This window comes from Semicossyphus pulcher, unplaced genomic scaffold, assembly GCF_022749685.1.
Source record: "Semicossyphus pulcher isolate SPU_LCO1_2020_fin unplaced genomic scaffold, fSemPul1.0.p SCAF_11, whole genome shotgun sequence".
In the NCBI taxonomy this organism is placed as follows: Eukaryota; Metazoa; Chordata; class Actinopteri; order Labriformes; family Labridae; genus Semicossyphus; species Semicossyphus pulcher.
Genome location: NW_027211615.1, coordinates 5,794,487 through 5,937,783, shown reverse-complemented (window position 1 = coordinate 5,937,783; position 143,297 = coordinate 5,794,487). Strand labels below are relative to the sequence as shown.

General features: G+C 42.0%; 8 protein-coding genes across 8 annotated transcripts; 5 read left to right on the top strand and 3 right to left on the bottom strand.

Annotated features, from left to right (window-relative positions):
- Window positions 1-57,685: 57,685 nt before the first annotated feature.
- LOC138584992 (5-hydroxytryptamine receptor 1E) lies at window positions 57,686-58,937 on the top strand. The gene has a single exon (XM_069657203.1). It carries the CDS (start codon window positions 57,686-57,688, stop codon window positions 58,817-58,819), a length of 1,134 nt encoding a protein of 377 aa, XP_069513304.1. The 3' UTR covers window positions 58,820-58,937.
- A 1,331-nt stretch (window positions 58,938-60,268) lies between these two features.
- Window positions 60,269-75,291, top strand: znf292b (zinc finger protein 292b). Its single transcript, XM_069657053.1, has 8 exons — window positions 60,269-60,433; window positions 63,599-63,753; window positions 63,899-63,977; window positions 64,246-64,381; window positions 64,561-64,763; window positions 66,338-66,474; window positions 66,948-67,089; window positions 68,464-75,291. Exons 1-8 carry the CDS (start codon window positions 60,269-60,271, stop codon window positions 74,899-74,901), a joined length of 7,455 nt encoding a protein of 2,484 aa, XP_069513154.1. The 3' UTR covers window positions 74,902-75,291.
- A 567-nt stretch (window positions 75,292-75,858) lies between these two features.
- Window positions 75,859-81,872, bottom strand: gjb7 (gap junction protein beta 7). Its single transcript, XM_069686897.1, has 2 exons — window positions 81,815-81,872; window positions 75,859-79,408 (listed from the first exon to the last, which is right to left on the bottom strand). Exon 2 carries the CDS (start codon window positions 79,391-79,393, stop codon window positions 78,605-78,607), a length of 789 nt encoding a protein of 262 aa, XP_069542998.1. The 5' UTR covers window positions 79,394-79,408; window positions 81,815-81,872; the 3' UTR covers window positions 75,859-78,604.
- A 1,419-nt stretch (window positions 81,873-83,291) lies between these two features.
- On the top strand, window positions 83,292-85,047 carry smim8 (small integral membrane protein 8). Its single transcript, XM_069657719.1, has 2 exons — window positions 83,292-83,549; window positions 84,273-85,047. The coding sequence occupies exons 1-2, from the start codon at window positions 83,421-83,423 to the stop codon at window positions 84,429-84,431; spliced, it is 288 nt and encodes a 95-aa protein (XP_069513820.1). The 5' UTR covers window positions 83,292-83,420; the 3' UTR covers window positions 84,432-85,047.
- ddx51 (DEAD (Asp-Glu-Ala-Asp) box polypeptide 51) lies at window positions 84,668-93,538 on the bottom strand. Its single transcript, XM_069657718.1, has 16 exons — window positions 93,334-93,538; window positions 92,235-92,566; window positions 91,842-92,011; window positions 91,606-91,756; window positions 91,334-91,479; window positions 91,165-91,236; window positions 90,970-91,076; window positions 89,879-89,987; window positions 89,581-89,726; window positions 88,945-89,134; window positions 88,727-88,842; window positions 88,516-88,632; window positions 86,563-86,664; window positions 86,420-86,483; window positions 86,197-86,331; window positions 84,668-84,842 (listed from the first exon to the last, which is right to left on the bottom strand). Exons 1-16 carry the CDS (start codon window positions 93,354-93,356, stop codon window positions 84,825-84,827), a joined length of 1,998 nt encoding a protein of 665 aa, XP_069513819.1. The 5' UTR covers window positions 93,357-93,538; the 3' UTR covers window positions 84,668-84,824.
- Window positions 93,539-93,961: 423 nt separating this feature from the next.
- cenpe (centromere protein E) lies at window positions 93,962-120,354 on the top strand. Its single transcript, XM_069657554.1, is given in 56 exon segments — window positions 93,962-94,017; window positions 95,115-95,227; window positions 95,347-95,436; window positions 95,526-95,644; window positions 96,045-96,164; window positions 97,644-97,725; window positions 97,808-97,875; window positions 97,950-98,024; window positions 98,133-98,184; window positions 98,277-98,364; window positions 98,986-99,115; window positions 99,310-99,429; window positions 99,532-99,684; window positions 99,773-99,923; window positions 100,021-100,114; window positions 100,195-100,474; window positions 100,566-100,622; window positions 100,935-101,102; window positions 101,244-101,318; window positions 101,898-101,966; window positions 102,129-102,260; window positions 102,537-102,714; window positions 104,255-104,409; window positions 104,495-104,737; window positions 105,015-105,161; window positions 105,255-105,677; window positions 105,762-105,911; window positions 106,034-106,267; window positions 106,710-106,925; window positions 107,020-107,112; window positions 108,437-108,520; window positions 108,623-108,739; window positions 108,832-108,948; window positions 109,081-109,302; window positions 109,393-109,485; window positions 110,608-110,691; window positions 110,801-110,917; window positions 111,010-111,126; window positions 111,259-111,480; window positions 112,652-112,735; window positions 112,830-112,946; window positions 113,025-113,249; window positions 113,677-113,898; window positions 114,013-114,096; window positions 114,894-115,019; window positions 115,108-115,284; window positions 115,370-115,579; window positions 115,904-116,116; window positions 116,398-116,601; window positions 116,769-116,945; window positions 117,088-117,188; window positions 117,424-117,521; window positions 118,732-118,867; window positions 118,954-119,321; window positions 119,409-119,447; window positions 120,179-120,354. Coding segments are annotated over 56 exon segments (7,965 nt in total). The 3' UTR covers window positions 120,259-120,354.
- Window positions 120,355-122,707: 2,353 nt separating this feature from the next.
- On the top strand, window positions 122,708-131,201 carry rad51 (RAD51 recombinase). The gene is made up of 9 exons (XM_069655553.1): window positions 122,708-122,794; window positions 123,358-123,495; window positions 124,069-124,186; window positions 124,322-124,413; window positions 125,839-125,933; window positions 126,728-126,841; window positions 126,985-127,114; window positions 127,926-128,047; window positions 129,893-131,201. Exons 1-9 carry the CDS (start codon window positions 122,711-122,713, stop codon window positions 130,014-130,016), a joined length of 1,017 nt encoding a protein of 338 aa, XP_069511654.1. The 5' UTR covers window positions 122,708-122,710; the 3' UTR covers window positions 130,017-131,201.
- Window positions 131,202-132,069: 868 nt separating this feature from the next.
- On the bottom strand, window positions 132,070-142,846 carry rmdn3 (regulator of microtubule dynamics 3). Its single transcript, XM_069655916.1, has 12 exons — window positions 142,242-142,846; window positions 140,492-140,681; window positions 139,588-139,731; window positions 138,202-138,541; window positions 137,779-137,881; window positions 137,493-137,553; window positions 137,316-137,391; window positions 137,156-137,233; window positions 135,098-135,196; window positions 134,519-134,572; window positions 134,254-134,334; window positions 132,070-133,313 (listed from the first exon to the last, which is right to left on the bottom strand). The coding sequence occupies exons 1-12, from the start codon at window positions 142,441-142,443 to the stop codon at window positions 133,254-133,256; spliced, it is 1,488 nt and encodes a 495-aa protein (XP_069512017.1). The 5' UTR covers window positions 142,444-142,846; the 3' UTR covers window positions 132,070-133,253.
- Window positions 142,847-143,297: the final 451 nt, after the last annotated feature.

Sequence of the window (143,297 nt, the reverse complement as noted above, 5' to 3'; positions counted from 1 at the left end):
AGAAAGTCCCCTGTGCTTCGGCGCTGCAGCAGTACAGCTTTCAGGTATCAAGCCACTCGCTTCCTTAAACATCAGCCACAAACTTTTGACATTTTTCAACCATATATCAAACTGCCTTGCAGGCTCTCCTGGACTTTGTTAGAAAGTTTAAGGTAAAGGAAAAGTAGCAACAGTTTTTTATCGTTGTTAATTTTGTCAAACATTTGTCCATCCATCTGTTTTCTTCCATTTTCCAGGGTCAGCTCAGGTTACCCCAGATGTCCAAGATTGAAGTTGGTGAAGATGGCTTAAAGCAGTAAGATGTCATCACTGCTCTGGACATGGACGCCATGATGAGCACGATCTACGCATGGCTAGAGAATCTGGTGAAGTTTGAGAAGTCTCATGGCATTAATAACACCCTGGATACTGAGATCGTCCCAAAGTCTGACAAAAAGGAGGAGGAGGAGGAGACTCACAACTTTATTGTTGAGGGCTTTCTGCTTTACACCTACGGCCCTTTGATCGACGTGCTGAACCAACATTACTTCATTTCCATCTTGTGGTGCTCTTGGAACTACACGGTGCCAGATCCCCCCCGGCCTGTTCGATGGCCAAATCTCTTTCTAGGAGACCCAGAGATGTTACAGAGCTCTGGGTCTACCTTGGGATCTGCTTCCAGTTGGACATGCAGGAAATAGAGGTCTTCATGGGTCTACCGGAACCCGAGTACCCGTCCGGGGTCCCGGGTCCACATATTACGCGGTCAAACGGGTCCGGGTCGGGCTTTGTTCTATAATCCTCGGTTCCGGGTCTGTTCAACATTATGTGTAATACCCGAATGGATCCGTGAAGACCCGGCCGTGATTAGAAAGTGTTCATGATTAAAGTGCTGTGTGTCTGTGTGTGTATTTTAACTTGCAATAATGTGTCATTTGCATGAGAACGTGCGGAAATTAAAGTGGAAAAAACATCTGAAAGCGCAACAACGAGTTGAGTGACGTGTCACGTGACTGCAGGTTCAGAGAAAAGTTGAAGCCAAACCCGGTAATGATGGATACCTTCCTCACTGATGTGGACAAAAAAGATAAAAGAAAATGAAAATAAAGAGGTAAAACCTCGTATATGTAAATTGTGGACAAAGACGAGAAGAAAGTAAGCGCAGTACACAGAACAAAGTAACGTGTGTGGCTTCTGAACAAGCCGCGCGTTTGTCATCCGTCTGACAGCAAGTGGACTTAATCTGAAATAACTGGTGGATTAGCGTCTCTGTTTTTATCAACACGACATGGATACCAGGAAACCTGGATGTGCTTTATGAACTTTCTTGGCGGAGGAGTGATTATACGCACGGACAGGCACAGGGGAGAGGGTTGCGTCACACAGGTAGGACAAAAAGGTTTGGTTTGACAGCTGACTACGGTAACTTGTTAATATTAATCAGCTGTAAAGTCGGTGCTGATCGCGTCTGTTTCGCCCGGCCGGGGTCGGGTCCCACATAACTCCGTTCGGGCCCCAGCTTTCAAATAACAGACGGGCTGGTTCCGGTCCGGGTAGGGCATTTCTCTGTTCTTCACGGGTACGAGTCCCAGCTTTCAAATATAAGACTGGTCCGGTTCGATTACGGGTCGCACAATAACGGGTCTCTTAGGGTTCGGGCTCGAAATTTTGGACCCGTGAAGACCTCTAGTTGGAAACTAATTTAATAAAAACTAATTTTTCTCATGTTTTCAGACCACAAGAATGCAATCTCTCATCCCATCAGCTATAGTCTGACGGCGATAAATCCTCCGGGCACAACGGTGAACATGCCGGGTTATGTAGCCGGTGGTCAGCGACTTCCTTTTCCGTGTGCTGCGTTGTTTACAGAAAAAGAACCACTTTTACTTGTGATTGACTTTAATTAGCTTTTAAGACTCAGCAGTGTCGTTGAGGTTTGAGGTCTTTCTTGAGCCTTGTTCTTCTTCAGAGGTTAACAGAGAACACATGCAGTGAGTCACTTCCCCTCCTCACTGAAACTGCATTAATTTCATATCTTTAATTACAGTGAGAGTCGCACTTTGGCACGGAGTAATAATGTGAAAGAACTCTGACTGCTCTCTGCCACTGTTTGTGTCTCAGGGGAACATTTGGAGACAGATTCATTATTACAGACACACAGAGCTGAATGTGACTGAAATCCTGCAGAGCTTTACCTGATCTGATCAGGTTACATACTGAAAATCTCTAGTTAAGAACCTAATTTGTGGTGAACAGTAATTGTCTCTGCACTGAATCCCTGATAAAGTCACGACGCAGTCATTTTGCAGGGTAGAAGGGTGCTTCACTGGAAACTGTTCTGTCTCTTGTATGAAAGCCTGTCTGTTTAACCCATCCATCACCACCCCTGCAAACTGACTTCAATTTACTACATCACCTGCCTTCCTTACAGCTGCTGTGCAGCCACAAAATACTCTTCAAAGTGAAATACATCAGTTTGACTTCCTGTCCTTGTAAAACACCCTATATATTATAATTTGCTGCATTTTAAAGGAATGACCTCGAGATTTGAAACAAGATAAAGGCACAGATGTAGTTAATGTCTCCTGTGACGATGCACTTGGGGAAAAGGGAAGCCCACATTGAGAGTGACAGGCACTTTAAAGCATCTCTTCACAAGACTAACACCTTTGATAAGCTGTGGGTGTAGCTGCTGTCTGATGCAATTATGTTGTTATTTTGTCTCGCATCACTTCACAGGTCTGTCTGCTGTGTGAGGCATGCACCAGGCGTTTATCAGTGCTTACAACAGCACTGACGCACACTGAGAGATAGGCCTTTTGGTGCAGCCTCGAAGGTAAAGAGATTAAAGATAGAAGTTTGAAAAGGTTGTTTGGACCGAGGTCTCTGCTTTGATAGGCGCTGAGTAAACTTCATCTGCATAATGCCAGAAATAGACATCTCATGCAGAGTGAAGAGGCTGCTGAGCTCTCTGAGGACCGGTTACTCAGGGAACAAACTCGGATCCCATCGTCTATAGTCTGAGACGATATATCCTCTGGGATCACCGTTAAACGTGCCGGGCGGTGAACGATAAACGACTTCCCGTCAAGAGAAGGTCGGATCGATCTTATGCATTCGAGGGAGTCGGGAAATCTGAACGCTCAGCGTCAAGGGAATTCATCTCAAGTTAAATGTTAGATGTAGAATAGATTGTTAGCTGTTAGCATGCAGATGTCTGTTTGTAGAGATTAATAAGAAGCCTGCTGATAAGTGATTGGTCAATAATACTCAAACTACAAACTGTAGTTATTAAAACTCTGAGTGTCGTCCTGCAGTACCTCTAAACACCACAGGATGGCACCTGTAACAAACAAGCTGCAGGAAGTTCACTGCTCCTCTGAACATCCGGATACTGTCGATCACGTCATCCATCATCTCACATCCCGTTTAATGTTCAGCTCTCTGCTTCAGGCTGCAGGCGACAGGACACATGGCCAAGAATGGGGACACTGACATGGCTGTTAGCTAGCTCTGTCAGATAACTGAATGTCAAGCGTACACGATGTTAGTGTTATGAGCTGCACCGCGGGATAGAACCTCCTCCAGTTGCTAAGATTCTATTTACTCGAATAATGATCGTTTCCATGGCATTTGGATGTAAATGACTCTTTACAGGTATTAGGTCATAACATGACGTAATTGTCTTATTCTTTTCCTTAGCATGTAGTCATGGTGTAAGCAGGATAATGCACAACTAGTGGTCCATAATCGGGTCTTTATTGCTGCACACTGGATGGTTCAGGCCTTCTGTTGTTTGGGTGTTGGACTTCCTGTCTGGCAGCTTTTTTTTAGTTCATTGTTTTCCACTCTAGTAGTGGAAAAATATCTTAATCCTCTTAAACTTTCAAAGCATTACTAATTTAAGGTTTTATTGGACTTCTTTATTTCTAAAGCTCCACATGCAGCAGTGTCAGAGCCCATGATTGTGGGCATTCCGCCACCTGTTCAGAGACCCTGCAGAGCTCATTAGACCTGGACGGAGCCGGAGGAAGGAGTGCAGCTTGTGCAGCGAGGTACAGCTGTAGGTCAATGTGTGCCCTTTAATCTAATGAGCTGAAAACATGAGGGGCTGCAGTGTGATGACGTCTTCATACTCAAACTGTTTTATTAGCTTTTACAGCAGCTTTAAACATCCTCTGAGGTCACATCAGGCAACAAAGCACCTCGTCTTTGTCAAATTCTTTGCACTTCCACTCTGTTTGCACGCTCACGTGGAGGGTCATCAAGTGTCTTCCCAAACCTCTGAGTGAGTTTTTAAATTAATTTCTCTATAAAGCATCCATCCATCCATCCATCCATCCATCCATCAATCCACCATCCAGTGAGCCATCCATCCATCCATCCATCCACTATTCAGCCACCATCCATCCATCCAGCCATCATCCATCCATCCATCTTTCCAGCCATCCATCATCCATCCAGTCAGCCATCCATCCATCCATCCATCATCCATCCATCCATCCCTCCATCCATCCATCCATCCATCCATGCATCCATCCATCCAGTCAGTCATGTCATGTCATGTTATTACCTGTACAAACACATTTATTTTATAAGATGAACAATAAAAGTATCATGCAGACGTTTACATCAGAAAGGTGACATTTTATTCAGATCTAATAAATCCTTTTTTTAGTCTAGAAAACACTTCCTGTTTATTTCATTGTGAAGTACTTTATTAACTCAGCAGCCTGATAGCATAACATGTTTGCCTTCAAAGAAGCTTGAGAGAAAGTTTTGTGATTTGAATGACTCACGGTTATTAATTGCCCATTATTATTTTTGTGACATGAAACCATGGTTACATAAAGTTCCTGTGTCAGCTGGAGAGAGAGGGGAGTTCGTCAACATTTTCTTTTCTAGCTTCATTCACTCTGTGACGGGGGGTGAGTTTGAGAAGGACCCCCTGACTCCAGCTCTGTGCTTTAGTTCCAATTTAGAGTTCCAATATGTATCTCAATCTTCTGATGTAACTTAATGAGGAAGTAAATCAGTATATTAGGCTAGCCAAATTTTGTATTGTTCCTTTAAATCTCATACTGTCACATAAGAGGTGAAATATGGGTCACTAAAGAGGATAAATGTTGTTAGCATGCAGGTTTGTTTCCATCACACATCATACTGCTAAAAATACTAAAAGTGTCCTTTAAACAACAAACTGTGCCGCTGACAAAGGGCACGTTCTGAAATAGAAAAGCATTTTCCTTAATTGTCTGGTAGAATAATTGTAGTTTCTGCAGAAGGTGTGATTAGAAGTGCTGGAGATTTTGGGGATAATTGCTTCATCTAACAGCCGAGCTGGTCGCCCACACAGTGAGACGCTGGCAGCCCTCTGAGCTGAGTGTTATGTGAACTGGGTTTAACAACAGTGTTGGCAGAGCTATTTTAAAGTGGCTTACACTCTAATGTTAAAGGGTCATTCTGGGACTTCTACCCTGGGCCCTTTTTTTCGTTTTACATATGTTGGAGTCTTAATGACTTATAGGCAGGGTTCGAGTTCTAATCTGTGCTTTGCAGGGGTCTCTAAAATGACTAAAGTGAGGGGCAGAGATAAATAAATAATACTCCTTCACTGATCTTAATACATAATTTCACAGTGTCACAAAGATTAGAGAGCCCGAGGACGTTATACTATTGTTTTGTTGGATCTAAACTAATGTTTTTTTCATTATTTCTTTTGCATAGTTCAACAGTGAAGTTAAAAAAGGTTGATATTAATCAACCCAGAAATTCAAGATAATGTTAAAATCAAAACTGACAATTGTCACTTGTCTCTGGTATTTCTCAGATATTATTCACCAGTAGTCTTGTTCCAGTAAGAAGCTTTTTTCTTTTTATAGTCCGAGAGTCCTAGCAAATATTTGTAGAACACTAAATTGTCCTGGTTTTCACCACAATTCAAATGATAATAATAATATCCTCGTTTACAAGTACATAGGCATTTTTCATGTGCTGTCCCAATAAACAAACACCACACATCTGAATTCAACACTTATTTGTCTGTATTTGTTAATCAGTCAATGTGCCATTGTCAGGGCCGTTGCTATGGCGCTTGTGGCTGGATTTTTGATGCGTGCACAAACCTTTGACGCGACCTGGTAAGCTAGCAAGTGGGGGCAAATTAGGCTAGCAGTTCAGTAGAGTCCAAAAAGCAGATTTTTGATTTATTTTGCAAACCTCCCTCTGAGCCAGCTGAGCGCCTGAGAGAGAGAAACAGAAACGTCAGCTGACACGTTGACACCGGCACCTGCACCTCCGACAGCAGCAGGGGCAGCAGCAGTAATCCCGACTCGGTAGGCTGTTTTAGATGTTGACAGTTTGTTGCCTACATTTGTTTTTCATAGAATATAAGCTTTTAATACGCCTTTAATGGGAGTGAAAGTTATTTTGCCAACACGTGAAAGTACAATGCTGCATTTGCACAAAGTTACAGCTAGGCTCTTACTTTTGCTGTCAAAGTGCACCAGATTGATGCATTTTACACAGCACCCCCTCCCAGAAAATAGTTCCAAAGTCCCCGTCTGCAAAGTGAGTGGGTCTCTTGTAAATAACAATAAACCTGCACGTTGTTACATTCACCTGAACTGGCAGAAAGCTTAACCCTTCACTTTGTATCATTTATCAAAGCAGGTCCAAGATTTCAGAATGACAAACATAATAATAAACTGTAATGTCCAAACTGCATCGATCAGCAGCTCTGCTTCTAATTCTCCCTCCCACCTTGATCTGTTACCTGTCTGTGCGAGCGCAGGATTGAAGGTGAGGACTGTGGGTCTGAGCTGATTGAGGAGCAGCTTTGAGGCCCAGGGGAAGCTAATGAAATCTTTATCAAGGACATCCTCTGCGAGAGGCCGCCGGGGGCTAATTATCCACCGTTCTCAACCAGAGGAAGAAAGCGCAGAGAAAAAGACTAAGAGAGGTTAATAAATCATACAGGCCAAATGTTCAGCGGTTCAAAAGGAGCTCATTGAAAAATCATGAATGGGATGGTCTCTTTGAAGGACAGGAACCTGGAGGGCAGAGCTGCCCTTCACCAGGTGGACTGGATTAAAGATGCAGATTTCAGGGCTGAGAGTCACAGCATCTGAGCGTTACCAGAGTCTCTTTCTTGTTCTTCCTCCTCTCTTGTGTCATGGCTGTGCTCGCCTCATTAAACCAGCCCAGCCTCCAAAGAGGTGTAGACCAATGTCGAAGCACTGATCCCTGCATGAGATGGGGAAGCGTATGGAGGTCAGAGTAGTGGATTAGATGGACACATTGACTTGCAGGAAACGGCTATTCAAATCTTGTAATTATCCATCCATTTTCCTCTCCTTATCCGGGCTCAGTTAGCCCAGCTTTTCAGCTCCTCCTGGGTATTCCAAGGTGATCCCAGGCCAGATTAGATAAATAAACCATCTGATGAGCTCTGGGTCTACCACGGGGTCTCTCAAAGCGTCTCTGTTGCAGGTTTGAAGTGCCCGGAAAACCTCCAACGGGAGGAACCCAGGAGCATCCTGATCAGATGCCCGTACCACCTCAACTGGCTCCTTTCGATGCAACAGTTCATAAAGGGCAACAGAACTGTGGAGTAGGGCTGCACGATTAATCGTATAAAAATCGCAATCTCGATTCATACTCATTTCTAAATGACAACGATTCTGCCGCATTTTCGTTCAGCACATTAGCTGCAGCAAAGCAAGCACTCCCCCTTTCTCCCTCCCTCAACAAATGACAATGCGGCATCACACCACATGATGCAGAGCGGGAGTAACTGGCCAAAACAAACCCATGTGAGAGCCTGAGAATGACAGCATGAGTAAAGTTGAGTGAGGAAACCTTACATTTAGTTACTGTCCTCACTAAGGACAAATAAAACGACAAAATGAATCCAGAAGATGGTGGTGAGAACGAAATAAGGAATCTGACCAATCTGACGTCAGCAGCTCTCTTACGTGAGGTGGATTTTAAGAGTATTCCCGTTAACAGCTGTTTACTGTTAGCGGCTACACATGCAGCGCACACATCGCGTGCCGACAGGAAGCAGGACACGTGATATTTCATTTCATAAAGTGACTGTCACTGGGCTGGTCACGCTGATTAAACATACATTTGATCATCATCAGCAATGGTTGATGACATACCATATCAATAACACAACTGCAGCCCACAAGTCTACTTATGAAGAACGTGTTTATTTCTGCTGTAAAGTTTGACATTGTAACACGGGGCTCTATGGGGACTCACACTGCTGGCGACAGCCTCAAGTGGACAAGAGAGGAACTGCAGCTTTTGGCTCGCAGGAGTCGGTTTATTTTTTCATGTGGTATGTTGGTAACTTCAATTGTAACATTGGACAGCTTTATATTCACAGTAATTGTTGTCTCCTGTCAGAGTTGCTGTTTTGTGTCTTTCATTATTCAGTGTTTTTGCAAACCTTTTTAGAGCTAATGAAAACAGCCTCGTTTTCATCTTAGTAACAGTTAATCCAGCGAGCTTTAAGTGGTTAACTTATCTTAAGAAATAGGAACATTTCCTATTTATTTATTTATTTATTAATTTAATGTTTATTTGTACAGGGACAAGTATGAATGCACAAGAGACAGAACAAAACAGACTCGACCATAAAACAGATATAAGAATACAGGATACAAAACACCCTACAATAAAACCTACTGTAAAACAGGAAGCACAAAATCATACATGACTACAAGACTGAGTTTAAAATGCTCCCAGTCAGGGTCCAGTTTGAGCGCTGCAGGTAAGACATTCCTCATATTGATCATATTGAAATCTTTATGGCTCTATTATATATCATTGTTACGTTCCCCGTACTACTAGGGGATGTGGGGAACAACAAAATTATAATGCCCGGAATGAAGAGGAAGACCAGGAAGATGTTTAGCGAAATAAATAGGGTTTTTTTATTTAACCACACACGCAAAACAAACCCACTAGATCTTGTCATAGAAATAGACACAAAAATTAATTGAAGGGAGCGTCAGCCTGGGCCACAGCACACGAGAACGAGCCACCTCACACTGCCCACAGCGCCCTTTTCATCTCCGCTGCCTGCAGCCTGATTGACACACGTGGAAACACTTCTCCACTGATTACCAACACCAACCTGTAGCAGGAAACAGAGCGGGGAGGTGACAACACAAAACACAACCCATGACAATCATCCTCAGAGGCCTGATTGTTGAAGATGCTGCTTGTGACCAGGAGGTTACACAAACTTAGATGTGAAAAAAAATCATAGAGTGCATAAAGCTATATTAGCAGCGTGGAATGGTAGACAGTCTCTGATAAGCCTGCGAGTTTGCTTTTGCGATTCTCCTCACCGTTTTCACATGCTTATCAAATTTTAAGAGGGAATCTAATTCAAGGCCGAGATATTTTACTTCTTGAGCCTGCTCAATACATTGTCCATTAAGCTTTCATTTTAACTCATTGGCTTCAGAAGAAGGCCGAGCTTTGGAAGAAAAGCAAACAGACACAGTTTTCTTGATGTTAAGTGTGAGACATGAGCTCTCAAACCAAGCTGCTATGGACCGTAAATGATATGAAAGCTGTGTAGAAACTGACAAAGTGGTTCTACCAGATACATACAGGACTGTATCGTCTGCATACATCTGTAAACCGGCTCCAAGACGTGACTGTGGTAAGTCATTTATATACAAACTGAAAAGAAGTGGATCAAGAACCGAACTCTGTGGGACCTCTGTTTTACTCCTTAAAAAAGGAAGATTTCTCGTTATTAATGTCGACACGTTGTTCACGGTCGGAGAGAGAGGATTTAAACCACTGTAACGATCAATTCTAAATCACCACATGTAGAAACTGGTTTTCTATGGGCAGAAACAACATTTCCAGTAACGCTATAATGTTATATAAAGGTTTGTACAGATGCAGTCATAACTATAAATGTGGCTATTGCAGTAGTATTATTTGTGTATCATTATGCAAACACTACATGTATGTTATAATAGGACAGAACCAAACCAAAGGCAGTAAGTTGCTCAGTGGAGTATGAGTCCAAACATGTTGATGTTCGGTAATGACAGTACTCTCTGTGTGTGCAATCAGAGCAGCAGAGACTCGTGCAGCAGCAGCAGCAGAGCTTCTGCAGCATCACTCCTCACTCTCTGCTTCCAAATGAGCGCGTCTCCTCGTTAATGAAGCGATCTGGAACATTGTCGGAGTGTGAAAGCAGTTTACCACACGGAGAGCAGAGACGAAGATAATTGGGGACATAAAGATGTGTCAGCTGCACGTCGTCTCCCCATCTGTCCCCGCTGCAGAGGACAGAGCTGCCGACAAACACAGACAATACAGAGGAATTTATCAACAAGCTGAAGAAGAAGACTCATTAAGCACATAACAATGTTTTTTGGATAGGAAAATGATAGACATGAACATCATCTGATTAGTGTGTTACTCATTAAATTATATTCACATAAATGACGCTGAAGCTGATATGAAAATTTCAAACTGATGATAAAACTTGACAATCCTTCCCAACCAGACCTTTACATTAAAACACTGCTGGAAGGCTTTTATTGTGAAATGTCTGCTCATGAAGTATGTTCATTGAAAGTAGATCACAGTGTGAGTGCTGTGTATGTCAGGACTCTGCTGTGGTGATGTTTGATTTTTTTCATGGATACTAGACATCCTATTTGTCTGGGATTGTCCCGATTTATAACTTGGTTTCCAGTGGCCATAAAAATATCTGTGAAACATTTAAATGTCCACGATTTCACCATTAACTTACACTGATTTTAGTGTCCTACTAACAGTCAGCACGGCTCATGTTAGGAGAAACCGACTGGAGTTCCTACACTGCTGCAGACGGGGGCCGGAGTATCATGTACTTTAATCACTTAAAAGAGTCCTAGCAATGACTGTAAATATAGATGGACGACGCGTCTCCATCTGCTCTCATTGTACCAAAGTGATGCCAAAATAGCCCCTGTGATAGGCGCTGCCATCTTGTGATGGTGACGTCATTTGGAGCCAGAGTCTGCGCAGTAGAGATCGGCTGCTGTAGCCACTTCCACTAACCAAAACAAACACTTAACTTACTGAACAAACAGCAAGGATCCCGCACACCGGCGTGTTTAACAGCAGAACAGCTTCTTGTGTTGGTCTGAGGTTAACGTTTACAGGTATGGAAACTTCAATGACTGTAGTGATTGTTTTAGTTACGTCTCCTCTCGCGGATCATCCTCCACTCTGCTAATCCAGAACAGATCGGCTGCAGGAGCCGTATTTGTCAACAGAGCTGTCAATCATCCTTTTCAAAGCATCAAATAACTAAACTTCAAACTAAACTTGTACAGCATGATAAGAACTAACTATAATGACAGAAACCATGTTTGAGAAAAATGTATTTGATGTGTATTTTGATTTTATAGTTTGACTCATGTCCCATCTGTTAACATGGAGGAGGCGGGCTTTATGGCCTATACTGCAGCCAGTCAGCAGGGGGCGACAGAGAGGGTTTGGCTTCACTTTTAGGGAGCTGTCATGTCGGCCATCTTTTTATACAGGCTATGAATCCTACATATAAACAAACAGTTCAAGTGAACGCTGTATTTTAGTTTTTTGTCAGACAGCCCTTTCCCTCTGCACTATGTCTCACTCTGCCCTGTATGCCTACGCCTGCAGCGCACAGTATCAGATATTTATATACAATATTAATTATCCACGTGTTTATAGATTTTAAAAAAAAATGTGCTGTCTTATTTTGCTTTCCAACCAGTCTGTTTTCCTGCACACAACCTGAAACATGATTGGTCTAGAGCACTTGACAGTAGCTCCCTTTTACACTGCCAGTCCAAGGCGGGATTATTACACCTCTGTTACATTTCGTCTTCTATGTTCAGCGCACGAAGGCGGAATGATGGGGCGAAGTCATTCTGCCACTGAGCTAACAACAGAGGTAGTAACAGGGACGAAACGGCGTCTGTGTAAACTGCAGAGCCTGCAGGGCGGAACAGCGTTGTATGAGGGTATTTGAAGCACGTGCTGTTTGTTAACTCCTCGTACACGTTTTGCTTCCACAACGCTGGAACACTGCTGCTTAGTTGCTTGGTCCAATGAAAAATGGCAAAGGCTGCATGATGGCGGAGCTGCGTTACGGTGCTGAGGAGGAAACACAGTGTAAAAAAGGTTATAAAGACTGTAAAACTCTTTTCATTCTACCTCTGATTCTCCAATAGATTATTCATGATAACTGTAAAGACGTTGACAGAATAAGAAAAGTGAGAGAAGAGAGCTGAACATACGACAACCAGCAGACTGTCGATCATCCTGTCCACACGTCTGTCAGCTGTCAGTATTTTCTCCATGAGCAGAGTGATATAAGGTGTGTTTGCAGGTGTCGACTGAATGAGATGAAGTCAGAGTGAAATCGATGAGGCTCAAAACCCAGAGAGAAGAATGTGTGTCATTACAGAGAAGACACCCCCCCATTGTTCTATTGTTTCTCTATTAATAGCAGCTCTGTGGCTGCAGACTGATGGACACACTGAGAAGAGTGACAGAGACAGCCAGACAGCTCAGTGCTGTTCTTTCTCAGGCCTCTCTTTGGACACAACTGGATCATTTATAATTTGTATTTCTAAATTAGCACCAGACTTTAGCACACGTCGGCTTAAAAAAAATCCCAACACGTCAATGATTGTGTCATGTCTGCCCGTTAGGTTAAGTTTTATTTTATTTTTTCCTCATGTGTCTTGTCTGGTATTTCCTGTTTTATTTTGAAATCACTCACCCCTGTCTCTGTTTCAGGTCTGTGTCCTGCCCCTCCCCCCCGTTGTGTGCTCACCTGCTCCTGATTGTGCTCTCCCCAGCTGTGTCTCATCACCTTCATTACCTCATGTATTTAACCCCCTGTCTCGTTTCCAGTTTGTTTGTACCCTTGTGTTGCGTTCCAGCATTTTGTTCCTAGCTCCCGTTTTTTGACCTCTGGTTCGGACCCTGTTTTGCCTTTTACCTTGCCTTTTCGCCTCACGTTTTTTGGATACCTCTGCTTGTTTCTGACTGCTTATTTTGTGTACCGAACCTTGCCTGGCATTAAACAGATTGCCTCTGCAGTTTAACCAGAAACAGACGTTACATTGCTCTCCTCTAAGCCACCAGACTCCAGGGAGAAAAACAGTGATTTTACCTCATTGAACAAAGGACGTCTGGTTCATCACTTCCTCAATCGATTAGTTTGACTGTGTTATTGTGTGTAATATTGCATAGCATCCAAACTAAACATTCAAAGTCACTCAACAAGACTCTTAAATCACACAAAGAAACATCTGGTAAGTGATAAGTTCAGACAAAAACAGACAAGTTTTTTTTTTGATGATGCAATTTAACATAACTCCAATAAAAGCATGAAACTGAGCACAGGGAGCAGCTACGGCTGATTGTACGCTCCTGTTCCTTTAACAAGTTGAGGTTCTTTTATTTATCGTGGACAAAACACAAAAATAAAGTGATTGCATGTTTAAAAATGTCAGGATATTCCTTTAATCGTAAACACCTGACAGTGGATACCTGCACGTGTGTTCAGCCAACACATTAAGTGACCGGAGAATCATTATCCAACACGTTTCCATGGAAATTGAAATCTCTGTCACATCAGTGCAGAGACAATCACAGGCTGCCAACAGCAGCTGAGGATTCTGGGTCAAATTATTACCCTCTACATGTGCAGAATGCCACAGCTGTAACGCTGCTGGAGCATGCACAGAATGAATACAGATCAGTGTCTCGTTTTGACTGATTCATTCTATGTAAATTATATTTACTCATGCACTGAAATTTTACACTCAAAAACAGCAATTTCTTTCTTTCCGTCCCTGTTTCCCCTCTAAAGGCTAAAGGAATCTGCTTCACACCTAAATCACATTTATTTCTGCTCTAACCAAGGTCCTAAACTGGAGAAACAAACATGAGAAAGAAGAGTGGACAAGTAGAAAAAAAGTCAGACATCCCAAAAGCTGCAGTTCCTCTGGTGTCCACTTGAGGCTGTCTCCAGCAGTGAGTCAGTCCCCATAGAGCCCCATGTTAAAACTTTACAGCAGAAATAAACATGTTTACAGCCTGGTACAGAAAACTGTTTGGGTCTCTAGAGCTCATTTCTGTTAGGGCTGGGTCTTTGTGTTCGGACATGGAGAGCAGTTTAGAGGTGTGTAATGAATATGTGCAGGCAACAACAGTAAGTTGTCCAAAGTCCAAAAAGGCTGAACCAAAATGAGCCAGCTGGTGGTGGCTGGAGGCTGGCTGACCACAGAAGGCTGTGTGGCAAGAGGGCAGGTGAGTCTGGAAGTCTGACGAGGCAACTGGGGACACACACTGGAAAACCCCCATAGAAAAGCTGTTAGCTAGAGCAAAACTAGGACTGAAGCTAAAGCTTCAGGTAGCGGGAAAAACACACAGTGGCAAAAAAGCACGAAAAAAACTGGAGACAAAAATACAAGCAACAGCACTACTGCAGAACGAGACAGAATTATCTGGCAGAGTGGTGGAGCCTTGACCAGTCTTTTATGGAGCAGGTGATTGCTGTAAAATTGAGAACAGGTGTGCCTCTGCTGCAGCTCCAGAGGAGAGAGAGTGATGCTGCGTTCCAGACAACTCGTCGAGTTTTTCCAACCTCTGACTAGAAAAAGTGCTCTGGAACGCCAGTCAAAGTCTAAGATCCTACTTGGGGTAGATTCACGAGAATCAGATGTCTGACGCAACACAACACAACATAACAATGACCGCACCCATGGAGAGGCACATCGTTAACGGTAAATTATCAACTGAAAACAACAAATTATATATTTGGCTGCATTTAATTGAAATTACAACTACTATCATATAGTGACACATGTTCTGCATGAGGTAGCTGGTTACTTTAAATAATCTCTGAAAGAAATAAACTTCACTTTGTCAAGGTTAGCCATGTTTTTTATTTACATTTAGCAATGTGCACCTGGAACACTCTGAGGGCGGAAATTTCTTCTGGGAAGTTCCCGAGTTCACAGTTATCTGGAACGCGGCATGAGTCAGCCACACCTCTTGCCACACACACTGTAGGAACAGGTAACACAAAGAAGAGGGGGAAGAGGAGGGACAAACAGAGCCACAGGTAAAACAGAAACAAAACACAAGAAAACCCCAGACATAACAACTTCTCTCTTCATGACAACTGTACGGGGAGACCCAGCTAGGAATGTTTGGTTCTAAGAACGTTCTGAAAATGTTACGTGCGATGTTCTGGTAATGTTTGGGCGGGAAGTTTTTCTTTGGTTCCCAGAATGTTCCTTTTAATAGTAGGAGAATGTTCTCTAAAAAACATGTTCAGAAAGTTGCAGTGAGAATGTTCAAATCACATTTCAGGAATATTTTATAAATCACGTTCTGCCCTACTAACATCCTGAAAAGATCCTCAGAATGTTGCAGTAATGCCTGGATCCCGTAGGATCCGTGTCCGGCGCGTTCCGTCTGAACCGTGGTTCTGGTCCATCAGATGGCGCGAGCCCTCGCCCACAGGAAGCGTGTCTGATCCGCAGCGTAGCAGAGCGCTGGCCCAAGCAGCTGGATTCGCGAGATCACAAGGTCGTGGGAGAACTACATTATCGCGCAAATTGCGAAATCACGCGATAACATCAGTGTGAAACACACAAACTACAGTTCAGTTTGCACCTCCGAGGTTGATTTCTTTTCATTTGGAGATGATTACGTGATTTTTGTGCTTCTACCATGGCTGAGTACACTACTTAATTAAAATTGTTCTTTTTCCAAGATTTCAGTTTGTCGTCGTTGGAAAAAAACGGGAGTCTGTACCGGTCTGTACATGGTGTTTTATTTTGAAATGACTGGATGCTGTATGCTGTTTTCGTTTCTGTCTTCCTGTTTGGAACGATCTGCTCTTGACCCGTGCTTGAAGCGGCCTCCGTATAAAAAAGACCCGGAGCGCATCTTTAGCGGAGCAGAGCGGAGAGACACTTCTGGGATGTGCCGGAGAAGGACCGCGGACTTGTAGAACTTGTAGGTAATGTTTGGCAATGTTATGTGAACGTTCCCTGCTAGCTGGGAAATCTTCATAAAACTCACCTGTTTACATAACATTAAGGCTTAAAGTGATGCATCACTAGGGGCGTGGCCTCTTTGAGTGACAGGTGGGAGCTGCTAGCTGTCTGCTAGGTGTCCCCTCGGCTAATTCAGTCATTGAACGTAACTTCTGGGCCGTGTTTGTGCTGTTAGAGCCTTTTGGAGATTTGTTCATGTAAATATCAGACAAATAATCTGTCTTTGCGCTTTATTGTTCTAACAGACCGTCCAACAGCTTTTGGTTGTGTTGTGTTATTTCTGGGTAAAGAAACACAGATGCAGGTTTGACTCCAGCAGCTCCTCTGTGGGCGGCTGATGGGATTATTGATCGGCGTCGTTCAGCAGTGATTGCTTGGCAACATGTCAGCCTCATGTGTGCTGGTTTAACTCTATTCTGTTTCTCAACAGCAGCTCACCTTCAAGCAGGTACGTCACCATGGCAACATGTGTGATTACTGCATGTTCAGGAAATAGAAACGGCACAAACAAAGGGAAATGACATCATCCTTCAGAGGGAGCTCTGGGTACGAAGAGTGACAAAATCTCTAACATATGACATTAACATCACGCTGATCAATAACTGATTGTTTAGTCCACTTGGGGGCAGCAGAATCAAGGTGAGAACACAGCATTGACATATCGTCACCTTTAAAAGACAGTGTGAGCAAATTGTTTTTACACATCCGGCACAGAGAAACATGATCCTTAAAGTCCTGCTTGTTTCCCCTGATGATTGTTACTTCTTTATTCACTCTTTTAGCTCTTCTTTTGTTAAATAGTAATCTCTATTTACATTCTCTACACAGAAATGTAGAATCTGTAGGCAGGCATCTCTATAAACAGACATCTGCAGCAAGTTCAGCTAACAATCCATTCTATCAAAATCAACTTGAGACCAGAGGTCTTTACGGGTCTACCAGAACCTGAGGACCCGGAACCCAGACGGTTTCTGGTCCACGTATTACGTGGTCAAACGGGTCCAGGTCGGACTCGTTCTAGAATCCTCGCTTCTGTGTCTGTTCAACATTAATAATAATGTAATACCCGAGCATTAATGATTAAAGTGCTGTGTGTGTCTGTGTGTGTATTTTAACTTGCAACAATGGGTCATTCGCATGAGAACGTGCCGGAAATAAATTGGAAAAAAACAAAAGAAAGAGAAATCTCAATCTGCAATCAGATCTATGCACATTCATACCTGATGGCTCTGCCTGGGGAGGGGCTAGAGCGAGGGGAGATTGCCCAGTGCCACTAGTCAATCGATCGCGGAGGGCAGAGATGGGTCACTATATAATCTACACTACGCACATAGGCGCCGATACCATGGGTGCTTGAGGGGCCCGAGCATGTGTGGGAAACCCTGGTAGAGTTTGGCGTTGGTGGGTGCTCGGACCCCAAAGCACCCACGGGATCGGCGCTTATGTGCGTAATTGTTTAGTTTGCGTGTGAGACCCCTTTATATCTGTGCTCGCAGATTTTGGCAGTGATTTGACACCAAATACCAAATAGTCTGAATTATGTTGAGCTGGAAAATTTAAATCTTGAATGTCACGTTATTCCTGCAGGCAAATAAAAGTGATGGTGTCAAGACGCCTCCGTCCGGTGCAGAAGCCTGATGTCTGTTTAAATGCTGAAAGAGACGGACTTTAGGTTGAAATAACTTTATTAACTTTATATCACTTATCATGTCAAATTAACTTGCAGGTTGGTTTAAAAGCACTTTATAACTCTGTTAGGATAAGAGTTTATAGTCTAACATTTATATTATTTTAGTCTGTTTAGTCTGTATGTTTTATGGTTTAGGTTCAACCTGCATGTTGTTTCTACCTGTTTCACACGACGCAGTGTCTCACTGTCGATGAAATGTTTGCAGGATAGACAATAATCTTTAAAATCATCCTCTGTTCACTAAATACAGATACAATACATTTATTTCACTGCAGCACATTACAGCCAATTTTGGTTCTTGATTAACGGTCAAAACTACAGATAACTACAGATAAAACAGCGTCTTTACAGCAGCAGGTTGTGATGTTAAACATTAAAACATTCTTCTCTTGAATATTCAGTGCTATGACTGAAAATCATCTCATTGTTCAGAGAAAACCCCACACTGACAGTGTTGAGTTCATATTTCTGCGCCGCTCGAAGCTTCACTTTGAGTTAAAGTCTTTCCATCCTGATGAGATGTAGAGACGTGGAGACAGTCGGCGTGACGGAGCAGTGATGACTGAATCCTCCTGCAGCGCTCCTCTGACGCCTCGCAGCAGAAAGTAAAGCTGTTTTATATTTCTCACTTTAATGCTTTTCTCTTTGTGAGATCAGATTCAGAGCATCTTTAATCCCACGCTTCACACTAACACAGTCTGTGTGACTCTGCTGCCACAGATCGCCTCGGCTCTGTAAAGGTCAGAGCTGCGTTTTTATTATTTCAAAGACAGACTCGGCTTTTCATGACCTGCAGGGCACTCAGGGATGTAGAGAGGACTATCTCCAACATCTGACCGAGTTCTTCTTCTTCATCGTGCTCGTGTCTGCGGCAGAAATATGTAAATTATTCAATCTTCAGCTTTGCTTTGAGATATTTTCACTTATTAAAAAGGCTGTTTCTTCAGTGTAACAGTGAGTTCGTTGTTCCATGTGGTCTGTTGGTGGGCAGATTTTCTGTCACCTGGTCTCTCCATCGTCCGCTGCAGTTTAACGACATGGCCTTTGCCTTTTCTTCTGTTCTTTTGCACCTCTCTGCTTCATTATTAGTTTAATTTCTAGAAATAACCAAAACATGCTCAGCACTTTGTGTTTCTGCTCCTGTTCTGTCTGTTTATTGGCTGCTGCAGGACAGAGAACGTTTTCATTAAAGACAGCAATTACGCTACGTTCACATGGATTCAGGCAGACGGTTGACGGCAAACCGGATGTCACTTTAGTGGACGAGAGCAGGGCGATAAAATGTGGTGAGGCCGGCAGAGATCGCCGGCGACAGTAACGGTGGACGGCATTACCGTGCAAAGTTAAATTTTTTAACTTTTTGACACCCTCCGCAACGGAATTTACAACCAGATGTGACGTACCTCCCTATCACAGCGATCTTGACAACGAGAGGCTGATCATTTTGGTTCAACAGCAGCCCGAACTTTATGAGCACATGCGCTTTTGTTTTTGTCTTTTTTCAGACGCAGATAAACGATGGATACATACATACAACAAGGACCCATATTAGAAATGAAATGTATCGATTGTAGTTTAATTTAACATCACCATAGCAACATCTCATCATGCGTGTTTCGTTTTGCCGTCCTGCCTTTTCGTTGGAGTGTTTGTTCACTTTTCCCGTGCAGTGCAAAAGGTGTTGTCAGTCTGCCGACTGCCTGAATCCAGCATTACTCCTTTACTCCCCCTAGCCATTGACAGTATATAAAGATGGCTGACACGTCTCCACCTCGTCTTTATAAACAGACCGTGCTGCTGCTAATGTTTGGCAGTCTGAACATTTTCAAACTTTAAAAAAATGTGTTTTGTTGGGAAAAAAATAGTATCACCTTCTTCATATCCTCCAATAGACAGGAAAGTGTGCTGGCTTCCACACTTCAAAATGTGACCTCCCTCCCTCTGAGCGCCTGCACAGCAGCTTCGCCCCTCTCTGTGCTGCGAGTCTGCAGAGTTTTTTGTATAATAGCCTATGATGTTTTTTACAGTATTGTAATTAACGGGTCTTACCTTTGCCGAAATTTAAACATCATGATGCAGATTTGTCAAAAGTAAAAATGAAGCTTTGTCAGGTCTGTCCTCAAGAGGAGAAGAAAACTACTTTTAAAATGCTCATTTGTTGAACGGAGGTCGGATCGATCATTTCTGATGCATTCGAGGGAGTCGGGAAATCTGAACGCTGAACGGCTTTTGCAAACTAAAGTTGTTTGTGTCCGTTTTGGCTCTTGTTTGTGTTATTCTCATTATGTGTTTGCCCTACAATCTGGCACAAGATTATATCAATTTACAGGGAAGCAATGTCAAAAATCTCAATTTTGTCATTAGGCAGGGTATGCTGTCTTGATGTTTTAGTTTATTTAAAGGTGTCCAGAGTGTAGCAGCCAGAGAGAGAGAGAGAGAGAGAGAGAGAGAGAGAGAGAGAGAGATTTGTTATTTCTGATGAAAACATCCTGTTTTGTTTACTTTTATTGCTTTTTCCATAGAAATGTCATTCCTTGTTAATAGTTTAATTTGATAGGTCATTTATGTTGGTATATTTATAGCTTGTTAGATGTTTATTTTGTTAGTCACTTAAGTTTCCCCTGTTGTGTGCCTTGGACTAGTCCATTGTGTATATAACCCCCACGTGTGTCATTTGAAGCGAGGTCTATTTAGTTATAGTTTATTAAGTTATAGCTTTAGTTCTTTATTGCTTAGTTGACTTCCTTTCTTTATTTCGTGTGTATATTCAGATTTACCTTAATTATTTCAGTTTTTGAGATTTTTTAAAAGTACATTTTATCATTGTTATACCTTTGCGTGATCCCTTACAATAACCATCCAGTTGTTACAACTTTTGAAACCATGCAGGACCAGGGGCTGCAGTCCGATCCACTTAAGACTGCAGAGTAAAAGTATATTTTTCATCGTTTGCTTTTTCTTTTGTTATTGTCTCTACAAACTGAACACATCTCTTCATGTTTTGAGTCAAACATTTATTCAAGTCATCTCTGAATACTCTCTGAGACTCATTTCATGATTTATCAACTAAAATTATTTGATTGTTATTAATGATTTTATGTAATTATTGTTATGATGGGTATACCTATTCTGCATACCTTAAACAATGCACATTATGAATGTTATACCATAACACTTTCTTCAGTTCACCCAGAGCTTTCAAAAAGTTATTTTTAAAGGTTGATGAAAAATATAATGAAAAAGACATGAAGGCATCATAAAGTGAAAACATTAGGTTTGATTTTATATATGAAAAGTTGTTTTTGCAGGATGATCCTATTAAAACTGTGTAAATCTTTGTCCCGAGTGTCGTCTCCTGATCCTGCCTCTTTAGATGGAGTGTTGAGTCTGGTCTTCGCTCTGTCATCTGTTTCATCATCCTGGGGCTGTCCCGCATCCCGTATCTCCTCCTGAGGTCCTCAGGGGTCTTCTTTTAAGCTCCTGGTCCTGCAGTCTAAAACCAACGCTGGAGGGAAACAAACAACAACAATCATGCCTTAATATGAATGAAGGGAAACAGATTTCACTCAGAGGGCCTTGCTATGTACTTGACATACAAACATGACACACCTAGATAACCATTATCCCTTTCATAATCTTCCATGTGATCTCATTTGCCTAATCTCTCTTTGCATCTCGGGGTTATTTCTCATCTTTGAGCTGCACTGTCGTCTTTTTAAATCATATGGGGTCTTAAAGCACTTCATGGATTCAGGGATAACTAAAAGCGTTTCTTTAAATTAGAGCACTTTATACTTTAACAAAAAGTAGAGCCATTTTTCTTCAACTTACCATTGTTCCTGAGAGCTGTCCCTCATCTTTCACCTCCACGCTGGTCATAGGCCTGTTCCCTCGTCTTTCCTTTTGGGGCTGTCTGTCATCTGTTTCGTCACCCTGGGGCTGTCCCGCATCTCGTATCTCCTCCTCAGGGGTCTTCTTTTAAGGTCCTGGTCCTGCAGTCTAAAACCAGGGCTGAAGACAAACAAACAATCAGACAGGATCAAACTTATTACATCAGCATGAATTCTTCTGGTATCAAACTCACCTTTTCATATTCCAGTTGCATGCTAAGTGAATCCATCATGTAGAGTTGATTTACTTACCCACTGAATGAACCTCTACAAGATTCCACTTTGATAAGCTACATTAAGAGGATTCATGTTGCTGCATCTGTTTGTTTCCCGCTCGTAGTGATGAGAGTAACTGGGAGGCAGTGTTCCCACTCCAAATGCCATCACACATTTCTCAGCATTGTGGTCCTTGTGACTGTCTCTAGTGTTTGTACAGTGTGGACATACATCAAATTAGCAACAGACAGCAAATCAAAACACGTCTCATCACAACATATTACAACTCATCACATTGCTATGTTTATGCACCTTTAAAATGACTGTATCAGTGTAATCTGTCATTTGGATTTCAACTGCTCCTGTTGTAGTTAATGAAAACAAACCTTTCAGCTAACTCCAGTGCATTAAATCTGTTCCATGTTAATTAATGTACATTCTCTTTTCAAATGAGGAAATAGAAAAACAGCCCATTACATTACAGCCCATAACATAAGACAATAATGGACACTGAGGACGGAGGGGAGGAAGTTCAGTGGGTTAGCATTCTGATACTTTAAAAGTGTTACACCAGCAGCATTGAAATTATGCATCATGTTTAAGGACAAAGGAACAAACTTTATCAGCCTTTTCAGTCTACTACGGGTTTTGTTTGGTCCGTATTTCCATTTGCACTTTGTCTGAGCTGCCTACCAACTGTCTGTTGTGGTGGTTAAGTGTTGTCTAATAGATGCCCTCTGTGCATGTCTTTTAGCAAGTTGTAGTGAAACCAGTCTTGGTGGTGCCTGCTCTTATGGCAATGATTCGGGTTGACACTGATATAGCTCTGTCAGACTGGGCTACCTTACCTTTGTTATAAGAGACTTACTACAACACATGGGTTATTTGCCCATAGCTGAGGCAGTGGTTGACGGGCACGCCTGCACGCCGCGTCTCTGGGGCCCACTGCTGCTCCGAGATCCCCTGCAGTTTAGCCTGGGACCGTGAGATACCCAGTTTCCATGTGTGGCCGCGAGGAGGCACTGCAGGAGTCTTGGTGGTGGAGAGGCTGCATGCTAGCAGGAGAAAGCTTTAACAACTGTCTGTTAGCAAGGTGAGCCGGCAGCAGCAGCTGTAAGCAGAGAGAGACAGGCAGAGAGCACGGAGCTGCACGCAGCACGCACCGACTACCAGCTCCTCTACACTACTGCGCTACTGCATGAGACACTCCACACACCCTGTGTGCAAGCACACCCACACACACACATTCACACGACGCAGACCAACACATACATTCACACACACACACACACACACACACACACACACACACGCACACACACACACGCACACATTCACACTGACGCAGACAAACACATTCATTCTCTCACACACACACACACACACACATAAACACAGACAAACACACACACAGACAAATGGACTGTACTTGTATAGCGCTTTTCTAGTTTTTGTGACCACTCAAAGCTGCTTTCACACTACATACCACATTCACCCATTCACACACTGATGGCAGAGGCTGCTACGTAAAGTGCCCAACTGTTAATCAGTCCTCACATTCACCGGGAGCAGTGTCTGTTCAGTGTCTTGCCCAAGGACACTTCGACATGTAGCCTGAGGGAGCTGGGGATCAAACCTTCCGATATGCACATGTTAACACGGGCAGACTCACATGTTAACACGGGCAGACTCACATGTTAACACGGGCAGACTCACATGTTAACACAGACAAACTCACATGTTAACACGGGCAGACTCACATGTTAACACGGGCAAACTCACATGTTAACACGGGCAGACTCACATGTTAACACGGGCAGACTCACATGTTAACACGGGCAGACTCACATGTTAACACGGGCAAACTCACATGTTAACACGGACAAACTCACATGTTAACACGGGCAAACTCACATGTTAACACGGGCAGACTCACATGTTAACACGGGCAAACTCACATGTTAACACGGGCAGACTCACATGTTAACACGGACAAACTCACATGTTAACACGGGCAGACTCACATGTTAACACGGGCAAACTCACATGTTACCACGGGCAGACTCACATGTTAACACGGGCAGACTCACATGTTAACACGGGCAAACTCACATGTTAACACGGGCAGACTCACATACGTAGCAGCCTCTGCCATCAGTGTGTGAATGGGTGAATGTGATATGTAGTGTAAAAGCAGCTTTGAGTGGTCGCAAAGACTAGAAAAGCGCTATATAAGTACAGTCCATTTACCATTTACATTAACACATATAAACACACATTAACACAGATAAACACACACGTTAACAATCAATCAATAAAACTGAAACAGAGGACGCTTATCTTTGGGGGCACCCTCGGCCTCCTCAGCTGGTCTCTTCAGTCCTCTGCTCCCACGCTGACGGTTCCTCCCCATCAGGGCCCGCAGGTTCTACATCCACTGCCTGGGTGGATCAGAGGAGGAGTCAGAAGAGAAACCTGAAGACAGGCTCCCAAACAAGTCAGCAGAAGAGGTGGAGGGTTAAGGAGAGGAGGTCAAAAGAGTACGCTTATCTTTAGGGGCACCCTCGGCCTCCTCAGCTGGTCTCTTCAGTCCTCTGCTCCCACGCTGACGGTTCTTCCCCATCAGGGCCCGCAGGTTCTCCATCCACTGCCGAGAGGGGTCCGCTGGGACGGATGTCTTCGGACTGCTGGTTGGGGGCGGTGTAGCAGGTGGGCTGGGTGGATCAGAGGAGGAGTCAGAAGAGAGGCTCCCAAACACGTCAGCATAAGAGGTGGAGGGTTTAGGAGAGGAGGTCAAGGGAGAGTTAGGAGATTTGTCAGGAGAGGAGTCAGAAGAGATATCTGAAGACAGGCTCCCAAACACGTCAGCATAAGAGGTGGAGGGTTTAGGAGAGGAGGTCAAGGGAGAGTTAGGAGGTTTGTCAGAAGAGGAGTCAGAAGAGAAGCCTGAAGACAGGCTCCCAAACAAGTCAGCAGAAGTGGTGGGGGGTTTAGGAGAGGTCAAGGGAGAGTTAGAAGGTTTGTCAGAAGAGGAGTCAGAAGAGAAGCATAAGGACAGGCTGTCGGACAAGTCAGGGGAGGAGGTGAAGAGAGAGTCAGGAGGTTTGTCAGTAAAGAAGCACAAGCTCTCGAACCAATTAGCAGAAGAGGTGGAGGGTTTAGGGGAGGAGGTCAAGGGAGAGTTAGGAGGTTTGTCAGGGGAGGAGTCAGGAAAGAGGCATGAAGACAAGCTCTCAAACAAGTTAGCAGAAGATGTGGAGGGTTTAGGAGAGGAGGTCAAGGGAGAGTTAGAGGAGGAGGGGAAGGACTTGCGTGCGCCGCCGGAGCGAGCTGGTTCACGGATCCCACGCAGTCTCAGCCTTGGGATGCCAGCCTCGTCGGGGGATGGTACGAGGGTCGATGTCCAGTGCTGGCGGACCTAAAGACAGCAATACATCCAACATTTAAACTTGTGCTGCAGGTCACAAGAACATACCAAAATCTGCTCTACCATAATGAATTCCAGGAAAAGTCCTCACATTTACCATCACAATTCAATAAAAACACACTTGAAGACGTAATCAACTGTCTCTGTGCTGATGGTGTAATGTGAATGGATACCTTGGATTCTACATTATTGGAAGAGGGCTTAATCAGGGAAACTCACCCTAACCCAAACGATTAAAGTAAAAACTGTATCTGTAGTCGTGTCAGACATACTGAATATAACTGAACAACCTCTCTGCACAGCACATTTTAACACACGTTACAGTTAAAGCTCAAATTGGTGGCCTCTGGCACTTTAAATGCCACTATTCCACCATATCCTCCCATTTTATTAGGTAATAACATATTTAAATGACTTGCCCATTCGGGCCAGACACTCTGTAATATTGTAAATAAGTAATATTTTAAACATGCCCATTCCTAACTGATCTGAACTTGATCTAAAACTGACTAAATTGTCTGTTTCACTTTGTTTGCATTCATCTTAGTAATTTCATACTAATATAAGTCAGAAAACATTCAGTGAAAATTAAAATTACAACAGAGAACTACTTGTAACCTTCCCAAAAACGGTTTAGGGTCAAATATATTTTAGTTTTATTACAGTAATAGGCCTGATAAATGAACAACTAGGTTAAGTCATATGGTGGAAACTTCTGCAAACTTCTGTATCATCAAGAAGAAAGAGACATTGAAGCCAAATGTCTCTGCTGCAGTCAGCAGGGTTTGTTTATACTTAAAATGCCTTTACATAACATCTGATGCAGATCATTCCCTTTACCCTCAATATGTCTGTGTTCTGTGTTTGCCTATGTTAAGAAAAATAAAATTGTTTCATACAATTATTGACAAAACTGTATTGAAATAAAACCCAAAGTAATTTGTTCAACATTTAAATCTTCTCACAATATTTCGGTGTAACTGTGCACAGTGATGATTGAGTTTTGTCAAAAGTCTGTCAGATTTAATCAATTAAGCTTGAAAATTACATATTAAAAAACGTTTCATCATCTCAATGCATCATTAGGGTCTAACGTGTCAACCATGAAACACACGGCAAAACAAACTGGGTAATAAAATAATAAGTCTTACGTCCTCCATGCTGAAACCGGTGTGGTCCAAGTCCGTCGAAGGTCAGTGGATGTCAGGTGGCGAAAAAATCTGCCGTAGGGGGTCTGTTTTCGAACAAAACTCTGAATAGAGGCGCTGAAAAAAAAGTGTCTGCGTTTTCTCTGCAAGAAACTTTGCGACTGTTCAGATAACTCTGAGTATGTTTATATTCAATATCTCCGCGATGGCTATCTGTAACCATGGCTTTATTTACATTTTCAAATAAGTCGGAGTTTGTTACCGCTCGAAATGTTCTAATTGTGTCAACCTTCCGACGTCACTCACCTTCCGGTCTGCAGCCGCGCTGTCGATTCTAAAAGCTTTAGGCAAGCCTACTTATTTTTGATATAGACTACATATTTGAAAGTTAATGTACACAAACATTATCTAAATCTTACGACGGAGTATTAGGGCCTCATTAAAGAGAGAAAAAAAAGATTTCGAGAATAAAGTCATAATATTACGAGAATAAAGTCGTAATTTTACGAGTATAAATTCATAATATTACGAGGACAAAGTCATAAGTCAGTAATTTTAGGCTATGGTTAGCCTGTCTTATTTTGACGGGTAATTTCAGAAGAGCAGCCAGTCGCCTTCGCTGAAATGACTAAGATCACTTCATTTCATTTTTCAAATAAATGCTATGCTATGCTTACATGCTACCGGGTGTGTTCAATAAATAATACATAAATACAATAAATACAGCTCCGGCTCCAGTTGTGTTAAGCTTACACCTCTTTTTAGGACTTTGTGGTCATGCAGGGGTCTCAAGTCTCACGCAATGGCCGTGAGACTCACGCATTTAAGCCAGTTCTCACGGTCTCACGCCACACATGGTATTTCTCACGCTGAAATGCACAACACAGAATTACGTGGGGAGTGAGACCTCTGCACTGACTTCATACTATCCCGAGTTAGCGCCCAACTGCCAATCAGAAAACAATGATCAGAGACATACGGACTTCTCATTACGTAACAGAACCGCAATGACTGACAGCATCAGACAGACAGAAAGCTGCGGTCCAGTCAGTCTTCAGCAGCCTTCAGTCTGTTCAGTTACTGAACAGACTGAAATTACTGAACTTCAGTAACTTCTATCTCCAGTAGAGTCACGTAACCTTCACTGTCTGTTGGATGAAACAGCTCCGTCACCTCTGGCTGCTGCTGCAGGACAGGTCAGGTCGTCTGCTTAAAGCAGCCTCCTTAAGTGCACTCAAACATTGTAGCAAGTCCCGTTAGTTAAAAATAGTAAATAGTAAACGAAAAAAGTCATTATGGTGTGTTCAAATGCAAATTCTAGAAAAAGATAATTTAGGTAGGCAACAATAATATAGTTGTATAGTGCACTTTAATGATAAAATTAAAGCAAATATTTAAATTGATGTAAAACTTAATTCACTTTTACATGGAGTAATTTATAAAGTAATTCAATAACTTTTTAGTCAAGTAACTGGTAATTTGCATGGATGAGGGGTATTTTACAAAGGCAATTTATCGTGATTAATCAAAGCCTAAAACTGATTAATCAGAATAAATTTAATCGACTGACAGCACTAATTTTTAGTTTTTCATTTTGCCAAGTTATCAAAACAAGTATTGTGTATAATTGACATAAAAAAATCATTTTTACTTTTTACTTTTGTACTGAAGTAAATTTCAGAGCGTGTACTTTTTTACTTTTACTTGAGTAAAGAAGTTGAATCAGTACTTCTACTTTTACCAGAGTCTTTTTTTACACAAGTATCAGTACTTCTACTTAAGTACAGAGTGTGAGTACTTTTGCCACCTCTGCAGTGATTGATTGAACAGAAAGTTCGCCATTGATTTAGACGGCTAGCAGAGGTTTACAGTTGGCTACCATTTGCTAACTTCAATTAGCCAACTGTAGTAATCAGGGTGCGAAATACGGTACAGTTACATTTACAACGATTTTGTGTGTGGAATTAGTGTTGTGTGTGCATAGAGTAAGGAGAAAGAGAGGAAAAGGGGAGGGGTGATAAGAAGAAGGAAAAATAGTATAGATTAAAATAAATATATTGGTAGATTCCTGGTATTGTATGTTTAACTAAAGCCGAGCCGGAGCACTTCCGTTCACACCAGACGCGCATTTCTCCGCGCTGGTCGACAAGCGCCTCTGCTCCTCAGCTGTCGTTAACTCACATTTGGAGATGTTTTTTCATCATGCTCTCTCTCTCTTGCTCTCTCTCTCTGTTTGCATGTGTGTTTTGACACCCCGCCCACACCCCCTAACTATAATGACAGAAACCATGTTTGAGAAAAATATATTTGATGTGTATTTTGATTTTATAGTTTGACTCATGTCCCATTTGTTAACATGGAGGAGGCGGGCTTTATGACCTATACTGCAGCCAGTCAGCAGGGGGCGACAGAGAGGAGAGACTTGGACCTGAAGTGACGACAGGAAGTGATGATGAGCTGTAAGTCTGTAAGTCACTGAAACGTTAGAATTTGTCCTCCTAGAAGTAATAATCTTCGTTTTTCTATTTTAATAACAGAGCTGGCTTGGTTTCTGTATGACACATGAGTGTGTAACATTTGTTGGATTGTGTTTCTCTGTGTTGGAAAGCGATCAGCGTCCTGCTGGGATCCTTCACAGAGGGTGTTGATGAGTTTCTGCAGCCTCCTCCTACTGTACAGCAAACACAGGCTCATTAAAACTCATTCAAATTAACCACACACACTCAACCCGAAAATGTTAAGCTGCTTAGATACAGAGCTACCTAAAGTTTAATGATAATGTCAGGATATCACTGTCGTCTCTTTGTTTCCGTGAGCAGGTTTGTTAGTCATTGTGTCTGGTTGAAAGCATTCGGGGGGAGATGACAAATAGCTGCTATAAAAGGAAGCAGAGGGGAACAGTGACATTAAGTAAGATCAAATGATTATCATATATTCTATACTAATACAATAACATTAGGCATTAGAGAGAGAAATGAATGAAGCAGGAAGTTGAATAAGATCATAAATCACTTTAGTCTGATGATTTAGAGCTGAAGAAACGATCAAATCCTCTGAAAGCACTCAGAGACCAAACTGATGACTTCTTATTATATTTATCCCATTGTGAGCAAGGCGACTAAAAACCTGCATTTCAGGAGTAAAAGCGAGATTCTGGTATGTAAAACATACAACAGCAGCCTGCAGCAGTGAAACAGGCTGTAATGGCTGCATCATAATCCTTGATTCTTGTTTTTGCCCCTGACAGCCGGTTCATGTTGTGATTATTACAGGGGTCCAGCAGCTCACTTTTACCCCCCTGGCTAACCTGGCAGTGTGCATTCACACCTTAATCTAAGTGACAGACAAATTCACGAAGGAGGAGAAATCACAGCTGTCACAGTTCAGCGTGAGAGGAGCTCTGTGAAAAGCAGTGTTGGTTGGCACTTCAGATTTCTGTCTCGTCACTAAAAGGTGAAAAGAGAAGTCAGTGTAAACGGGAGACGGTCGCCTTCTCAGTGAGCGTAAAGGCAACATCTTCACTACTATGTTTATTTTAATACACATACCTTTGTTGCTTTTACGTCTAGCTTTCACACTATCATTTTACTGAAACACTGCGAAACGCTCGCACTCACGGAGATTAAAACACTGTTTTAAAACTGGACATGCAGAGATTTAGTATATTTCTTTCATTAAAGTAAAGCAGCTCACCAGCAAAAGCTCACGTCTTAAATTTTCGTCACACTTTGTAATGCAGGCTTTCTGTCAGAAAGTTTAGTTCTCAAGTCTTTCTATGAAGTCTGTTAAATAACCCTGATGACTTCGTCCCTGGGTTATATCTCAGATTTCAGAGTTCACAGGAGACATTATATTTTTCTCTGACCACCACTAATACTCTCCCATTCTGTGTGGAGTTTGCATGTTCGCCCCGTGCATGCGTGGGTTCCCTCCACAGGGGACGTTGGAACTATTTTCTGGGAGGGGGTGCTGTGTAACAAGAGCAAAATTAAGAGCCTAGCTTTATGAAGAACTCTGTGCTCATGTAAACAATTGAAATCATTCAATCGTAAAGTGTGCACATTTTTACTGCTAACTGTGTGCACACGCTGTCACTCACATCTTACACTCGACAACTATTCTATTATGCACTATGCCTTTTGGCTGCATTGACCAAAATGAGCTGTCATGTGTGCGCACGGTTTATCTAACTAAAATGCAGCACACTTTTCACATGTCTGCAAAAGTACTTACACTCCCATTAAAGGCATATTAAAAGCTTATATTCTATGAAAAACAAATGTAGGCAACAAACTGTAAACATCTAAATCAGCCTAACTAGCCGGGATAACTGCTGCTGCCCCTGCTGCTGTTGGGCCGACTGGCACAGATCTGGGCGGTGCAGGTGCCGGTGTCAACTGTGTTTTTCTGTTTCTCTCTCGCTCGCTCAGCTGGCTCAAAGGGAGGTTTGGTAAAGAAATACAAAATCGACATATTGGACACTACTGAACCGCTAGCCTACTAGCTTACCAGGTCGCGTCAAAGGTTTGTGCACGCAACAAAAAATCCAGCCACAAGCGTCATAGCAACGGCCCGGACAACGGCACATTGGTTGATTGACACACATGCAGCCAAATACGTGTTGAATTCCGACGCGTGGTGTTTTTTGATGAGGTAGTAATGAATGGGACAGCACATGAAAAAAACCTATGTAAGCGCTGAAAACAAGTATATTATTATTATTTTAATTGTGGTGGAAACCAGGACAATTTAGAGTCTACAAATATTTGCTAGGACTCTCGGACAAACAGGTCCCTGTCCCTCCGGGTACTCTGGCTTCCTCCCACAGTCCAAAGACATGTTCGTTAGGTTCAATGGTGATTCTAAAATTGCCCGTATATGTGTGAATGTGAGCGTGAAAGGTTGTCTGTCTCTATGAGTCAGCCCTGTAATTGACAGGTGACTAGTCCACCTCTTGCCCAATGACAGCTGGGATAGGCTCCAGCCCCTAGCAACCCTGAACAGGATAAGGTATAGATAATGGATGGACTGACTGCTCGGGTCTTTGGTCACTCACATCTGTCTCAGACCAGTATCGATGCAATCAAAAGTCTCAGCACGCTGTTTTCATAACTAATGAAACCAGAAACCAGCGCTGCAAAAAAAAATGAAGCCTGAGTTGAAATAAAGTTGAAACCAAACACCTCTGCAGGAGCTCTAACCTGATTAAAATTGAACTGAACTTGTGACGGTGTTCATATCACTAAATATATTAGAAACATTATGCCTCATCTTTGCACTAATAAAAGCATTCAGCCATAATCAGATACACTTAACGCAGAGATATGTGCATGTGATAAATGTGACCTCATTAAGATGTTTACAGTGTGTGAAGCGTACGACCCGTCAGGACGAGGCAGCTTTTAACAGTCTGAGGACCTGAGAACACCTGAAGTGTTCATATCTCTAAACGTGACTTCAAACTTCTGCAGCCTGTTTAAGATGAAGAATTATTACATGAATCATTTTATGTTTTTTAAATAACTTATTTTGGTGTATTTATGTTGTAAAATCGTGTTCTGTTTTGTTGTTAATGTTATTTGTAATACGATCTTTTTCTATTTCTGACCCTCCTGAATCATACGTTTGATTGTGTGAAAATAAATCTAAATCTACTCCCCTCTGTCCTGTTGATGCATGTTTTCATGGCCGCTGAGAGGTGCGTCACTTTAAATGTTGCTATTGCAAGGAATTGTGGGTGATTTTTTACTTCTAATAATAAAATCCTTTCCTTATCGTCTACAGAATTCAAACCGCCTTTACCATTATCTCAAACACTTCCGGGTCGTTTAACTCTGTTAAGAACCTTCCTAACCAAAGGCACTATTCGACCGCAGCCTAAGTCTGTAATATCACAGTGAAGCAGCCTGTTGTTCTGTTTTAGATCGACAGAAAATGATCCCATTATCACGATAAAACCAGCTTTATCTCGAGATAACAAGATAATTAAGTCGAGATTTCAAGAAAACAGCTGAAACTACTCGTTATCACGGGAAAACAGAGTAAATAAAATGTATGGAGTTATGTCCACTTATGGCTTCCGAATGTTTCACTTCAAGGCTCAAGTAATCTCGTGGAGCAATTCCAAAACTTTAGTCACTTAGACCCCAAATAAGAAGGGGGCTCAGGTTTAAAATAACCAGAATTCCCTGTTACAAACACAGGGCCCATGAAAGAGTCCTGACAAACCGTGATGAATAAGCTTAAATGACAAATACTACATGATGTTAAGTAGTGTTTTTAAATTAAAATGTCAGTTGTGGGCTGTTTACTACACCGTTGACTCATTTGCGTGCGCACGAGTCATTCTTACACATTTCCGACAGCACGTGAAGGCAGCAGCAGACAGAGCTCCTGCGGGAGGAGAGACACATCAGAGGAGCAGACACTGAGCGGAGTGGACACATGAAGTTCTCCCGTTTTCTCCCCACGCGCAGGTGAATGACGTCTGACTCGTTTCGTGGATTAACGCACGCGGGAATGAGAAGTTTATTTAGTTTGTGCGTCACGTGAAGAGAAAGCGCTGCAGCTTTGTGCAACAGGAGCGCAACAGACATCACAACCAGTTCAGATATTTGTTATCAGGCGGGATGGAGGAGAAGAGGAGAGGATGGTGGATACACATCGGTGGTAAGTGAACTAAACTTAAAGCTTGGGGGGGAGGGGGTTGTGTAAATGCGTTGTTCAGTGCTGTGTTATGCGTTTGTGTTTCCACAGGTGCCCTCCTGTCTGTCAGCACAGCCTGCTGCGCTCACTGTAATTCATAAAACCATTCTGATACTATCAGCTCTTCCTGCAGCTGCACCGAGCTCACTACGGCAGGTGATCGTCAGGTGTTTGAGGGAAATTACAGACGCTACATTTACTTTTTGCAAACATACAGGAGGCATTTAAAGACACATGATGGAGCAAAATATTGGTGGCAATCGTTTTTAATCGATTAGGCAGCTGGTGGTAATTTTTATGAATGATTTCATTCAAGTCATAATGACAAACTATGAATCACACTGGGTTATTTAAGGCTGACACGTCATGTTCATGTGTCTCTTTATAAACAAAGATTCATCGATACATTCAGAAACATACAATCTTATGGGTCATTCAGCAGCCAAGATACCATCCGTCACTGCAGCTCCAATGTGAGGGTTTGTAGCTAGATGTTTCTGTCTCACATGATCGTAAATTAAATACCTTTAGTTTTGGATTGTTGCTCAGACAAAACGAGCATTTATAAAATATTACTCTTTAATAAGAAAATATTACATGTTAATCCCTTAATTCAGTTTCAAAGTTCTTTGTAAAAACCAAGAGTAAAATGTGGAGGGCTGAATCCTTTTTAATCTTGTACTGACACAATGTTAAAGCTGGGTGTTTTATTTTGTGAAATTCTCTTGACATTCTCAGTAGGGCTGCACGATTCTGGCAAAAAAGATAATCGCAATTATTTTGATCAATATTGAGATCACGATTATTTATTAGTTATTCGTTTTTTGCATCAAAATAAGACTTACAATCTATAACCTAAAAAGAACTAAAAAATAAGAACCTAAAAAGGTTCTTTACTTGAATGTGGTGCATCATGGGTAATATCAGTGGGGTTGGGAGTTGGACGGGGTGTCTCTATACGGCTCTGTTCTGGATGATGGACCCTGTGGAATTTGAGGGTGACTTGACGCTGGACGAGGAGTAGCTCGTTCTTCCTCTTGGCCTTCATACACTCATCATGCTGCACTTTGTCCTGTTTTTTCAGCTGCTTGAATTAGTTAGTTGGGTTGCTTTGCGGCGTAGACACAGGTTTCATGACCTCTTTACTGATTATTTTTTCTTCTTAACATCACTCGCCCTAAACCTGAAATACTTCCAAACAAGCGATGACGAGGCGTTTCAGGGGACCGGTGTTTCGGTTTAATGAGCGACTCACTCTCTTTCTGTTTTAGCGTCACAACAAGCAGCGTTCAAAACGTGACTGAAAACGTCACAGGGAAGTTTATTTTGAGCTTGTAATGAAAAACAACAAAGAGGCATTCACGAGGACTATGGCTATATATTCTCTCTCTGTTTTCAACTGCTGCTGTAACCACGACAACCACAGACACATTCAGCTTAAAGTCACCAGTTAACATGGTCACTCATTGAACTAAAACACCGGTCTCCGTTGTTTACTCTAAGGTAGGCGCTCATCACATGACAGGAGCGGCTGTTAGTTTAGGGAGCACTTGATTTGATACGCAGGAGAGTTTCCTACGGGCGGAGCATTTTAAATGTCATCACGTCAATCATGTTTATTTAATGGTGAAGATAAAATGAGGATTGGGATAAATGTTTGATTAACTGTGCAGACTTATTCGACAGCAATCAAGTAATCAAATGCTCTGATTTAAACAGGAAAAATGGCCTATAATAAGTCCTGACATTATTGGATGGCTTAATGATTGCCTCTCCCAGCTTCAACTTTTTCACTGTTTATTTTCTACAGCTGAAATATCTTATTCAAGAATATCTGCTGGATTTAAAAATATGATGGATATTTCTGATGTCCATCCAAGCAGTGAATAACCAGTTACATCAGAGGTGTGTCAGTTTATTCTGAGCAGTGTGAAGTTGTTGAGCTGAGTCAGTTCTGTCTGTCTGTCTGTCTGTCTGTCTGTCTGTGGTTCATGTCAGACTGAAGTCCAGAAGGTAACAAGCGAAGCTGAATGGTCATTCTCATAAAGTGCTGCGTGAATTGGCTCGAGTGGAGAGTGGGTGCACTGAGTCACTGTGTGTGTTTGTTCGTGTGCAGGAGAGAGAGTCAGTAGGTTATTTTTCTGTATTCAGTTGAACCACTCAAGTCAAGGAGCTGTCAGTTGAGCTGCTTTCAAGAACCAGTTTGTCCTCCCAAGTGCCATAAACAAGTGGCGAGAAAATACTGTTATCGTGCAAAAAGTTCTGTCTCCTGGGATGTGTGTTCGGCCCTCTTTTCCTCTTGTAAGCTCAGATGTTACAGTACGGACTAAAATTAGCACTGCGCTCCGGGCTCAAGGCAGTCGTATCCATCACCACGATGAACAACTCACCTTGATCCGCCTGAGAGTGTGGGAACAGTCAGAGCGGCACGTGAGCCTCCAGGCTTCCTTGTGCTGTAAGGTCAGCTGCCTGGCGGGTCAGATCCAGGAGGTAACCGACCATATTTACAAAGCGGCCATTTTTCACTAATGCTCAGGGTGGGAATATTAAATGCTGTTGTTCATTTACGGCGGGGGTTACCTCTCTGCAACCTTAGTCTTTTGACCTTCTCCAGGGGCGCCTCTACTCCATGAAGTAATGTCAGTCTTTCCTTGCTGCTTGCACCATCTGTGCCTCCACTCCCCCCCCATGGTCGACCTCTTCTTTGTGGACAAGAAATATAGAAATAGTCTGCATCTCTATAAAAAAGGAGCTGTTTAAGATGATAGGGTTGAAGGAATTAATGAAATGTAAGACAGGGTGAGACAGGACAGAGACAAAGAGTCTCAAACACCTGCTGAGGTGTGAGCTGGGTAGTGATTTCTATAATGTGCAAAATCAAGCGTGGGTGTTAATATATATCACATAGCATGTCATGACAGCGTGTGAATTCTTTCCCATCACAGGGGAGCCCGCGGTATGCCGGATCGTACTGTCCCTGCTCTGCTGCTTTCAGGGTTTACAGCACAGCAATTTTTATGGAAATGTGTTGGGCGGACTGGAATATAAATCAGAGAGTGGTAATCAGTCACGATGCCCCCGGCCTGTCACATTATCCATTTCAAAACATTTATTCAGCTCTTCAAAAGACAGCAGTGCTTCATGACTTGCCCAGCAAATAGAGAGCACAGTGGAGACTGGATTGCACAGAGACAAGGCATCACGCATTTTGGGGGCATTTTTGTCTTTATTAATTGACGATATGGAGCTGGTCAGAGGGTATCAAGGAATAACAGAGATGTAAAATGACGTGACGAAGAAGATTTAAGCCAGGTCAATGTGTGACATAACAGTCATGTATGTAGGGACCCTAACTAAACCTCCTAATAACAACTTAAATATCTACAGTTCTTTTCAAGAAACCCAAGGACTCTTTACAAAACTCGAAACAAAAATACAAGAGCAGAAAATAATGAAAAGCTTCTTCAGCAGACCTCCTTGTTTCACTTGTTTTTATGCCTCCTTGGCATTGACTCTTATGGCCGGAGGCATTATGTTTTCAGGTATTGTCTGTCTTTCATCCTTTTGTGAACTCCAAATCTCAGGAACGCCGTGGGGGAAGACCCTGAAGAGGAGGATTTGGAACTTTGATCGAGAGCCAGTGACTGACTGTTCAGGGCTTTGTTGGTTACCCTGGACAAGACTCCATTGTAGCAGTCAGGCAGGTGGTGATGAAAGCATTGATGAGGAACTCTGCCACAGAGTCAGAGAGTGATGGCTGGAGATGTTTCTAAGGTGGTAAGAAAAGTATTTGGTAATCGATACCATGTGTGCCTGGAATGAAAGGGTGTAGTCCAGAATGACAGATTCTGGACGTCTTGGGATGAGCATATGAAGGAGTAGATCTCCAACCCTCTGAAGAGATTCTTTGAAGCCACAACCAGGAGCTCTGTTTGCTTTTCAGTTTGAGTAGGTTAGATGACATCCAGGTTTTGTATTTTGCAGGCCGTTCTAAAGGGACTATGGGGGAGCTGAGTTGGTGGTTGATGCTGAGACAGATTGATGTATCATCAGCATAGCGGTGGAAGCTTAGTCCCTGGTATCGGATAATCTAACCAAGCATGTCGATCTTTGGGAGGAGGGATCCAAGCGTAGAGCCTTGAAGTACACCTTTGTTGACAGGGCCAAAGGGAACTGGAGTCTCTGAGGCTGACTACTTCCTGTTGAGATACGACCATGGGAGTGCCATACCAGTGTCAATGCCAAGGCCATCAATGATTAGGAGGATAGTGTTAGACTGTGTCCAAATCTGCCGAGAGGTTCAAGGACAACGGGAATACTGATGTGGCCATCTGTAGAGACTCCCGATACCAGAATGTAAAACTTTGAAACAAAACTTGGATAAAAAAGATTCTAGATAACTCATTTTATACCTTGGCAATAAGAAAAAGCACATAAATAGGATAATCTTTTTATTACCACCTGCTGAAAGTGGTGTTACAGAGCACAGCAAAAGTTCTTCTCGGGTGTGTGTCTGTTTGTGATGCTGGGATACATTAGTCGCACTTCTGCTGCTTTCGGGTGTCAAAGACAATAATTTGTAAAATGAAAATAGATTGTGATTTTTAAACAAACATTCAAATTGATTGTTAGAATTGACCCTTGCTAAGCCCCTCCCTTGTACGGCCAATGTCCAATCCTACGTTAGCAACCTTAACTAGGCACGGGAGACCTGTCAAGCTTTCAGATGCCGTAACCATGTGCATATGGAATCTGCAAATCTGACGGCAGATTTCCTCAAAGTTTGGGGGTTCGCTTTTCTGAAGCCAAAAACTTGAGAGGAGAGAGGTCGGGACATGGATTATGAATTGTGCTAGACCTCACTCGCAGCTTAATCCTTCGAATATCAACAAAAACTCCTTTGTTTATGCTCCAAGTTAAGACGCTCACTAACTAGGCTACGTTAGCATGATAGCAAAAAAAAGACGGTTGAATATTAAATACAAGTTAATCCAGATCCTGTGTATGGATGAAGCCCACAATATTACACGCTTTAAACAAAATGAAAAAGTGGGATATTTTAGTTTTGCTAGCAATGGGCTGAAACATATTAGATAATGAAAGTTATAGGGAGTCATAACTAAACATTAGCCTACAACATTAGGTGCGATAGCTTGACAGGTGTAGCAACAGTAACTAAGGGGGGCAGGACTTAGCAAAGGGTCAATTGGTTTATTACCAGGCTGTACATTCTAAAGTTGTCATAGCTGTCCTGCACTCAGTGTGATTGCTGGCATTACAGCAAGGAACGGGAAAATGACAGGCACATGACTGGAATTTTTCAGTTGTTAAAATATAAAGTATATCTGGAAATGAGGCCCAGATTGAAACAGAAATTGTAACTGTAACTACACTGAATTAACTTGCATCTTCATAATTGTTTTCTATGGTTTAATCTGTCTGTGAATAAACAGGAGCTTGGTTTTGTTCTGAGCAGCAGTGAGTAATGTTATGTTGCCCACAGGCAGGGGTTCAGCACTGAGCTGCTTACGTTCCTGTCTTTTCAATCAAGGACAACTAATCAATAGTGTACTTCTCTTTGCAAGGCACCACTGAACACCGTGTTGTAAGCAGACAGGCCATGGCCTTGCATGCAGCCTATCGTCCCAAACAACAGCAACACAACTCTTTAAATCCTGCTTACTTCCCTTGAGTAATTGCTGACTGAACGCACCGTTTCCTGTGTTTCTTTAATGAAGTGAAAACAGCAGACAGAGAGGCTCAGCGGTAAACAAATCAACAAAGTGAATTAAGCAGCAGGTACACTGTTTTGTGTCGTGGTTCCTGCTCCACAGTAAACCTCATTACAGTATTGATGGGGTTGATTACTGTCTGTAATTCCAGGAGTTAGAGGAACAGTTCATGAAGTATTGTTTCTTTTTTTGTTTTTTATGATTCACTGGTGAGAGATAGTTTTGCTGGTTTTTCAACATAAAACTAGATTGGATCAACCTGGTCCAGATAAAGATTATAAAATCTGGATTACTAGTGCTCTATATGGACTACATGGGACATACTTTGTCCACAGGGGGCGCCAAAGTCCACACACAATCAAAGTTCATCACTAGGGCTGGGTTCAAAAAATTAATTTTTCCGATTAGAAACGAGTCTCATTTGAATGACCCAATATGGATTAATAAATCCCGGGATCTTTAAAAATATGTAAAAACGTGTCTGATCACTCACATTTCTGAGCGCTCCTGAACGCAGCATGACTCAGCGCATCCCCCAGAAGCACGGCAGTGAGGGAGACATGCCCGGACTTGTTTACTGCACATACTATGGAGTATCAGTGATCGCTGACAGACTCTTTTTATCGTGTGTGTGTCCATGAATATGTAAATTAGTTTTGCTCTGATGTTTATGTAACTCTCTGTTAGGGTCAGCTTTGGCCGCAACTGTATTTTCAGCATGTTGTTACACAATAGGCCTTTCCCTGTAACCCTCGTTTGGTTTTGTTCTTTGCGCTGTGAGATCTCATGGCCAAATCTCACGCAAATTGAAGCCCAGTTCGATTAATCAAAACCATGAGCCAGATGTTCAGACTAAAAATCTGAACCTGGACAAAAAGTTAATAAACTGTCTAATTCATAAAATCGTTAATATTGTGTTGTTGCTGTGTGTTGGTCATGTTGCTGTTTGGGGTCAATTCTTATTGTAAACATTAAACATGTTGATAATGCACCAGGTTAGAGGTTCACTGATATTGTAACTGAAATACCCCGAAACAAATTGGTATTAAACCAAATCGGATCAGAAATCAAATCGAATCCGGACCTTGTGAATCGGAATCTAATCGAATTACATCATACAGCACTTTAAATTGAATATTTTAAGTTTGACATTCACATTATTTGTTGGATCATTTGGAGACAAAAGCCTTCCCTTTTTTCTAACCCCAGCGCAAAATATAAAAACATGTCTGAATTATATATGTTCTATCACATCCTGTTGTTGTTGTGTTGAACATAGAAAACAGACGCTGGAGGTAAGATGCTGCATAGTGTAACATACAGTCATGTTATGTAACCATAACACAGCGTTAAGGAAATTACTTTAAACACAGCAGCGATGGAGAGTGAGACCCCGTGTGTCAATGAGATTACCTGTCTGAACACAGGTCAAAGAAACAGAGACAGAATATATCCTGCCTGTTGTGGTGGGGGCAAAATGTAAACAGGATGCTGCCGGATATTCACTTCAAGCTGTTGTACTATAATGAATATAAAAACATTTTCCAGTTTCGGAGCCGACAGAGCCCCACATTGTTAAAATTTTTCCACACTTTAATGTTCAATGATCATGGACGAGGAGTTTTAGCTGCAGCTTGTGTTTGTTTGGTGAACCCAGCCATCGCGAAGCTCCACACGGGATGCAAATTGCAGCATCTTGAGATTTTGTAAGGTTACTTAACACATTAAATGGGGCATAAAACGACTTATAGACAGTTTCAGACAAAAAGCTGATTTTCTACTGTTACTTGAATCTTATTTTTGTATTAGAGATAATTACTATGGATTTCTTAAACAGTGGATATATCTGAAGGACAGACAGTGAGTGCATTTTCTGATTAAGAGTTGTCTCTTCTTCCTGTGTTTTGCACTTGAAGCTTTGACCCCTTCAGAACTAACACAGTATGTTTAGTATTTCACTGCCACATTTACCGCCAGCTATTGCAGATTTAGTAAAACTCAGTGGGCTCTCACATGATGAAACTGAACATGACTTTGAAATCGTCCTATGTTTTTTGTGCCTGATGCTTTAGGGCCAAAAATACCTCGCAGCAACCTAGAGGACAGACAGCTGATAAAAATCATCACTAACACTACAACACTGGCCCAAAATTTCAGGACTGGAATAAAAGTTAGTAAGGAAGCTCGTTAGCTTTTTTTCTAAAGTTACCTACACTGTAAAAAGCTACCTATAGAATCTACTCAATAAAATTGAGGTAACAATTTGCACTTTATTGGATTGAGTAAATTGTGCCCTATGTTTTGAGTGAAGAGTAACTCAATTTAACAACTTTGATGCACTAAAATAGGTTAGGTAAATTTTACTTAACATTTCTCATTAGATTAAACAACACATTTCTTAATAATAAGTTTCAATAGTTCTTGACACATAGGGACAACTTTTCACGCTCACACTTACACCTGCGGGCAATGAACCTAACGAGCATGTCTTTGGACTATGGGAGGAAGCCGGAGTACCTGGAGGGAACCCACACATGCACGGGGAGAACATGCAAACTCCACACAGAAAGGCCCGCTACGTCTGATCTGGGGTTCGAACTTCTAGCTGTGAGGTGACAGCGCAAACCACTGCACCACCGTGCAGCCTTTGGGGAATTCAAGATGCTCACGTAAAAAGAAAATATAATCAACAAAACTTAGCCTGCTCGAGTCAATTTACTGCCTAATATTCAGGAAAGTCAGCCAGTGTAACCGCCAAGAGAGGCTACACGTTTAAATTTTTTCTGATATATTTAACTAATAAATATATATAACACTTTTATTCATTCTATGATACACAGCAAAATGTTGAAATGTAATCATAAACCTGCAACCCCGATGGCACACAGACACTGGCGATACTCGCATTGATTAATCCAACCCTGGTCTGCAGCCAAGAACAAACATTGACACATCACACTTTGCAGCACAGGCCCGATATCTTTGTATCTTTAGGTAGATTTTATGTTTTTTTTGGGTTGCATTGGTCACTGTTGAAAATTAGGTAATGCAGGTAAGCTTTACTCATTTCAATTAATTCACTTGCTGTGTTATGTACTTTGAGTATAATTTACACAATTTGCATGCCTTACAACCAACGTGTATCCATCGACCCAGCTCTATCCACAGATACAGCTGCAGATTTTTATTTAATAATAATCATAATAAAACAAGATCTTCATAAAGCTGTTTCAGAGCTGCAAACTGCAAGAGAGGATAAATATAACCAAATCAAAAAACAGCTCCACAGACACATTATATACGACAGAGAAACTCCGACAGAGCTGTTAAATCTCCACAAGATAAACGTTTCAGCCTGAGAGTTTGTGTGCGTCTGTGTGCCAACTAATTTAGCAGAGCAACAGCAGGAAGAGGAGATTTATGCTTCTGAGTAATAAAACCTCTCACTGCTGTGTTACACATGCTGCCTCTCACCCAGTGTTACATGTTCAACTACATGGAAGACGAAAGTCACAAGAACATGCCACAACCCCCCCCACTGAACGGCAGTAAGAAGAAGCACTTTAATGAGTGCTAGCATGATGCAGTAATGAACTTAAAAAGAAATGAAAGGATCTCTCGCTGTTCCTACTTCATTAAAAATAAAGTCACATTGGGGCTGAGAGGGATTCCTGCGCTGAACCCGACAATACACGGTGGATTACACCCCGACTGCAACTGTGAGTCAATGTGTGACATTATTATAATCATTTTTATGTAGAGCACTCTTCAAAATGATGTGACAAAGTGCAGCAGCAGAATAACAAAACGAAAGAAATATCAGGTTTTAAAACATAACCACAACAAGGAAACAAAGTGAAATCAGAAAAGGGCAATAAAAGTGTGTTTGAGGAAGAAGACTTAAGAAAGATCAATGACTGGCCCGACTTGATCTCCTCCGGCAGATTGGTCCCAGAGTCTTGACAGCAAGCTCTCAGCCAGGCCTCTGCAACAGAGAGAAGACCTCTGCTTGAGGATCTGAAAACACGTACTGGCCAGAGAGACGGTTACATGGTTGAAAGTACATCCATTGCAACGGTTAACTATAGCCTTCGTCTCTGTCGTCCAGCCTTTTGTGTCTTGTAACGTTTCGTGCTTTTTCTCATCTGTTTTTGTCACTTTTTTTTTTCCTACACGATTTAGTTTAAAAGAAAAAGACCGTATAATGCCCCAATGACCAGTATTGACAAGTATTCAACACAGCAGTTCAATAAAACATTGTTAACGTTGTTGTGCTACTTAACACAGAAATACAAATCTGTAATATATAAATTTCATAGGAGCAGGCTGTAACAGTTTGACAGGTGCAGGGGGCCAGTTAGGTTTACTAACTTACAATACTACACAATACTTAAGTCAGGATTTTGGTTGTGAGTCAGTAAATATATATTTTTTTAAAGCCAACCGCACAAAGGTCCTAAGAAATAAGAAAAAATGACCCAAAGAAGACATAACCAAACACTAACATGCACACTCAACAGACAATAAGGGCCTGTGTCCACTAACAGGTTTTTTAGCGCTCACTGTTGCTAGGGTACGACGGTTGTCTGGCAGCACTTCTGCTTCCCTTGGTAGTGACCATTAAGGGCTCGATCAGACAGAGCGCCTTTTAGCTCTTGCGTTGCTAAGTGCCTCGCTTTTTTCCGCTCAGTGTGCCTCGCGTTTTTGAGGAAACGCTCTGAGCGCCTCGAGTTGTAAAAACTTCAACTCAAAGCAGAAGAGCTTTGGCTTCGACAGAAAAAGCAGTGTGGTGCGCCTCACGTTTTACAGTTTTAAATCGCTCTGTATGCTTAATATTTGCTTTTATTCAAGGAAATTTTACAAAGAAACATAAAAACAATAGAAAGGAATCGTGTCTGGCATTAGCAGCTGCTCTACATCTGAAAAAGTCCTGCCCCTTCTTAAATTTTGATTGGTCGGTGAGGCAGAAGTGACATTGACGAGTGCAGCGTTGTTCCAAAAGTGTTTTCAACTGAGAGCACAGTGACAAAAAACAACTGACGTAGTGGGTGTTTTTGTGCTGATGACGCTGAACTGCCTTGGTTTGGTACAGAAAATAGGAGCTGCCTGCGTAAAAAAATGGCGTTATTGGACACAGATTAAATTCACCTAAATGTGTCATTATTTCAAAAGGAAGAAAGACAAAAGAAAAGCATCAAAGAGTCCATAAACAATAACTCAAAATAGTTCATCCAGCTTAACACGCAGCATTGTCAGTTTCATTTAGTTCCAACATAAAATTACATTGCATATGAATTTGACAGAGATCAAAGACAAACGAAAAAGAAACAAAACAGTTAATTCTCACGCAGTAGTCAAGAGTCTCGTCAGTCCAGTCTGTGTTTCCGTTCAATCTCACTGTGTCTTTACAATGCAGGAATAAACTCCACACACTTTAATATCCAGAGATTCCAGAAAACATTGATTAATAATATAACACACGCAGACTTAACAAACTAAGCAAATCAGACACCAAACAGCTCCGGTGGGACAGACTTACCTCTCACTTGTAGTAAGTCGGCTCAAAATCTTTAAGGGGGGTATTATGCAAATTTCAAGCTTCATATTTCACTCTATGATACCTAACCTAACCTAACTTAGCATAATTTACAGTGAATAAAACTCCTCATTTTTCTCACCCTGGTGCTCTGTGCAGGCCCTCATACAGCCTCTGCCTGAAACGACTCAGTCAGCTCTGTCACAGCGTGTATAAAAAAAACTGTGTGAAACCTGGTGTTCACAGCTGCCTGCAGACTGAGCTGAGAAGCCTGGGAAATACTCCATCATACTTTTACCTACAGAATTGAAATGTCACCCAGTATGGACAACATAGTAACTTTCTATGTCTTAAAATGTGAAACAGCATAATACCACCTCTTTAAGGACATTCAAGGACACTTGTGTGAATCATAGACTGTATGAAAAGATGGATGACATGACAGCTCCCTAAAAGTGAAGCCAAAACATTTCGAGCGCCGTGCTGACTGGCTGCAGTATAGGTCATAAAGCCTGCCTCCTCCATGTTAACAGATGGGACATGAGTCAATCAAACATGGTTTCTGTCATTATAGTTAGTCCTTATCATGCTGCTTTACGTCCAAGTGTTCATTTCTCTGACAAGTTTATTTTTAATTAGTTATTTGATACTTTAAAAATGATGATTGACAGCTCTGTTGACATATACAGCTCCTGCAGCCGATCTGTTCTGGATTAGCAGAGTGGAGGACGATCAGCGAGAGGAGACGTAACTAAAACGATCACTACAGTCAGTGAAGTTTCCATACCTGTGAACGTTAACCTCAGACCAACACAGAGAAGCTGTTCTGCTGTTAAACACGCCAGTGTGCGGGATCCTTGCTGTTTTTTAAGTTAGTTAAGTGCGTGTTTGGGTTAGCGGAAGTGGCTACGTCGGCTCCACCCACTGATCTCTACTGCGCAGACTCTGGCTCCAAATGACGTCACCATCGCAAGATGGCGGCGCCTATCACAGGGGCTATTTTGGCATCAATGCCGTACAATGAGAGCAGATGGAGACGCGTCGTCCATCTATAGATAACATTAGTTTGAATGAGTTGCGATTACAGATGGAGGTGTGTCGGTGACGTGCATGGGGGTGTAGAGAAAGTGAGCCATTAGTTTCCAGTCTGTTGAATTAGAGATGTGAGCAAGCAAGCATCCATGACAACCATGCTCATGGAAAAAGTATCAATGATTCTGACAGTGTCTTAAAAACCAGCAACAATCGGCACACAAAGATAACAGCAAAAGAACGCTCTGTCCCCAGCTGCGTTTGGTGAAAGACCGTTTTCTTCAGTATTATTCGGTTAGAGAAAGTCTGTTTGTTGAATGGTGGTTAGTTTATCGGGACATTTTTACCTGCTAGTTGCTGCCAGAAACCTTTTTTATGGCTTGACATACTTTTACTTTGTATGATAAAGATGTAGTGTCAGTAATGCCTGCTGTCAAAACATCAGACTGAGTAAAATGAGATGAAGCTCTACATCACTGAACCCTTCATCTGTCTGTCGCTCCATTTTCTCCTCTCTCTGTCATTTCATCCCTCCATCCTGCTGTTTGTTCCACGTTAAGTGACAGCTTCCTCCCTGACTTCATCTTCTCTTTTACTCTCTCGTCTGCCTCCATTCATCCTCCCTCCTTCAGCAATTTGTTTGTCACGGTCACTTCACCGCAGAGTGCTGTGAATTCAGACATCACTGAATATCACAGATGGAATCTGACTCTTTAAAGGTCAGCGTCGTCCGTCTGCGTTTGGGCTGAATTGTGCCTCGGTGCTTGAATGTTGTCAGTTTTATGACGATACAAAATCTCCCCCACAATCTGGGCTCTGAAAGGTCGTCTGTTCTCCAGGTGAGCTGACAGCTGAGTAATGGCCCTCCTCGATGGGCTCCCCAGGCGTGACTGGCTGCTCTGAGAATGATTTAGAGCTGAAGTCCCTCAAGTATCGCTCTGAATTTACCGTCGTTGTAAAAGCTACATCTTATCAGAGCCTGAATAACAGACATCTGTTACGGCGGCCCCTGCAGAGACGACTTCCTTTCGCTGCAGCAGCTTTGTGTCTGCAGAGCTGTGGACGGTTGTAAGAATAAAGACAGATATGTGGGTGATAGAGTTAAATATTCTGTCTTCTTGTAGGAATAAAGCACTTCTATGAGGCGTCGTTATGTTAAACTGATGTACTGTGTCTTAATTGATATGACTGAACCTCGGGATGTGGTTTACTTGCACTGTCGGGGCTGATTAGCAGTTTGACGGCTGTGATTTATTCAAGGATGGATCGGAGTGACATGTTGCTATTTCTGTAACTTACAGGCAGAAGCCAATAAAGAATCAGCCATATTGGACACACAGCATCTTGACAGTGTGAATATGACACACATCAGGAAGTCATCATCGTGTGTAGAACATCCATGTTGGATTTTTTAAAAACTCACTCTAATGTGAGGTTTCTCTTTCAGCTCTAAAATAGAAACTATAAAAGCTAGAGCCCAATGACTGTATATATAGATGGACGACGCGTCTCCATCTGCTCTCATTGTACGAAAGTGATGCCAAAATAGCCCCTGTGATAGGCGCTGCCATCTTGCGATGGTGACGCCATTTGGAGCCAGACTCTGCGCAGTAGAGATCGGCGGATGAAGCGGACGTGGCCACTTCCGCTAACCCAAACACACACTTAACTTACTGAACAAACAGCAAGGATCCCGCACGCCGGCGTGTTCATGACAGAACAGCTTCTTGTGTTGGTCTGAGGTTAACGTTCACAGGTAAGGAAACGTCAGTGACTGTAGTGATTGTTTTAGTTACGTCTCCTCTCACCATTCCTCCTCTACTCTGCTAATCAAGAACAGATCCCTGCATGAGCCCCATTTGTCAACAGAGCTGTCAATCATGAGGCCATACCCCCTTTTTATAGCATCTAATAACTAATTTAAAGTAAACTTGGCACCCTTAATGAATCTATCAGCAGATTCCACAAAACCGGGACCCGTTTATGAACTATGCGAATAATTTATCTGGCCTGGAACTATGAACTTTCATCCCCTCAGGTGGTCTCTCCTATTAATGTTTAAGAACAGAATGCACCTTTATTCTTATTTTTTTTACTTATTTAATACATTTATTTATTCATACCTCTTTTATTGTTATTAATATTGTTCTTTTTCCTTGTTTGTACACCTTTGTCTGTGGGATTTTTGAAATGTTTTGATTTGTCTGTTGTTTGATTCGGATGTTGGGTTGTAGTTTGTCCATACATATGCTCTTATTAAGGCATGTCAATGTTTTGTTCTGTAATGCAAAATCTGTTTAGAAATAACGTGTTAAAAAAATAAAAAATAAACTTGTCAGAACAATGAACACCTGGACGTAAATCAGCATGATAAGAACTAACTATAATGACAGAAACCATGTTTGAGAAAAATGTATTTGACGTGTATTTTGATTTTATAGTTTGACTCATGTCCCATCTGTTAACATGGAGGAGGCGGGCTTTATGACCTATACTGCAGCCAGTCAGCAGGGGGCGATAGAGAGGGTTTGGCTTCACTTTTAAGGAGCTGTCATGTTGTCCATCTTTTCATACAGTCCACGATTCAAACAAGTGTCCTTAAATGTCCTTAAAAAGGGCGCTGTCATGTCGTTCATCTCTTCAGACAGTCTATGCTAGAGCCTTTATTGTTTATGCAACAGAGAGCTAAGGCTTTGATCTTTATCGTCACTGTGTGGTACACTGTGATAATGTCATTATGTTACATGTGATGAAGAACATGGTCACAACTTGCAGGCAGCAGGGACGACTGTGAGCCGGCCGTGAGAGACTGTGTTGCATTATCCTTTTAAAATAGGTCCAATCAAAAACCATTAAAGCTCGAGCATACCTGACAAAACTTAAATAACGTTTAGGTTGTACAGATTTAAGAAATAGGAATCAATTTGATGATACTGACATTACAATAAGTAAAAATACCAGTGTGAGCACTGGTGGGTTAAAGAAAAAGGCTGAAATGATCTTATTTTTTCCAAAGTAGCCCTTAGATAAAAGTGTTACTATAATCTTAAACTTTATTTGTACTGCGAGTGCTCCACGTGAAAATAGATCTCATTTCACTGCTGTAAATAGGATGAAAATTAGTTTAAAAAAAGGTGGTCTAACATTAAGACAGATTTTAACAAAGGTTGATCGTAAATGTAAAGACTGGACTGAAACAGAAGCAGGAGGATGAAAAGGGGAGTCGGATAGTTTGGGCTCAGTAACCTGCAGAGATTGATGACGCCTTCACGTGCAGCTCGGACACTGACAGATGGAGCTTCACTCACATTCAAGTGTTCTGCTTTGGAAACTTATTTATGACATCCTGACATTTCCCTCTTAATTAGATGTTAAGGGTGTCACGTTCTAAAAAACGTAAAGAGTAAAGGAGCACGGGTTGAAACAATTGTTGCCGGAGAGTCTGTAGTCAGGTGTCAGGAATCATGGCGGCTTAAAGACACTCTGTACAGATCAATGGCACTTTACAGTTATAATAAATGTCTGTTAAGTCACTACAAGACAGATTGGGGGCGTTGTTGTTTCACCTTTAAGCAGCAGAGGGAGGAACAGAGCAGTCTATCTGTACACTGCAGAGAGGTCTTAAGTCATTTGACTCACCTGAAAATAGTTAACTCAAAGAATTATTGGAAGAAGTTAGTAGCTAACCTACAGCAAATGTCCTCAAGCTGCGATGACAGCGAGGTCAGGGAGCTCCTTACCCTCCGAGCAGAGGACGAGATCAACAGCCTTTTAAAGAACTACATTAACTCGGGGCTGATGATGATTGTGCCTCTTGTAACAGCGGCCAATTTTTCAGGTCTTCCAGTGTAGCCAGCGGTTATTCAGAAGATGTTTCTGAAGGGTACCCAGGCAAAGACTTCCTTTTAATGCACTGGCCATTGTTTGCAATCAGACTAGCATCTTGAGAGGTTAGAATTCTGATGTCTGTTTAAAGAGATTTAGTAAGCACTGTCAGCAATAGCCAATGGTTTTAAGATATCTTTAAGGATGTGTTCTGCCTCTTTTGCTCTCCACAAGGACTGTTTTGAAGCACATGAAGACAGGCATCTGTGGCTTTGGGAAACAATTACAAATATCATAGAAAGACAAATTTTGAATCTACTTTAGTGCCCCTGCCTCGGTCTGACTGTCTCAGTGTTTATTTATTTTAGTATGCATTTAATGAGTCTCATTTTTCCCCATGAGTTTGCCCCTCACTCCTCGTCTTTAACCCGGCTGTATGAAGTGTCTCATGTCCACTTTTTACTCCTCCACTGGCTCCAGTCTACCCGCTCTACCAACTAAAGCTTGTGAGTGGCCATGTGCACGACATCCACCCACCTGAACTCCATTCAACTTCATTCAGGTTTCTGGGCATTCATGTTCAACACGATCTGCAATTAAATGACTACTCTCAGTCATTACTGGAAATCCAATCCTCTCCTGTGTTCTCCATCTGTGTTGGAACGCGTGACTGAACTTGATTTCTCTCTCTAACACACACAATCCCTCTGCACGTCTCTGAAAAAGATTACTTCTTCTGGAAAGCTTCGACCTTTCTTGATCATTATGTCATTGATGCTAGTAGGTGGTGAGAGTCACTAAGAGTGGGCTGGTGTCTCTGTGGGAGCTCTGTGGGAGCAGAGGGGAATGGTGGGAAATCCTGTGGGATCCTGTCCTGTGCAGGTGTCCTTGAAGGCATCATGAGACTGTGCGGTCACTGCCTTTAAATGTGAGAGTCTGACCTTCATTTTTCACAACTGCTCTGTCAAAAGAAGAGTAACCGAGCCAGATCGAGGTCGGTCCAGTGGTGAATAATGGTGCTAACTGAACATTTTGTCTTTGAACTACAAATATAAACTATTTTGTTCTGATATGTATCAAACCATGTTCACAGATATTCTCAGAAAAGACCTGTATACTGTACTTTTTTATCATGTCTTCTTTAATGCTGTCTTCAAGGCCACCAAACTCCATTGATAAAAAACAGTTTTATCCCTGAGCTAGGGCTGGGTATCGATAAGGATTTCTCAATTCGATTCGATTTCCGATCCGATTCAATTCGATATCGATATCGTTTTTTGTTTCGGGGTATTTCAGTTACAATATCAGTGAACCTCTAACCTGGTGCATTATCAGCATATTTAATGTTTACAATAAGAATTGACCCCAAAGAAGTTACATAGTGTACTTTTTATATTTTACATGACCAACATTCAACAGGCAACACAACACAGACAATTTTATGAATTAGAGAGATTATTAACTTTGTTTCCGGTTTCAGATTTTTAGTCTGAACATCTGGCTCATGGTTTTGATTAAACGAACTGAGCTTCAACTTGTGCGAGATTTGGCCACGAGATCTCACAGCGCAAAGAAGAAAACCACACAAGACTAGGAGTTATAGGATAAGGCATACTGTACAACATGCTGAAAATACACTCGCGGCCAAAGCCAACGCTAACAGAGAGTAACATCAGAGCAAAACTAACTTACATATTCATGAACGCACACACGATAAAAAGAGTCTGTCTGTGATCACTGATGTCTCTGTAGAAGGTGCAGTAAACAAGTCCGGGCATGTCTCCCTCACTGCCATGTGTCTGGGGGGATGCGCTGAGTCGTGCTGCGTTCAGGAGCGCTCAGAAATATGAGTGATCAAACACGTTTCTACACATATTTTTGAAGATCGATCTCAGGATTCATAAATCGATATTGGGTCATTTAAATGAGAATCGATTCAAATCGGAAAAATCAATTTTTTAAACCCAGCCCTACTCCAAGCACACGCTTTGGTTACTTGTCGGTTACTTTTTTCGTATGTTTTTGTGTCACACAATTAATATTTCAGATTCAGTGTAACCATTAAAAGGACCAATTTCAAACAGAAACACAAACTAACTTATGAAGGCAGCATGTAGACCAGAAACTCCTGTGTTCTGCAGGTCTGTTTCTGGTTTAAAAAGATCATCTTCCTCTGTAACAAAAAGGTCTGTCTCTGCAGGGATCCTTTCTGTTAAGTTGTCATTACACTCAGAATAACAATCTGAGCCTGTCAGTGGAAAAAACGACAACTTTTAGTGGATGCGCTGTGATCCATTATATTGCAGCCATTACAGCCTGCTGCAGGCTGAAGACATCTACTGGAGCACCTCCAAAACTTTGTGTTCCAATTAATCATTAAGACCCCACATTAGGATATAGATTTAACAGGCATTAAACTGAATCCCCCTTTAAGAGGTACAACAGGAGGGTTATGTAAGCACTGTACCAGCTCCATGCTTAAACAGAGCCTTGTGGAGTTTTAGCTGTAATTTTAATAAAGGGCATTGTCTTATCCAGCGGGAAAATGAGAAAATGATATAATTTGCTTTAAACATTATTTTAATGCTTGTTTATCACAAAGTTTTGCCTCTTTCCAGAGGGAGGTGATGTCAACGCTCTCCTGCATGTCTCTCCCTCAGGACGTGTGGTCTCTGCAGCCGGGCTGTCACATGGGATCAGCTGTGTCCATGACAGCACAGAGGTCATGACCTTGCCTACAGGAGGGACAGTCAGCCCACAGATTTCATATCAATCATGTTTTTCCTGAAGGCTGTCGTTTTTTTCTTTCTTTCAGTTCATAATCACATCACTGACCCTGACAAATTCATGTCATTTTAACATCCCCACATGAGAAATATAACGCTGTAATCTAACTGTTAACACCAGAACAGACAGTTAGAGAGGACTGCAGAGTCAGTCTGTACGGTCGCTTCTCAAGTTGCTAACTGGACTGTAAACAATGCTGTTGCACAGAGAGGAAGTCTTGGCTGGACGTCGTTTACTGCTAACCACTGGCTACACCGGAAGTACAGAGAAGTTGGTCATCATTCCTAGAGGATATGTCATCGCCAGAAGATAGCTTCTGAGATAGTTATCAGACAAACATGTTGAACAAGTTGATCATTTTGCTTTAAAGGTTAGAGTTTGGCACCAAAAATCCTTGGTTAAGTTCAGGAAGAGGGTCGTGGTTTGTGTTAAAATAGATTGTTAGTTACAGTGGTTAAATGTGACCTACCTTTGAAGAGGTCAAGTTTGACTTGTTTGCTTCAGACAGGACCTCAACACCAGTGAGTGAAAGTCTCGTGTTTGTGTGATCCATCCTTCTCTCCTTAAACCAACATTATCGCTTTTACGTCGCCTGATTTTGCCTTTATTACCAGCTTCATATAAACTACGGGTCGTAATAAGCCGTTGCACAGTCGACCTACAGTCGTACTTCTGATGTGGACGGTCTCTGCTTTTTCTATAACACACTCTGATGAACTAATTATTCCTAAAGGCATCATATCAACCCCCAGCCTCTCTCGATTCAGTCTCATCCCATCAGAGTTACAATCTGGAGGAGGAGGAGGAGGAGGAGGAGTGAAGAGCTCTGGGACTCAGCCTGTGTCTATAACAACAAGTGTTCTTGTATCAGTGGACGGCAGACTCCTCCACACAGCTCCCCTGTTGAATCGTACTGAGAGATAAATCACTGATGACTCATCTTGGAGAGAAGTGGCTCTTTTGTCACTTTTTTCTCTCAATAAACTACAAAACTTCAACTGTTATAACAGAAAAGTTCATATTTGTTCAGTAGGACGTCAGGATTCGTTCATGAAAAAGTCTTCATTTTGGTTCCTCCAAAGTCTTAAATTAGTGTTTGTGTCGAGTCGAACAATTGTGTATACAAATCTTACAGGTGACGAGGGGACTATTGGACAATAGATCTCACAACTCAGAGCACAATATTGTGATCTTATGAGAGAGTTTTGGAAGTGCTTTCTTGTGAGGTTTTAGACAAAGGTGGGAGGAAAGAGAAGGGCTGCATGCTAAGTTAAAAATAACTCCTCATCAGCTGTCGGCTGCCTTTCATCTTTCTTGTCAATCTATGGTTTGGGAAGGACATAATTGAGCTGCGTCTGTGGATCATTTCTCACAAAAGCATTATGAACTGCAACACCATTAAACGTGGCTCAACAGCAGCATTACCGTTAGCACCATTGAGCTAACAGGAAGCTACAAGCTCAGGATTGACAGAACAGATGATTACAGACTGCCATTAGCGAACAGCAGACTTCACATAAAGGGACAACCCTTATTTTTGTGGGTGACTTTAAGTGTGTGCTGCCTGAAATCCACCATCGTATCTTTGGTCCACTTTAGGAGACAAGACTTTGGACCATGTTTAAATGCAGTATTGCCGTCCTGCCCCTTCATATACCCAAAACACACGTTTACCTTGTGGCCTTGGCATGTTGGACCCTCAGTTGGGCTCAGTCTGCAGCAGAACAGCTTCTTGTGTCAGTCTGAAGCAGATACTCACGCTTATGGAAAGTTCAAAGACTGTAGTGTTAGTGTTAGTTACGTCTCCTCGCACCGTTCCTCCTCTACTCTGCTACTCGGGAACAGAACGCTGCAGGAGCCCCATTTGTCAGCAGAGCTGTCAATCATGAGGCCACACCCCCTTTTTATAGCATCAAATAATTAAAAGTAAACTTGTCAGAAAAATGAACACTTGGACATAAATCAGCATGATAAGAACTAACGTTAATGACAGAAACCGTGTCTGAGAAAACCTCTATTTTGATTTTATAGTTTGACTCATGTCCCATCTGTTAACATGGAGGAGGCGGGCTTTATAATGGTGGTCCAGGTCCAGGTGTGATAATGTCACACTGAGCTGGTTGGGGGCTCTCAGGAAAAAATAAGGTGCCAACAAATATTCATTAAATCAGTCGGCACACACTAAACTTCCATTGTGTTACTTCTAAGTGAGTCTAAAACATTTGACCCATTTTAGAGAGAAGATTTAGAATTCCTGTTATATGTTTGCTATTAATTAGAAGAGGACATACTTTATGATTATTAATTTAATTATTCATTCTTACAGTTAGAAATGCCAATATCTGACTGACATTCAACTCCTGAGGTGCCGTCGTCTTTCCTCTGCCTCCACCAAGTGGCTCAATCAGCTCATCTGCTGGTCAGTGGGATAGAAGAAAGTTAATGAGGATTTGGTTTCATTATCTCTGCTCTCATTTATACAGACACACAGCACATAGGGCCACATGAAGACAACAGTGAACTGAAGCTCCTCCTTTCTCGTCTCCTTCACTAGTGATGCTCAAGAGAATCTTAATTTGAGGAGAATCTGTATTAAAAAAATATTAGCACAACAGCTACATTTCATCGGTAGTCCTAAGACAGGTAATTACAGAACATAAAACGCATTTTACAATTACAGGACACCTCATGGGACAGCCCACAAGACACAGAAAAGCTCACGAAAGACGTTTTCCCACTGGTCAAAAAACCCGCTAACACCCGTCTTTTTTGCTTAGTGGGAAAGGTTACAATTGGCATTCAGACCAGGTCAAATGACTTTGCAGTAGACCCGGGTAATTATCACCTCAGCTCTGATCGGCATTGATGGGAACACAAAACCTGTGTCGACACGCTAATCTCTTCAAATTCCACCCGTCTCCATCCGAGCAGCGCTCGAACATCGTTCTAAATTTGTCGTCGCCGAGTTTGATAAACAGACTGAATGAGTAATAGACACAATAAAAACCTAACCACCATAACATCTTCACCGTTTACTAACCCTGTTTCCTGCACAGTAGACAGTGACGCAGCAGAAAAGAGACCCACAGGAGTATACCTCACTGGCAATGGGAAAAGAGACAATCAGTAAGCGGGTCCTCCCGGGTCTGAAAAACCTGCGTCCACACGCAAATTTTGGTAGGAAAGGGGTATAACAATTTTACATAGATAATAGACACATTTGTTACATGGCAAGTAACATACCAACTTACAGTAAGCTGGTTAAAATGCAAGATGAGCCCAAAGCCCCCGGGAACGGGCACAAAAGGAGGAAACAGATGTTAAATATGAGTGCATGACTGTTTTTTTTAAAGGTTAAGATGTCACATCTCTGATATATGCTGGTAATTTGCTCCTCTAACAGACACCACCATTTGGCTACATTTTGTTCTACACCTACCAGAGTTTTTATCCATCCATTATCTATACCGCTTAAATCTGTTCAGGGTTGCGGGGGGGTTGGAGCCTATCCCAGCTGTCATTGGGCGAAGGGCGGGGTACACCCTGGACTGATCGCCAGTCAATCACAGGGCTGACACACAGAGACAGACAACCTTTCACACTCACACCCACACCCACACCTATGGGCAATTTAGAGTCACCAATTAACATTACAAGCATGTCTTTGGACTGTGGGACGAAGCCGGAGACCCCGGAGGGCACCCACGCATGCACGAGGAGAACATGCAAACTCCGCACAGAAAGGCCCACCTTGCCCAAACCGGGGTTTGAACCAGTGACCTTCTAGCTTTGAGGCAACAGCGCTAACCAGTTATTATAGTTTTGAAATTTCCGTTAGTTTTTATTTTTATTCAGTCTTGCTGTTTGCTGTCTGAGTTCATGAGTAATTTTATTTTTACTGTGAAAAATTACTTTTAGTTTTTATTTTGTTTTATTTTTTGGTTTGCACCTAAAAGTATCGTGTAGAGTTTCTACAGGAGCCGACATTGGCTATGTTGCTTTGCTGCCACCTTCTGAAACAAGTTTGTTACTGTGTCATTCTCGGTTCTTATTATTAGGTCAGTGTCTCTCTTCAAACAGAAAAGGACATAGTTGTTTCACAACGAAAAACAAAGCTGATTTTGCCTGCAATTCCATTTAGTTTTAGTTTGTGTTGCACTGTTCATTGTAGTTTTTACTTAGTTTGTCAATTTTATTTTTATTTCAGTTAACGAAATTATTTTTTCACAGCTAGTTTTACTTTTAGTCTTTGTTTTCGTTAACTATAATAACTGACGTCTACTTCCATTACAGTCTCCCCTTGTCTGTGCTCTGGTATTTAAAGTATAGTTGTTGTTGTGTTTTTTCTGGATAAAATCTTTAATGGGTGGGAAGCAAGCCCGTTTCAAACTTCCAAAACAGACAAAGTTTAAAATGTTACTTAGTATATTACAATAATGGAAATTAAAAGGTTTCCTGTCCAGAATTTCTTCTTGAAGAGAGACGTGATGGGTTTTAATGTGCTCACTGTGTGTGACCAGGTTGCAAAACAATATGTTATGTGAGAAAATATAATTGCGTGCTGACTGTGAAGTGAGAAAATGTCTTACATGATGGAAATTTACGAGGTTGAATAATATTTGAGATTTTCTTCATATGTACCTGGAATGTCAGAATGTAATCTGGAGGTCAGATGAAGTTAATGGAGGATTTTATTCAGATGTGGACAGGATGACACCCCCATTCAGGCCCAAACTACCCAAACTGGATGAAACCTGTAATGAATCATCATTTCTTAACGTGAAGAGGAGAATGGCACAGCTATGCTTCAATCTAAAGCTAACACCTGCATTTAAACAATTTTAATATGCCGTCAGTTGCAGGTACAATGTTCATCTGAGTTTTGCGTGAAGGCAGGCTGATAGGAATGTCCTTAGTTTTGCAGGTATTTTGTGAAAAAGTGAAATTTGACCTGATGATGGCGCTAGATGAAAACAATTCCTCCTAAAGGGAGCAAGAGTTTCCTACCAGTAGAGTAGGTATTAAGATATTTCCTTGGATAATGAAAACTCAGGGCATCACAACAGTCACAGCGCTGAAGAGACTGACCGTCTGTCAGCTGGAGATTTTCATCCCCTGAGCCGCGCTGCCTGCAGGGCTGAGTTAGAGTCTGCTGTGTGAGATGATGAAGTGACGAGTATAAAAAGCACTTGGGTCATCTTCTGCTGCTTCTATTTTTACCAAACCTTCTTATAATCTCTTTCTTTCGAGTCCCACAGCTACCTGGAAGTGCAAAACTATCACCTTAAAAGTTTTGAGACTGTAAAGACAAAGTCGATCGAGGTTTGTAAAGGACAGAAGTGTGGATCACATAATAGTCAGACTGACCAACAGACCAGAAAACAGAAACATTCATATTAAGCTGTATTTTCAGTCTCCTCGCCAACAAATTTCTGTTAAGGGTTGTAATAATTTGCAGAATATCCCAGCATGCATTATGTTAAAGTCTGGAAGCACCAGGTTGTCATCCTCTAATGTACTGTTTGTCTGTTTTGTTGTTTCAGACTGACCTTTGACCCTTGCGGGAGCACCATCTCCCTGGGAGTGATTCCGGGGGAGGAGGGGCCTTCCCTGGTCACATGATGGACGTGGACCCAGAGGAGAGCACCTCAGGACCCAACATCACAAACTGCTCTGGCCCCCCTGCTGGCGGCCTGCAGAGGGTCCAGTTCACAGACGGGATGGCAGTGGTGGTCTTCTTTCTCACACTCCTCACCCTCCTCACTGCGCTCGTCAACGGCGCCGTCATCCTCGCCATCTGCACCACCAAGAAGCTCCACCTGCCAGCCAACTACCTCATCTGCTCCCTGGCCTTCACAGACTTCCTGGTGGCGCTCCTGGTGATGCCTATCAGCATCCTGTACATCACCATGCAGACGTGGTCGCTGGGTCAGGTGGTGTGTGAGATGTGGTTGAGTTTGGACATGACGTGCTGCACCTGCTCCATCCTGCACCTATGCGTCATCGCACTGGACCGGTACTGGGCCATCACCAAAGCCATTGAGTATGCCCGCAAGAGGTCGGCTCGCCGCGCCGCCGTCATGGTGGGAACCGTCTGGATCATCTCCATCTTCATCTCCATCCCGCCTTTATTCTGGAGGCAGAGAGCAAGCAAAGGCAGCCTGCAGCAGTGCATCATAGAGCACGACCACCTGGGATACACGATATACTCCACCTTAGGTGCATTTTATATCCCTATGATCATCATTCTGATCTTATACTACAGGATTTACAACGCAGCCAAAACTCTGTACCAGAAGCGTGGCTCCTCCCGGCACCTCAGCAGCCGCAGCATGGGCAGCCAGAACTCTGTGGACCACTGCAGAGTCTCACACACATTCTGTGTCTCAGACCTGTCAAACTCAGACCCCACTCTGGCTTCTGAAAAACTCAACACCACCATTCGCGTCCCGTCCTTTGAGACAGATGTGGACGGGCAGGATGAGAAGAACCAGATCTGCACCACACGAGAGAGAAAGGCAGCCCGTATCCTTGGCCTCATCCTCGGGGCCTTCATCGTCTGCTGGCTGCCGTTCTTCGTAAAGGAGCTCCTGGTGGGTCTGCAGGTGTTACAGCCTTCTCAGCTTCTCTCAGACCTCCTGACATGGCTGGGTTACATCAACTCTCTCATTAACCCCCTGCTGTACACCAGCTTCAATGATGACTTCAAGCTGGCTTTTAAAAAGCTGCTAAAAAGAAAAGAGCACGCATAGATGTGAGGTTACAGACACAAAGGGAGTTTACATGTTTCACTCACTGTCCCTGACAGCATGGACTGTCATGTTTTTTTCAACCATAAAAGTGACTTCTCAACAAACAGTGTATTCTCTGCTTTTCTTAATAAAGGAATTATTTATCACATGTACTCTTTGTGCGGTAAATCGTGAATTAGCAAAGCCTGTCTTCATTTTTTCCAGTTCTTTTTAGCTCTTTCATCACCTGCACTGCAACCCTGAACTTATCTGGAGGAGCTGAACCTGAGAACACAAGTGTCTGAAATCAATTGGACCAGACATTAAGGAGGAAAATCAGATCCCTACAGAGATAGACCTTTTTGTTATAGAGTAAGGTGGATTTTGTAACAGAAACAGATGTTACATCGCTCTCTTCAAAGTCACCAGACTCCATTGCCAAAAACAGTCATTTTACCTGTAGAACACAGGAGTTGCGGGTTTACTTCCGCAATAGGTGTTTTAATGTGTTTCACAGGTATTGTGTTGGATCTAAACCAACCATTTACATTTCACTTCCTATTTTATGGCTAATATTTATAATAAATAAATCGTGTTAAAATGTCACATCATTATAATCATCAGGTAGACAAAAAACATACAACAAATGACAAACGCATGCTCTGCTAAATTTGTCACAAACAGCTGTTTCCATGTGAGATGAGATGTTGTTCAGCTTGTTCTGCTGCCCCCAAGCGGCTAAGAAATATAATACATGCTGAGAGCATGATGTAAGAAAAACTGTGAATTAATTCACAATACAACAAAGACGATCTTTTACACCTGAGTGCAAAGAGAAAAAAAAAACTTACAAATGTAATTACAGAAGGTATGAAGGTATTTTTTTACAACTTTTAAACACACTGGAGAACACTTCTAAAGATGTTTTTAAAAAAACCCAAAAACAAATCAGAGTTTGCATCGGAGAAATGTGGACTTGTGACTTCAGTATTTCTAATATCAGGGCTGCAGTCCTGCATCTGCGGATGTGCATTGTTGGAACTGCATCTGTGCACAGTACTAACAATAAGTTCAGCAAAATGTATAAAGCAAAATCAATTAGAATCAGAATAACATGTCATGTTTGCGTCCACGCAGGTTTACACATTTTGTCTCAATGTTTTGATGCGTAACAATAAATATAGAAATAAAACAAAAGGCATAGAAAGTAAGTTGACAGCAGTACTCCTACTGTAAAGATCCTTGAATTATATTCAGTAAAATAAATAATACAAGAGCTAAATAGTTTGTGCAGGAACGTGCAAGATATTTCCCAGGGAGTGTGCAATTAATTCAGCCTTTGTTGTTAACTAATTTTTTTGAGTCCAATCCCGATCTGACCTCTGCAGTCGTGACATCACTACGTAAACATGGCTTTGCGCTACACACGTAATTACGCAGTAGTGGTACGCGCAGGAGCTGGGTGTGAAGATGGCGGACGAGGAGGCCGACCAGGACCGTGGTCCTGAGAACGGTAACACTGAAACGATCAGGGAACTCAGACAACGGTTAGAAGAACTGCAAGAAGTCGTCGTCAGAGAGAGCAGTGATTCTCCAGCCCAGTCCTCATCTGAGTATTGCCAAGAGTTTTGCAGGGTGAGTGATTTCCCTCACACATTTAACTAAGCTAATAAGCTAACGTTAGGCAGCTAGCGTTAATCATAACGGTTCGTCGTGGCTCCTGGGTAGCCCAGGGAAATACATGTTTTCAAACCCTATCATGCTTGAAAGAGGGGTGTTTGTGACTGTTTGTTCGTCCAGCTGCAGAATAAAAGTACGTGCAGTGGTTACATTTTAGCTTATCGGTAAGGTAGACCATATAAAACTGTCAGTTAGCATAGCTAACGTTGGCACACCAAGCTAGTGGTATGCGCTAGCTGAAAACGATAGCTGTGTCTGCAGGAGGTAGTTAACCGTAATTTTATTGGTGTTAAATTATCTTCTGAGTTACCGTCGTATTCTGGTTCCAACATACAAATATCTGTATTATACCATATTTAATTCAGAGTGAGAACAATTCTCAGTTATACGTTTGAATATCAGCTACAACAGGTCTACCTGCAGTTAGCTAAACGTTAGCTTGAAGCCTTGTCTGTTTGGCTACATGCGCGTGCACAGGAGAATAATTTCGCTGATTGTCCTATATTACTAACGTACACCTCGGATTGGTCTTGCTTCATATTTGATTGTGTTGTAACCACTGCCCCTAATTATGCTGTTAACAACAATGTAGCATGTTTAAGCCATTTACCTTGCATGAAATGCTACAAATAGCTAAGACTTGGCAGGGGAATGGTAATGTTTGTAGGTTTGTCCCTTGGTGTATTCCGTGTGTGTACGTGCCGAATTAAACGCACGCTTTCGCGGAAGAGGCAAGCAGCTTTCCATCGCGGTTGGATACAATTCAAAACAGATTAGAGCCAGTGTCCCATGAGTCCTGCACGGTGTACATTAGTAAACCATCTGCACATTTCAATGGCAAAAAATACGTGTATGTCGGGGAGGGCGGATCTGCAACGAGCATCTCCTATTTGGTCTGCAGGAATGAAATGTGTCCATTGTCTCCAGAAATGGCACAAAGTGAGAGACGGATCTGTGACAAAAACAAACAAAAAAGGAACACATTATTCATAGAAGAGACTGCACTTTAATGTTGGTTAATATGGCGAAAATAGAATCAACATGTTTTTCTCTGTATGGATATGCATCATTATTATCACTAAATATAATTTGAAAGCACAGTCAGTCAGTTTAAGGAATATCCTGATAATTAAAACCAGTAAAAACGATAAATAAAGCTATTTCAGATTATAAATCAATATCTCTTTGTGCTCCTCAGCTGATAGAGGATGGCAAGTCAGGGTGCTTTTAGACAGCTGCCACTAATGTCCATAATTGACGTAGTTTCTTCATCAATGGAGGATAACGAGAGTTCACTTTCAGCTTTGCTTTTGTGCTCTTTTGTCCCACTCATTTGTGTCTCTTATAGAAGCCATTCAGTTTCTACACAGGCAGCTCAGAGATCATTTGCTGTGTGGGAGTGGGCGTGTACTTCACCTGCTGTTAAAATACTTAGGGTTGTTGTGTTTTTTCCTCTGTGTTGTTAAATATTTCCAGGCTGAGTAAAAATATCAGATATGTATTGTTATTGATGTCGAATTTATTGAGATACCCTATCCAGATTGTTTTATCAACAGGCCACTAACATTTGTCATAGTGAGAGGCCCATCTGTCAAATTGATATTTGAGTTATACTGTCAAATATCACATTTTATCATTACTGCAGAGCCATCTGATTTGGACATTTTTTTTAAATGGTGTGTGGCTAAATAATGTGGTGTTTGTCAATGTGACTGTTTTAATGATTCGTTTTAATTGAATGTTTACAGGATTTTAATTGATGATGAGATGTTGCTGTGATTTTTCACCCATTTAAATTGGGTCAGTAACCAGAGTAGACTCTGCTCATGTTGACACAATGAACCAGGTACCAGATATTTTAACTAGTGCACTATATGAGCCAAAAAAAGGACATTACACTATTCTTTTTCTTTTTTTTGTAATATGAAAACATATCAGAAAAATGCAGTGTGTTTTTTATATGCAGTTATACAATTAACACCATGCTTATTATTATTATTATTATTATTATGGTCTTAAAGTCTATTTCCTTCTTATTGAACAAACTTTTACCACACTTGTTCAGCCCTCTGCCTTCGACATCCGCGTGGACATCTATATTCAAGTGCAGATGTCAATCCAGTCAGAGACATCACCTCTCAACATCAAATAAATTCAGATTGTAAACAATGAGCAGTGCATGTAAAAGAAAGACTTGGTCCTGAAATCCTTTATCTCGTATCTAAATAACTGCTGTCTGCACCGGAGGTTCAGAAAAACTGTCTCCCCCAGAGGTTATTCAACATCAGGCGATAGTTGACTAGTCTTGAGATTGTCAAACACCAAGTTATCAGAGCGTAATAGTCCCCATTAAGCTTTAAATATTATTTAAATGGCTGAATTTTATGAAAACACAAATTTTAAAGACATATTTTGGCCTTTGCCCTTATTGAAAAGAACAGCTGAAGAGCGACAGGAACTTTGGGGAGGAGAGAGTGGGTATGACATGCACCAAATGGCTGCTAGTCGGACTCAAGCCTGCTTTATTCAGTCTATTTCCTGGTATATATTTGTTATCCTGGTGCCCCATAGTTGTCTTAAGCCAGTGCAAAATGGGATTATTACACCTCTGTTACACCTCATCTTGTATGTAAAATGCATGGAGGCAGATGGTGGGGAAAAGTTGTTCGAAGTAACAGAGGTGTAACAGGCGACACTGCGTCAATGTAAATGTCAGAGCCGGCAGAGCAGAACAGCGCTGTGTGTGTAAAGCACGAGCTTGTTTACACCTGGCGCATGTTTTGCTTCCTGAACGCTGGCAGCTTGGTCCAATGTAAAATGGCTCTCGTGGAATTGCAATGTAAAAAGGGCTTTTGTTGTTCTCTTACATGAAGTTAATATCATTTAATATAATCTCAGCTACACAAGAACATTTGTTTGATTTCTTGTGTGGACACAATGATGTACATCCTGTGTGACAGATGGAGGCTGCGCAGCCAACAGCCCTATTTGGGCCAGATTCCTCTGATAACTTCACATTGTATTACGTCCTGTCAGCACGGATTTATCAGTTTAGCCAATCAGATGACCTATACTTCAAGTTGTTTGTTAAGTTGATGACTGTGGTTCCTCTCTCTGTAGACGCTGCTGGAGTACGCAGGCCGGTGGAGGACAGAAGAAGAGCCTTTACCGCTGGTGGAAGTGTACATAGTCGCCCTGCTGAGTTACGCCCAGGCCTCTCCATACCTCTACCTGCAGTGTGAAAGTGTTCCTCTTGTTGTTGAGAGGCTCTCACTGTAAGTACCATTATAAAACCAAACCCCCATAATCAACAGTCATTATGCTGAAGGCAAAGGTCCAAGAAAATCTTACTCACAGTTTTCTGTATTCTATTCCAAAGTGGTTCTGGTACAGGCAAAGATTAATCTCGTGTTTTTGTAGGAGTTTTGTGGAGCTTTTGCTCTCACTGAAGGAGGACGTTCCAGATGATTTATGGAAGGAATTCAAGTCATGTGTGCAGGTAAAACTAAACATTCTCATTTTAAGAATGTGGATAATTCTTTTTGAACTGCAACATCACAACTAAAGCTAAAGACTTTTGATCGAGAATGTACCATCAACCAACATCTCAAATGTAATGTTTGTACATTACGAATGATTGACACTATAAATGCAGCACTTTTCTATCTCCAAACTCTAACAAAACCTTAAATAGATCTGACCTCAAACGTCAGAGTCACATTCCTGCATTGTGTCTTTCATTGACAGTGTTTTCCTGTTGTTTACAGTTTTCTTCCAGTAAGCTGCAGGAGAATGGGATCTCTCAGCTTTCCCTGCTGTCTGCTTTGGGCCAGTATGATGGAGTTTGGACCAACAGGCTCCTTCAAAGCCTCCTGTCCAATGAAAACCTGCCGACTGAAAGAGGTGAGCTCCTGCATCTGACAACTTTCAGATCTGAAATATTGTAAACTTGCTGTATTTGATAGGGATAACAGACGATGCATTGGGCTGGTCCTGTGAAAGGAAATATAATGGTATCAAGGATGTGTATAATGTGATGGATGCTAAATTGATGTTATACTTATATTCTTTTTGTTTTTCAGTTGAGGAGTTCCTGGTGCAGGAGGGGCTGGTACTGTTGGAGATGAGAGTGAAGCAGCTGATGAAGAACAATCAGCCGGAGAAAGCTGCACTGCTGGCAAAGACATGCTCCGAGTCTGCTACCTTCAAGGGGACCGGACCTTTCAAGCAGATGTACCTCGTCTGCCTCTGTGCTACCTCAGATCAGGATCAGCTGATGGAAGAGGTGAGTGCAGCTCCATAGTTGAGATTACCAAATTCCGTAAAAAAATGTTATCACAACAAGACAAGAAAATATTTGTCACTGGTGCATAAAGATGTGAACATACCACGACATGTTGTGAGACCAGAGCAGATATTTGCCTTGCATCACCCATGTACGTTTCTATGCGTTGGTTAAACACGACCTGCAATTTTTGGCCCTACCAAATACTGTACGTTACAAACTCAATCCTGCGGTGTCGTGGCACACACAGCCCGGTATATCTCCCTCCTCCTCCATGAACTGTGTCTGGATGAACTCTCCTGCTGTTTCCAGCTTTGAGGCTGACCAGTGCCCAGTTTGATGAGCTGTTAGCTCGGATCATTACCAGGATTTCTCTGATGGACACCAACTACCGGTGTTTAGTTGTAGTGGCAGTTTCACTCTCTAGTCTCTAGTTTCTAGTTTCAAGTCACGTGTTTGCTAAAATCTGTCTCACTACAGCAATATGAACCCAAAAAACAGATGTTGTTGTGATTTAATTGAAATTAATAGGTTGCAGTCATGATACAGATATATATGCGAACAACTCTTTAAAAGCTTCCTGTTTGAACAGAGTTTGAATTGATTGTTCCTTATGCATTGTCAGGACATGTGTATGCAAATCCCTCACTCAATTTACTGAAAATGTAAAGGTGGAACTGAGAATACAACTTGCTGTGTACCAGCTGGGTAGTGCACAAATGATAAAACTATTAAATTCAGAATTTCCATCATGATTTATTAAAACAATATTTGGGTTTTGGGTTTCACTGAACACAGTGACTAGAAAGAGGCCATCACGCATTATATGAAAATAAAGTGCAAATATTAACAGCGCCATCTACAGGAGCGAAGTTCATTATGATCACAGGAATTTGAGGGAAATATAAAGGCGTCTCAAATCCATTGAATGTATCGATATGAGGGTCGGGAAAATTGATACATTATCGTGTACTTCGATGTATCAACTTTTTTGCACAGCCCTCTTCAGTTCCTTATTGCACTTGTATATAATCATGCCAGGTTAAAAATTATTTTCCCTTTTGGAGGAAACGTTTCTGCAAGCCACGCCTTCCTGACATCTTTATTCACGCGTTTTCATGTAATAAGTTCCACGTCCACAAGATGGCAGACTAGACTTAGAAGCTGCAGATGCAAAGGAGGCCCTTATGGATCATCAAGCTTTCGCTGTAATGGCACCTCAGCTCTGAAACAGTCCTCCACTTTGTATTGTATTGCACTTTAAATCCCGCCTTAAGATACATTTTTACAAACATGACTTTTTTTAGCCAACAGCTAATTAGATCAGAGCTCTGGTGTGTGTATTTTAACTGTGTTTTATTTTAATACCTTTTGCTTGTTTTATCTAAAAGTCTCTCTTATATGGTAGTGATATGGTATGCTTGTATTTATCTGTTTTTGTGTTTCTATCTACACATGTGATTGTCTCTTTTAACTTGTTTCTGGAAAACTGCTGTTTCTACTGTGTTGAAAAGTGCTTTACAAACACAGTATTCTGATTATTTTTATTATTAATATCACATCCATCTTTACAGCTTTCAAAGGAGGACTGTCGTGATGCGTTAGAGATGATCTGCAACCTGGAGTCTGATGGAGACGAGACGGCAGCTTTTGGCTTATGCTCTGCCTTCCTGACCCGACAGCTTCTCCAAGCAGACGCATACTGTGCCTGGTGAGAAAACACAAACCTTCATCCTTTCCTTGATTTGTGGAGGCGAGAGATTCATCCTCGACGGGGTTAAACCAAACCATAAAGTGATTTTCTTCCTCATCCACAACATATATAACGATATATGTATATTCCAGTAAAAATTATATATGAACATTTCAGTTTTTTATTTGAGTTTTTAACGATGTGTGACATAATTAGCCTGTTCTTTTTTTTAGCGCAATTAAAGTAAAAGTAAGAGATTGTGTTTAGGTTTAATGCAGAATTGGTCCACACGTGAGACTAGTCTGAAAGAACCAAATGCACATGAACTAAATTGGTATGTGGCTTTAAATGCACACTCTTCTATTACTTTTATGTGGCCTTGTGTGTTGTTCATAAATGGGTTCATTATTTAGATGGGGATGGTTATTGTGAGCTGGAGTAGATTCAGTTGTAGACGAGCAATAGACAATAATTCCTCTTCTTGTATTCAGGGAGCTCACTCTGTTCTGGAGCAAGCTGCTGAAGCGGTTGGAGCCATCAGAGCAGGCTTTCCTCGACAGATGCCGGCAGATGTCCTTACTGTCCAAAACTGTGTACCACATCCTGTTCCTTATCAAGGTCATCCAATCAGAGGTCAGTAATCGGTCAGCTGGCCCACAGTAGAACACCAACTATGATCATCCTTTAACTCTTTGATTGTCACTCACACAGGTCTCAATACACATTTTATCATGATTCAACCAAATGTTTGTTGAATCAAGTTTTGTTTCCTTTGTGTGCAACTATGTTGGTTGTAAAGCTCAAATGTAATGAATTCAGCTATATTGTATTCAGCTATATTGTGGCGATGATACAAGTAATTATATAGTACTGAGTCCGAGCTGACAGCATCTGCAGCCCTCTGCAAACAGTTTGTATGTTTCAAAACCGTCTTTTAAGTCTACTCCTACATGAAAAAGGAAGATGTGGGGGTTTGCTGTACACAATGCAGAAAACAAACATGACATAAAGCGGGGAATTCAATGTTTTTTTAATGTGAGAAATTAACATCACAAGTTTGAGTGCTTCAATATGAGGCTTCAACTATTTGTCTTGTAATGTTTTTCATGAGCATCTGCTGGGGGCTGGACATGTTCAGTTAAGCGTACAGCCGGCCATGCTGCTGCTCCTGCACTGCTCTTTATGCAATGATGCATGTAAACAAAGGAAAATAAAATCTAAGTTGGCTTTCTGAGTAATTATGCCAATCTTTAAGGGGAAAGCCTTGCATATGTTGGTAATTTGTGGTGATATTTCCTTTGACAAAGAAAGGAAACCCTGGATTACAGTAAAATCCGGAATATGAGAAGCAGTCTGTGTTTGGGAGTATATTAGATGTAAAAAGATTTTCTATAGCTATTTATTAATAAAAACGTGTATACAAGTTATTTCATCAGTATTTCAATTTATTTTCATTTAAAACACTTTCAAAAAAAGCGCTAATTACAGCCTACCATCTGTTTTCCCCATGTCGAGTTTGCAATCCTGCTAGCTACCGGTGCGGTAGGGACAGCCTATGCTAATGTTCATTGTTGTGAGGGTGGCGGCTGCAATGGGGATCATGACGGTGCATGTCCGCGACAAAGCTTCAGCAACAATCACGTTAGTTTTCCTCACTTAAAACAGCGAGGAAAACACGAAACAGAACTGCAGCATATTGTAAATAGGAGACGTTATAGCAGCTCAGACCCGGAAACAGTTTAATGCAGAGGTGAGGTCACCACTTAACAACCGGATAGCGCCATCGTCTTGGTGAAACACAATAACATACCTCTCTGCATTGTACACTGGTATATTGTTCGCACCAGTAAAGAGGACGCAGCCCACTTTTTAGATGAAAAAAAAAATGTATTACAGATGCTTCTTATACACCAAATTTTACAATATTAAGTTTGAAGTTCATAGTTAATAAAGCAAAAAATGTTTTTAGAAACAATTGTGCTTCATGCTGCTTTCTCTCTTTTCTAGCTTGACAACGTTGGACTGCCAGTGTGCATCGAAATGTGCATAAGGGCTCTGCGGATGGCATCGGATGATGGAAGCACCAAGGCCACGGTGTGTAAAACGATTTCCTGTTTGCTACCAGATGACCTGGAGGTCAAGCGAGCCTGCCAGCTGACAGAGTTCCTCTTGGAGCCCACAGTGGACTCCTACTACGCCGTGGAGACTCTTTACAATGAGCCGGATCAAAAAATAGAGGAGGAGAACATGCCTGTACCCAACTCGCTACGCTGCGAGCTCCTGCTAGTTTTCAAAACCCAGTGGCCTTTTGACCCGGAGTTTTGGGACTGGAAAACACTTAAGCGTAATTGTCTGTCGCTAATGGGTGAAGAAGCTTCGATAGTGTCATCCATTGACTTGCTCAATGATACAGAGGATCCAGAGGAGGAGGAAGACTTCTTCAGTCTGGAGGGATATAATAATGTCCCTGACCACATAGTCAGCGGCACCTATGAACTAAAAGATGTTACAGACAGGAAACAGAAAAACAGAGAGATGAAGAAACTGAGAGAAAAAGGATTTATATCGGCCCGGTTCAGAAACTGGCAGGCATACATGCAGTACTGTGTGCTGTGTGACAAAGAGTTTCTGGGCCACAGGATCGTTCGCCATGCACAGACTCACCTGAGCGGGGGAGTGTACAGCTGCCCGATATGTGCTCAAACATTTACCTCAAAAGACACACTGATTCCACATGTAACCTCACATGTGAAGCAGTCGTGCAAGGAAAGGCTGAATGCAATGAATGCAAACAAGAAACTGGCTGATCCGAGAACGGCCGCCCCTGTTATTGCAGCCTTCAATGCAAAGAGAGAAAATGAACTCATTGAAAGCGCTGATTCTGTAGGGATAAAAAATGGTGGGCTTACTCATAATGTTCAGACCAGTGTGGCTCAGTCTAACATGGATGGTAGTGAGGACAATGTGTGCCCCGTTGGAAAGTGCAAAAGAAGCTACAAATTTTTCAAAAATCTTATTGCTCATGTTAAAACCCATGGGGACAACGAGGAGGCTAAGATTTTTCTCGAGATGCAAAGTAAAAAGGTTGTTTGCCAGTACTGCCGCCGCCACTTTGTTAATGTCACCCACCTGAATGATCACTTACAGGTCCACTGTGGTGTGAAGCCTTACATCTGTATACAGCTGAACTGCAAGGCGAGTTTCCTGTCCAACACTGAGCTCATTGTACACAAGAAAACACACACATCTTTTAAGGCTAGATGCATGTTTCCAAATTGTGGCAAAATTTTCCAAGAGGCCTTCAAACTCTACGACCATGAGGCACAGCATTATAAAACTTTCACCTGTAGAGTTGTGGACTGTGGGAAGGTTTTCCATTCACAGCAGCAGCTTGATGTGCACCAGGAGGAGCATGCCACTAGAAAAGAGGAGCAGCCACCCTCTGAACAGAACTCAAAGAATATGAAGCCTGGCCCTTCGCTTATTGAGCAAATGCTTTGTAATAACAGCCCTGTTAGACAAGAAAATTCCCAAGGAAACTATAGCACTGAAAGCTCGGTTAATCCAAATCACGTGAGGCCACCCGTGTCCATGGAGAGTTTGCTGAAGTCTTCACCCGAGGAATCATCAAGACAATACAGAGTCAAACAGGAACCTCAAAGTATGCCTTTCCCAATCAGTCAGACACAGATCTTAAATAACTCTGTAATTCAGCCTCCTGTGAATCTCCACTTGCCTGATACTCATGGAAACAGAGACAGTTCAGGTGGTCATTCTTTGGATTATATGAGACCACCTCAACAGAATCAACCCATACCTCCGTTTGAAGCTACTTTAGGTAACATGTCACATAGCTTTAGTACAATCGCACAAAGCCAGCCACACATTTTCCCCAGCACTGTAAATACTGGATCAGTGAGTTACAACTCTGGTAACATCTTACCTTTAGCAGGACAGCAGGGGCTAATGTGTGGTGGGAACCTGTCAACAGCCCCACAGCTCCAGAACTCCATAGAGCCAGCGATGTCCCTACCACTTCCTCCAACAGTAATCCCTCCACCTCTTACTGGGAACAGACCAGAGAACTCTGTGACGTCCTCCACAGGCACGGGTCCCCCTCCAGGACAGAGAGAGCGATTCCACTGTCCATTTGAAACATGTACGAGGCACTACAGCTCTTACAGAAGTGTGACCAAGCACATGAAGGCGTTTCACCCAGAGTTCTATGAGCAGTGGAAAGTAAATCGAACTAAAATCAACGTGACCTTCGCTCCAGTCAAACATCTCAGTCCCGCCGTCTCACTTCAGAACCAGCAGTTCAACAGAGTACAAGTTCATGGAGTTCAGAGGCAGAACGTAATCCAATCACCTCCTTACACTAACATGGGTACAAGCACAAAGTATGCAGGTATGCTTTCCCATCCATCCTCGGCCCACAACCAGAATGCTTCACTCCTGATGGAAAGTGTTTTAAATCCCATTGTTCTCTCTCAGCTCGGACATGAAACAATTCCAACAACTGCACAGTCCCAAATGTCAGTTAGTCAGAACTGGCCCTCAGCTCCTGGAAATGGACACATTAACAACTGTGGCTCTTCCCAGGCCTATCCATCTACCATGCAAGTGATGCCACAAGTAAATTCTACAGGTGCTTCTCTGCCACTCAGTGTCCCATCTTGTTCTATGACTGGATCAACCATGAACAGACCGGACAAGTCTTTGCAGCCACCAGTTGTGGAAAATGGGTGCCAGTCAGTAATGCCCTTGTACACAGACGGTGCTAAGCAAGTGTCACAACAAGCGTTGTTGCAAGCGTCACTAATGCAAAGCAGTTTAGTCTCGGGTTCCAGGGCACCAGATAAATCACAATCAGTGCAAAATATGCAGCCCCATTTTCCCTCTCCAGACAGTGCAAGTCAAATTCCCAGTAACAACCAACCTCAAAATGGTCCAGTTGTGTCTGACAATGGTCCTGAAAGCCTAAAGCCTAAAAGAAACAGAAGGACCAAATGGCCAGCTATCATTAGGGATGGCAAGTTTGTTTGTTGCAGATGTTTTCGACAATTTGATAGTCCCAAGTCCCTCGGAGGCCATTTGTCCAAGCGTACAATCTGTAAACCGTTTGAAGAGTCCGAACTGAACACAGACCTGCCAAACTCATTTCTCGGCCTTCTTAATTCAGAGCAAACCGTTGACACCGCTCAGCCACAGTTGTCTTATAATCCTGGTTCTGTTTTTCAGGAGAAGCCTCATCAGTCGGTAACTAATGGTTCAACAGTCCCAAAAGACTACCCCACTCCCAATTATCCACAGAATAATTTGTCCATGTATGGAAATGACGAGTCGAATGATGACATTCTGAAACAAATCATGGCTGATTCAAACATGTCCGAACTTTGTGTGCCCACACCGGCTTCAAAGCCATTGCTCCCAAACCCTGTTGGTCTTTATGGATCTGGTGAGCGTTTACCTGGGAGTTCAGTCATACAGCATACAGAAAATGTCCAGCCGAAGCGAGTGGAGAACTCATACAGTACAGCCTGTTATCCTCAGCCAAGTGTTGATGCATTTACTGGAAGTGGATTTCCTGACCCTCTTCTTTCTCAAATTCTCACAGCAAATTCTCCCGCAGCTCCACCTGGAAGTGTTCCCACTAACACCTGTGAGGGGTACAACTCTGGGAACAACATTCTTACAGCAGATACAGATTCAAACTCAGTGATTCAACCACTTTTACTTGACACTCAGCTTAGTATAGCAACAACAAGTGGTACACAGGCAGAAACACAAAGGAAGACAACTGAGCAAGACATTAAGAAGAGACTGCGAGAACAGATTTTGGCAGGCGACCTTCAACGTAGGAACAACGTATATCATTTTAACACTGACCCCAACTCCAATTCAAAGTCTTTTGACCCCAAGTGCAACCCCTCTAATAATTCTGGACTCCATCTCATGTCTCATGATGCTAAGAGTGACTCGTCAAGTGAAGAACAAGTCATTCAAGAAAACTCTGCAATATTCCAAGGGACATCTGGTGATATTGAACGACTACTGAACACACAGAGCTTCACTGGTTTTAGAGAGACGTCCAGCCTGCAGCAGGAGGTTCTGAGCCCCGCAAGAGTCCTGGTGAATGATGCAGATCTCGAGCCCACTCAGTTATCTGCCAGCCAGCAACAGCTGATGACGGAGATTCAAAGTGCTTTTGAACGGCTCAACTTAGTCAGAGAATTATCTGATCAAATGTCAGCATCCATGAAACAAACCAGCAATACTACAAACAGCCCGACGGGATCTGCAAAGGTTAATATACATAGCCCAACCTCATCAAGCTTTGTTAAGCCATTTGCCTGTGAGAACTGCAAATTTAATTCCCTGTCAGGTGAAGCTCTTTGGAAGCACCTCTCCAAAGCTCACAACTACACCCTTGAGATGGTGAATGGGGTTAAGAAAAGATATGGTGAATATGCTCCCTACAAGTGTCAAAAATGTAGTAAAAGATTCACTCGTAACTCGAACCTTCGCACTCACTACCAGTCAGCCCACAAACTATTAGCTGAGGAAATCGAAGAGCTAGACGTGAAGCGCAGAGAAGCCCGATCTGCTGCTGTTCTAAACTGGCGGCTTACTAAAAACCAGGCTCAGGCTGCTCAAACCACAAAGGCTGCGCCCTCATCACCTGTGATCAGGACACAAGGGAATTCACACCAAGATGCAGAAAAACGTGATGGCCCTTCACAAACAAAAGCGATCGTCAGGCAGCCAGTTGTTCAACCAAGCATAGAGGTTCAGAAGAAAACAAAAGAGAAGAAGACAAAGTCTGATGATGCCATGAGTAAGTACAGACCATATCGCTGCGTCCATCAGGGCTGTGTGGCAGCCTTCACCATCCAGCACAATCTGATCCTCCACTACAGGGCTGTTCACCAGTCTGCTTTGTCAGCGCTGGAGGTGAACAAGGACCAGGACCAGAGTGAGGAGCTGGATGTAAATATGGAACCTGATGAGGAAGAGCCAGAACCACAGGTCCCCCGAATTTCTGAATTCAGATGTCAAGTCAAAGACTGCTCCCGAGTTTTCCAAGAAGTTCCCAGCCTTCTGCAGCACTATCTTCAGCTGCATGAGTTCAGTCTGGAAAGGGTTGGCAACCTCCTGTCTAGCATCAGGCTCGGCAGGTTTTCTTGTGGCCATCAAGGATGCCCAGCAGGCTTCACTTCTTTCTGGAGGTATATAGGGCACGTCAAAGATCAGCACAAAGATATGAAGTTAACCAAACCTGAACAATTAAATGGCTTATTCAAGTGTGAAATTGAAGGCTGTGGTCTTGCATATGCTACAAAGTCAAACATGCTCAGACATGTTATGAAAAAGCATCAGGACTTCTACCAGCTTAAACTAAAGAACCAACAGATGAAGGATGACATGTTGAAACTGAACCCTAAGGTTTTGCTTTACCAGATTACCAAGACGAGTAATGGGAAGGAAAACATCGAGAGCAATAAAAAGATCCTCCAGAGGGCAAAGGACGCCAAGAGAATCAGCAAATCAAAAAGCAACCACTGGACTAAATATGGAAAACCCTCCCTGAAATCTAAAGTGGACGCATCTGCAATGTGCACCAAGAAGTTCCCTCTACAATACCCCTGTATGATTAAAGGCTGCGAGTCTGTCATGAAATCAGAGCGGAACATAGTAAAACATTACATCGGACACGGACTGTCAGAGAAGTACCTGGAACAGCAAAGAAGTCATTTCATATTCTGCAAGAAGTTCGCCAGACACCGGTGCCGCCAAATTAGGAGCGACGATTCCAAATCAGACAACACCTCTGATGTGTCAGACAACGAGGCAGCGGCAGACACAGCCCAGGAAGGAGGGGAAAATGGATACTCAAAACCTGTCCTACGTAAAAGGACCCCGGGAGGAATCCCCGTCGCCTTGTTCGACAGCAAAATATCCAACGATGAGAGTTCAGATGGCTCTTTAGTGGTCAAAAAGAAACGAGGACGCCCACGAAAACTGATCGGAAAAATCGTGAAACGCAAGAAGATTCCACGTACGACAAAAGTTGCTGTAGTTTACAGCAGGGACGATGAATCGGACTCCTCTTGCCCTGCAGTGATACAGAAGGAGAAGACAGAGCAGAGTGCGTCACTGGCCTCCTTTAAACCGATGGGATTTGAAATGTCTTTCTTACAATTCCTGGAACAGTCAAATAAATGTGAAGTTCCTTTGACGAGGGTGAGTGAAACCGAAGCGTGCAGAAAGACTTTGATCCTGAACGGTAAAGACACCTGTGTGAAGTTCAGCAACCGTAACAAGTTAAAATCACTTAATAAGGTGAAAATAATCATAAACGGGGCCTTTGCAGGTGTCACTGACTTTATGTTGAGGCAGCTGCAGGACATGCAGCCCACAGTGGTGTTGGAAAAAAAATACTGACTTGTCCTTTTGTTGTTTTTTGTGGAGCAGAATCTCAGGACTAGAATGAGTAAAGTCTGCTGCAGACTGCTGCCCTACATTTGAAATGTTTTTTACACATCAAAAATAAACGGTTGTTTTGAATTTTACTGTTATATCTGTACATTTTGTTTTTTTTATAGAATAGTGTACAGCATGTTTTTATTTATGGACTCTGAAGTTGTAAAGTGATTGAAACATGACATCTACTTCTGGTCTCTTAATGATCCCTGTGGGACGGATGGGCTTTGAAACGTGTTGTTCTGTGTAGTTTGTAATTTGAATGTTGATTATTGTGCATTGTGTGTATATACTTTGAAATCACTCACTGCCACCAGCAGTCTTACTATTAAACGATCAGCTTTTTTACAACCAGTTTGACTTCATCATTGGAGATTTAGTTACAATGCAGGTTAGGAGCATCTGCATGCACACTGGATGGAAAGGGGTTTTGTTTTTCAAACAAATTAACTGAAACTAAAACAAAATGGTTTCTGTATGAGAGGGTTGTATTTCTCTTTTTTTGTCTTGTGTCCCAACTTGACCCGTGATTGAAACGTGAGTAGAGTAGAGCTGCAAAAAAGATTATTTGCATTCTTTACTAATCTGCAGATCATTTTCATCAATCTGTTGATTTCCAGAGCACAAAGTGACCTTTTCAGATGACTTCTTCTGTCCTATCAACAGTCCAAAACCCGAAGACCAGCAAATGTTTGACCGTTTTTTATTAGACAATTTCATAATTGACTATTGTCAATTTTATTTTGATTAACAAACCACCTTTTAAGTCAACTAAAATAGTATCTCTTAATCACATTCAAAATAACTTTTTTTTTTAATATCCATCTTCTCCTCCTGCTGTAGGAAACTGGTCAGATGAACTGTTTTCACTAATTGTTAAACCAATCACTAAAACAAATGAACAATGTGGTGGCTGTTAAACGTTCTGCTTCCATTTTAATAGTGAAACACCTGCTTCAGTGCAAGTTCATATATCAGGGTAAGAACAGAGCAAAAGTGCTTCATGTAGTTGTTCATAAAGCTCCATTAAATCATTAAAAGACAGAAAGGAAGGAAATACTTCTTAACACCTTTTGCAGATTCACTCTTAGTAGACGGCCTTCTGCCTCCACCAGTTAAGTGGTGCGCTGTCCTCAAACTGTCCTTTGCTTCACCAGAACATCAAAGTTTGAAGCCTAAAGAGGCATGGACCCTGACCGGTGATTCCACAGGAGAGGAGCCTGGTAACTGAAGGCTCTACCTCCCGTGCTACTCTTAGAGACTTTAGGTACTACAAGGAGGCCTCTGGAGTAAAGATTGAGACTAAGTTTGAGTTGTATATATTAAAAATGTATTGTATAGGTACATTTTTTACAATCAAGTCAATACATAAATTTGGGAACAGTAAAAATGATGTAAAACACAAGAGTTGGTCACAATTCTGAAATAAAACTGCACCTTTACAATGTTGGTAAACAATAAGAAACCTCTCTACATGCATCACACACACATACTCGTAATGTGAGGGTAATTGTCAACTCATTGAAGTGGTTTGTGTCGAGTACTCTGGGCTGAAAAACGATGCAGTGTAGGAAAGCAGCAATAAAATCAAAAGATCTGTCAGAACTTACATTAGTTACATTTAGCATTTTTCTTTTAGTGTTGTGAGAAAGTAGAGGAAATAAAAACAGCTGATACTTAAGAGAATAGACATTTTTCCAATGACTTCTTTCTATTGCTAATAGGACTATATTCATATTTTTTATATTTAAACTTATATTTTTGCATATTTGAAGCAAAAATTTACTTGCATTTGAAATTTTAAATGTGACATCCTTTAAATGCAACCAGGAGTGATGAATTGTCACCAATCAAATGTAATATTCATATCTGGGATTTGATCTTTAAATATGAAGTAAAATTAAAATAAAAGTAAAAGAAAATCTGTAACTTCCTTTCCTGATACCTCTGTCCGACAACATGTCAACATCACATTGGATGTGGACATCTCTAATTAAATTGTGACTGCTGATAAAATATTAAAGGGGGGGTATTATGCTAATTTCAATCTTCATATCCCACTCTGTGATACCTGTGGTGCAGCTTAACATAATTTACAGTGACATAAAACTCTTTTTTCTCACACTGGTGCTCTGTGCAGGCTCTCATACAGCCTCAGTCAGCTTTGTCCCTTTCAGAAACCCCGCCCCTAATATGGACCAACATTGTAACATTGTGTCTTAAAATGTGAAACGGCATAATACCCCCTCTTTAAAAGACATTTTCAAATAACCCTCATGCACAATATGAATGAATATTTAATTACAGACAGCCTTTATGGTGTAAAATGGAATTAGTAAACAAAATAAATATTGATGTAAAAATATGTCAAATAAATTAACAATTTGAAAAAAAAAGAATGTAAAATAAAATTTTCTGTAGGGAGGAAATAAATGTTCATTTTTCCATATAATGATTTTTTTCTGTAAGTCCCTTTTAATTTGTTTTGATTGAGCATTTAAATAAGTCACCAAAAATTTGCAGACATATGTAATTTGTCTGCATAAAACTGCTCTTAATATATCCAAACTACTTTAGTAGCTACTGTATCTCAAGGAGTTTTATCATGTAGCATTCTAACTCACTACTCAGTGCAGCTACATTAAGACTAATGCTATTGATACCAACAATAATCATGTAGATATGTTTAATAGTTGTCTAGTCTGCCGTGAAAGGTTTGATACAAGCAATTACTTTAAAATAAAAGAGTCTTAAAGTAACAATAGCAAATCAAGAATGGTGAACACTGAAGCAGCTGAGATGTCCTAATTTTTAGAGCGTATTGTTGACCTACGTTTCCTATAATGCATCTTGATAAGACCTCCCATGCATGCTAAACATCCAAAGTATGTAAACTTAAAGATTTACAAGAAACGCTAGATAAAATCACTAAGACGTCATCATGTTTTTTAAGACTGTGCAAAGCTCTAAACAAAGATTGCAAAATTACATATGTTTTGATAGGGCTGTGTTAAATATTTTAGGGGAATTCTGGGTTTTTTTACGTCCACTAAAAGTTCTTGTTTTGTGACAGGTTCAGATTGTTCTGACAACATTACAAAAGGGATCCTAACAGAGATACTTTGACCTTTTTGTTACAGAGGAAGATGATTTATTTTAACCAGAAACAGACGTTACATCGCTCTCTTCAAAGACACCAGACTTCATTGACAAAAACAGTGATTTTACCTGACAGAACACAGGAGTTTCTGGTCTACTGCTGCCTTGATTTGATGGGTTCTTTTTTAGTTATGGTGTGTTACACAAATATTGTTTTCAATCCAAAATAAACATTTAAACACCAAAGTTACTCATCAAACTAAAGGATTGAGGCAGCAGTAAGCCTGCAACTCTCCTGTTCTGCAAGGTTCAATTACTGTTTTCATCAATGGAGTCTGGTTGCTCTGCAGAGAGTTATGTAAGGGATAAAAATGATCTTTTGTGTTGTATTTATTAATCATTTAGACACAGAAATTACCATAGATTGTCTGACTTAAAGGGTAAATGTCTCTTTTTTTATAGCGCAGGTTGTAAAAACAGACCCTTATGAGCAGCATCCATGTCAGCCTTTCAGGTATCAAAGGCTTTCACTGTGGTTTCTCTTTGAGGTGGGAGCATGAGCCCTCTAGGACTGGCCCAGCTGGTTCTCAGCAGTGCATGCTGGCTGTGTGCAGCTCTGCTCTGTATTTACTGTGGGCTCAGCAGACACAAACGTGTTGACAATGGAAACAGCTGGCCGGCTGTGGCTGACAGATTTGTCCTCCACAGGGACGTACCGCCGGGTGAAAAATTTCCACGCCTGCTTCCAGGCGATGTACAAGAGCTCCACAAAGTTCAGGACGATGCAGAGGATGGAGGTGCACCCCATAATGTAGAGGAAGATCTTCTTCTCTGTGGCTTTGCCGATGAAGCAGTCCACCGTGTTGGGGCAGGGACTCTCGCTGCACTGGAGCAGGATGGGCACCTCGAAGCCGTTGTACAGGAAGTAGAAAGCGAGCAGAGATCCCACCTCAAAGGCCGTCTTGAAGAGCAAGCTGAGGAGGTAGGTGCAGAACAGACCTCCATCCAGGCTCCCTTTGTCCTTGTACAGTTTCCTTTTGAGTTTGGCCTCCCGGTGCTCCCTGTAGGCCACGTGCAGCGCCACCAGCAGGGACGGGGTGGACACCATGATGAGCTGCAGGGCCCACAGACGCACCTGCGAGATTGGGAAGAAGTGGTCGAAGCATGCGTTCTCACAGCCGGGCTGGCGCGTGTTACACACAAAATCCTTTTGCTCGTCCTTCCACACCTGCTCGGCCGCCGCCACGTACACCAGGATCCGGAAGAGGAAGACCACGGAGAGCCAGATCCGACCAATCACAGTGGAGTATTTATTCACCCCGCTGAGGATGTTCTCCAGGAAGCCCCAGTTCATCTTCCTCTCAGGCTCCTGTCAGGGCAGAAACACACCGTCAGGGGCAGTCTTACCTTTATAGCACTACTAAAAAACTTGATGGAAGAAAGAAAAGTGAAAACAGAGCCTCCAACTTAGCGTCAGTAACAGGAGGAAAATGATTTCAGGCTGGTTTTAAACCTTTTCTGTAAGGAGACATTAGCTAACAGTCACTTGAAGCCAGAGCTGCTCATGAAGAGTTTTAATGTTAGCTTGATGTTTTATTTGATTATATGCTCCTTTACAGGTCAGGTGGACAAGTTCTCTTCATGCAGCACACAAAGTGTTACTCTGTAATGAATAAAAACTCAACAATAGCAGCTACGGATTCAAAATAAAAAAGGGAGTGAGGAAACGTTTTCATAAATATCATAATTTTACAGTGAAGAAACAGCAAAGACAGAATTATAAATAGATTCTAAGTCTAACTTTACCCACATATACACTGAGAAACAAAACATTAAAATACACATTTATAGACAGAAAAATAAACTGACTTCACTGTAATAGTGTTTTAAAATAAAAAAACACGACAGGAACATGAAACTTTTTTTCTTTTCATTATGGACTTTTAATTAAAACATTGTATCATGTGAGATTATGATCTTTATGGGTTTATTTCTGCTTGTGCATTCTGTCTCAACGCAGTTAGACCAACATTTCCAGCTTTGCCCAGCGCTCATTCACAAATTTATGAGGGTAAAAATTCCACTCAGGACGATTCAAACTACTACAATCAGATACTGAGACTGTTCCATGCTTTTTTCTCTTTGCTAACTTTGGTAACATCTTGTGGAAATCTTTCCAGATGTGCTTAAACTCTTTATGAAGTCACATAATCTGATAGTTTGATGAGATGGTCGAGCGTAGAAGACTTGTTTTATGTGTTTGTATGTTGTATGTATGCCTGCCTGCCTGATCAGGATTTTACTTTTGCACTCTCTCGTATGGAAAGTACTATGTAACTGTGTGTTACAAATAAAGTTTATTGTTATTATAACTGATCTTAAATGTTGCAGTGGTCCAATCATCTTCCCCCTGTATCTATTAAAAATAAAAAATCAAATAAACTTGCTGTAGACATTTCTCTGGTGCTCCACAGAGAGATTTAATGAGCTATACTTCATATTAAGGGTTATTAGGGGAGACTGGGGATGGTTGCAACAAGTCTTATTCCTCCAATCAGAAGTAGTATGATGACACTCAGTGCACATGCTCAGTAAGAGCCCAACACCAGGACGATTTAGGACACATCTAAAATCTGTATTGATTGAAATAAAAACTTGTTTTAATCATCCATTATCTATACCACCACATGCTCCTGGATGAATGGCGACCCAAATTTTCTAACCAATCAAATTAATTTATTATCTGTGCAGTTTGCATTAGAAGAACATATTCCCTCATTCCCCATTCATTTAATTAGCAGCCTTTTTTCAACAGAAATAACCTAAAAGAGTGCAACATAAATGCAACTACTGTCAGGCTCAGCAAGTTTCAAGAATGTGAATGTGACTGTAGCTGGGATTACCCAATCACTGGATACTTGGAGTGTGAATAAACTCCTGCATGCACGTCTTAAGATACCCATGTCCTTCAAAATAAAAGCACAGCATAGACTTTCTCACAACTTTAAAGGTATATCAATTATTTTTTTATGTTCTTCATTTGAATCATTTTGTGTTAAACTTTTGTATGAATTAATCAAGAGTTCCTCAGTTTCATTCATGGTTTTGGTGACTTCTAAGTAACATGGTTAGCACGGGTCAACATCACAAAATATACAGATTATACTGTTATATCACTGTAGAAGAATTAAACTATAATTTTATGAGAACAAAGTGTACATTTCTACCATTCTATGCTTATTAAGACAAAAAGAAAATGTAATTATTTTTTAAACAAAATATTATGTTGGAATTACCCTCAGAGTTGGCCTCAATCGGATTTTTTCCATTCAGATGAAAATAATGAACGTTACATTATATATAATCATCTTTAAATGGTTTCGGCTACAGACAGATGTAAGTTTAATATATTAATAATTTGTTAGTCTAGTCCAAATAATCTCTGAGTTACTGAGAAACAAAGAGTTAATAATAATATAAAGAAATAAAAACCCCGGTGTTGTAAAGGCCCCCGGTCTCCCCGACTGTAAGACTGTCGGATTTATTATATTCTCACTCTGAATATAATCAAAGTCCTCTAGTCGTAATTATAAGAGACGATTGATGATTTCTAATGATAGACGGTTTATTGTTGAGGTAATTATAAGGTCAAAGAACATCACAGAAACTTGAAGGCCCAAAGTTATATAGACATTATTTATCTAATACATGAAATCTGTTCTTGTAAAGGCTCAAATGATTCTGTAGAAGCTGATAAAAGCTTTAAAGAACTTACTGGCGGTGCCTCTGAGATGTGTCCTCTGTCTGGCAGCAGGTGGTGGCTCTGTGTGTGTGTGCTCTTCTGTCTGCATACCTGCAGGCTGGCAGCCACACCTTATCCTACCACACTCATAACAAACACTCTCTGTTGTTTGTCATATCAGCTCCATCACAGACTTTCTGTTTTATTTTCAGCACTGCGAATTATCGGAAACTGCGTGAGATGGAAACTTCCTCCAGATCACCTGTCTAACATACAGTACATGAAGCGTGTGCATGTGTGTGTTTACACACAGACAGCATCACCATGGAGCTTCTAATGCAAATAAAATGTGCAGCCTGTCATGTGGGGGAGGAGAACATGAAATAACCTTGGAGACACGCTGTGTGTTTGAATGTTTTATTTCCTGATGCTCCCCCCTGGACCTGACTGACATGTAACTTTGATGAGACTCAGGTCGTGTTACAGATGATAAATAATAAACGATGTAACCTCAGGACTGTGTCTCCTGTTCGTCACATCTTTGCCCACACAATTCAAATTCTAAACAAACCCAGCATACAGTAAGTCTACTCTTATGTTAGTGTTCCTTTTGTGTCCTATCCCTGCTTACTTTACAGAAAATCATTATGTGTGGCTACTAGATAAAGTCATGTAATTCTTTGATTTTAACTGATTTTATTTAGAGAAATCACAGTCGTCCTCCACCAAGTCCTGGAGAGACTTCTGTTGGAAAACCTGCTTCACTTCTTCATCACTTTTAAACAAAGGTCTCAACAAACTGACACTAAGCTGTGATGTAGGGGAATATTTGGAGAAATCATGGCCGATGATTCTAATTTATCTTGTATGATTATTCACACTGTCTGGATGGACGTGGCAACAGTTATCACAAAAAACCCTTAAGTATCAGTCCAACATTTACATCCCTCTATCTTTTACAGGTCCCTGACAGACTGAGTAAACATGACACCTGCCTCCTTAAGATCTTGCAGACAGCATGTAAAAAGACCAAAACAAAACCATTGCTTGATAGAAACAGCCCCACTTCCTGTCACCTTGTTAATCTTGTTAAATACCCACATCTCTAGAAAGGATGACCAAATCCTAAAAGAACTGGAAGATAGCGGCTGATAAATGGTGTGTTTATTCAGCCATTTAAATAGTCACTGCATATTCCCACATTTTAAAACTTGTTTATTATTTTTGTGCTATGACACAAAGCCCTATACCAATGTAATCTGGTTGAAAGCTGTTATTTTAGGACATAATAAGATGTCTACTTAAAATTCTTTGTTTATATTAATCTATTTATTCTTTCGGGATGGGCTCCCATTAGAAGAGATTAGTCCACATGAAAAACCTGTTCGTCTTCCTTTCTGATAAACCAACCGAATATGGCGGTGGTGGTGTTTCCCGCTCATGACCACAGGGGGCGCTGTGACTTTCTTCTCCTTCCGTCTCTTCGTCTTCTTCTCTCGCATCAGTCGTCTTTGACTTTGAAACATGGCCGCCGTCAGAGATAAAGCAAAACATTACTACACAGCTCTGTAATATAGCGTTCCCCAGCGTTATTACCGCATTTTCCCCCGCAGAGATACAGTAACCAGGCCGACCGGACATGTCGGAGAAGGAGGCCGGTAAAGGGAAGGAGGCTCCCGTGGAGAAAGGTTTCAGAACCCCCGGGCTGAGAGGAGCACAGACCACCACACTGTTCAGAGCTGTCAACCCTGAACTCTTCATCAAACCTGTAAGATTCACACACACTCATCACAAACACGCCAACACTCAATCTGCTGTTGATCAAAAATAATAAATAAATAAGAAAACCTTTCTGTATGAAAATTAGCTTAGCGGTTAGTCTCTACATAGCTAGCATTACATTTGTGCATTACAAGTGCCACAAATGTACCAATAAACAATTTCGTCACTGTGTCCTTTAATGCTCTTTTATCTTTTAAATTTACTTATATACTTAATTCATTGTAGTTTCTTTTTTAAAATAATGTCATGACTTTTGTCGGGTCCTTTAATGTTAACAGTTTGGACATAATACAATAAATAAACGTATCTCTTTCATTTAAATAATAAACTAGTAGTAGACAATGTAAATTTTGACACGTCTTTTAGTGTTTTCATGTTGATCCAGAGCATATTTTTTATATATATATTTGGAGATTCACAACAATATTAGCATTGCCGTACATGTTTTCCAATATGCACTCATAGGATTTTGTTTTTTATTTATATTGCAGTAAATAATAGAAATGGTGTCATCATATAGTTTGTCCAGCAGCAATTCTCTGTATAAAATAATAAGACACATGGAGAAGATCTATCAAGTTTTAGCTCAAAAATATCAACGTATAAATTGGTAATTCATTGATCTTTAAATAAGTATCTGTCTCAAAAAATCTTGGACTATCTCAACTTAACTGTAGCATGAATAACATACAGCTGTGTCATCCTGCAGAACAAACCTGTGATGGTGTTTGGACTGGTGACCATCACCTTGTGTGTGGGCTACCTGGGCTACATGCACGCCATGAAGGAGAACGACCAGCAGCTGTACGAGGCCGTGGACAGTGAGGGAGAGAGATACATGAGGAGGAAGACGTCCAAATGGGACTGAAGACATGACACACCCTGAACGCTGAGTGTGTGTGTGTGTGTTTATTTATTATAAGGACAGAGTGAATTAAAACCTGACTGGATTAAAACAAGGACACTTGTGTATTTATATCTTAATGCCTTCTTTAACAGTTTTAAGTTCATCTGCTGGGCTTTCTGCATTCTGTACGTTTGGCTGCATTTTAAGTTAAACTGTGCAAATGAGAAGCAGACAAAACCTTTTCAGAGGCAGAATGTGAAACTGGCACTCTGGAGCTATAATCTAAAGACTCACCACACAGACCTTTTATGTTTTATTAAACAACATGAAAACTCCAAACACAGGTGAAAAATGCATTGTGATCTATTTAAAGGCACAGATGTCAGCTCAGAGGAGAACGTCAGTGTTGCTGCATTATTTGGCTTTTTCATCCTGTAGAGAGAAACAAAAGCACAAACAGTCATTAAATGTTCTTTAAAGTAAACTTACACAGCTGTCAGGTGAAGTTTCAATGTGTGCATATTAGAGTAGGGTTGCACGATATTATTGGCACGTTATCGGTATCTGAAGATAATGTCTTGAAAATGACATTATCATTATTAAAGTAATAATCTTGAAGATTTTCATGTGAATAAATGTCTGTTAAGTCTCTATCTATTGCTGAATGAGGCAACACAATGGTGATTGAGCCTATGGCCCACTGATGAAAGCCTTTGCATTTGCAGTATTACAGACTGGGTGTCCCAGCGGCGCCCAGTTAGTGACGTGTTTTCCATCAGCCAGCAGTGGTTGGTCTGCCAGAGAGGGTAGGCGGAGCTAAGCGGCTGCTTTTCCGCTCTCTGCAAGTGTTGTGAGTAAACAGTAATCTACTATGGCTGAACAAACAAAGAAAAGATGGATGACTACAGATACAACTTAAAAAAAAAATGAAAATCCAAAGAACAAGAAACATGAGGCAAACAGTCTAAAAAGGAAAGCGACCGTCAGCGAGGAAAATCAAGAGTTACAACCAGAGCCAACCGTGGACGACTGGTTATCTGGGACGTATGCACCTGCAATTGCCTTTTATCGCCTTTAGGGACCGCTAAAGAGAACGAAACTGGGAATTTCAAATTATTACTTTAATTATTAAATAAATAATTCTATAAAACCGTTTGGTGTCTGTCTGACACTTCATTAAGTTTAGTTCAGTCGGATTTTCAGAGCAAGTCGGACACCATTATAACCATCATGCAATGTGCTCGGCAAGGCGGTGATCAATTCTGCACAGGCCTCGCTAATATCGAACGACCCTGTTGACGAGCGCAGCGGTGTTCTAACAGTTGATCTATTTTCATCTGAGAGCACTGTGAGCACAAAAAACAGCCTACGTCGAGGGTGTCTTTGCTCCGACGACGCTGAGTGCTGAAAACGCTGAGCTGCACAGTTTTAGTATAGAAAACAGGCGCTGAGTGAGTCATTATTTTAAGAGGGTTTTTCTATTATCTGAGAAAGTTCATAATTATTTTAGAATACTACATTTTTGTTTTTTATTATAATACATATCGTCATTTTTTATTTTGTATTTTGTTGGTGGAGATGTGCTTCAACAATATGTTTGTTTAATGAGCTGTAACATTGAAGTAGGACATTGAGATTTCATTAGAGTAAACTTAATGATACTTCAAGAAGAGTCGGTTTCATTCAGGCTTTGTTCTAACACAATAACAACCAGACCTGCACAGAAACCTTTGAACCTCGGACATTCAGTCTATTTCAACATTTAATGAAACTGTTTGGAGCGTACCTTGATAACGTTAGCGAGCTCCTGCAGCGTTTGTTCATATCGGGCTTCCATACCCTTCAGGTTCTCAGGTTTTACAATCTGCTTCTGAATCCCCGGACTTCCTGCTTCCTCCACCATCTGAAGGAAGTTCTTCTCCTGAAAGAGAAAACGAAACTGTTTGTACTCACTGTTTATACTGTTGTTATGTCTTTTATTTGATCATGTATAAGTGGACATGTTTCACCTGAACTCCGAGCAGAAAGGTGAAGGCCAGGCCTGCTTTCCCTGCTCGAGCTGTTCTCCCGATCCTGAACAAAGACGCGTCAGTCAGAAAACAGTACGATGGAGCTACACCAGACATTATGGTATGTTTGATGGACCGCTCACCTGTGAATGTACGTCCTGATGTACTGCGGTGCATCATAATTCACTACACATTTGACACCGTTGATGTCGATGCCTCGAGCAGCTGCGTCTGTGCTGATCAACCTGCAGGATCACATGTTTAATACACTGCTCATAACACTGTGGGACATTATTAGGCTCAGTTCCAGCTTCAGTCCAGAACATCAGTCTTTGTCTCTTCTCTGTTTAATATAGGAAGTGTTGGGAGTTCAAAGGGCGTTAACAGCCAATAAGATCGCTCTCTGCAGCACCAAAACAGGAAGCAGCGATCCAGGTAGATAGTAAACATGGAGGGGACTCTAGGGAGGGTTGCTGTCACCAGGTCCTCACTTACTGTGACGCCAGAACTCAATGTTAGTACATGATGTTAGTCTACAGGAATCTAGTCTGTCAAAAGAGACCCTGAAAGATTATCAGTCCATGTGAAGTCTTATAAAACTCACTCCAGCTGTCATAAGTCGGTCTTTATCTTGTCCTGACAAAAAGACATTGAGCGAGCCGCCCTGACACAAAGGCTGCTGTGTATCCAGTTGTAGTCGGTAAATAGTTACCCTGTAGGATAAACAGTTTACGCAAATCCTTAAAGCTCCTGTGAGGAGTTTTACGCTGGTTAAGAAACAGACACTGATGACTCTATATGAGCTACAACAGCAAACCAGACCATCAGCGACAAGATTGATTATTTCTATAGAGTTATTTTTAATACCTGAAACTGCTGGCGGGGGGGTAGGTGTCAGACGAAGCGATTAACTGCCCGCTGCCTTTGTTTACATTTTGCAGGGCAGATATTTAAAGTGAGTGATACATATGACTGTTAAAGAAAGTAGGATGAGATTTTTTGTTAAAAACCACCAATTAAGCATGTACAGGACAAAATCAGCAAAGAGATACGGTACGGTTTTGTCCACAGGGGGCGCCAAAATCAACACAAACTAAAAGTTCCTCACAGAAGCTTTAATCCAATCCATTTTCTTCTGCGGGTCGCAGTGGCAGCAGGCTAAGCAAGTTAGTGTCCCTCTCCCCTGCAACATTCTCCAGCTCCTCCTGGGGGAGCTCGACATGTTCCCAGGCCAGGTGGGATATGTAATCCCTCCAGCGAGCTCTGGGTCTGCCCCGGCGTGCCTGGAAAATCTCCAAAGGGAGGCGCCCAGCGGCTCTACTCTGAGCTCCCTCCGGATGTCCAAGCTCCTTTTACTCCAAGCTCCTTACCCTCTCGCTAAGGCTGAGCCCAGACACCCTGCAGAGGAAACTAACTTCAGCTGCTTGTATCCACAACCTCATTCTTTCGGTCACAACCCAAAGCTTGTGAGCACAGGTGAGGGTTGGAACGTAGATCGACTGGTAAATCCAAAGCTTCGAATACGGCTCAGCTCCCTCTTCACCACGAAAGTCCGGTACAACCCTCGCATTACTGCTGATGCTGCAACAATCCGTCTGTCAATCTCACGATCCATTTTGCCCTCACTGTGAGCAAGACCCCGAGAAACTTGGCTGCAAACTGCCCCAATGTCTGCTGGAGGTCCCAGCCTGATGAAGCCAACAGAACCACATCATCTCCGTAAAGCACAGATAGAATTCTGAGGCCTCCAAAGTGGAAACCTCAAGATCCCATCTTTTCATAGAAATTGTTAAAGATGAGTCAGACTCTCGTCCCTTCAAGTCTTTAAATGTTTGGTAGGCAACATGTGGACATCTCTTAACATCAAAATCAGCAAACCAGCTTTAGGTCTGACACCATGTCACATGTTTCATTATTGAGACCCTATAGATAGTTCACAAGTTGGTACCTAGGTTTTGGACAATTTAAAGGTAGACTATCTGCCTGATGAAGTTTATTGTACTCATCTTAGTTACCTTTGGTCCTTAGCTTCACTATCCAGCATGCACAAACACACACTTGCACATTCACACACACACACACACACACACACTCACAGTTGGATCTTTCCTTGTTCAAACTCCTTCAGCGTCTTCTTCCTCTCACCAGGAGAGAGTCGGGAGGAAAACTCAGCAGCCTGAATCCCACCAAAGAGCTGCACCAGCAGGAAGAGTCTGAGGACGGGGAACACAGTAAGAGCATGCTTAAAGAATTAACAGTGCAAAATATGTATAACAGATGGTGTTCATGGGTGTTATTATCTCTAACCTGTGTGCGGTCTCTCTGGAGTTGGTGAAGCAGAGGATGGGGCTGAGCTTCATGCGCAGGATGAAGTGGAGGATGAGGAGGGGCTTCTTGCTTAACGTGCAGGGAACATAATACTCCTACAAACACAGAGAAGCAGCCATTAAAGTGACAGTTTTCAGTTTGTCTACACTTTAACATGTGCCGGCGCTCCGTTCTGAAGGTTAAAGGTCATCTCTTACTGTCAGACCCTGGGGGAAGTCGAAGCGGTCTTGTTTCTGGGTGGGGGCTGCAGACGTGGAGCTTGACTGACTGTGGATGGAGCTGAAGAGTCGGGGCTGGTGGAGGCCGAGCTGCTGCAGCTTCTCTGGGTTCTGTGTGAGTGTGGCTGAAAACAGCAGCTTCTGTAGCGGCATCTGAGGCGGAGACAGACTGAGGGACAAACAGACGGTTACTCAGATTTAAAGCTCCTTCAGAGAAGCTGCTGCTTTACTGCACACACTTGTGATCTAACCAAACATTACCAGATCTGATCTAGTCAGCAGGGAATTCTGAGAATCTTAAACCTGCGCCCTTTTTCTTGGCCCAGTAGATTCTTTCAGCCTGCAGCAGTGAAACTGGCTGTAATGGCTGCAACATAATCCTTGATGGATCAAAATGCGTCCACTAAAAGTTCTTGTTGTTTCCATTGACAGGCTCAGATTGTTATTCTAAGTGTCTGACAACATTACAGAAAGGATCCCTACAGAGATAGACCTTTTTGTTTGAGAGTAAAATTTATTTTTTTAACCAGAAACACCTGTTACATCGCTCTCTGCAAACACACCAAAAGCAAATTTCCGAAAAATCTGCTTTCATGTCTTCAACCACAGACTCACCTGGCTGCTGTCACATGTGCCGGCTCAGTCCGTCTGAAGATGGACGAGGCTTCTGGTCCACTTCCTGATCTGAACACCGCCCTCACCACCTGACTGAGCCAGGACTGATGCATGCTGTCAATCATCCTGTCAGCCTCATCAATAATCTGGGATGGAAGACAGAATGAAACTTTAAGAAATTCAACAAACCGTTGATTCTAGATGAACTGCAAACATACTTTTAATTTACCATGTGCTTAATAAATACATTAATTTTACTTATAGCTATAATTAAGTTCTCCAGTATTGAAGAACTCACCAGAAATCTGAGCTGTTCAAGACAGAAGCCTGGATTCTTGTTGATGTGATCGACCAGTCGACCCGGAGTGGCCACAACGATGTCTGCTAAACTGCGTCTCGTGCCGCCTCTGAAAGAAAATTAAGAGTCTTGTTGAAGGAAAGAGTCGTCTGCTGGCAAAGTGAAACTGTGGGGAAAAAAAGTAAAATATTGCAAACATTATTACATAATTAACGTGACATCGCTTCTTTTAGGTGCCACTTTTTTTAAGTGGCTTAAGTACGTTTTGCTCGTAGTAGCAGTAGTTTATTTCAGTCAGTATTTAACTATTTCTCCCCACCAAAAAACACATCAGAAGTATAATTCCAAATAAAATACACTGGGGGATTAAATAAAATGAGGAACCAAAGTTGGAGACCGAAAAGGTGTGGCTAAAGCTGAAGCTTATTTTACCTACCCTTTGCAATACATATGCCTGTAGGCAACCTTCACATTACGTGGTTTTGTGTAGTATAAGAAACAAATGAAACAAACGTACAGACAAAACAAGAAACTTGTAAGGATTATACCTTCTCTTTATATTTGTTAATCATCTTATTTTCAAAAAATCTTTGAACTACACATTCTCATTCTCACACTGCGCTGTTCCGGCTCCACTGTTTAAAGACCACGTTTCGCCTCTAGCCCTTACACAGCCTGTTCAAGGCGGGATTATTGCGCCTCCGTTACGCAGGTCTTCAAAGTATTGTGTAGTAAGTGTATTTGAAGTTTGTTTACACCTCACACAGGTTTTGCTTCTGCAAGCGCCGGAATGCTGTAAAAACACACACTGGGGCCACTTGCGTGGTCTTATGTACAATGGCAAAGGCTGCAAGACGGCGGAGCGTGGTTACAAGGGCTTACTCTAGTGTGTTTTAGTGGAATTTAAGATTTTAAAGCATATCTTCATCATACCCTGATAATATTGTGAATCACAGTTACTGGCCAGGATAATCCTGAAGTGATGATTTTATATGGTCCCATGCAAAATTTGGCATTTAATTTCTGGCCTGATTCCTCATATCCCCTGAAAATCTGCTCAAGCTCTCCCCTTACTCTGCAGCTGAACTCACCTGAGCTCCGACAGCGACGCCTGCTCTGCTGCAAAAGTCTTCTGACCGGCCAGCATCACCACTTTGAGGCTGGTTCCCTCAGCATATGATGTGAACACTTTACAAACCTGCAGAGGAAAACATCAGCCTCATCAATCTAGAGAGTAAATGTTACTGCATGATTTTTTTTCAGGCTTTTATTTTGAAGTTTCTGACCTGCTGGGCCAGCTCTTTGGTCGGCAACACAGCCAGGGCCCGGACTTCACACACCACCCGCTCCATCAGCACCTGGAAACACCTTAAATTAATCTGCAGTCTCTCTACATGTTCCTCCCACACACAAACACATGTATTACTCATATAGTCCGCCGTTGTCGCAGCTAACCTGTATGACAGGGATAACAAATGCCAGAGTCTTGCCGCTACCCGTTGGTGCAGACACACAAATATCTCTGGGCTTGTAGCCACCTCGTCCAATCAGAAGCCCCTGCTGTGCACTCTCCAAGATGGCCGGGATGACCTCTGTTTGCACTGTGAGACGGATACATAACAAGTGTATAATCAACAGATCAATTAGGTATTATAAGGACTTATTACAAACTTGTAAAGCAAGTTATCATTATAAACTTCGTAAACCAGCTGTTGCCGTGTCATTACCTGGAAAAAGGTGCTGAATTCCATTATTTTGTATCTTTTTCACGAGCTGAGCAGAAAGTCCGTGGATGTCAGAGATGGGGACGAGGTTGCTTTTAATGTCTCTGTGAATGACATCAGGCTGAGCGAGCCACTGAGGCAGGACTCTGTGAACCTGTGAACAGAAGAATAATGTTATAAGATATTTATCTTCCCCTGAGGATAAAATCGAATGATTTTACGTCAACAGATCACTGTACCTTTTGAAGCGGTTTGTTCTCAAATCCTCCCAGAACTTTGAATCCAGTCGATGCAGAAGTTTGTTTTGGTGTGTTATTTTCTGTCTTTGCTTCCTCTTCTTCTCCTCCTGTGTCCTCATCTCTTTTTCTTTCAGTTACACTGATGTCTGCAACACCTTCAACTGAGCTGCCTAAAATACAAAGACAGACAAACTAAATCATCTCTGGCATATTTGTTATGCAGTTAATATAAATGGTGCAGAACAGGACCAAACAAGTGTAGTGAATGGAAATCAAAAACAGCTTAGATTCCACTTAGAGTTCATTCATATTGAGGATTACATGGATATGATATGAAAAGATTGTATGTAGTTTGGTGTCAACATGTGAATGTTTACAAACACAAGCACACACCTGAATCCCTCTTTTTCTTTTTTTCATTTGCATCTTTCTTCTTCTTCTTCTTTTTCTCTTTGACCTGCTGATCCTGGTTATCAGAGTCCAGGACAAACACGGGCGCTACTTCTGATTTACTCTTTTTGTGGTGTTGAGGCTCCTCGCTGCTCTCCTTGTCAGCTTTTCTTTTCTTTTTGACATTCTTTTGTTGTGTCTGTTCTTCAGGTTTATGTTTTTGTTCTGTGAAGCTTTGTCTCTGCTTCTCTTTTGCCTTCTGCTTCAGTTTAGCCAGTAACTCCTGAGACCGAGACTCCTTCGATATGCTCCCATCTTCCTCCTCTCCAAGATACCTGAGAGTGACATGAGAAAATGTGGTAGAAAGATTCTTAAATCCACTTCTTCAGTACCATCACAGCACCTTATTCACACCGTATAAGTTATCCACAACAAAATATCCTTTGACCAGTTCATATTAATGAATTTAGGCCCAAATCCTTTGTAAAAAGACAAGGTTGTCTGCAACATTATTTTCTTAACTTGGTTTCTAAAATGCTCCACCTGTGAAGCTAATCAATGTTGTGAACGCTTCACTGACTGCTTGAATCTTTAGATCCTTAAAATGAATGATTTAGTTAAAGTCTTGTTCATTACACTGATTGAAATCCCATCTATGCTGGAAGTAACTTTTATTGTTGTCTCTTGTGAAAATGTAATATTGGTTAAAATTAACTCCATAGCTAATCCCAAAGTTTCTTAGCATGAATTGATGTTATTAATAGTCAATAAAAGTTATCGTGACTCCTGTGGAAATTAAACAATTAGCTACACACTGTGTAGCTTGTTTTGTTACTGCAGATGACGGACAGTCACACTGTAAAGCTCTTATTTATTTTTTTCAAATATTTATTTGTTTAATATCAATTTAGAGTTAAGATTTTTTACTTTCAATATTTTTGTATTTTCTCACGAAGTCCCTTGCGTGTTAAACTAACTATGACCTACCTATACACCTGATTTTGATACTCAGTAATACTCAGATAGATCATTCAGTAATGTGACAATATGACTAAACTAAAACAGTGACCAACGATGTAAGACAGAGCAAAAATCATCCTACCTGTTCACAAGAAACAGAGACATTTCAACTGGACGAAACGTTCCAATAAAGGTTTTCTATGCTTTTCAGTTATTTCTGTTTACGAATTAATTAACGCTTAATATAAATTAACAATTATTAACAGTTATTCTTTATAGTACTGAAAACACTCAAGTTCTACAAAAATCACTCCTTTCTCATGTGTTTTCCATACTGTATAAGTCGCGGGTTGATGACGGAACTGCAGCCGGTCGCGATGTTGATGTCACCAGTTGGGCGCAACCAAATTTACTTGATTTTTCTCTGCTACTATTCAGTTAAAGGCATGCTAATTTCATTTGGAGTCAATTACTGATACAAAATAATATTAAAAATTGTGTTGAAATTTTAAAATATTTCAAAAAACACTTTTGAAAATAAAAATTAGGCTAACTACATTTCAAGCCCCCACGCCCAAAATGGATCCGTCCTCCCGATGACGTCCACCAATCAAAACAAAGTGCTTGGATTTTGAATTTTTTTTTTTTGAAGGAGGTCACTTCTTTTTCGGTTGCACTAGTTGTTAGGGCGTCCAGTTCATCGTCGTTTATGAAAATGTATTAGTTCGCGTAATAATTTAATGTATAGTGGTGGAATATAAAAAACAAAAATGACCGAAGAGTCGGCGGTGAAGGTCTGTGTTCGAGTCCGTCCGCTTATTCAGAGGTAAGGTTTGAGCCAACAGCCAATAAGTTTGAAGCTAACGTTAATGCTAAAGTTTACTATTGACGTTAGCTACTAAAGTAAGTAATTTCTTGTTTATAAATAAGGTGATTTTTTATAACTCTTTGATTTACCAAGTAATAAATTACTAACGCGTTAGCGTTACAGGGTATTGTTGTACAGTTAAGTTTGTGTTGCAGAGCTGAACGTTAGCTGGAACGTTAGACGTAAGCGGCGGTAATGTCAGCAAATAAGATAAGATAGAACTTTATTAATATCGAAGGAAAATATAGTGCCAGATAGCTCCAAAAATACAGTACAAATTAGAGAAAATACAAAAAAACAACTAAAATATAAAGTGTATAGGTTAATGCAAAAGATGTTGATATTTTGACACAATTGTATTATGACAGATAGAAAAATTCCTTGTTCTTTGTTTGGACAAACAGTGCTGCTCTACAGGGACTTTAGCTGTTGTCCCTGTTTAGTTTATTTCCTAATTTTCAGACGTAAGCTGTATCAATTTAGTGCCATTCATAAATAACCTAGGGCGCAGGCAGAAACAAAACAGTCTGTGTGAAGTTTCTGTGCTTCACTGGGGTGGGGCAACTCAGTGCCTGCTGCTGCCTGCAGACTGTGAGGGCAGCATTGTTAGTTGGATTAACGATTTTACCTGCCTCTCGTTACTCGCGATCTTAACATTATTTAAGATAAAGAACATTTAAGAACAATCCCTCGAGCCGTGCTAGGAGTATGACTTCAGAAAATATTTCAGACTTGCTTGCTTGCTGCTATGCACCCTCCAAGCTTGCTTGCTTTTGAATAACAGTCTTATGCTCCCAATGCGCTCATATACAGGGCCTTACACATGATTTTGTTGTCAATATTTCTGATCTCTAACTAGGTAGTAATTGGGGATGATGCTCCAATTAATACTTTTTTATTACGTTTTATCTCATGAAGACTCTCCCTCATAAAACCGTCAGCAATCTTTAAAGAATTCAGTCACAAATTAATTCTGACAGGCCGCCTCTGTTTGATTTGTCTGTTTGAGATGAAGTCTGTTCATGTTTGTATATTTGTGTGTATCTTTGTTTCAGGGAAGAAAGTGCTGCGTCAGAGGCTGCAGAGCCCGTCCAGCTGTTTTGGAGAGCTGATAAAAAATCAATTCATCAGATTGATGATGGGAACTCCACCAAGAGCTTTAGTTTTGGTATGTTTTGCACCATGTCCAGGAATAGACACATACTTCATTGATTTAGTGGACTGTTTAATAGAGACATTGTCATAGATATTTACTTTACATTGACTTTCCTCCTCTGCTGTTCACAGACCGAGTTTTCACTGCTGACGAAACAACCAATCAGCTTTACCAGAACATCGCAAAGCCACTGGTTGTTTCCACAGTTGAGGGATACAATGGTAAGTGATGGAAACTTAATACATTCACTCCACTCACTGTAGCTGCCCGGTGTTTTCCCATTTATAACTATTCTGTGTTTGATCCTCAGGAACCATATTTGCTTACGGGCAGACCTCCTCTGGAAAGACTTTCACCATGATGGGGAGTAACGGCACTCCTGGTGTGATCCCTCTGGCTGTGGAGGATGTCTTTGAAACTATTAAGAATGTAAGAATCACTTGTTTGTATCAAGCTGCACTCTGTTGTCTTATTCAAGATTCAAGATGTTTATTGTCACCCCGGTTATACAAGTACAGTCATGTGAAATTCTTAGCTTGGGGGCTTCGTTCAAAAGGTTAATATTAGATATAAAAGACAAGAGAAGATATAATTTAAAAAATTACAAATAAAAGAAGCAGTTCTTATAAAAAAAAATGGATATTTGAGAGAAAAAAATGTACATGTAGAGCTAAATACATACATACATACATACATAAAAATATAGATTCAAGAGTCGGTATTGCACAAAGGGGTTGGATTGCACTTGTGAAGTTTTATTATCTAGAAATCTTAAGGCCTGTTTTATGATAAAGTTTATTCTAACATGTGACTTTTCTTTTGTGGCTAGTGTCCAAAGAAGGAGTTCCTCCTCAGAGTTTCTTACATGGAGATCTACAACGAAACTGTGACCGACCTGCTCGTTGACAGCTGGAAGAGAAAACCTCTGGAAGTCAGAGAGACGATCAATGTGAGTAAACGTTTGGATTTTTTAAACAAACTCGTTTTAGGTTTCGTTTTTTAACATTTGCAAGTTACTTAAATTAGAACAAAATCACAAACATTTATTGTAATTCTGTAATAACTTTTGGTTCATGTTCAAAGCCTGTGGATACAACCATAGAGGGAATTTTGGTTAAAAGTATCTCACACAATGTTTCAGCTGGGGCAACCTTCTAGTTATGATCTGGGGCGGGGCTGCACAGTGGTTAGCGCTGTCGCCTCATAGCTAGAAGGCTCCTGGTTTGAACCACAGTTCAGACGTAGTGGGCCTTTCTATGTGGAGTCTGCATGTTCTCCCCGTGCATGCGTGAGTTCTCTCCGGGGTCTCCGGCTTCCTCCCACAGTCCAAAAACATGCTGGTTAGGTTCATTGATGACTCTAAATCGCCCGTAGGTGTGAGTGTGAAAGGTTGTCGGTCTCTGTGTGTCAGCCCTGTGATTGACTGTCGATCAGTCCACGTGTAACCCCGACTGTAGTCCAAAGACAGCTGGGATAGGCCTAACAGGATAAGCGGTTTGGTTGGACGGATGGTCGGTTGGTCGATCGGGGGCGCTGGTTTAGCTCAGTTGGTAGAGCAGGCGCCCCATTTATAGAGACTACAGTGACAGTCCTCAACGCAGCGGTCGTAGGTTAGACTCCTGTCCTCAGTCCTTTGCTGTATGTCACCCCCCACTCTAGAGAGACAGGAACTCTCTGTCCTATCTAATAAAGGAAAAATGGCCCAAAAAATACTATGATCTTTATCAAAGTTTTACTGTAAAGTTCTTAAATTGCTTTGCTGCAGTCAGCTTGATCATTACACTGATCTCTGATCTAATATACAGTAAATGGACTTTGTATAGGACTTATATAGCGCTTTTCTAGTCTTTGCGACCACTCAAAGCTGCTTTTACACTACATGTCACAGTCACCCATTCACATACATTCATACACAGATGGCAGAGGCTGCTATGTAAAGTGCCACCCTGAGCAATTTGGGGTTCAGTGTCTTGCCCAAGGAGCTGGGGATTGAACCTTCGATCTTCCGATTGAAAGACGAGCGACTCTACCACTGAGCCACAGCTGCCCCTTTTCTCTGTTTCATAAAATCAGACACAACAAATGTCAGATTGTTGTCAGGAGTTAATTACATGCTCACTGATATTTTTATAAGTGGCCTAAATTCTAATGAAAGCTTGTTTCAGCTGATCAGCAGTTATCTTCAGTCCAATCTCGGATCCCATCAGCTATAGTCTATCTGTAAATAGAGATTATCTTCACTCTAATGCTTTAATGATGTCATACTTTAACCAGCCACCTTATAATGCTCCTGATTTACAAACCAAGCTGTCACATATAAAGTAAGTTTGTAACCTTCTTCAAAGTCTAGCAGCACTGAATGCTAGAAACCATGAAAAGATCCTCTTTCCTCTTTACATTATTTTTGTTGTGTCTCGTCTGCATGCAGAAAAACATCTATGTCGCCGACCTGACGGAAGAACTGGTGACGCATCCAGCACAAGCCCTCACCTGGATCCGGAAAGGAGAAAGTAAATCTGAGTTTAGATTTAAACATTTATCTCTCTGCCTTGATTGTATGAAACTAACTGATGTTTTTTCTGCACAATTTAGAAAACCGTCACTATGGAAAAACTAAAATGAACCAGCGCAGCAGCCGCTCACACACCATTTTCAGAATGGTAAGTTACCCATCAACACACAGTGACAGGAAGGATTCTGGGAAAATCTGGATTTCTAATACGTTTTTCTTTAGATCCTGGAAAGCAGAGAAAGAAGCGACCCAGCGTCAGGTGAAAATGCAGACGGAGCCATTATTGTGTCTCATTTGGTAAGTAGGTCCTTTTTATTTCTGGCATGTTTTACATCTTTATCTTGATGTCTGTGTTGTTTGTTTTTGTCATAAATATTTCATCACAAGCGTTTTTCTTTCTTCTAGAATTTAGTTGATTTAGCCGGATCTGAGAGAGCGAGTCAAACAGGAGCTGAAGGTGAGCTGGTGTTAAATCAGAGACAGTTTCAGCTGATTTATTAAAAGAGTGTAAACTGAGTTTAGATTAAAACGTCTGTTTTGATATTCCAGGCACGCGTTTCAAGGAAGGCTGCAATATCAACCGCAGCCTGTTCACACTCGGCCAAGTGATCAAGAAACTGACTGATGAGAGCCAGAAGTGAGTAAACAATCAACATCCAGGGCACTTATTGCAACGACTTTTCACATGTTTTAAAGGGGAATTCTGGTATTTTCTAAACCTCTTTTACATATCAAGGAGTTTGAGGGGGGAACTCACTAAGACTGAATTGCGGGCGCTGATAGCTCCAAAAATTGCGCCTCATTTGCGCCCACTATCTGCTCCGTCTCAAAGTGTGATTCACAAAGCACATTGCACTGATGATATTCAAGCGCAAACACGGCCTTAAAGTTTCACAGACTCGTGCAGTTTGCTGTTGTTTTGTGTCTGATTGTGGAGAGAAGCTGTCTGCAGCTCCACTCTCTGCTGCACAGTGCTGCGCTCTCAGGCAGCAGTTGAGTGCATATTGACTGATCTCAACTGCATGCACAGATCGATGATGAGCAGGGAGAGGAGGGGCAGCTCTTTAACAGTTTACTGTAAAGTCCAGACTTGACAGGTGTTTACTAGTTTCACCGTCTGTACCGCAGCTTCATTTTTTTGTCCAGATAAAAAGCCGTGCAATCCTTTAGTGAATTCCCCCCTGAGTCACAGAAAGTATATTGTACATTTATTGAAGATGCTGTCACGTTTACTTAATGTCATTCTCTCTGTCTTCAGGGGTTTCACTAACTACAGAGACAGTAAGCTGACCCGCATCTTGCAGAACTCTTTGGGTGGAAACGCTAAAACTGTCATCATCTGCACCATAACGCCCGTCACTCTGGATGAGACCCTCAGCACTCTGCAGGTGGGACAAAAGTGCACATTTCTTTCCTGTACACCTCCTTATAAATCCATCTTTACATTTTAATATTCAGTTGGTATCCTGACATAGTCGGTCTAGAGTCGGTCTACAAAGGGCACTAATATGAGAGATTTAAGATTAGACGACAGAGCAAAGTGAAAGCAGATAATGTTTAATAAAATGTTCATTCATGTCAGTTTGCCAGCACTGCGAAGAAGATGAAGAACGACCCTCATGTGACCGAGGTGTCTGATGACGGAGCTCTGCTCAAAAGGTATCGCAACGAAATCGTGGATCTGAAGCGCCGGCTTCACGAGGCAAGTGTCACCCCTCCTTTTTTGGCTTTTTTTTTTTAGCCTATTACAACAAGTTGTAGGACAGCAGCTCTTCTACCAGCTAACTCATGGGCTCTCCTGCAGGTTTCCTCAGTCACACAGACCACCGCCACAGAGAAGGAGGTTCTGTCTCATCTGCTCCAGGAGAAGGATCAGCTCCAGAGAGAACAGGAGGACCGGATCAAAAACCTGACCAAACTGCTCGTCACCAGCTCCAATCAGATTCAAGTTCCTAAGGTAAGCATCACACAAACTACAGCTGTGGATGGAGTATATCTTTCTCGTTATTATCGCGATCATAATGACCCGTGTCCTGTTTTTTAAGAGGCCTAAACGCAGGGTTACGTGGGGCGGGAAGATGCTCAGACAGCTTCATCCGCCTGCCTTTGAAGGAGGCGTGTCTGACCTCAGCTTTGCAGACCCTTTCACTCTGAAGAGGAAAGCAGACCGCTCCTGTCTGAGCGATCTGGCTGAAGGTAAGGAGGAGCTAACAAAGCAAAATGTACTGTTTCATGAATGTACTGCTCTATCTGATATTCAGACGGATGTATGTATCATGGTGTATTTTGACAGACGATGAGGACTTTCAGTGGGAGATCTCTGAAATGCAGACAGATGACATGGAGATGAGTCAGAGCTCTGTGACTGTCCGGAGCTTTGGAGACAGGTGAATGTCTTTAATGTCTTCAGATGGTTCATTGTTTAACACATACAGTGACTTATCTGTACATTTGATCTGTTTTCTAGTCCCAAAGACTTTGCATCCCCGGACTGGATGCGTGAGCTGTCGGGGAAAGTTTCCACCCTGGAGATGCAGCTGGAGATGGAGAGCCAGCAGAAAGAGGAGGCCGTGACTAAAGCAGGGACATTAGACGGCAGAGTGGCAGAGCTGGAGCAGCAGCTGCAGACGGAGGCCCAGCAGAAACAGGAGGCTCTGGAGAAGGTGGAGATGTTGGAGATCAGAGTGGCAGACCTGGAGAGACAGCTGGAGGAGCAGGGCCACACTCAGAGTGACGGTGATGGACAGGTGAGCTGTGTGAGAGAAGCACCTTTTGGATACAGAATCTGCTTGCTTGTGTTTGCTGTTTTAGGTGTAATGTTCGTACCTTGTATTCCAGATGACAAGAGACTTTGCAGAGACCATCCAGCTGTGTGAAAACCTGGCTTCAGAGAAGGTAGAGCTTGATGTGCCGTGACTACGACTTGTCGCAACTCAGTAGTTTGTTTTCACATGAAAGAAGAGAGAAAATTCTGACAGCTTTTATCCTCTGTATGAAAATGCTCTCAGTCATTTAGACCCTATTCTAAGTAAGAAATGGGGCCCGGGTTTCCCCTTAAAGCTGTAAGGTTGGCCTGAGCAGTTAGGAAGGAAGGAAGGAAAATCAACAAGCATTGATTTACTCTCCTGTTGTAAAAACACACAAGGGAAGTCCTTTCAGGTGTAAATGTGCTCTGCTGCTTACATTGTTGAACCTGTGTGTTTGTAGGACATGATGGCTGCTGAACGGGACTACCTGAAGCAGGAGCTGGGGATGTTCCTCGAGCAGACAGAGTGTCTGGAGAAGGAGAAAGCTGTTCTGTCGCAGGAGCTGGAGGAGAAGAGGGAGACGGACGAGTTCAAGACTCTGGAGGAGCAATTCAGGAAAGAGCACGAGGTGAAGTTACTGATCTGATTCAGACTATTATAGAGCATAGCTCCACGGAGGGTAGAGTTACAGGCACTTCATTTAGCTTTGTTTGCGTAGTTAGTTTCTTTGTTTTTTTTGGTCATCATTTTTTTGTTTGTGCTCTTGCAGAACGAGCTGCAGAATGAAATATCCAGCCTGAAGAAGGCGGTCGAAGCCTCTGAACTGCAGTGCCTGGAGCTTCAGGTGAGATGACCTGCTGACAGGCTCCTGCTGCGGTTCATTTATTCTTTAAAGTGTATCTAAAAAAAAGCAGGGTGGCCGCAGGTCCTTAAAAAGGCTTAATGTCTTAAATAATCATTAACTGATAAAAGGACTTAAACTATTAAATTGTTTTAAATTCAGATTGGATGGTTCTTAAATGTTAAGCAACAGTGGGTTCACGTCACCGTGAGAATTTTGGGACACAGAACGCAACGCCCCTATTTTCGCCCCCCTCAGATACACATTTGAGGAGAAAAACGGGACATACAAGGTTGATGTGGACTAGCTGTTAGCAAGCTAACGAGATGGCTTCTGCAGATGTTTTGAGAAGAGATACTTTATTAATCCCTGAGGGGGGAATTCAATTTTTTCATTTTGTTAGTACCAACATGCTACACACACAAAGGCCCGAATTACACACATGCACAAACAGGAACCAGTGGACATGCATGAAATTGACTTCATCTCGCTTCTCTGACACTTTTACTAATCCTGTAATTGTTGCAGGACAGACGATGAAGCTGCCATTTTTTATAATATTCATAATGTTTGTTTTTCTAGAACAAACTAGAAACTCTGTCCGAGGAGCTGAAGAAGAAAAGTGACTTTGCAGAGGAACTCCAGAGTTTGGTACGTGTGTGTTTTTAAATTGTTTTTATCTGAAAATCATGAAGGTACAACAGTCTCTTGGACTCTTAAGTTGATTTGCGATAATGATATTCATGACGATATGAAAAAAAGAAAACTGAATAATGTTTTGTATCCTGATTCTATCCCGTTTCCTCCCTGCAGAGCGGTAAGGATCTGGTGCAGGAGGTGGCGAAGCTTCGTCGCTCTCTGGACGACGCTGAGGGGCTCAGCAGGGACACAAAGAAGGAATGGGCCCACCTGCGCAGCCAGAACATCGCTCTGGAGGAGGACAACGTGAGTACAATCAACAAACTAAAACAGTAGGCCTTTAAAATTGACGTTTTAAAATGTTGTATGAAAGAAGAGATCGTGATGCCACGTCCTCGGTTTAAATCCACTCGGGGACACATTAGTTGCATCTTTTGTCTCCTGTCCTCTCTACTGGAACAAACTAATGAAGGCATGAATAACCCCAAATATATTTTTATACATGAAGAGGTCTCTTCCAAAATTTAAATCTAATATGAATCTATATTTATTCAGTGTTTCTTGTCCTGACTTCCTCTGCAGCTGACTCTGACTTCAAACCATGAGAAGATGGAGGCTGAGGTGAACAGTCTGCGCTCTCAGCTCGAGACGGAGAAGTCCCGTAACAGAAAGATGCAGAGCGATCTCCAGAAAGAGCTGAACGTTGCGTTTGACGAGAACACCAAGCTCACCACTCTGCTGGATGGAAAAGTCCCAAAGAGTACGTTCAAATTGTGTTTTATATTAATTAACAGCCCTTCCCTACACCAAGACTTGAGTACTGTATTATCTGAAACAGAGTAGATGTACTGACTATATAGACAGGTGTACTTCCCAGTACGCTCCGATGTTGGAGTTGGTAATGGGAAACTCTAGTTTGTAGAATCAGCTGTAACAACTCAGAACCCAGCTGGACTCAATCCAACTCTACAACTATTTCAAACCAGCTTCCGATCCCATCACAGCACAGAAACTGCCCAAATCCTCCTCTCCTCTGTCACTCACTCCCTCAATATCCTGATCCTACTCGACCTCAGTGCTGCCTTTGACACCATCACTCACTCCATTCTCCTCACCCGCCTTGAGTCCTCCCTCAGCATCACTGGCACCGCCCTCTCTTGGTTCAAATCTCTCCAACAGCCATCAGTTTATCAGTATCAACAATTTAAATTCAAGCTCATCTTTCTCAAGGCGTCCCCCAAGGTTCAATGCTTGGCCCCCTCCTCTTTATCCTCTACATGCTTCTCCTTGGTCACGTCGCCTTCACGGCCTCCATTTCCACTGTTATGCCGACGACACCCGGCTCTACAGCTCCACCAAATCCATCACTGCTGCCACCCACTCCACCATCACTAACTGCCTCACAGGCATAAAAAACCTGGATGCAACATTTTTCAAACTCAACAGCAATAACTCTGAAATCCTCATCATCGGTCCCAAATCACTCACCTCATCCTGCCCCGACTTCTCCCTCTGCATTTGATGGCTTCACTGTTCCTGCTTCCCCACATGTCCGTCACCTTGGTGTCATCTTTGTTCAATCTCTCTCCTTAACGTCACCCACATCACAAAAAAAACCAACTGCCTTTTACGCCCCTCCCTCTCGTTATCAGCAGCCGAAACACTCATTCACGCCTTCATCACCTCACGACTCGACTACTGTAACGGCATCCTCTACGGCACATCCTCCAAAAATCCTCAGCAAACTACAATACATCCAAAACTCTTCCGCCCGTCTTCTCTCACCCACACCCGCACCAGAGATCATATCACCCTAGTCCTTCAGAACCTCCACTGGCTCCCCATCCAACAAAGAAGCCAATTTAAAATCCTCCTCATCACTTACAAGGCCCTCCACAACCTAGCCCCTTCCTATCTCACTGACCTCCTTCACCAATACACTCCCACCTGTAACCTCAGATCCGCCGACGATCCTCACCTCTCTCACCCGATCCAAGCACCGGACCTGGGGGGACAGAGCTTTCTCTATCGCCGCCCCCTCCCTCTGGAACTCTCTCCACCATCACCTCAGGCACTCTCCCTCAATCCCCTCTTTAAAAACTGGACTCAAAACCCACCTTTTCAAATCTGCTATGACCCCTCATTATGTTATTGTTGTAACTGTTTTCGTTTTATACTGTTTATTGGCTTGCTGTCTTTGCGATTGTTGTTAACATGTAAAGTGTCTTTGAGGACTTTTTTTAAAGCACTAAATAAATAAAATGTATTATTATTATTATTAACATGTTCTCTGTCTGTAGATCTGATCGACAGCGTGGAACTGGAGAGAACCGTCACCAACTTGAACAAAGAGCTCACAGCGTCTCGTGAAGCGGAGGGAGCCCTCAGAGCTCAGCTGGACGAGCTCGCTTCATTACAGACTCTGCCAGACAAGGTGGACAACCTGATGCAGCAGGTCAGTCCTCAAAACGCCCTCTAAAGACAGACCGAGAAGGAGAATATAAGACAGAAATCACACGGTTCACTCTGTGTCCTTTCAGGTGTGTGAGCTGACCGAGGAGCTGTGTGCTGTTCAGACTCGGAGTAAGGAGGAGGCTCAGCAGCTCAGGGACTCCCTGCAGAGCAGCCAGGAGGAGATCCTGAGCATCAGAGCAGAGCTGAGTGCTGCTGCGCTGAGGGAGGAGGAGCAGAGGGAGCAGCTGGATTCACTGCGCTCAGACCTGCAGAGCTCTGAGGCTGAGAGGAGTCAGCTCAGTGCTGCCGTCGAGGAGACAGACGTCAAGGTAAGCTGAGGCATATAATCATAAATAAAGTGCCTCCTTTGCGTTGAAATGAGTCAATCTGTTTCTGTTTGTATTTGTAATTTCCAGCCAGTAGAAAATACATGTTGTCCTCTAGTTTCACAAGTGTTTGATGGCAGTGTGTGCAGGCAGGGAGAGCAGCAGCTGGTTGAAAGGTGACGGAAAGATGGATGTAAAACTGTTTCTGACGCATATTTAATCAGTGTACGTGAATTGAAGTATCGTCGTGTCCAAAGTCATGGTAATATTTTCGTTCCAGCTGAAGGAGGTTGAACAGCAGAGAGAATCACTGACAGAGAAACTGAGCGAGCTGCAGCAGATGGTGAACGATCTGGAGGAGAAGCTTGCTGACAGTGAAGTGTCCAGAACCACAGAGGAGGAGATCAGCAAAGAACTCCAAGAACAAGTACGACACTGATGCTGATTTATAAATAAGATCTGTCCTAATGGTTGGAATTCTTGGAAGTGTAGGTGTAACTCTTCATTTGTATACTTGTAGCTGAGTCAGCTGACTGAAGAGCTCCGGTGTGTTCGAGCTGATAAAGACGCTCTGCTGTCTGATGGAGCTCAAAGCTCTGCGGAGGAGACGGAGAAGCTGCTCTCCACTGTTGCATCTGCGACCGCAGAGAGAGACCAGCTCAGGATGGACCTGCAGAAACATGAAGCGACGGTGAGGGACTGCTCTGATAACGGGGTTTCCTTTGATTGAGACCATTTAAGATATGTAAATGTTACGTCAGTGTTTTGACTGTTGGTTTAAAAACAGGTGCAGAGTCTGTCAGAGGAGCTTCAGTGTGTGCGAGAGGAGAAGGAGAGAGCTCAGGGCTCTGCTGAGGAGACGGAGAAGCTGCTGTCTGATGTGTCTTCTCTCACCGCAGAGAGAGACCAGCTCAGGATGGACCTGCAGGAGAACGTGGAGATGGTGAGTTTACATGACTATCAGTCCAGATTTCAATATGCAATGAATATATATGATCATATACAATATATTTTTTAACTGAAACAGATGATAGAGAATCAGGACGAGCTGAGGACGATTCTGGAGAGGAACAATGTGCAGAAGGAGCTGATCAAGCAGCTGCAGACGGCACAAACATCCAGACAGGACGAGCCTCCTCCTGACACGAGTGTACAGCTGCAGGAGCTGCAAACACAGGTCAGAGTTGATGAATACATCAGGAAAACTAGGGGAAACTCTTTGGATAACCCTGAGCTTACTTCAACCTGCTTTAGCCTGCTAGAAATAGTCAGTTCTCAAAAAGTTTTTCATTTGCACAGATTCAGAGTGTGACAGAGCAGCTGCAGAGTGTTTCAGCAGAGAGAGACGGTCTGCTCTCCGAGAGGTCGGCCGAACCTCAGACTCACAGTGAGGAGGTGGAGAAGCTGCAGCACAGAGTGACGTCTCTCAGTGAGGACAGAGATCAGCTACAGGAGACTCTGGATGCTCTGAGAGAGGAGAAGCAGCAGCTCAGAGAGGAGATGGAGGAGAAGATGGAGACACTACAGGCGGAGGTTTGTGTCAGAGAGCTTTACTGCTATGAAGTCACGTTTACACACAAAGTACCCCAAACGTTTAGTCCCAGGAGGAAATTTTTGCTGCTGAAGGTTCCTTCAGCGCAATGTTGTCTGTGTTGTTGCGCCTACTTACTGGACTTAACTGTGGGTCCATCAGTGTTCTGCTTTTTTCTGTCACTTCATTTCTGGACGTCAGGTGGCTGAAAAGAAATCCTGCAAGGACTCAAACAATAAATGTCCCCAAGCCGTTCCTGTACTTTTGGAAAGTACTTCCTCTATGAGCAGAGACTTCTTGGGGCTTAAAATAATGTCTCCAGAACTTAATTTGGAGCCTGGTCCCTGGAGTTTCCAATCCCTGGGAAAGTTATTGTGCTAGTAATGCAGTTTAAACTAGAGCTGGAGATAAAAAATGATTTAAAAATGACTTTTTACCTCATAGATGAAGGCTGTTACTGAGAAACTTGAGGGTGTCGCAGCAGAGAGAGACAGTCTGAAGTCGGAGTCGAGCTGTCAGAGCTCCTCAGAGGAGGTGGAGAGGCTGCAGCACAGAGTGACGTCTCTCAGTGAGGAGAGAGAGCAGCTGCAGGAGACTCTGGAGGCTCTGAGAGAGGAGAAGCGGCAGCTCAGAGAGGAGATGGAGGAGAAGATGGAGATGGTATGTTAACACTGTGTCCTCTGAAGTGTTAACGTAAGACTGTTTTTTTTATTTAAAAAAACAGAAGTAAGAAGTGACGTGTTTTCTGTTGCAGGTTGCATTAGCTCATAGTGGGTTTAACCAGCCAGAGACACTGACCTCAGAACTTCAGGCTCAGGATGAGACGGTTACCCAACTTCAGCAAGAGGTAACATCAGTTAATGAGAAGGCCCAGATCAACACACACACACACACACACACACACACAAAGATGCTGGACGAATCAGCAACTGAAAAACTGCTTTATTATTATTTATAACAAAGTTTATTTTTAATGCAGATTTTATATTAGAAAAAAGTTCTTCCCAATGAGACAAATCCATGTATCTGTTGCTTCATATGGAAATAGACTTCAACAAAGAATACAAGAAGACAATTAAAACTCACTTAAAGGACTAATATGTCACATTGACAGCTAGCGTCTACAAAGGGTACTGCAGTCCAAATTCAAAATCTTGGAGAGCGTTGTCTCCGCCCGCCTGCCCGCTCCTCCCCAGATTCAAATGTAAGCCTTTCCTGATTGGAAAGCATAGGGGAGAATTATCGGTCTGCCCCGGGGTCGAAGCTGCTGGGCTAACTCCCGTCACTTTACACACACAGCAGTGAGCAGGAAGCAAGACACGGGAGCGTGGCTTCAGTCTTGAGCAGTACGTGGCTTTATTACACACTCAGCCTTACTGTACAGTCCTTATTTTCAGTTACCGATAACGCTCTCCGCTGATCCGCTCCGATCCTCGTTCACTCTCATAACTCATGCGCACACACTCACTTCCTGTCTCTCTCACTCACTTGCTCCACAACCCACACTCACACACTCAGCTTTTCCCAAATAGAAGTACGCTTCTAGTACAACACGAAGCACACGCGGGTTGACACTGAAACTACTCAAGCAGCGGGTCCTGTGCGCCAATTTGTTTCATATCTGCCAACCCGGGGTGACCAAATGGGCAGTGGGCGGGATCTCGCAGGCCACAACACACACAGGCGTTCCACACCTTAATGGAAATTTCAGGAGGAGGGCATACTGGCTGCAGCGTTGGTGTCGGAGAAGTCAGGATTTAAACTTAGCATGTTTCCTTAATCTCTGATGATTAGGGCCATTTTATGATAAATTCCAGTAAATATTTTACATATTGTTCCTTTAAGATCATATTTAAAGCTTAGAAAACAATCTCTTTAAAGGAAGTGCACCAGTGCAAAGTTGAAACTGGTCTTTATGAAGACTTTCATCAATGATTAAAGGTTTTAAGTGAAGACATTTTTAAAGTAATTCTTTCTTTTTGCATCATTTTTAAAAGACTTTTGTCCTCAGTTTGGAGCTGAGAGCTGCACAAACACACGTGTTGTTCTGGGTCTCTTCAGGGGATTTGTGAACAACAAGCAAAATAATAGTCAAAGCCAGTTATCCTTCACAAATCTGAATAAAAATATTTTAATTATGAAAAATTAAAAGTGTCCATTTTCTTCCACAGACAGAACAACTCCAGGCTGCCCTGCAGGCCGTCAGCGAGCAGAAGAGCCGTCTGGAAGATGATCTGCAGAGAAATGTGGAGACGGTGAGAGGACTCTGATGCTCAACAGCCTGTGCTCATACGTCCGGATATTTTTCCTCTTACATGGATAACCGGAAAACTTTTATCCTTTTCCCAAACTTTTAGGCTGCAGAGACTCAGAGCCTTCTACAGTCACTTCAACAGCAGCTTCAGGAGCAGAATCACAGGAACACTGAGCTGGAAAAACTGAGCCAAGAGAGGCAAACTGTGCTGGAACAACAGGTCTGATCCTCATGACACTTTTCATTCAAGCTGCCTGTTTTATTTTCCCTTTTCATGCGTACTTAGTCCTCTCTGATGTCTCTTATTTTTAGGTTTCAGAGACCGAGTGTCGTCTACGCTCCCTTGAAGAGGAGCTCCAGCAGCAGAAGCAACAGAACTCAGATCAGACGAGACTCTGTGAGCAGAAGGAGTCTGATTTGGAGCAGCAGGTGAGCTTAAACTCAAAATAGATTCATTGCCAGTGTTGAGTGACTGCTCGTTGGAAAGTTTATATTCTCTGAGGGTTTAACTGTGATCTTTTAAATTTTAAATCCTGATAATAAGTTTTCTCTTTTGCACAGATTCAGAGTGTGACAGAGCAGCTGCAGAGTGTTTCAGCAGAGAGAGACGGTCTGCTGTTACAGAGGGAGCAGAGCTGTCAGAGCTCCTCAGGGGAGGTGGAGAGGCTGCAGCACAGAGTGACGTCTCTCAGTGAGGAGAGAGATCAGCTGCAGGAGACTCTGGAGGCTCTGAGAGAGGAGAAGCAGCAGCTCAGAGAGGAGATGGAGGAGAAGATGGAGATGGTATGTTAACACTGTGTCCTCTGAAGTGTTAACCGAGGACTTATTTTATAAAACAAACATGAGTAAGACGTGATGTGTTTTCTGTTGCAGGTTGCATTAGCTCATAGTGGGTTTAACCAGCCAGAGACACTGACCTCAGAACTTCAGGCTCAGGATGAGAAGGTTACCCAACTTCAGCAAGAGGTAACAGATCAACACACACGCGCTGGATGAATCAGATGAAAAACTGCATTATTATTATTTATAACAAAGTTTACTTCTGAAGCAGAAGTTCTTTACAATGAGAAAAATCCATGCATCAGTTGCTTCATATGAAAATAACTTCAAAAAAGAGTACAAGAACAAAAATACAACTCACTCAAGATCATATTTAAAGATTAGAAAACAATCTCTTTAAAGCAGCGGTCTCCAACCTTTTCTCATCTGAGAGCTACTTTGAAAAAATGAAAGTGGCCAAGAGCTGCATCACATCCCTGTAACTGCTGGTGGCGCCCCATGTTGATTATTTTGTCGACTGATTGTTGGTACCACAGATGAGGCACACACACTTGTCCTTCACATTCATGAATAAAAACTTGCTTTCCCACTCCCTGTGGAAACAGTATGTTTTCAGCTTTTTCTTGGCGTGACCTCATTGTCCATCATAAATCTGGCTAAACAGGCTAACAGCATCTGACTCCTCTCTTTAGCTCAACTAGCGTACAGCAGAACTGATCCAACCTGTGAATGGAGGTTGCTGCAACATTGCTGTGTTTGGTTAGGTTCAGACGTGGACAAACTTGCCAGGAGCATCACCTTTTTTAATCGACAGCTGATAGGCCTAACCTATTATATTGTACTGGAGGGGGCGGGAAATCTGTGTGTTTGACTGAATTGAAGTGGGAAGAGGCTTTCAAGGTGTATTGATTGTCATCAGATTTTTTGTACAGTCTGAACCTCTTGGCGAGCAACTAAAATCCAGCAAGTAGCTCGCGAGCTACCTGTTGGAGACTCCTGCCTTAAAGGAAGTGCACCAGTGCAAAGTTGTAACTGGTCTTTATGAAGACTTTCATCACTAATTAGAGGTTTAAAGTGAAGACATTTTTAAAGTATCTTGGTTTTAATTCTTTCTTTTTGCATCATTTTTAAAAGGTTTTTGTCCTCAGTTTGGAGCTGAGAGCCGCACAAACACACGTGTTGTTCTGGGTCTCTTCAGGGGATTTGTGAACAAAAAGCAAAATAATAGTCAAAGCCAGTTATCCTTCACAAATCTGAATTAAAATACTTTAATTATGAAAGATTAAAAGTGTCCGTTTTCTTCCACAGACAGAACAACTCCAGGCTGCCCTGCAGGCCGTCAGCGAGCAGAAGAGCCGTCTGGAAGATGATCTGCAGAGAAATGTGGAGACGGTGAGAGGACTCAGGTTTCTGATGCTCAACAGCCTGTGCTCATACGTCCGGATATTTTTCCTCTTACATGGATAACCGGAAAACTTTGATCCTTTTTCCTAACCTTTAGGCTGCAGAGACTCAGAGCCTTCTACAGTCACTTCAACAGCAGCTTCAGGAGCAGAATCACAGGAACACTGAGCTGGAAAAACTGAGCCAAGAGAGGCAAACTGTGCTGGAACAACAGGTCTGATCCTCATGACACTTTTCATTCAAGCTGCCTGTTTTATTTTCCCTTTTCATGCGTACTTAGTCCTCTCTGATGTCTCTTATTTTTAGGTTTCAGAGACCGAGTGTCGTCTACGCTCCCTTGAAGAGGAGCTCCAGCAGCAGAAGCAACAGAACTCAGATCAGACGAGACTCTGTGAGCAGAAGGAGTCTGATTTAGAGCAGCAGGTGAGCTTAAACTCAAAATAGATTCATTGCCAGTGTTGAGTGACAGCTTGTTGGAAAGTTTATATTGTCTGAGGGTTTAACTGTGATCTTTTAAATTTGAAATCCTGATAATAAGTTTTCTCTTTTGCACAGATTCAGTGTGTGACAGAGCAGCTGCAGAGTGTTTCAGCAGAGAGAGACGGTCTGCTGTTACAGAGGGAGCAGAGCTGTCAGAGCTCCTCAGGGGAGGTGGAGAAGCTGCAGCACAGAGTGACGTCTCTCAGTGAGGAGAGAGATCAGCTGCAGGAGACTCTGGAGGCTCTGAGAGAGGAGAAGCAGCAGCTCAGAGAGGAGATGGAGACACTGCAGACGGAGGTTTGTGCTAACAAATCGCTCTACCCTCTATTGTTCCTCAGAGTTCATTGTTCTTTATTATTTAAGTTCTTTATTTCTAATCTTCATTTGTTCAGCAGCTTTCTAACAATGTTGATGAAAAGTTCTTTTATGGGCATAGGATGAAATAAAATGTAGTTAAAGATAAACATTGAAACACATAATGCAGAACATAAATAACCTGATAATAAAACTAGAACAGAAAACAACAAGTAAACGGCCCCAACTGATATCAGCACTCCAAGTTTATCGTTCAGAAGACAACCTGTGTTTTGTCAGTCGTATCTCTGCACTTTAGCTTCTTCTTCTTTTTTAGCTGTCACCTATTCTCCGAAACAAATCCACCCCTTGAAACTGGTAAAAACATATAATGAAGCAGCTTCACGTATTCCTTCTTTGAAAAACTGCCACACCGCCGACATCTTGCTCCCTTCTTCAGGCTTGATGGAAGAGGTGTGGGGCATGCAGTGCGCTCGCACTGAGTTAATGTTGTAGCACTACTTCAAGTTTTAAGGGAATCATCGAACATTTAGGCAGAATTAAAGCATTCTTTTATCAGCGGAAAATATTGGCAGAAAAAGCAGATACCGACATGTAATTTTCAAGCCACAATCTGCAGATACAGATAACCTGCAGATAATATCATGCATCCCTATTAGAAATCCTGTTATGGGCCATCTCGTGCCCTTAGATCCTCAGGTGGGGCCCTACTGAAGGAATTATCTACACTACTCTGTATGCCCTGATTATTCTGTAATCTTCCTGAGTCAGAGCACAGATGTAAACATCTGTTTTTAAAGGTGCTGTGTAAATAAAGTTATCTTGATTATTATTATTCATAGCAACAACTTCTGTTTATGTCTGAGATCATTTAGAATCCAGAGCTCTGACAGGTTTATTTTCAAGCTGTGAAATGTCCTGATAAATTCAATCTTCTTAGAAATGACATTTCTTTAACAACAAGATAACAAACACATGCTGACAGAGGTGTATTTTAACTCAGCAGTGAGTGTGCCCTGTGGTTTTAACCCATCAGTAAGACTCAATATAATGAAACACTTGTTCTGTGCCTTCACAGATGTTTTCTGTTTGGATTATTTCGCAGATAATTTGGTTATAAAAGTGAACAATGAGCTTATATCTGCTTCTACAGGTCGCACAGCTGAACGTGACGCTGCAGACTCTGGCCGAGCAGAAGAGACAGCTGGAAGACGACCTGCAGCAGAACATGGAGACGGTGAGACAACTGGTCATCAAACTAAGCTGTGACCTAATTTTTGCTCGGGTTGACATGTTTTTATATTTGACTGACAAGTAAATTTGGTTTTCAGGCTTCTACCACACAAGAGCTCCTGAAATCCGTCCAAGACGAGCTACAGGAACAGAAGCAGATGAACTCTGGTCTGGAGAGAGAGAGTCGGGAGAAGGAGAGCACTTTAGATCAACAGGTTAGTGTCACTTTGTTATAAAACAGCAAAAATAAGCTTTCAGAGGATGCTTCCTCTGACTGTTACTTCTTTCCACAGATAAGGACACTAACGGAGGAGCTGCAGAGTGTTTCAGCAGAGAGAGACACTCTGCTCTCTGAGCGGACGGCCGACACTCAGACTCACAGTGAGGAAGTGGAGAAGCTGCAGCGCAGAGTGACGTCTCTCAGTGCGGAGAGAGAGCAGCTGCAGGAGGCTCTGAGAGAGGAGAAGCAGCAGCTCAGAGAGGAGATGGAGGACAGGATGGAGACACTGCAGGCGGAGGTTTGTGTGAGCTTTACTGCTATAAAGGCAACTTTTAGTTTTGCTTTACAGGAACTAAAATGTTCTTTCACACTCTGAGTTTCCACAGCGGGAAAAAGACCCATGCAGAAAATGCTGGATGGTTGTGGTTATACTACAAGATGTAGTTGTGCATGTGCAGACCAGCTCCATGAGGGGAAGCTGTATGTTTTTTATCCAGGAGACAGCGCTGTTCCCTTCGAAAACAAAAAAAGTTCACTTATTTTATCCCAAATAATCTTTTCACAGAATAGCCATAAGATCCTCGTCCCTGGGGAAAGTTCCTGCAAAAAAAATCAGCTTTAAAAAGCATCTATTGTGGGGCTGCACACATTACAGCTTGTTTTAAACTGTCCAAAGCACAGCTGAAGTTAAAGCATGATCATTTTAACGGGACCTTATCTCACAGATGAACACTGTTACTGAGAAACTGGAGGGTGTCGCAGCAGAGAGAGACAGTCTGCTGTCAGAGAAGGAGTCGAGCTGTCTGAGCTCCTCAGAGGAGGCGGAGAAGCTGCAGCACAGAGTGACGTCTCTCAGTGAGGAGAGAGAGCAGCTGCAGGAGACTCTGGAGGCTCTGAGTAAAGAGAAGCAGCAGCTCGGAGCACAGCTGGAGGACACCATGGACATGGTACATTAGTGCAAAAATACCGTCATTGCTGATCAAAGAACTGTAACGTCAGATAAACCTAAAGGCAGGCTTCTTTAATGCTGTCAGTTGAGTGATGTTCTCTTCCATCTACAGATCTCCTCCCTGCAGGAGAAACTGAGCGAGCAGGAGCAGCAGCAGGCCGAGAAAGGAGAGAGAGAGTCCGAGCTGCAACAACAAGTATGTCCAAATTATTTGCTGTCACAGTTTGAAAGGGAGAGTTTCTTATTTTGGAAACAGGCCTAGCTTAGCATACCGAGCAGAAACAGGGGAAAAGCGCTTGCCTTTGAAACAATATGTCGTGGTTTCGATGATCTCGCCCCTTTCCACATTTACGAATCATCCCGCTGCGTTTCCTTGTCACCTGTGCAGCCTGTTGTGAACGACCTGTCTCTGTCTGTGTTGTTGCTTTCAGGTGAAGCAGCTGGAGGAAAAGCTTCAGGTGTCCAGAGAGAAACAAACCGATGCTGATGCTGAAGTCGACACCTCGCAGCAGGTTTGTAAACAGTTCTGATACAGTCATTAGACCAGTCGTAAGAAGAGGTGTCCCATTACCTCTATCCCTTGGAGCTCTGATCTGCAGGGCTGATCGAGGGCACAACAAAACTAGGGCTGGTACCAGGAGGGGAAATTTGGAGCAAGGCTACATTTCAAAAGACATGGCTTCTAGCAAAAGATAACAGAAATTTGTGAGGAGAGAAGTTTCTCCTTCTCTTGATGCTACTAAGGTCCAGCATACTTTCTCTTATGGTGCACAACCAGGACTGAGATATGTCTCTTCTGTGATGATATAAGAAGGATGTTTTTATTTTCAGATTCTGTTCCAGTTGCTCATGACGAGGTTTAAAACTCACGCTCATATTTAAAAGGCAAAATATCTGCAGGAAAAATCTTGTCTGTTACCAGAATGAAACATGTTGGATATTATAGATCATAACATATGAATAAAACTAGATATCTCATTCCTCTCCTTTCAGATGCTCAGTGAAGCAAACAAAACCATCTCCGCCCTCAAAGAGCAGCTGAGCAGTTTGGATCAGAACGCCGGGAGGCTCAAAGAGTCTGCATCGTCACGGCTGCAGGAGTCTGCCGACCAGCTTCAGGTTATTTCAACAATCAGTGTTAATTTACTCAACAGCTGAGAGGCAAACACAGGGGCTGAACATAACTCTGATACCACTGTCATTGCAGGAGTCCTTCAGAAAGTTCCAGCACTTCATCGACAGGTGTTCCAAGATCAAGTCTAAACTGGATAAGACCCTGACCGCGCCGTACTCTCCCACGCTTCTGCCAAAACCCACCGTCAATGCCTACAAAGCCGTCTCTCAGCTGGGACTGCAGGCTGCCCAGGGCCTGGGGAAATTCATTGTAAATATCAAATAGTGTTTTTTCCATTTGAGATGTCATTAAAGTCACATGATAACTCTAACCCTCCCGCTGTCTGCTTCCTCAGGAGCACCTGCAGGCGAGAGCTCAGGGCTACAGGACTCTGTTTGAGGAGCTGGTGAAGAAAGATCTGGATGTGTATGAGGAGAAGCGCATGCAAGACGTATTGCTGTGCAGAGCTCAGGCGCCCATCTACTCTGTGAAGGACGAGGACTTCACCTCGCTGTGGGAGCAGAGACTGACCGAGCTGCTCGACAAGAGGAACCTCTACCTGCAGGTGAGCTCTGCTTCTCTCAAAGTCCCCTTTAAAGTTCATGTTCTTCCACTGACAGGCTCAGATTGTTATTCTGAGTGTCTGACGACGTTACAGAAAGGATCCCTACAGAGAGAGACCTTTTTGTTACAGAGGAAGATGATTGTTCTAACCAGAAGCGGATGTTACATCACTCTCTGCAAAGACAGAAAACAGTAATTAAGCAGCACATAGGAGTTGCAGGTCTACAGCTGTTAGTTTGTGTTGCACACTCTGGTGTTAAATAAGTTTAGTTCAGATTCAAGACAGTATTTCTGTAACTAATCATGAACTCTGCTTGTTTCCTAGAAAATGGCAGGTCTCTTGGAGAAGCTGTGGGCCACCATGGAACCTTACTCCAGCGAGATGACCACTGAGATGAGAGAGAGGGAGAGGTTCACGGAGCAGCTGCGGGCAGTGTTCGCCAACCAGCCGTTAAGCCACAGCGAGCTGGACGACCTCCTGAGCCGCGAGCTGAACATCAGGTCTGCAGTGGCTCGCAGCAGGAAGACGACACTGCAGGTGACGAGAGTTTAACATTCACTTCTGTCATAGGTGCATGTTGGCGTGCTGTTTGTCTGTTAGTTAGCAGGAAACTGAAACAGGCAGCTGTGGGGTGTCTGTTTTTTACATAATAGAACCTTTCCAGAACCTTCTTTCATAAACAGGAAGAAGTTCAGTTAACGTAACTTCAACAGAACCCAAACCTGCTGCCTGATCTTCTTCACTCGCTGTAGTTATTTTGTTAGTCAGTTTTCCACAATGTGTGTATTTGAGTGTCTTTGCTTGTCTGCCTCCTGTAGGGCATTATTGATGAGCACAACGGTCTGCATGAGGAGATGAAGCAGCTGCAGGTTCACACTGACTCTCAGCTGAGAGAGGAGAGGAGCAAGAGGTCGACTCTGCTGCAGCCACTGGAGGGCGCTCCTCTGAAGACGGAGCTCTCTCTGCTGAGGGACAACCAGCAGCTTGTTGTTCGCCTCCAGCAAACTGAGGAGAGAGTCAGAGTATGTTTGATATATCTCTTTCATATCAGAAGCAAAATTGGATCAATAAAGCGTTTCTTATGTCTCTCCCTAACACGGCTCTATGTGCCGCAGACGCATCAGATATTTCATCGACTAGGACACTGGGAGTCTTCTTGAATGTGCCATTTGTGTTTCTGTGTTTCCAGGCTTTGTGTGCACGAAAAGAGCAGCTGGAGGAGGCTCAGATCAAAGCCAACAGCAGGGTGTCCAACCACAAAGAGGCCACGCAGCTCCTGCAGACCGAGCTGCAGGACAGCCGCGCACAAGTGGAGGAGAAGGAGAACACGATCCACACCCTGAGGAGCAAACTGAGAGAGTCTGAGGTTCGTATAAAGAAGCTTCTGTTATACAGTAAATCGTGAGGCTGTGTGTCATATCTTTGCATTCAATTCTGATTTGTGTTATTGTGGTTGTTTAAAATGTGGCTTCTCCGAGCAGCAGATAATATTTGTCTGTTTGGTTTAGAAAAATGCTTCACCCAGTGCTGCAGAGCTGGAAAAACTCCGGACCAAACTGTTCAAAATGGAGGTGGAGTTCAGCTCAGCTTCTGATAAACACCAACAAGAGTAAGAGCACCTTTGACCATCGTTGTGTTTCTTCTTTGTCTCATCTATATTACTGTCCTGTAGATTTCTGTTTGCCCTCTCTTTAGCTCCCCATAGTGTTAAAAATGGTGAATCCATTCATTCCTATTTTGTTTCTCTGACAGATAAAGGCTATAAGGTGTCTTCCTTCCCTCCATCAGGAAAACAGTGATAGTTTTATTTTTTCATGCCATGACTGAGTGTTTGTCGTCCTCAGGATCCAGAGGATGACCACGCTGCTGAAGGAAAAGGAAGAGTCGCTGAGGAAGCTGAAGGAGGCTTTGAGGAAGTCACAGCAGCAAGGAGAGGACTCAAGTAAGTCTGCAGTTTGTCTGTGTGTTGAGATAATGCAGGTTTACTTGGTCTTAACACCTGAAGGCATGTAGAAGCTGGTTGACAACATCAAAATTAAACATCAGTTTTTCTTTTTATCCACTTCATCTCAAATATCTGAACAAATGGACTTTAAACTGAGTTTACCAGGATTCCCTACCCTGCACCAGGCTTAAAAACCTCCTCCTCCAAAGCTCCCGTGTGATTCCAGCCGCTGTCACGTAAATAAATACAGAAGAACATACAAATTTGTTCTTCTTTTTCGTGCAAGATGCAGCAACACTGGCAAGACAGCGAGGTCGGAGAGCTTCTTCTGATTCGACAATGCGACCCTGTCTCTGGCAGGTTTTGACGTCAGATGGCGACACAGCAAAAAAGAGACCGAAAGGAGTATACTCCACTGGCAATGGGAACAGAGACAATCTGCATTTATTCGAGTCTCTTCCCAGGTCTGAAAAACCTGCGTAAACGTGCCAACGTTGTTGGGAAAGGGGTATAATACTTCCAATTTGTCCTTTAAGACATTCCTTAATCTCAGAGTTCTCGCAGGACATCATCATCATGGAAAATCTGAAAATATTTTATCCATAACATAAAATCCAGTTTCACCAAATCATTGGGGGGAAACAAGATTTAAAGTTGTTTTCCCATAAGGCCTATTAAGTTTAACCTTGACCCAGCAGCTTCGTCAGGTCTTAACAGTGCGCCTGCAAAAGCTTGGAGGATAACATTTGACCTGAAGCTTCTTCATACGTTTCATTCAAATCCATTTTAGAAACAGCTTAAACATTAAAGCTTTGAGCACAAAATTCAGTTTCTTTGGCAAAAATAGAAAACTTTGTGGCTAATCTACATTGTGCTGAAATGCACTGGAATGGAGTTTAAGAGTATGCATAATCTTTGCCCAAATCTTTCATGGCAAATCTACATTGATTCACTTAAAATTATCAGCAGGCAGAATCCTGATACAACCACAATCCTCAGCTTACAGAGTAACATGTGCAGTTAACCAATGTAGCGTCACACCTCGGTAAAAAAATTCATTCACTGTAGCTGCTAGCCTGCTGCTAACACTCTTCTGCCCAAACAGAGACCCAACAGCCTGCAACTGAAGTTTTAATGTTTGCTTTTGTTTGTGTTTGTTGTCCACTTAAAGAGGCGAATAACGCTAATGTTTCCATGTTGAATTCAGTCCTTCAGGGTGAGGACCTTCATGCCAGACTGACAAACCCCCGAGGTCTGCTCATCAAGACCAGCATCCAGCAGGAGAAGACCAAACTGGAGGAGGAAGTCAAACAGCTTCAGCTGAAAATAACCGAGCTGGAGAGGTGAGATGAGGCCGTTTGAGGGTAAAACTGTTCTGACAATTGGTGTGATTCTTTGTGTTTGACATCCTGTTCCTCTGTCACATCAGCCTGGTGTACAGTCAGCAGACCGAGATCAGTAAGTGGAAGAGCAGAGCCATCAGGCTGAAGGCAAAGGGCAAGGTCGATATGGACAAGCCTTCACCTCCCTGCACTCCCACCAAAAGGGGCCTTCCTGTTACCTTCGACTCCTCCACGTTCTGCAACTCACCCAAGAAGTTTCTGGCTACTCCCAAGAACGTCCTGGAGTCTCCCAGGAAGCTTTTGGAGTCTCCCAGGAAGCTGCAGGACTCTCCGAATGTCCCTCTGCTCGACTCCCCTAAAAGCAGGATCTTTGGTGTCGGGGGGAGCTCGGAGCTGCTGTCCAGGACCTGTCCCAAACAGTTCTTTGATAACTCCAGCCTGGGAACCACTCCAGGTAAGCTCCACCTGAAGTTCCCCTCCTGTAATGTTGTTGGTCTGCTAGTCCTGATGTCCTAAAGACCTGAGCTGTTTGTTTTGCCAGAGGTCTCCCATGTTCCTGACTCCCCAGATGCAGAGAACGGTAACTGCAGTATAACTGTGTTTCACTAAAGGGTGCACTAACAGGAGCATGGGATGATGGGACTTCACCAGTCTGAGCCTAAAACCTGATTTAGGACCAACACACACCTTCCTAAACTGACGAAGTGACTTATTTCCTTTCTCCCTTCGAAGCTCACCAGACTCCATTGACAAAAATAGGTATTTTACATTGCTAAACATGGGCGTTACTGGTGTACTGCTGCCTTGATGCGTTAGGTTTTTTTTTTTAAATGTGTACTTGTATGTTATAGATGTATTGTATTTGATCTGTCGCACAATAACACAAACTATCAAATCAAGGCAGCGGTAGAGCAGCAACTCCTGTATTCTGTGAGTAAAATGAATGTTTTTGTCAATGGAGTCTGGTGTCTTTGAAGAGAATGATGTTACAGCTGTTTCTGGTTAAAAATATATTTTACTCTTGAACATAATGGTCTATCTCTGAAGGGATCAAAATCTGAACTGATATCAAATATGTGGACTGCAAAGTGTTGACCATTATGTATCATCACAAATCAGACGACGGTTCATTCACTCCTTAATACACTGTTTTGGGGTGAAAAATGCCAACAATTCATAGTTGTAATGTTTTAAAAAAGTCAAATAGTTTAGTGTGTGCAGCGTGTTTGGTTTCAGTTTGACACAGTGAGGTTAATTTCATGTTCATTTGTTGATTACCATGTTGTCTGATCGGAGTCTGGTGTGTTTCAGGTGCAGGAGTGTCTGCTGACAAAAAGGAGGAGTGGTGGCCTCAGTCTCCAAAGCAGGAGGACATGTGTAAAACACAGTGAACAATTCCACATGTGCAATATTTCTAAATGTATTTGTCTTTTAAATGTTTTCTGGCTAGTTTCAATAATAAATCTTTTCTTTTCTTTTAAAGTCTCTACATGAGTCTGTCGTTTTATTCACACTTCAGTCCACTCACAATTAAACTTTCTGATGTTTGAAACTTTGGTACACACACGTCCGTTATCAGGTCTGTGTTGCTGCTCTGACTAAAACGATTCCTCTGCACCATATGAGGCTGATTTGTGGGACAGAGTCAGGATCATGTTCAGTCATCCAGAATATTCAGGAATCATTGTGTGAGCATTTCTTTACCAAATTAACACCGTTAAAAAAAATTCAAAATAGGATGATGGATGTAATGCAAAGGATATAAGTTTCTTAGTTTTTAAAAACCTCCATTTTCTTAATTTAACACGTCATAAAATTTAGTTCATATTTTGTTCCCAGAGTAATAACTGGTAGCTCTTGATAATAGTGTTTGACAAAAATAAGGGCTATTCTTGTGCTTTTGATCCCATCACATGATCTTCACAGAAGTTGTCAAACTAATTCATAAAAGAAGCATAGTTTAAAGTTTTTACTTTATATTCTAGAACAATTGCACATCAATAGTTTGTATATAAAAGACGGTCCATTATGCATAGTAGAAAAAAAGTTTAGGACACTTAAAGAAAATAAAATTCAAGTAATACAAATTTTCAAGATGTATCATAGTGAACCAGTCTTATATTCCAAAAGGCATGTAACAAATAGGAAAGTATTTTTTGGTAATTTTTTTTTCTAAAAGAAACACTAATGAGAATAAGGGATGTTTTCAAAGCCAATGGAAAAAATAAAACCATATTATTTTGTACCAAAAATAAAGACTTATAAAAAAATATTTAGGATTCAACAGATGCATTATAATTGTTAAGGCTTCCTACTGTGGTGCAGTACAGAAGCAGTTATTGATAAAAGAGCTCCATTTTATGTTAGTTAGATCAGTGGCTCTCAAATGGGGTCCTGGGGGTCCACGAAATAATTATAATAAATTCATAATAAATTATAAAATTGTGCTGTATCATTAGAAACTGCATGTCTATAGATGATGACGATTTGCGCGAATAAAGAAAACATACTGTGTCCATAACTCCCACCCACGTTAGCTTTGGGCCAATAGAATCGGATATGATTATGACACATTAAGACACATCTTCTGTCATAAACCACTCAACTCATTCAGGTCGCAACGAAGGTCTTGCTGCTGTTAATTTTCTGAAAGCTTTAAGTCTAAACGTCCACAAGCAATTTGAATAAAGTGACCCTCTTTTTAAGTATATAAGTGGTATTAACATGATTCAAATTTAATGTTTTTCTGTTTATCTCTATGAAACAGGTCTGAAGTATTTAGGTCGATATGTTTTACAATACAAATAGCTCCAACGGCATCTAAGAGTGCAAATGGTTGTAAGCATATGCTTAGTCGGTGTTACGATTATGAGCGCGTCCTTGGAAAATGTTCTCCCCTGTAAGGGGTCCCTGGCCCCAAAAAGTGTGAGAACCCCTAAGTTAGATGATGACTCCCTATTAAAACTGTAAAAATAAAATTATTTTGCTTTTATTTTGAAGGATTGACTAGCAAGATCCGTGTGTGGCCAATCAGAACACTTGTGAGAGGATGCGTCTTTACGTAAAAACGTCATTGCGTTATTAGAACGTCGCGCGCGGGAGCTTTGGTTATCAAACAGCCGAGTTTGAGGGAAACAAAAAGTCAACAGGTATGTGAAAACAACAGCTAACTTTATCATCAACAATTATGTATGAACGCGTATGATTAAAACACGGAGAAAAAAACGTAGTTGTTCACTCTTGTTGAAATTGTCATTTCACTGTCTTTGATCTAGAAGCAATTTTTGCGGGTATCTTGCGCTAGCTTCATGTCTGAAAAACCAGAGAACTGCTGCGAAAACAGCTCTGATGCTAACAAGCTAACAGCTCAAGTAGGCTAACTTACATCTGTTAAAATACTAGTTAGACTCAAAATCAAGTTGAATTAGAACGTATAACTAGAACATAAGTAACGGTCGGGACAGTTTCATCGGGTGAGTTACCGTGAGTTATTTATTTTAGTAGATAAGCTAATATCCGCTTACTTACTAATCTAACCATATAAATGAAATGTGCCTGATTTTGTAAATTATTTTACAAATAGTAACGTTACTTAGATATTTATTCTTTAACGATAAGTTACTAGCGAGGGATACAATAACAACTCTTTGCATTCATCATTAGTTAGCAAAGAAAGAAACTCATTACATTTGGGTTAAAACATTCAAGTTTAAAACAAAAAATGTTCACATAAATGTCTCAACTCTAACAGAGCTGCTCTCTTGCTCACAGTATTATAATCATGTTTATACATTCCTGTCACTGAACGCCCCTCTTCCTCTCTGTTGAGCAGAATTTCACACCATGGCGATGAGGAGCGAGGCCAGGGTGGAGGCAGAGGTGGAGGAGGAAGAAAACTTTGGGCCACAGCCTCTGTGCAGACTCGAGGTGTGTATCATGAGCACAGTAACACAATTACATTCTGTACAGGTGACTGCATACACGTCAGTTTCATGTCTAGATATTTATTTATCGTTTTAATATTTGATTTTTTATAACTATGTATCATGTAAACAGATCTCACACACAACATTGTTTATTGCTAATCTTTCATGCCTGTCCCTTTGATGGGCCTTTTAAAATGCATAGAAATCAATAACAAATACAAAAGAGATCCAAACACAAACTCAACAATTCATTTGGTAATTTAAATAGTTAGTTCAGCAATAACACTAACTATTTAACGAAGCGGTAGAACAACTTACATGTTCTGTGGGGTAAAAAAAAAAAACCCCAGACACTTAGAAGAATAATCAGAGCCTGTCACTTACAAAGCAGCCATCACAGCCTGTTTCATGGTTGCCGGCTGAAGCAATCTACTGGAGCAGTTACAAAATGTTATCATCCCACAGACCCGTATGAAAATAGAGGCCAGGCTTAAAAAGCCCTTATCCTTAAAGGCCAATCGCAAGACTTGTCCTTGTCTCTTCTTCTGATGTCTCTGCACACAGCAATGTGGAATCAGTGCCAGCGACATCAAGAAGCTGGAGGACGCCGGCTTCCACACCATCGAGGCGGTGGCCTACGCACCCAAGAAGGAGCTGCTCAACATCAAAGGCATCAGTGAGGCCAAAGCTGACAAAGTACTGGTAAGAAACAGCACCAACCCTTCATTTTCTGGGTCATAGCGGGATCAATGAGTACTGACTTGACAAAGCATTTAACCGTTGCATTTATGTTCATCTTTGCATGCACAGACCCACACAAACTTTATACAGGAAGTTGAGAGGAAATAGATGTATAGCACAGCAACAGATGGAGCAATCAGACATTATCCTCCAGGGACAAGAGTGTCAGAGTCTCTGTAGACAGTGTGCAAAGGTTTGCTGAGAACGTTTCCAGCAAGAGACACTTCTCCCCCAGAAATAAAAGAACAATTAAGAGGTTTTGTGTCAGTTTCAAGCATTATTAGTAAAACATTGTTAACTGTTTGTGTAATATGTGTAATCACATTTACAACAGGAGTTTGGGCTTTTGGGAAACGTTCTCTGGAGGCTAAAATGGGTAAATAGTGACTTAACAGAAATTTAGTTAAAGGAAAAAGTTTGAGATTATTACTTTAAAAAGAGATCTCGCATAGTGATCGTCATTTCCCTCTGATGAGACCCCACCAGATAAAAAACAATACAGACATATCTGTGATATAAATCTTTCTCTCTCAGACTGAAGCTGCCAAACTCGTGCCGATGGGCTTCACCACAGCTACAGAGTTCCACCAGAGGAGAGCCGAGATCATCCAGGTCTCTACGGGCTCCAAGGAGCTCGACAAACTGCTGCAAGGTTCGTACAGCTAATTGTATATCTTCAACACGTTAAGCCTGTTCATCAGTGGTTAGTTATGGAGGACTACATAGAAATCCTGATGTAAACTGGGTAATACCACATGGAAGGAACTTACACTTGTTTTCTCTGCAGGTGGGATTGAGACGGGCTCCATCACTGAGATGTTTGGAGAGTTTCGGACGGGGAAAACCCAGCTGTGTCACACACTCGCTGTCACCTGCCAGGTACGGTTCAGACTGTCTGCAGAGAGAGGTTTCACTCTGTATAGACGGCCTCAGCTGTATCGAAAGAGGGTTTACAATTCCCAGGGTTTCTGTGGGTCTTCAGGGAGTGTGATCTTAATTTCAGACCTTTTAAATGTCTGAAATGTGATTTTGAAATTACTTTAAATTATGTATTTTATAATGAATTACCTCCAGTCTAACTTTTGAATGTATTTTGTGGAAAAAATTGTATTATTCAAGCTGTAACAAAACTACAAACCAACATGAAACCACAAACACGAACGCAAACTGTGCACCTCAGAATCTATCAACCAACAGCACGTGAGTGGCTTCATTGAATTTCCTCTCAAAAAAGCTACTTCTAAAAGTAATAACTTAAAGTAGTTTCTGTAAATGTGTGGCTCAAAGCACTTCAGCTCTTTAATAAAGGACGTTTATTAAACCTGGCGAGGATACAGCCTTACTTGAGACAGTAGTTAAGAACAAAAGGCACTGGGCATGGATAGAGGAAAATGGTGGAGACGGGAAGCCGTTCAGTATTTCTGCAGCCTGGGTTCGAGGATTAATGTGCGGCAGCAGCAGGAAGAAAGTGCGTGTTCGTCATGAATCAGTTGCCAGTCACAAAGCTTCAGTCCGTGCACTCTGTCATACAAGTATGTTACTTGGAACGACACCTGCAGCTGCCACAGCACCTTCAATGACCTACCATGTTTGCGACTAAAAATGACGTGTGTGCGCAGCCACTGGGCGATCTGTGTAAAAAGCTATCTGAAGACAAAAATGTTTCAAATTGGCATGGTAGCTATTAAAACATACATGGCTTGACTGTGTGAAGGTGTTAATGCCTGGAAAAGGAGTGGCTTAGATAGCAGTATTGTTTACAGCTGGCACCATTCACATGAATAATGAAATGCACATACTTCATACATTATACTGTGCAATTCTTTGATTGCACCCCCACCCCCCCACCCCTCCAAAAAAATAAATAAAAATATGGTGGCTGCACCTTCTGCAAGAAATCACTTAAATAAGCAACTTGTTATTGTTGTGTTTGGTTTGCTTTTCATTCATGTTGAACGTGAATAAATTTGAATAGATTGAGAGTAATTCTGGGACTCTGGGATTTGTCTTAATATCATTTGTAATTTTCTGAAGTATGGCTGTGAAATATATCCTCAAAGGTCTCTAAAGGTCTAACATTTAACTTGTTATCCCTGCAAACACAGATGTGATCTGATCCACTGGATTTTTTTATACTGCTAATGGTTTTGATGAGTTTTGGTTCATAAGCACTCCTAACAATATGTAAGAATGCACATGCTGAGCAGACAGAAAACTTTATTGACAAACATACAGTAAACAGGACAAAGCTGCTGACCTGTTTTGGTTCGGGTCATATTAGTAAAACTTCCTTTGTGTCCTCAGCTGCCCATCGATCAGGGGGGAGGAGAAGGAAAAGCCATGTACATCGACACAGAGGGAACCTTCAGACCAGAGAGACTCCTCGCTGTTGCTGAGAGGTCAGTCACAAACATCACAGGTCTAAAGGGTCCACATGAAAAGGCCAGGGGGCTTAAGTATGAGAGAGTGCGTAGAATCCAGACTAAAACTGTACGTACGGAGAAAACCCGGTAATGGCCTGCACCCAAAATAATTCAGATTTATCAAACCGTGCCCACGCACACCTGCACGCAATGTGTCCTTTATAAACCACAATCCACTTGGAAATGTGCACACGTGAATTAGCTTCTTATATGGCCCACATTACACCATACATGGTCAATGCAAAGCCTCGTGAATGGAAATGCATACAAGTGAGCCGGCTGTTCGCATCGTTGTTTACGATTAATCACGGAAATAACCGTGAGGAAGCCAAAGGAAATGAACTCTCTGACAGCGTTGGGTGCTTGTGAATGAGGTGGACTTCAGAAAGCACATGTTGTTTGGAGGACACAGCGGGGGGGGGGTCATAGACGAGTGACAAGTTGTTCCAACATTCACGTAATTCACCAGCAGTGCCAGTGATTCCATCAGCAGCATTACGCACGAGTGTCCCCGCTGTATTTACATGTTTACAGAAACCACATTGTTTACTTCACAGTATGACACATTGTGGGAGTCAGTCAAAGGTCTCCCCATGCAGGGATATTATTTGATGTGGAAACTATGAAAAAGAAAACTGATATTAAAAAGAATCTTTGTGTTACTGTTTATTCACTGTCAGTCCTTTCATAAGCTCTGATCCTGCCTGTGTGAAGACAAAGCGGAAGTAAAGCCTGATGTTGAATGTCACATGACCTCTCTTTGCTCTCAGGTACGGGCTGGTGGGCAGCGACGTTCTGGACAATGTTGCATACGCTCGAGCCTTCAACACGGACCATCAGACCCAGCTGCTGTACCAGGCCTCCGCCATGATGGCCGAGTCCAGGTCAGTGCTTCTGTGTTCCCAAATATTCATACGTCCCTCACTTGCTGAGTGGGGTTTATTAAAGATCCAGTTTTTGGCTGCAGCTAGCCATAGTGTGTATCCTTGCAGCTCACACACTCTCTCCCTCTCTCTTTGTGTGTCAGGTACGCTCTGCTGATAGTGGACAGTGCCACAGCTCTGTACAGGACAGATTACTCAGGTAGAGGTGAGCTGTCTGCTAGACAGGGACACCTGGGACGTTTCCTTCGCATGCTGCTCCGGCTTGCAGACGAGGTAGCAGCTCAATTTTTGTTCTACTTTAAATCAATGACTGTATATACAGATGGACGACGTGTCTCTATCTGCTCTCACTATATGAAATTGAAGCAAAAATAGCACCTGTGATAGGCGCTGCCATCTTGTGATGATGAGTCATTTGGAGCAAGAGCTGTACAGTAGAGATCGGCGGGTGAAGCGGCTGTAGCCACTTTCACTAACCCAAACAAACACTTAACTTACTGAACAAACAGCAAGGATCCCGCACGCCAGCGTGTTTAACAGCAGAACAGCTTCTTGTGTTGGTCTGAGGTTAACGTTCACAGGTATGGAAACTTCAATGACTGTAGTGATTTTTTTAGTTACGTCTCCTCTCGCTGTTCCTGCTGCAGGAGCCGTATTTGTCAACAGAGCTGTCAGTCATGAGGCCACACCCCCTTTTTATAGCGTCAAATAACTAATTAAAAATAAACTTATAAAACATAAATCAGCATGATAAGAACTAACTATAATGACAGAAACCATGTTTGAGAAAAATGTATTTGATGTGTATTTTGATTTTATAGTTTGACTCATGTCCCATCTGTTAACATGGAGGAGGCGGGCTTTATGACCTATACTGCAGCCAGTCAGCAGGGGGCGATAGAGAGGGTTTGGCTTCACTTTTAGGGAGCTGTCATGTCGTCCATCTTTTTGTACAGTCTGTGGTTTAAACACATTCTAATGACGCTCACACTGGATCTACACAGTCCAGATATGTGAGGCAGGTTTCTAACTGTCTCTAACATGCATGATTGTTTTTGTTTGCCTCAATCCTTTGTGACAACAGTTTGGGGTTGCCGTGGTGATAACCAACCAGGTGGTAGCACAGGTGGACGGGGCGGCCATGTTTTCTGCAGATCCCAAGAAACCCATCGGAGGAAACATTATGGCTCATGCCTCCACAACACGGTGAGTGATGAAGGTTTCATTAATCTTTATAGGCTGATGGATGCTTTCAATGAATGTGGGGGAATTCAGGTGTTTTAAAACCTGGACCCAAAGTGCGTCCACTAACAGTTCTTGTTTCTCCACTGAAAGGCTCAGATTGTTAGTCTAAGTGTCTGTAGGGATCCTTTCTGTAATGTTTTCAGAGATAGACCTTTTTGTTAAAGTGGAAGGTGATTTTTTTTAAAACCACAAACAGACGTTACATCGCTCTCTTCAAAGACACCAGACTCCATTGACAAGACAGTAATTTAATCTCAGAACACAGTTGCTGCTGGTCTACTGCTTCCTCGATTAGTAAGTTTGTTTGTGTCATTGTGTGACTTTGGTGTTTAAAAAAGTTTGTCTGGATCCAACACACAATATTTGTGTAACACACAATCATACAAACAAAAAGATCAGCCACTCAAATTTTCTGTGAGGTTAAAGTAGACGGTTTTAAACCTGGGCCTAATTTTTTACAAATGAATGTGTTGAAATGACTCAGGAACAAAAGGTTTTGGAATCGGTAGATGTCCTCAGCCGTAGCTGCGATACAGCCACAATAGCTGCAACATAATCCAGGGGCAACTGCGCCCGATCAAAGTACATCCACTAAAAGTGTTTTTGCCACTGACAGGCTCAGATTGTTACTCCAGGTGTCTGACAACATCACGGAAATGATCCCTACAAAAATCTTTTTTATAGACTGAGATCCTTTTTGTATGACCAGAAACAGTGACATTTCTATGTAAAGAAATTTGATGCATGTAAATATGTTTGGTCTACTTACTCGATAGGTAGTTGCCCGTTTGGTCCCTGGCCGCCTCCTCTAGTTAATTTTGGGCACATGAAAGAAAGTCTGCAGCACAGCACTGTAGTGTCTGAGGTTTCATCCCTGGACACTAGATCTGGATGTCGATAAGGATTTCTCAATTCGATTCGATTTCTGATCCGATCCGATCCGATTCAATTCGATATCGATTTGGTTAGGGGTATTTCATTTACAATATCAGTGCACCTCTAACCTGGTAAATTATCAAAATGTTTAATGTTTACAATAAGAAGAGTCGTGCTGCATTCAGGAGCGCTCAGAAATGTGAATGATCAGACACGTTTTTATACATATTTTAAAGATCGATCTCAGGATGTATTAATCTATAATTTTATAAACCCGGCCCTACTGGATACCGCTGGCCATCAAATTAAAATGCCTCATCTTCATCGTTGAAATCCGGTAAATATTCAGCCATCACTTTTGAAATATATTACTGCTGGCAGTCCTCTACGTGAACAAAAACTCTCTCCAACTCCCGTTCAGGTAACATCTCACCACCTGCGAGATTTCAGAGCGAGACTTCTGTTTCTGGTTACACAAAAAGCATCTTAGTCTTTGAAAAAAAGGACGATCTTTGTAGGGATCATTTCCGTAATGTTGTCGGAACAATCTGAGCCTGTCAGTGGCAAAAACAAGCACTTTTTATAGTGTACGTACTTTGATCGGGCGCAGTTGTCCCAGTCCGTGTCGCGGTTACGACGGAGGCTACCTGATGGACCGATTCCAAAAGTTTTAAAATACAGAAAAGCCAATTTCATGGCTGCCAGCTGAAGAAATCTACCGTACCAATCAGTCATTGAAACCCAAAAATATATATTAAAAAATATGGCCCAGGTTTAAAACTACCAGAGTTGCTCTTTCATGGAGCTTGACAGTCGGGCAGAGCAGAGTGGGTACAAAACAATCACAGCCGCTATGAAGCTTTCACAGCTGCAGCTCCATGATGTGTTTTAATGATTCCACGTGTGTAAAAGTCGGTCTTGTCTCTGCAGTCTGTACCTGAGGAAGGGTCGAGGAGAGACGAGGATCTGTAAGATCTACGACTCGCCCTGCCTGCCAGAAGCCGAAGCCATGTTCGCCATCAACGCTGACGGAGTCGGTGACGCCAAGGACTGAGGGGGCAGAGAGGCAGGAAGCAGCGGGGGGTGGTGGTTAATGTGACCGTCACACTAACTGACTCACTCTGGGACTGAAGTGTTGTGTGTGAGATCTTGACCTAAACCACTGCCTTCACACAGACTGATGGGACGGGGGCAGGGACTGTAGGAGATGGTGATGCTGATTGAGAGGCTGCTGATCTGATCCTCTGGAGGTCAGAGGTGAAACGACAAGAAGGAACGTTTAGTTTTCTGCAAGGTGGCGGCGAACTGCTCTCGACTCAGGAGAGAGGGAAGCCTTTTTTACCTTCAGTTTTGACACAGTTTCTCATTATTATAAGAAGAGGAGCTTTTTGGTCATTATAGCTTTATCTCCACAATAACAAAAAAAACTCATAAAGATGTACTCTGATTAGAATAAATCTATATTGCTCAATTACAGCATCTGTATCTCATAATTGCAGTAGAGTGATATAAAAGCTCACCCCTAAAGACCCCTAATAATAAGATACTACGTCTAAACCACAGAAGGTCTGTTTATTTTCTAAGTTGAATGCCTCTGTTGGACGAGTGAAAATGTGTGTTTTGTAAACTATTTGTTAGGAGCTCTTTTTGTTTAAACTCTTTCTTAATGTTTGTGGATACTCTACACTCTGTCGAGTGGTGACTTTTTCACGTATCACAGTGACGCTACAGAAGCCCTGAGAGAACTAACTTGTGATCTACTACTGAAGTCTGATCTAATATGTTTGTCTCCTGTTTGTGACTCAAGAACAGGTGGAAAAAAATCAACAGAAGCAAGTTAAGTTTTTAGGGGAAACATGCTGAGAAAAAAAATCCTCATTTACCTTTTTTGTCTGAGAGAAAATATTTGTTTGTTTCAGGCTAGTTTTAGGTTTCTTATCATTTTGGCAACAAGAGGCTGAAATGTAAACAAGACGAGCAGTTCATGTGTTCCTGCAGGAGAGTTTTAAAGTCACCAACAATTATCAGCCAAGTCATGAATGTTAAAGAACTTTATTGAACTCGTTCTTCAATCATTAACACAGGAGAGAAAACAAGTTAGAAACTGGCCTCTCAGGGCTTCTGTATTTTTCTGCTGTTGAAACATTATTTTACATTAAAGTCTGTAATTAAGCAAATTCATTCATACTAATGTCAGCTCCAACACCTTTCTTTTTTTCTTTACAAGAACGTTCTGTAAATAAGCTTTGAAGCTAAATTAAATTTGTTTTACTATTAAATTGACTTGTTTTATTTGTTAGCATCATAAAGGGATCTTATAGACAGGCAGATCAGCCAACTTTTTGACCACTGATGGGTCAAGTGAATACCATTGATTATCTTGTAACAATGACCCCTGTCAGTGGGTGGGTAATCTCTATTTACAGACTCTAAAAAGAATAGTCTACATAGTAGAATCTGTAAGTAGGGCGAGGATTTCCGGGAAGGCAAGTGTTCTGTTTGAACTACGCTTGTAGTCCAAGTAATACTGACCAATCACGTATCAGCAGGCTGCGGCGTATGCAGGAAAAAACAGTCTGTGAGGAGAGCAAAAGCAGGCGGAACATAATCCGCCATTGATATCCCGCCTCCCATCAGCGTGATCTGACGACGATTTAGCTTCTTATTAATCTCTATAAACAGACATCTGCATGCTAACAGCTAACAATCTGTTCTAGATCCAAACTTGAGATTAATTCCCTTGGCGCTGTGTCACCAAAGCTGCTCAGCGTTCAGATTTCCCAACTTCCTCGAATGTATCAGATCGATCCGAAGTTTTACTTCAGTACACTGGATGATAACCGGGGCTGGTTATGACTTCTTCCTCCTATAATCTAAAATCATCTCTTTAGTCTTTGTGATGTTACATTGTAGATTACTGTGATCACATCAGTCCACAAAGTCCCCAATAATGCCCCTAGACTCCTCCTCATATCCTCCCTTAACACATCCCACAACAGCTGAATCCTCGTATAATTACATTATCACTCTGTAACCGTACTGTTGTTGGACCCTTATAGTACACGACTTAGGAAGAGTAGAGTTAGATTCAGACATTGAGCAACAAATCGATGATAAAAAACAATAATTTTATTCGATTTTAAGTCAGTTAAGTGCATTTGAACTTCATTGCAGGGTCAAAATATTGAAGATATTTATCGTTATTAGCTCACAGCAATGACTGCAAAATAACCTCAACAAGAATAAATTAATAGAAAAAGTGTCAGATCACAAAATAAAAACACGTCACGTCAGAAAATAATCAAATATCAAAGGCAGAAAAAACCGTCAAAGGAAAATCAGGATGTTTTACAGTCAACACCAAACAGAGCTCCACATAATTCATCATTTTAGTACAATGTTGGCAAAGAACTGCCTCTGTTCTGCACCTTATCATTGGGGTCTTAAAGTTCTAGTTAAACTGAAAAAATACATTTTAGATTTTTAAGAGCAAATTACGTTATCACTGCATCTCCAACAAAACACGCACATCTACCAAACATGAGAAGGACCCAGCATGACAAATACAACAAACAAACCTGATGACAGAAAGTAGTAAGATTTATTTGTTGTATTTATCTTCCTTAAAGCTTTTAAAAAGTCCCTGATCAAACTTTCTGTTTCCAGAATATCATCCCTTCACATTATCGGTAAACCTGGTGGAGTTTCACCTCCTCTGACTGAAGAAATGATCTCCATTTGTTGCATCCTGACCTCGTGCTTACAGGCTTTGGTCCTAAAAGCTCTTATGTTGGACCCCAACGCTCTGATGTACTAAAAAAGCCACAATACAATACTAACAAAAACTCTCTAGTGTGTCTGTGAGGATAATTTTGTTTAGTTTCTAAGATCCACTCTGAGTTTCCTCCCCTGACAAATAAAATCAAAACCAGAGGAGAGAAGCTGTTTGTCTGTGTCTGAGGTGAACGGTTCCTGTAACTGATAAATTAAGGTCAGTGTGTTTGTTCAGTCAGTTAAAAAGGCAAAGAAACATCAAAGATATCATGAACATTACAATATATATATTACTCAGTGATACTGACTCAATTAAACTATATTTAAGTTTTAAAAATAAAAATAAATATACATCATTAAACTCCAGATCATTTCACAGTGACAGTTGGACAAAGATCCATCAGTGATGGGAAAAAGAAAGAGTGCGCGGTTAGTAGAACACATCTGATTGGACGACCAGCAGGCTGACGAGCCAATCGGTGCCATCGGCTGGATCTCAGGGAAAGAAGAAGTTCATTCAGATTTTTGTGTTGGTTAGGACTTGAAGTTGAGCCTCCAGCTTAGACGTTTCTTCATCCTGGAAATAAAAAAGGAAACACTCACTTACACACAAAACAAAATACAACAACACGATACTTAAAGGAACAATATATAATATATTTACTGCATCATAAAATGGCCGTAATATGTCATCGGAGATTAAGGAAACATGCTAAGTTGAAATATTGGCTTCTCCAACAACAACGCTGCAGCCAGTATGTTCTCCTTCTGAAATTTCCATCCCGGTGCAGATCATCTGTGTGTGTTTTGGCTGCGCGATCCCGCCCACTGCCCATTTCATCACCCGGGGATGCCAGATATGAAACAAATTGGCGCACAGAACTCGTTGCTTGTCATTGTCAAAGCGCAAGTCTTGTGCTCGAGGCTCAGTGTCCTCAACCTGGCAACCCGCGTGAGCTTCGTGTTGTACTAGAAGCGTAGCTCTGTTTGGGAAAAGCTGAGTGTGGGTGGTGAAGCAAGTGAAGAGACAGGAAGTGTATGTTTTTCAAAACAATCACATAATAATGCTCAGCAGCTCTTTGAGACATCGATTTTCAGCTTGTTATTCTGTGGGCGTTGGTCAGGGCTTCACCTGTACATTAGCGATGCCGAGAGCTAGCTAACGTTAGCAGCGCCACTGACTAGCCAGGACCGACACACTCCTTGCTGGAACTGTGAACAACGGAAGCAGGAAATGGAGCACAGCAAACAATGCATGCAGCGGGTTTGCCATGTGCAACATTTTTTTTAATTAAAATCTATTTTTGGACGTTTCAAATGGATTCAGAATTGTATAAATTAAGAATTTGCGATTCTGACATGAATCGATTTTTTTCAGCACCTCAAGCAAAAAAACATACTGCAGGATTTTTACAACTTTTTGTTCCTTTTAGTATTATATGTAATATGTAAAATAGGGCCCAGGTTCAAAACGACCAGAATCCTTCTTTAAACCGGAAGTATAAGAGGTCTCTTACATCATTACTGTGTGAGGTCATCTTCAGAGCCAGCTCGGTCCAGTTAGTCGCCTCAGAGATGTTTCCCAGCTCCTGGTGACACTGCAGGTCCAGCAACGAAAGGTGTTTACAGTCCACACATTCACAACATCACACACACCCTAAAAGCTATTTATGAACATTTATCCTTAATGGTAATTAAAGAAGATTTTAGAAGTGTGTGTATTGTTGTGTTTCATATAAACCAGTGTGTTTTTAAATACTAATGTGGGATCTGATGGTTTACCTTTGCGATGTAGAGCCTCACAGTCTTGGAGAATCCTGGACTGAGTTCTTCTGCCTACAAAGATTGCACATTTAGAACATTTATACAGAACGAAAAACATGCTGAAGGTGAAGAATCAGTAAACACAAAAACATGTATTCATATTCATGCTGTCGTTAAAGCGTTAATAACGCGTTAAAGATTCTGTAGAATATTCTGGACAGTATTTGGCATTGTTTTGGAAAGTTGCAGTAATAATAAACACACATTTGCATAAAGGAAGCGTATTTGTCCAATCCCAGGATTAAAAACTTTAAAAAAAAAATTAAAAACTATCTCTTTAAGGTAAATTTACAACAGATAAAAAAATGTGCGATTAATTTGCGATTAATCGCGAGTTAACTATGGACAACTACAGCCCTAGTTTTAACACATGATCCCCCTCTGGTCATCTTTACCCTCTAACTGGGTGTACGTTGTTACAGAGTTAAACAGAGTATACAAGGAGAAGATATTTAACATGCAACATCAGATAGAAGCAGCAGAGATCTGTGGACATCCTGTTAGTCACATGTTCAAACGCCTGCAGCAGTGTCGTACCTTCAGAAAGTTCTCAAGGGCGTCATGCAGTGTGGAGGTGGGGGGGCTCTGGTAGACAGCAGCAGCAGCCTTCTTCTCCAACCAGTCTAGGGTGGCTACCTGTACACACACGCACACACACGCACACAGAAGAAGTGTGGCTGTTCAGAAAGGGCGTAAACACCTGGACTTAAAATGTGTTTGTCTGAAAGGTTCTATAAAGAGATTTCAGAAAAGTGTTATTAATGACACCAGAGGCCGTAAAGTAAACAACAATCTGCACTTTACACATTTGCTTTGTAAAGTTACATAATCAATTATTATAAAAAATTAAAATTATTTGTCTAAATACAAACTTTCCCAGGGGTTTCTCCAGGTTTTCAAAGGGCTTAGGTGCTAACTAGGTTCACAAATAATACACACGTGTGTATGGCATAAACAATGATTGAGAGATTTAGTTTTTGTACACACAAGAGGGAGATTTACTTCCCCCAACACTGATGACCGATGTAACACCCACAGCAGTGTTCCCACACATAGAAAAACAGTGAAAGTCCGTCTGACATCACATTAGTGCAGCTTTTTATGAGAGCACAGAGTGAACAGACCGCTGTGCAGAGTCTGTGTGTCACCTGCCTGTAAACAGTAAACATGCGCCTGCGGGATGATCGAGGCAGACGGGCAGTTATGCTAGATGGCTGAGTGTGTGTATTCCCGTTATCAGCGGCTACATAAATGAACCGTTCACGGAGCGGATTGTTTACTTAACGGCTACACCTGCAGCCATAGTAGTACCTGCAGTAGGGAAAACCCTGTTTCATGGATCAAGCTAGCCATCTACTAACTTACGTTAACATGAAGCCTGATTTATGCTTGTGTGTTGAATCTACATAGAGACTTAACTGTAGCCTTCCTCAGTGGTTTCTGCCTCTATCAGCATTTACACTTGTGTGCTTGTTTGTCTGCGTCACTCTAAAGTTACATCACTAAATTAATTATTGGTTGGATTTCTTTTCCACTGTGTTGATCCTGCTTCTTTGTGTACTTCAGACTGTGGAGACTGAAACTGAGCAGATCACTGTGTGGTATGAACTTATACATTTGGAATAACTGTCACTTTTACCAAAATGACTCAGCAGAAAATACTACTGTCAAAGTAGCATCAAGCACAGTGTGCTCCCTAGTTTTTGTGCAGCTTATTTCTGCAGGGCATTTCTAGCCTCAGCATACCTCAGCTACCGATTCCCTGCAGTAGCATAAATCAGGCTTTAGAGAGCAAAGGTTAGCCAGCTAGCTGTAACTAAGCTAAGCATCTTTGGTCTGTCGTTGGTTTTTTTGTAACGTTAGCTTATAATGGAGTTTGCATGCTTGAAACAGGCCAGTTTAGACGATTGGAGACATTAGATAACTTTATCCACTCAAGACTGTATTCCGCTTCATTAGCTAGGTAGAAAATCATCTGCTTTAGCGAGCAAGCGAGCGTAAGCTAACAAAACCACACAGAAGTCCCTCTAGGAACTGAATGTCCTGCTGATGTTGACCCTCGTTTTAGCCCCGATAACAGTCAGATTCCCATTATACCAGAAAGGCTTCTATAGATTGAACCTGACTCTTTGTCATTTGCTGACATTATTATTTAAATAAATGTCTGTTAAGTCTCTATCTATCGCCGAATGAGGTAACACAATGGTGATTGATCCTATGGCCCACTGATGAAAGCCTTTACATTTGCAGTATTACAGACTGGGTGTCTGTGGCGACATTTGCGGAGAAAATCACAGGCGGCGCCCAGTTAGTGACGCGTTTTCCATCAGCCAGCAGTGGTTGGTCTGTTAGAGAGGGTAGGCGGAGCTAAGCGGCTGCTTTTCCGCTCTCTGTAATTTAGCATTCACGCTGTTGGCAGAGCAGGCGAGTCAAGTCTCTGATGCGTTCATTAACATCACATGCTTTATAACATGAAGTTAAACTCACTATAGCACCTGTAAATTCACTTTGTTATTATTTATTTTGATATTTGGATGATAAAGTCTGAATCGGACAGCACCAGTGTCTACAGTACAACACAGCTTCTTGTCTCACCTCGTAGCACCACCTGCCGAGCAGGTAGAAACACATGGGGTCATCATCTCTGAGGGCGAGGGCCCGGTCCAGGTGCTCCTGAGAGGAGAAGACAAACACTGTTACACAATGTACACAACTCCAAAATATAACCAACACACTGACACACACAAAGTGTTACCTTTAAAATGTGGCTGCTCTTCAGTTTGCTGTGCATGCTCTCATGCTGGGAGGTCAGTCCTGTCAGCACAGCCAGCCTGCAGACAAATACAGGTTTGAGACGTAGTTTAAATTATGGAAACAACGTGTATATAGAGTAATGAGCCATAATGTTTAAGTTCACTGTTTGTTTGCTCACCACTTGTGGCACTCAGCGTTCAGGCCATTCTTCTTCAGGGCCAACTCTGCCTCCTGTCGACCTGCACAAAACAAAACGTACTCAAGTCACTTAAGCCTAAAAAAATAGTTGATTTACTTTACGCTTCCTTCAAAATATCTCCTCAACTCCTTTTCTGTAAAAGCTCCATTTTGTTTATGTTTTGGGTTCTTTTATGAGTTCAATCTGTCTTTGTTTTACTGTGACTGACTTCTGAGTTTGAGTTAATATAATCATCATTATAGCAGGGCGTGTGTCAGTCCATCACCTTGTTGTGCGTAGTGCTTCTTCTCTTGTTTGTCCTCAGTGGACTCGTACATGTCACTGTAAGCTCGAGCCAGCCGCCATAAGAACTCCCTGCTGTCTCCATACTGCAGGAACAGAGTCACAAAAACACCAGTCAGTGTTAAAGTACATGATTACTTTAGTACATATATTAATAAATGTTTGTGAGTTGAGTTTGTATGTAAGACTTTATGAAACATACTGCTGATGCAGAAGTAAACCGGGCACAGAGACACAGAGAAATGGGCACAAAGTGAGTCCTTATTATGAAGCACTTTGAGCTGCATTTTATGTATAGCATGGTAAGGTACTATAAATAAAGATTAACAATATAATGACTTCATGTGTTTATATATAAATATTGATACATGTGTGTATCATGTGACCTGTGAGTCGTGTCCCTCACCTCTGCTCTGTTGTCCAGCAGCAGATGAAAACCTTCTGCCTTCAGTCGGGCGTCTCCTGTGTGGAGGATGTCGCTCTGAGCCAGGAGGAGAGCCAGCTCCCCACTGGGAACTTCAGTCACCAGCTGCAGCCCTCTCTCGTCTCCCTCGTCCTCCTCCTCGTCCTCCTCCAGCCCCCTCTCCTCCACCTCCTCCTCCTGGGAGTCCTCCTGGCGGAGGGTGAGGACGGTGGCACAGCTCTTGTCTTCATCTTCCTCAGACTCCTGTTCAGGCTCCCGCTCAGGCTCCTCCCTGTCCGTGTCCCGGTCTGTGTAGTCGGACTCAGCGTAGGCCGTCGAGTACCTGAGACATACAGATCATCCTGTATTATATAGTTATTAAAATTATTAAAAACACACTTGGAATTCACATCATCTTGATAGTTGATTAATTTTGTTTTTCAGTTTTTAAATGTACTTTTTAAGGGTCAGTTCACCCAAACAACAACAGAACACTACATCCAGAGTATTAGCTTTACTCAACTCTACCCGCTTGAAATTGGTGCCAGTACTTCGTATATTTGTTTTCCACTGCAGATAGTATCAGCTCACTGGAGGTGGGGCTCTTAGCTTAGCATCATAACAGATGAAACACTGCTCTGCTAACCCTTTTCGTGGGAACTGTACGTGTGACACAAGCTGGGGTTAGTGTTACTACTTAAAACTATTGGCATGGCTAGATATCTGTTTTTGAAATTTGTGGAAATAATGATTTTCATTTTTTTTTTCTCTTTTATTAAAAATATCATGATTTGTCATCGGAACATCAGAAATGTGATAAAATATTCATTTCCAAATGTGACCTCTACATCAATGCTTCACTTCTACAGTTTACCTCTAGACTGTTATGACGAAGGATGACGAAATTATCAGCAGAATGAATGTCAGTCAGATACTTGTTGTTAGCCACACATGGGACAGTTTTAACGCCTATACATGTCATAGAGAAATAATCAACCAATTATTAGCCCGTGGATCTTGTTAAGAGGCCTGTTGAACATTCCCACAGGTGTATCAAACCTGGCTCTGCACACTGTTAGATTACTACTGGACTTGCAGGCTGTTACTTCAAGACTCTCTCAGGTAGCAAGGAGGCAAATTGAGGGATTTCTGCCTTAAAAAATCTGCCCCACTAACCAAAGACACTCACATCCGAAAAGAAAACAATAACACATTAAAGCTACACCGATCAATGTTTTTGTTTTTAAGGTAACTTAGACACAGAGAAGAAAGGACACTGAATACTGGTACACCTATGAATGACAGCAGCTTTAAAGCATCGTATATAAACAATATAATATTAACTATAAGCTCAAACACAAACAATAACAGCACCAGGCCATGACTTACCCTCCTTCACTGGTCTCTTCGTATGTGCTGGCCATACCCTGGCTGGCGGTGAAGTAGATGGAGCTGGAGCTGGCGGAGTCGGTGCGCTCTCTGTGGACATAATGGCGTCGCCTTCGAACCCGCTGACTGTCCTCCACCCCCTTTCTGAAAGTGGCAGCGGAGAAAAACACACATCAGTCCGATTACCTGTTTGGAGCCAGCCCCACAGTGGAGCATCACTCTGATTATGCCAAATAATTTTTTTTTTTCTTTTAACATGTTTTGGGGTCTAAATGACTAGTGAGTACAAAAAATATTGGGATTCCTGCAGTAGATGCTTCAGCCTGCAGGAGTGTAATACAGGCTGTAATGGCTGCAACATAATCCTTGATGGATCAAAGATAGAAGTTCTTGTGTTTACCACTGACAGGCTCAGATTGTTATTTTAAGTGTTACAGAACGGACCTTTTTGTTCAAAAGGGAGGTCGTTTTTTTTTTCACCACAAACAGACGTTACATCGCTCTCTTCAAAGACACCAGACTCCATTGACAAGTCATTTTACCTCACAGAACACAGGAGTTTTTTGTCCACTGCTGCCTCGATCCAGTTTGTTTGTGCCATTGTGTGATATAAAAACATCATATTGGATCCACACTAACCCTTTTAAAAACACCAAAGTCACACAATAACACAAACAATCCAGCTGATCGCTGCAGCCATAGACTAGAAACGTCCATGTTCTGGGATGTAAAATTACCGTGTTTGTCAGTGTAGTCTGGTGGCTTTATAGAGAGCGATGTAACTGCAGTTTCTGTTTGACATTTAGATGCCAAATTACAAAGGATATGTAAATAGGACCCAGGTTTATAATACTTGAATTTCCCTATCTGGTATCACAGTGTATGAAGGTTCAGTGTCACTCACTTGACGTCCTGGATGATCTGCACAGCTATGTCCTGCAGGCCACCCCTCAGCTCAGCCACCTCTGAGCGCAGTGAGGACACGCAGCTCAGCACCTGGTCCAGCTGGTTCCTGAGCTCCACCTGCTGCTCCGGGGACAGACCTTGCACTACCGCTTCCACTGCAGCCAGAGCCTGCTGCTGGGCCTCCACCTCTGCACGAGCAGACAGGAAGACAGATTGTTAGACATGTGGGTTTGGACGGGATTGCAATCTCAAACCAAGTTCCCCACCTGTCAAACATCGTAATCAATCAATTCATCTATTTTCCCCTGCTTATCCAGCCAGTTGGGGTGCTAGACAAGGGTTCGGGACAACATGCTGATGCCAAGCATATTTCACTTTAAATATATTCTATTTAAATGTTCAAAATAAAGGTTTAATGGTTTTCAGAGGCTATTTACCCAGTCAAAAAAGAAAGAGGTGCAACAATAAGAGAGGTTTGTAGATACAACTGGTGAGCCTGGCGCTGTTTGAAGGGATTAATTGTCATTTTAAAATGTGTGAGACATTTGCTGTCTTCGTGTATTTCAGACATGCTTCTCTGCTGGGTTGAAGGCAGCTGGTAGTTGATAGTTAAGTAGTTCAACATACCAGGTATTTAAAGTTCAGTCATTTAGTTTTAAAATGTGATATTAATCAAATTTCAATAATCAATTTTCAGTTCAATTAATCAAATATTTTTTACGAATTTTAATATTTATGATTAACTTTTCTTGTTTCTTGGGGAAACTTGTTCCCTTTTCTGAAAACCTCAAGGTAATTTAGGGGGAATAAAGACACGGTGATAGCAGTTTGCCCTTGTGGACTTTTTTGTGTATTTAATTTATGTTGCGTCAATTAGCTTGAACCATTTTTTTTTACTTGGCCATTGTCGTCTTTAACTGTTTGCTGTGAGAATAATCACATGCTAAACTTATGGTATTAGTTTGCTTAGTGTCCTTGACTTATTGATTACGGTTTGCACTACTTTGCTGGTGGAATTTATCCCCTGCCCCATTAGTGAGAGCTGGGAAGTAAACTGTGAGGAGGTTAAGGAAGACAAGGGCCCATCACAACATATCAGTATTTGCAAATATATGCGCAAATAAGAAAACGGATTTTAAAGAACACATACTGAAGTTTGTCCAGCAGAGGGAGCTCTGACTCAATAGTTTACAATCTCCTCAGCTCTGTCTGCAGCACATGTAGCAGAGCATAACAGCTAAACAGACACTGGCCCACATTAGAATTGGTTGACAATGTAAAAACAAATGTTACATAATCTCTAATTACATTCATTGTTTAAGAAAACATTAATTGTTTAAGAAAATCAATTTCACTATATCGGCCCGCCATATCAGTATTCAGAGATTTTTTTCCTTAAATTTTGTATTAGTCTCAAAATTCCTCCCTCATTGTCATTCCTTAGGCAATGCAACTTAACTGGGTTTTGCCCAGTAAACCATGGAATATTACTGTCAAAATGCTAGTTAAAAAAGTTTAAAGGCAAACTACCAAACGACAAAATGAATATGAATAGAAAATATAATGAAGTTAAATGTCCAACATAAAAACACAGTCAGCGTTTAGCTTTGTTTGGATCTAACTACACTGTACTTAGTAAATGTGAATAGAAAACCTTACTACGCAGTTGGACCATGAATATCTCTCTCACACGCACACATGTATTTAACAGATCGCTGTCAGTGCCAGGCAGAGCACCGTCCACCCACCCTGAGCATCCAGCACATCCCGCAGAAGCGCAGCTCCATCCACCCCGTCCAGCAGCCGGGGAGCTGTCCGGGCCTCTAGCACCAGGCTCTGGGATTTCCTCCGGCTGATCTCTCGGTAAATTAAGAAGGCAATCAAGCCCAATCCGGCTGTAGCTCCGACTGCGAGCCCGATTAACCCGTTCCTCCCGAGCGGCGTGTTCATCCCTCCACACTTCGCAGATTCCGTCCGATTATAACTAATTAACGTTAATGTCAGTTATTTACACCTCTTTCATATGCCACTAAACATGACTGACTGGGATCGATTTCACAATGGCATGATGTTAACCATCTTCACGTCAATTATCTAAAAATAAAATTGACACGGGCACGCTCACTGCTAGCACGTTAGCCTCAATGTCATTAGCATTCCAGTGGCTAATAACACTGTGACGACTTTTAATAAGCTTGACGAATATGTAAAAAAAATTCCTTCGGGACCTCAACGACAAAACTCCACGACACGTTTTAAAGCTGGACGAATATTTTTACAGCATTTAACCAAATGTCAGCCCGTTAACAACAATGATGCTTCTAAAATAACAACATCAGCACCACGAGCCAACTCCTCTGGAACCGAGGCTTGCGTAGGAAAACAACTTCCTGTTCCAACTTACAAAATAAAAGTGAAACTAAACTGAAAGTGTGAATAAATTAAGAATTAAATTTTAATAGGCTATAAAAAGTGAAAGTTTAAATACAAGGAAGAAACGTCGAAATTAATTGAATGCCAGTTTTAATTCATAAAAGAAATCAAAATATGTATATATTAAATATTTAGAATAAACGTTTGATCGCAACACCTTATTGCATTAAAAGTGTGTATATATTGAATATACATGAGTATAAAGAGTAAAAGTTTAAATATAGGGAAGAAAATATTTAATAGAATCAATAGAATGGTTTTAATATATGAAATAAATTAATGTCGAATATGTAGGATGAACGTTTGATTCAATGGAATGGAAATCGTAATTTATTGATCTATGGAATAAATTAAATTTGAATAGTGATATA

Coding starts and splice junctions, on each gene's coding strand:
- rmdn3 (XM_069655916.1), bottom strand. CDS start 142,443: ATGAACACGCCGCTCGGGAGGAACGGGTTAATCGGGCTCGCAGTCGGA. Junction 134,573..135,097: donor CCCTTGAGAACTTTCTGAAG/GTACGACACTGC, acceptor CAATCTTTGTAG/GCAGAAGAACTCAGTCCAGG. Junction 133,314..134,253: donor TGACCTCACACAGTAATGAT/GTAAGAGACCTC, acceptor TTTTATTTCCAG/GATGAAGAAACGTCTAAGCT.
- znf292b (XM_069657053.1), top strand. CDS start 60,269: ATGGCGGACGAGGAGGCCGACCAGGACCGTGGTCCTGAGAACGGTAAC. Junction 63,754..63,898: donor GTTGTTGAGAGGCTCTCACT/GTAAGTACCATT, acceptor GTGTTTTTGTAG/GAGTTTTGTGGAGCTTTTGC. Junction 64,764..66,337: donor AGGATCAGCTGATGGAAGAG/GTGAGTGCAGCT, acceptor CCATCTTTACAG/CTTTCAAAGGAGGACTGTCG.
- gjb7 (XM_069686897.1), bottom strand. CDS start 79,393: ATGAACTGGGGCTTCCTGGAGAACATCCTCAGCGGGGTGAATAAATAC.
- LOC138584992 (XM_069657203.1), top strand. CDS start 57,686: ATGATGGACGTGGACCCAGAGGAGAGCACCTCAGGACCCAACATCACA.
- rad51 (XM_069655553.1), top strand. CDS start 122,711: ATGGCGATGAGGAGCGAGGCCAGGGTGGAGGCAGAGGTGGAGGAGGAA. Junction 122,795..123,357: donor AGCCTCTGTGCAGACTCGAG/GTGTGTATCATG, acceptor CTCTGCACACAG/CAATGTGGAATCAGTGCCAG. Junction 124,187..124,321: donor GCTCGACAAACTGCTGCAAG/GTTCGTACAGCT, acceptor TTTTCTCTGCAG/GTGGGATTGAGACGGGCTCC.
- smim8 (XM_069657719.1), top strand. CDS start 83,421: ATGTCGGAGAAGGAGGCCGGTAAAGGGAAGGAGGCTCCCGTGGAGAAA. Junction 83,550..84,272: donor CTGAACTCTTCATCAAACCT/GTAAGATTCACA, acceptor GTCATCCTGCAG/AACAAACCTGTGATGGTGTT.
- ddx51 (XM_069657718.1), bottom strand. CDS start 93,356: ATGTCTCTGTTTCTTGTGAACAG. Junction 92,567..93,333: donor TCTCTGTTTCTTGTGAACAG/GTAGGATGATTT, acceptor TGTCACTCTCAG/GTATCTTGGAGAGGAGGAAG. Junction 86,484..86,562: donor ATCAGGACGTACATTCACAG/GTGAGCGGTCCA, acceptor GTCTTTGTTCAG/GATCGGGAGAACAGCTCGAG.